Source organism: Mustelus asterias, chromosome 10, assembly GCF_964213995.1.
Source record: "Mustelus asterias chromosome 10, sMusAst1.hap1.1, whole genome shotgun sequence".
Taxonomy (NCBI): Eukaryota; Metazoa; Chordata; class Chondrichthyes; order Carcharhiniformes; family Triakidae; genus Mustelus; species Mustelus asterias.
In genome coordinates this window covers 77,753,969-77,898,147 of record NC_135810.1, presented here as the reverse complement: position 1 = coordinate 77,898,147, position 144,179 = coordinate 77,753,969, and the positions used below count along the sequence as shown (strand labels likewise).

At 43.3% G+C, this 144,179-nt stretch overlaps 2 protein-coding genes across 2 annotated transcripts; one reads left to right on the top strand and one right to left on the bottom strand.

Moving 5' to 3' along the window:
* Positions 1-47,613: 47,613 nt before the first annotated feature.
* On the top strand, positions 47,614-108,287 carry st6gal2a (ST6 beta-galactosamide alpha-2,6-sialyltranferase 2a). Its single transcript, XM_078222813.1, has 5 exons — positions 47,614-48,550; positions 81,455-81,552; positions 89,905-90,006; positions 96,420-96,594; positions 108,037-108,287. The coding sequence occupies exons 1-5, from the start codon at positions 47,614-47,616 to the stop codon at positions 108,285-108,287; spliced, it is 1,563 nt and encodes a 520-aa protein (XP_078078939.1).
* Positions 108,288-112,424: 4,137 nt separating this feature from the next.
* Positions 112,425-141,872, bottom strand: tmtops2b (teleost multiple tissue opsin 2b). Its single transcript, XM_078221444.1, has 4 exons — positions 141,587-141,872; positions 127,932-128,257; positions 118,619-118,852; positions 112,425-112,472 (listed from the first exon to the last, which is right to left on the bottom strand). The coding sequence occupies exons 1-4, from the start codon at positions 141,804-141,806 to the stop codon at positions 112,425-112,427; spliced, it is 828 nt and encodes a 275-aa protein (XP_078077570.1). The 5' UTR covers positions 141,807-141,872.
* Between the last annotated feature and the right edge of the window lie 2,307 nt (positions 141,873-144,179).

The window sequence follows — 144,179 nt, the reverse complement described above, 5'->3', positions numbered from 1 at the left end:
CCTTTCTGGTCGAATTCTTTATTATTGTCTGTCTTCTGTTTTACCTTTGAAGTGGCCTGGTCACATTGAAATCCATGCTCCTTGAACACCTGGAAGTCTTCAAAATCTGAGGAACACTCCATTCTACAGTAGGGATTTCCCTTGGTTGATTTCAGAACCCCCAGGTGTTTGATTGACATGAGCTGTCAGTTTCACGAGGGAGATCCCTTGTTTTCTCTCATAAGCCCCAGCTGCTCTGAATCGCTTTGAAGTGCTTTGTTTGACAGGAACTGTCAGTTTCACTGAGGAGATCCCCGTTCTAGCATAAATGAGCCACAGCTGCTGTCTGACCTCTTTGAACTTTGATTGACAGCTCCAGAGCAGATCAAAGAATTTATTGTTAATACAATCAGTTCACGCTCCATTAAGCTTGAAGGGTTTCCCCTTTTCACCACAGCTGTTCTCTCTCGCTCCTTTATTTAACACTCCGTTTTATTTTGAGTCTCTAACCCTTCCTAGAAAGTTGACCTGCTTTCTGAAACCTTTTTATTTACCATTGGTGTGTGTGGGGGAGGGTCCGGCAAAACTTCTCACTGAACTCATAAGCTTAACATTACCACATTTTCTCTTATTGTATTTTTTTTTCAACCTTCAAGATTGGACAGGCTGGAGTTTTTATCTTTGAGATAGAGGAGGTTAAGGGAAGATTTAATTGAAGTGCATAAAATAATGTTAGGGCCATAATAGAGTGGATATGGAAGGACCTATTTCTGAAAGTAGAGGAGTCACCAGGGGGCATAGATTAAAAGTGATAAACTGACGGATTAAATGGGAGTTAAGGGGGAAATTATTTTAACCAGAGAGTGAGGGGGTGCGTGGGTGGTGTTGGGAGGTAATACAGGCAGACATGGTTATCCATTAGGAGTACCATGATCTATGGGGCTATTGCCAAGAACTGGAAAATGTCTTTCAGTCGGCAGATATCTGATGGGCTGAACGGCTGCATCCTCTGCCATTGTTTACTATAAATCTACAGCCAATCTCCTCACTTCATCCAATGAGACCCTCAGAAGGACCATTCATATCAGCTAAATAAGACATCAAAATAATATACCCCGTTTTAAATGGACATTGCACAGACGATCTAATTCGTTTTGTAATGAACTAACTTTTTAGGGAGCTGTTCAGTTCCAGCTTTCAGTTATTTTTTCTGGGTTCTTGCTGCAGTAGAGACTGTCAGAGGTAAATCCACTGTTATAACTCCAAAAGATTGGTCTCATAAAAGATCGAAGATGAAATGCTTCCTGCATTAATCTGAGACTGGGTTATTCGGCTTTCAGTTATTCTGGAAGAAGGAAAATCAGGAAGTCTTCTTGAGTGTCAGCTGGACAGCTGATCACCGGTTCGGCAAATTTACACGTTTGGTGCGTTAGGCCCGGCGTGATTCACGTGGGGCATTTTTTTTTGAACGTTAAAGTGGTTGAATCCCACCTCAGTAGCACTGCCAGCTCCAGTGGGAAACACACTGATTTTCCTGCTGCCGACAGCACTTGGATTTCAGTTGGGAGAATCACGCCCAATAATTTCTAACATTTTCCCTCGGGTAGATGTTAAGCTAACTGGCTTTTAGTTTCCTGCTTTCTGTCTCCCTTCCTTTATGAATAGGGGAGTCGCCTTCATTATTTTTTCCATCTAATGATGGGGCAATTAACACTGAGGCAAGAAGTCCGAATTGGAGCAGCACCTGGATCTCAGATGGCTGTAGGGTTGATGAAGGTTGCTGAGATAGGGAGGAATGAGAAATTTGAAAATAAGGATGAAAATTTTAAAATGAGGAGTTGAACCAATGTAGGTAATTGAACACAGGGATTTTAAAAATTATTTTATGGGACGTGGGCTTCACTGGCTAGGTCAGCATTTATTTCTCATCCCTAAATGCCTTTTAGAAGGTGGTGGTGAGCTGCCTTCTTGAACTATTGTAATCCCTGTGATTTAGGTGGACCCACAGTGCTATCAGGGAGGAAGTTCCAGGATTTTGATCCAATGACAGCGAAGGAAAGGCAATATATTTCCAAGTCAGGATGGTGAATGGCTTGGAAGGAAACTTCCAGGTGGTGCTGTCCCTATGCGTCTGCTGCCCTTCTCCTTCCAGGTGGTAGGGGTCAAGGGTGCAAATGTGACTTGATGAGTTCTCCATTATTTCTGGTGTGTTTTATTTTAAATCTTCTACTGTGAAGCAGACACATTATTTAACATCTCTGCCATTTCTTTATTCTCCATTGTAATTTCTCCTGTCTCAGCTTTTATGTTATCTTATTAATTGATGTACTATCATTGTTAAGATTTTTGTCACACCCTGTTACATTCTGCTTATCTTTATTCAAATTGCTGCATTGCCCTGTGGTTTTGATCTTTCTGTTCAGATTTATAACTTTCCCTTCACCTGGACCACCAACCAGAAGTTTTTTTTAGTATAAAGTCCTAAAGCTCTAGTCATTTTTTAATACCGTCTTATATGCACAATAAGAAGTCTCACAACACCAGGTTAAAGTCCAACAGGTTTATTTGGTAGCACAAGCCACTAGCTTTCGGAGCGCTGCTGCTTCATCAGGTGAGTGGGAGTTCTGTTCACAAACAGGACATATAAAGACACAAACTCAATTTACAAAATAATGGTTGGAATGCGAGTCTTTACAGGTAATCAAGTCTTAAAGGTACAGACAATGTGAGTGGAGAGAGGGTTAAGCACAGGTTAAAGAGATGTGTATTGTCTCCAGCCAGGACAGTTAGTGAGATTTTGCAAGCCCAGGCAAGTTGTGGGGGTTACAGATAGTGTGACATGCATCCAAGATCCCGGTTGAGGCCGTCCTCGTGTGCGGAACTTGGCTATCAGTCTCTGCTCAGTGACTCTGCATTGTGCGTCGTGAAGGCCCGAAGATCAGAGGCCGAATGCCCATGACCGCTGAAGTGTTCCCCAACAGGAAGAGAACACTATTGCCTGGTGATTGTCGAGCGGTGTTCATTCATCTGTTGTCGTAGCATCTGCATGGTCTCCCCAATGTACCATGCCTCGGGACATTCTTTCCTGCGGCGTATCAGGTAGACAACGTTGGCCGAGTTGCAAGTGTATGTACCGTGGATGGTGGATGGTGTTCTCATGTGTGAGGATGGCGTCCGTGTCAATGATCCGGCATGTCTTGCAGAGGTTGCTGTGGCAGGGTTGTGTGGTGTCATGGTCACTGTTCTCCTGAAGGCTGGGTAGTTTGCTGCGGACAATGGTCTTTTTGAGGTTGTGCGGTTGTTTGAAGGCAAGAAGTGGTGGTGTGGAGATGGCCTTGGCGAGATGTTCATCTTCATCGATGACATGTTGAAGGCTCCGGAGAAGATGCCATAGCTTCTCTGCTCCGGGGAAGTACTGGACGACGAAGGGTACTCTGTCCGCTGTGTCCCGTGTTTGTCTTCTGAGGAGGTCGGTGCGGTTTTTCACTGTGGCGTGTCGGAACTGTCGATAGATGAGTCGAGCGCCATATCCTGTTCTTATGAGGGCATCTCCCACTCACCTGATGAAGGGGCAGCGCTCCGAAAGTTAGTGGCTTGTGCTACCAAATAAACCTGTTGGACTTTAACCTGGTGTTGTGAGACTTCTTACTGTGTTTACCCCAGTCTCCACATTATATGCACAAAACAGATGCTGGAAATCTGACATTATATAGATAAAATGCTAGAAATGTACAGCAGGCCTGGCAGCTTCTGTGAAGTGAGAAACTGCTAAAATCTCATCACCCGCTGAGCATGTACTGTTTTTATTGCTGTATTGTCCACCTGTGATCATGAATCAAAATAAAAGATTGCTAATAAGAGTTAGCAATGACAATTTGACTCCTTAGATTTGGGCTACAGTTCCTAAAACAATGGTGGCGATTTGTGTTAAGGTTCAAACATCTGTAATAATTGAACCAAAAAACCTCTTCTTCCAAACTTTAAAGCAGTCCCAGTGCCTATTTCTTCAATTTGCAATAAATTATAAAAAGCAAAACATGAGGCACAACTTTCCTCCACCAGAATGAAATGTGTATTCATTTTGCCTTGCAGGGCCAACTGAGAACCGTAATTAACCCTGTGTGTACTCATTTAAGTGTGAAGTGATTCACAGGCCCTTCCTTCTCCTCCCCTTTCACTCACAAAAGACTCTCAATTCTCCTCTTGAATAGGGTCGTTTCCCATCAAAAGCATTTCAATCTCTCTTCCACACCACAATAGGATATCTCCCCCCCCGCCCCCCCCTCCCATCTCCTGAACCTTAACTTACTTCTAACGAGGCCTTGAAAAGAGAAGCAAAGGGACAACATCAGCAGAAACAAAGCCGACTTTTACTTTTGTCGTGGCAATTTCTCTCCGATGTTGTGCTCAAAGGAAGGCCTGAATATGTGCAGCATTTTGTGGAATTCGAATTGGCACCTTCTTTAGATTTAATTTATCTTTTCTGTAATGAGGTGATGCTGTCCGAACAACTTGTGTAACACTGCAAAAGACATGTAGCATTTTTAAGAAAAATACACAAAATACAAGCGCAACCTGGTATAAAATCAATGTAACTTTCCCAAAAATATAAAAATGAGGAACATTGAGTATACTTTACAGTGCTCATCGAAGACAATGATGAACAAATAAATGTTTGCATTTCAAGAAGGTCCTTATTACAGGATAATGGACTTCCACCTTTGCACTTGTGTAGCAATAGCGATATAAATGTACAAGGGGCACAAATGAACTTATAAAGGATGAAGTATTTAACAGCAATGTACTTTAACAAATACTTATGGCAATCCCCATTGACCAAGCTAACAGACAAAAGATAAACATGTGAGAGAATGGTCGGAACTTTACACCCTCTCCCACCAACGGGATCTTCAGAACATGCCAAAATCAATGGATTTTTGAACCGCTTGCCAAATTTCCTGGCCCCACCCATGGCAAGGCCGTAAAATTCCACCCAATCTTGTATTCCCTGGAAGAAGAACGGAAATTTTGTCGGTTGCCTGCTGTGTTTACATTCCACCATGTGAAAGTAGAATTATGAATCAAAACTCAGCCTGAAATGATACTGCAACAAAAAGCTTTACAAATCCATTGGAAACCAGTAGTAACCCGATAGTGATTGCTACTTGATGCAGGATTCAGCCCAATCTGTTTTGCTTGACTTCTGTAATTGGATGCTGAACAATTTCAGAGCCATTCCAGTTCAACAAATACTGTTGATTTCACGACAAATATTGTCCAAAAGGCTTTTGCAGGTGGGTTAAGGGTTGCATTCGCTTCTTCGCTTTGTCTGGTGCAATACAGCATTATAAGCACAATTTCGCCACAGCTTGGCATCAAGTGGTTCTGAACACTTGGCAGATGTTTGCAAGAAATATATGAAAATAAGGAAATAAGAGTTAAGACAGAAACTGGGCAGCACAGCGGCACGATGGTTAGCACTGCTACCTCACAGTGCCAGTGACCCTGGTTCAATTCTGACCTTCGCTGACTTTTTAAAAATTCATTCATAGAACATAGAACAGTACAGCACAGTACAGGCCCTTCGACCCTCCATGTTGTGCCGAGCTTTGTCCGAAACCAAGATCAAGCTATCCCACTCCCTATCATTCTGGTGTGCTCTAAGTGCCTATCTAATAACCGCTTGAAAGTTCCTAAAGTGTCCGACTCCACTATCAAAGCAGGCAGTCTATTCCACACCCCAACCACTCTCTGAGTAAAGAACCTTCTTCGGACATCCTTCCTGTATCTCCCACCATGAACCTTATAGTTATGCTTCCTAGTAATAGCTACATCCACCCGAGGAAATAGTCTCTGAACATCCACTCTATCTATCCCCCTCATCATCTTATAAACCTCAATTTAGTCGTCTCTCATCCTCCTCCGCTCTAAGGAGAAAAGCCCTAGCTCCCTCAACCTTTCCTCATAAGACCTACCCTCCAAACCAGGCAGCATCCTGGTAAATCTCCTTTGCACTCTTTCCAATGCTTCCACATCCTTCTTATAGTGAGGTGACCAGAGCTGCACACAGTATTCCAAATGTGGTTTCACCAAGGTCCTGTACAGTTGCAGCACAACCCCACAGCTCTTAAACTCAAACCTCCTGTTAATAAACGCTAACACACTATAGGCCTTCTTCACGGCTCTATCCACTTGAGTGGCAACCTTCAGAGATCTGTGGATATGAATCCCAAGATCTCTCTGTTCCTCCATATTCCTCAGAACCCTACCGTTGACCCTGTAATCCGCATTCAAATTTGTCCTACCAAAATGAATCACCTCGCACTTATCAGGGTTAAACTCCATCTGCCATTTTTCGGCCCAGCTCTGCATCCTATCAATGTCTCTTTGCAGTCTACAACAGCCTCCACTTCATCCACTACTCCACCAATCTTGGTGTCATCAGCAAAATTACTGACCCACCCTTCAGCCCCCTCCTCCAAGTCATTGATAAAAATCACAAATAGCAGAGGACCCAACACTGATCCCTGTGGTAAACCGCTGGTAACTGGTCTCCAGTCTGAAAATTTATCATCCACCACCACCCTCGTGGGACATGGGTGTCGCTGGCTGGCCAGCATTTATTACCCATCCCTAGTTGCCCTTGAGAAGGTGGTGGTGAGCTGCCTTCTTGAATCGTTGCAGTCTATGTTCTGTGGATTGACCCACAATGCCATTAGGGAGGAAATTCCAGGATTTTGACCGAGCGATTGCGAAGGAACGGCGATATATTTCCAAGTCAGGAAGGTGAGTGGCTTGGAGGGGAACTTGGTGGTGTTCCCATGTATCTGCTGCCCTTGACCTTCTAGATGGAAGTGGTCGTGTGTTTGGAATGTGCTGTCTAAGGATCTTTGGTGAATTGCTGCAGTGCTTCTTGTAAATAGTACACACTGCTGCTACTGAGCGTCGGTGGTGGAGGGAATGATTGTTTGAAGATGTGGTGCCAATCAAGCAGGCTGCTTTTTCCAGGATGGTGTCAAGCTTCTTTAGAGTTGTTGGAACTACACCCATCCAGGCAAGTGGGGAGTATTCCACCACACTCCTGACTTCATAGAAATCATAGAAATCATAGAAACCCTACAGTACAGAAAGAGGCCATTCGGCCCATCGAGTCTGCACCGACCACAATCCCACCCAGGCCCTACCCCCATATCCCTACATATTTTATCCACTAATCCCTCTAACCTATACATCTCAGGACACTAAGGGGCAATTTAAGCATGGCCAATCAACCTAACCCGCACATCTTTGGAATGTGGGAGGAAACCGGAGCACCCGGAGGAAACCCACGCAGACACGAGGAGAATGTGCAAACTCCACACAGACAGTGACCTAAGCCGGGAATCGAACCCAGGTCCCTGGAGCTGTGAAGCAGCAGTGCTAACCACTGTGCTACTGTGCTACTTGTGCCTTGTAGATGGTGGATAGGCTCTGGGGGGTCAGGAGGTGAGTTACTCGCCACAGTATTCCTAGCCTCTGACCTGCTCTTGTAACCACTGTTTTATGTGGTGAGTCCAGTTGAGTTTCTGGTCAATGGTAACCCCAAGAATGTTGACAGTGGGGGAATCAGTGATGGTAACACCATTGAAAGTCAAGGGGCGGTGGTTAGAGTGTCTCTTATTGGTGATGGTCATTGCCTGGCATTTATGTGGCGCAAAGGTTACTTGCCACTTGTCAGCCTAAGTCTGAATATTGTCCAGATCTTGTTGCATTTGAACATGGACCGCTTCAGTATTTAAGGAGTTGTGAATGGTGCTGAACATTGTGCAATCATCGGTGAACATCCCCACTTCTGACTTTATGATGGAGGAAAGGTCATTGATGAAGCAGCTGAAGATTGTTGGGCCTAGGACACTACCCTGAGGGACTCCTGCAGAGATGTCCTGGAGCTGAGATGACTGACCCTCCACAACCACAACCATCTTCCTATGTACCAGGTATGACTCTAACCAGCGGAGAGTTTGCCCCCTGATATCCATTGATTCCAGTTTTGCTCGGGCTCCTTGATGCCACACTCAGTCGAATGTGGCCTTGATGTCAAGGGCTGTCACTCTCACCTCACCTCTGGAATTCAGCTCTTTTGTCCATGTTTGAACCAAGGTTGTAATGAGGTCAGGAGCTGAGTGACCCTGGCGAAACCCAAACTGGGCGTCACTGAGCAGGTTATTGCTGAGTAGGTGCTGCTTGATAGCACTGTTGATTACCTCTTCCATCACTTTACTGATCAAGAGTAGACTGAGCAGTAATTGGCTGGGTTGGATTTGTCCTGCGTTTTGTGTACAGGACATACCTGAGCAATTTTCCACATTGTTGGTTAGATGCCAGTGTTGTAACTGTACTGGAAGAGCTTGGCTAGGGAAGCGGCAAGTTCTGGAGCACAAGTCTTCAGTACTACTGCCGGAATGTTATCGGGGCCCATTGCCTCTGCAGTATCCAGTGCCTCCAATCATTTCTTGATATCACAGGGAGTGAATCGAATTGGCTGGAGACTGGCATCTGAGATGCTGGGGACCACTGAGGGAGGCCCTGATGGATCATCCATTCAGCACTTCTGGTTGAAGATTGTTGCGAATGCTTCAGCCTTATCTGTTGCACTGATGTGCTGGGCTCCTCCATCATTGAGGATGGGGATATTTGTGGAGCCTCCTCCTCCAGTGAGTTGTTTAATTGTCCACCACCATTCTTGACTGGTTGTGGAAGGACTGCAGGGCTTAGATCTGATCCGTTGGTTGTGGGATCGCTTAGCTCTGTCTATCACTTGCTGTTTTTGCCAGTGTGGAGTTTGCACGTTCTGCTCCGTGTCTCCGAGTGCTCTGGTTTCCTCCCAGACTCTAAAGATGTGCGGGTTAGGTGGATTGGCCATGCTAAATTGCCCCTTAGTGTCAAGGGGATTAGCAGGGTAAATACGTGGGGTTATGGGGATAGGGCCTGGATGGGATTGTTGTTGGTGTAGGCTCAATGGGCTGAATGGCCTCCGTCTGCACTGTCAGGATTCTATGATTCTAGAAACAGCTCCTGCTTTCGCTCCACAGTAAAAGGTAGAGAGAAGTATTTCAATTGAAAGATTCACTGTAATTATCATGCCTCATTTGTAGTAGTAACTTCCAAAACATGCCCAGTATATTCATTGTAGCTCTCCTGTTGTTAATTGGTGCAAGATGAATTTATGAACAGAAAGTAGAAATTAGTGGAGGAAAAAAAAGTAATTGTGCATTTATATAGTGGTAATGTGAGCTAATCTTGTGCACTGATTCAGTTCTCATTAGCTGCTCGAAATGAGACACTAGATACAAAGAAGTAGTGTTTGCGTCCTTGCAGTTAGGTGCAATTATAATGTAATTTGTTCAGATGCATACAGTGCAAACATTGTCTTCCTCCCCTCTCATGAGTTGCCAATTCACATTGGTAATGTGCGTAAGTCTTGCAATTATAAATCATCCCTCCCCATTATTTACTCACAGGGCGGAATTCTGTTATAGCAGCCAGTGTCTCGATGGTGGGGCAGGAAATGAGCGAGACTTCCGCACTGAGCTGGGATGGCAAACCGTGCAGCAGCAAGCCAATTAGCTCTGCACAGTCGAGGGGCCCAGCTGATTGTGCTGTGAGGGTGGACAGGAAGTTGCCGACCCCACCATGACCTCATGGGGTCGAAAGTCCAACTGCAGTATTTTAAATGGCACCCAGCCAGGCATTCACTCCATGCCCCCATCAGCATTCTGGCTGTCTGATTGGAGAATTTAAACTGGAGTTGTTACCATCCCCTCCCCGACCTGTGGATCTTGATTACCTGTTGTCAGGGTCTGGGTGAATCGCGCAAAGACATCAGCCTTTTTGAACATGGCGTTGTTAAATGCCCTTATGCATCTGTGGGTGGCTGGCTGGGAGGTGCCACACATTTGCCCTGCGGAGCCATGGAACAACCTGGTGGCATAGAAATTCAAGGCTGCGATGACTTTTAGAGCTATTGGCATAGAATTGCGTATTTCCATGGGGCCATAGGTCTTCATCCAGGGTCTCACATAAGTCGATGACTGTCGTTACATTACCTCTCTGACATTTGCAGGTAGTTACTCCGCATGCAGTATGTTTGATTATCTGCCTTTGCCTGGCATTGCACTAGCCCCTGACGTTCTGTCTATCACCCGCGACCCTTCCTCCATCAACCTTGCTCTGCCTTCGGTGACCCTCGAGCCATTTGACAACCCCTTGATGAGCTGCCTCGCAACCTAGAACTGCCCCCTTCACTCTTGAGCAGCCAACCATCATTCTCGACTCTCCCTCTGTCACCATTGACCTGTCCCCAGTCACCCTTCGCCTTTTCTCTATCAGCTTGATCTGTCTTTTGTAGTGAGTGAGCTTCCATGTATCATCCTGCTCCATCTCCCAGTCCCAGCACAAACCCTCTAAGGCCTGCCTTGAGCTGACCTCCCTTCCATGGACAGCCATGCCCCGATCTCCCTAGATAACCACTGTCCCAGCACAGTGCAACAGTTCAGCTTTCTCTCCTCTGGTCCAGGAAAGTCTCTGTACAGGGAAAGTAGCTTGTTCTCACTCGAAATCTACCAAGAAGACTACCCTGCTGGCAGCTCGCCACCTTTAACCAGTGCTGAATATGAAAGCACATGATTCTCATTTGTTGCAACTTAATTGTAAATATTCAACTTAACCTAACAACCCTGTGTTTCAATGAGCATGCATGCCATGCTACTGCATTAAAAATAGATTTCCACTGCTTGCCGTCGGAAACCACAATCCTCCCTTAATCTGCCGCCAACTGAATTCCCAACTTCCATCCCACCATCAGGAAGCTGATCTTTTGCCTCCAGCAAAACCAAGTGCTCCCGCCCAACTCGTTTCCCACTTTCGGGAACTTCATTTAATTCCACAATTTTGTCTGTTGTTAACATGTGAATGCATTCATCATCTTTGGGGATCATAAACAATGCAAATATCTTGCTACAATTTTTATTCAATATCCTTTCCTATGTCATAATGTCAAGAATGTGCAGTTCACTGATGTTGTGAAAGGCTTCCACTTCATTTATTATTTTCCAATAACAAAGCAGCTATTGCTAGTTTATAGAAAGACATGAAACATAAGGAATAGGAGCCAGAGTGGATTTTATTTTATTATATATTATAATATATGGATTATATATTCCTGTCAGAAGCCCACATCCAGCTTTCCCAAACTGGCCAGCTCAGTTGAGGAGGTGGTATATCCTACTTCGATATTTTCATCCGTGGTTTACGGCTCCTTAATGTTCATGAGGGGACCTTTTAAAAAGTAAGTTCAAAAGGTCGCCTCATGACTCCTATGCCAAGCTGTCCCCTCAAGCCCCCATGCAATGCTCTGACACTTCCATTCCCATTGATCCACTGTCCACTTTCTTAAACCAATTAATATCTTGGTGCATAATGGGATATGTAAAACAAAAAGTTTTGAAAAAAATGAAATCCATTAATAAATTTCTCCAATAATACAAAGTCAGGATGGCAAACTAATTAAAAAGATCGTCCAGGCCCTTTAAAGTTTCAAAAACCACAGATCACAACTACTTGAAAGTATTTGACTTACGTCAACAAGCATTGTAAAGTTGACCAGAAAGATCAGAGATTGTAAGCTGTCAATCAAACAATGTTCACACTGGGGAGCAGGTGTTCTCATAATTTAATAGCTGTCTGGACTGTTAGCCAAGCATATGGCTTGAATTAACCATGAGCTACTAACTCATGTAGCAATGTTTTTTGTGACTCTCTTGTTGAATGCCTTTTGAAAATCCAAATACATTACATCTATGCATTTCCCTTTATTTGCCCTGTTTGTTACATCCTCAAAGAACTATAATAAATTTGTCAAACCTGATTTTCTTTTCACAAAACTATGACTCTTATTGTATTATGAATTTTCTAATGTCTTGCTACTACCTCATTAAGAGATTCCAGCATTTTGCCAATGACAGATGTTAGACAAGTCTATAGTTTCTTGATTCTGTCTTCCTTTGAATAGGGACATTACATTTTTGGTTTTCTAATCCGCTGGCATCATTCCAGAATCAGGATTTTTGGAAGATTTTAACCAATATACACCAAGTAAATGCAAAAACTTGGACTTTGTATTCAACTCACATGTCAGGTCAGCTTATACACTGCGATTTATGGTACTTTACTTTAGTGATGGTGATTGCTTTATGTTCCCCCCTCATTTTTGTTCCTTGATTTTCTGCTATTCTTGGGGTGTTTTTAGTTTATTCTATTGTGACAATACTTGTTCTCAACCATTTTTCTTGTTTCCTATTAATTCCCCAGTTTCAGCCTCTAATGGAACAATGTTCACTTTTGCTACTCTCTCTTCCTTCTTAGACACTTGTAGAGAAGCTCTTACTGCCCATTTTTATTTTTCCTGCTTCATTTTTCTTACTTTCATTTCTAATTTTTCCCTCTTTATCCTTTTATTCATCCTTTGCTGGTTTTTAATGTTTTCCCAATCGTCTGGCCTACAATTAGTCTTTGCAGCTTTGTACAACTTTCATTTCAATTCAATTTCATTCTTGATATCCTTAGTTCACCACGGATGATTAATCCTTCTCATGGTTTTTCTTTCTCAAGGGATTCTATTTGAGGATTATTAAATATCTTAATTTCTGTCTCTGCTTATCTATAGTCTCAGACCGGGAAATAGGATAAAAGTTATTTTAGTCAACACATGTTTACTTTCATTTAAGTTTAAGACACTAGTTTCAGACAAAAGTTTCTTATCCTCAAGCTGAATGTGAAATTCTTGCATATTGTGATCACACTTCCCTACATAATGCTTTACTATGTGATAATTTATTTATCCTGTCTCATTGCATATTATGACATTTAAAATAGCCTGTTCCTTGGTTGGTATTAGACTAAGAAATTATCCTGGACACACTTGTCCTCAAGGATACATTTGCCAATTTGAATTGTCCAATATTATAGGAAGATTAAAATCTCCAATTATTATTAGAATCATAGAATCCCTATAGTGCAGAAGGTTGCCATTTCACCCATCGAGTCTGCAGCAACCACAATTCACCAAGGCCCTATCTCCTAACATCCATGTATTTACCCTGCTAGTCCTCCTGACACTATGGACAATTCACCATAGCCAATCAACCTAACCCACAATTCTTTGGACTGTAGGAGGAAACCGGAGCACCTAGAGGAAACCCATGCAGACAAGGGAGAATTTGCAAACTCCACACAGACAGTCAAATGAGGCCAGAATTGAACCCTGATGCTGTGAGGCAGCAGTGCTAACCACTGTGCCATCTTACCTTTTGATAAGCCCCATTATACCTTGATATAAGCTTTCTCCTGCAGTGTAGCGACTATTAGGAGTGAATACAAGTGGCAACTTGCCTTTGCTATTTCTTATATTAATCCAAACTGATTCTATAGCTTAATTTTCTGAGCCAATATCATTTCTTGCTACTTTACTGATCTCATCCTTTAATAACGTAGCTACCCAACTTCCTTTTCCTTTCTTCGTATCCCTCCTAAATGTCAAATGCCCTTGAATATTCAGTTCTCAGACTTGGTCACTTGCAAGCACGTCTCTGTAATCACCATCATATTTTACCCATTTATTTCTATTTGTGCCATCAGTTCATCCATCCTGTTATGAATGCTCCATGCATTCAGACAAAGAGCCATTTTTCTCTACTCTGACCCTATTTGCTGGTGCACTTGTTATGTTTGTAAACTCTGTCCCTCCCCATCACACACCACTAATAAAAAGCCATCTTGCTATCCTGCACTATTGCCTCATTCTTTCTCTTTAACTTTGTGTTGAGCCTCACATGAAAACCCCTTCTCCACACCTCCCTTGACTTTTGGTTAAAGCCCCCTCTACAACTCTAGTCATTCGATTCACCAGGACACTAGTCAGTCCCAGTGTGGATCAATTGAAATTCTTCCCAAAGGAACATACCCTCTTTGACCAGTATGCTGCTAGTGTCCCATGAAAAGAAACTTATTTTGCCCACACCAATCTCTGAGCCACACATTCAACCCTGATCTTACTTACCCTATTGATGCGCTATCAATAAGGCGAAAGACTACCGATATGCCAATATAAGTGTAGGCTTTTATTCACAACAGAATCAGGAGCAGATCCCAACAATTAACCGACCTGGACTGAACAAGGGGGAGGAGACAGCCACCTTTATACTAGGTGCTGAGGGGAGGAACCAAACTGGAAGGGGATGTGTCCAGGTATGACAAACACACACAACGGTGGTCCATATAGGACAAAGGCACAACTGAGGTCCACCACACCTATTCCACTTTCTTGGGATTCTGGTAGTAATTCATAAATTCCATTAATCCTGGCACTGAGCAGGCAACAGAATGTTCGGGACTCACTTTGCATAGAACAGTATCTATCCGCATAACTATACTGTTCCAGCACGGTGACAGAGTGGTTAGTACTGCTGCCTCACAGCATCAGGGACCCGGGTTCAATTCGCGGCTTGGGTCACTGTCTGTGTGGAGTTTGTACGTTTTCCCCGTGTCTGCGTGGGTTTCCTCCAGGTGCTCCGGTTTCCTCCCACAGACCAAAGATGTGGGGGTTAGGTGGATTGGCCATGCTAAATTGCCCCTTAGTGTCAGGGGGATTTAGTGGGTAAAATACAGGTTACGGGGACAGGGCGTGGGTGGGATTGTTGTTGGTGCAGGCTCGATGGGCTGTTGGCCTCCTCCTGCACTGTAGGGATTCTATTCTATGAAGTCCCATACCAATCCTACGTCTCTTTCAATTTGCCCAACTTCAGTGAGCCCCTATGCCACAGTGCACAAGGGCCATTCAAACTGTGGGAAGAGAAAGGTCAGTTTGCTAATCCATCCTGCAGTCTCTGCTCCCCTGCACACAGGTTGCATGAAACTCCTACCTGAATGGGATCCAGGCAGCTGGCCAGTGGAGCATGGGGAAGTCTGCCCCATTTGTCCCATTTGTATTTTGCTGCGCTGACACAGAAACTGCATTTCTGGCCAAGCTGCCACAACGTCCGGTGACCTGGCCAGCCCCTGGCATAGAGGAAGATCAATTCCAGGGGGTTGCCTAATGTCCACCTAGCTCTGTCCAACTTTCAATCGGGAGACCCCAATTGGTATTTTGTCTCAGTCTACCGTCTAATTCAATCACCCAGGCGACCCTACTCATGAAAGAATAAATCAATTCAGATTTGAACTTAATGACCTTCTCAGGCCCCATTCAAGCATTTTGTCAGATGCTGATGGGAAGAAAGGTTCAAATTCTTTATAATCCATTTGCCCACAGAGCCGTTGAGCTATTGCAGATCACAAGGAAATATTTACTTGTTTTAGTGGCCGTGTCTAGTTTTTCCATTTTGTGCTGCTGTGCATAAGCATCAGGTTTAAGCATGTAATCTTCTCCGCTGGTTACTGAAAGCTTCTATAATATTGTAAAAATGAATATCAATGATTCCTTCTCAAAAGGGGTAATGTTGCTCCGAGGTACAGAGAGGAGAGGAAGAGTGGAAGGCTTTAAAGTTCATTTGTTAGATCATTGACAGTGATAGTCATATGAATTGCACTGAATTCGTCTGTAAATATTAACTTTATCAACCATGTCATATCTCAATGCATTCAGTATGATTATTATCAGGATTGGAAGTCTGGCACAGTTAAGCAAATGCTATGAAAATAGAACAAAACTGGGTCACAAGCTGTGAAATGCTGAGATGCTGGTTCTACGAGCCGTTTTATTTTGTTATTCAGAGCTTCAGTCACTTCAGTTTTATGTAATTTCTAATGTTGTGAGTCACAAAATGAAAGCAATTGTTGTGAAGACACAGGGCGGAATTTTGCACTCTGCACAAAGTGCTGACAGAGGCAAGGAGACTGGCGGGTATCTCTCCAGCTGCACAGCTGAGTTTTCTCTCCAGATTCTCTGTACCCTGTGCACAGAAAATCTGGCGGTGTGATTTTTGCTGTCACGCTGGTGGGGTGGGCCTGATAGAGCCTGCAGTTCTGGCTGCACAGCGATCGCGGTGCCATTTTTAAAGGCCTCCTCGATTTATGCTGGAAAGAGTACTACCCTCACAATTCACAGATACAGAGACCCCCCCATCTCCCCTCACAAGCACCATGGGGCTAAACCCCCATGCCCATGGATAAGGGAAATCCCCATGCACCAGGGCAACCCCCGCCCCCGCTACGCATGTACACACACACACACGGGTTGCCTCACAATGGAGATCCTCAAAGGGCAGTGCCAAGGTGCTCGGGAGCATGTCCCTGTGCCCCCCCCCCGCCCCAAAGGTCCATGCGCCCATGGTGGGATCCCCTCGGCTGCATTGCATTTTGTAAAAGCAGTTGTAAACCTTGCCGACGTGTCATGTTCTTTAAGTGGGTGTGGAACATATGGCGGGGAGCCCTTTAGTGTATTTAAATTTATTAAGATGTATTTAAATGTGGTTCCCATTGTTAGATCACAGGCAAGGACAGGGAAAGTCAGAGAACAAGAGTTTGCTGCTGAGATTCTTGTTTCAGCAGTCTCCCGGGATTTTCCATGGGCATTGCCGTTTTTCACCTGCGGCAAATGCCGGCAGAAATTCCCGGCCATAATCTTGGGTCAGTGTCTCCTTCCTCATGGAAAATGTAATTTTTGTATTAGCTAAAAGAAAATTATACATCCTGAGGGGCCTTGAGTAGGTGTGGAAAGGATATTTCCCCTTGTGGGAGAATGTGTGTGGGGGGCAACACGGTGGCACAGTGGTTAGCACTGCTGCCTCACAGCGCCAGGGACCCGGGTTCGATTCCTGGCTTGCGTCATTGTCTGCATGTTCTCCCCGTGTCTGCGTGGGTTTCCTCCGGGTGATCCGGTTTCCTCCCAAATTCTGAAAGACATGCTGGTTAGGTGCATTGACCTGAACAGGCGCCGGACTCTAGTGACGGGGGGGAATTTCACAGTAACTTCATTGCAGTGTTAATGTAAGCCTTACTTGTGACTAATAAATAAACTTTTAACTTTAAAATCTAGAACTCAGGATCGCTACTTCAAAGTAAGGGGTCACCCATTTTGAACAAAGATGAGGAAATTCTTTTTCTCTATGGGTTATGAGACTATGGAATTCCCTTCCTCAAAAGCTGACTGAAACAGAATTCTTGAATTTCTTTAAGGCAGAAATAAACAGATTTTTGATTAAGCAAGGGGGTGAAAGGTTATCAAGGGTCATCAGTAATAGAACAAAGAAAATTACAGTACAGGAACAGGCCTTTTGGCCCTCCAAGCCTGCACCGACCATGCTGCCTGTCTAAACTAAAGCCGCCTTACCTTCCAGGGACCATATCCGTCTTTTCCCATCCTATTCATGTCTTTGTCAAGACAAGCCTTAAAAGTCACTATCGTATCTGCTTCCATGACCTCCCCTGGCAGCAAGTTCCAGGCACCCACCACCCTCTGTGTAAGAAAACTTGCCTCGTACATTTCCTTTAAACCTTGCCCCTCGCACCTCAAACCTATGCCCCCTAGTTATTGATTCTTCCACCCTGGGAAAGAGCTTCTGACTATCCACTCTGTCCATGCCCCTCATAATCTTGTCTATCAGGTCGCCCCTCAACCTCCATCATTCCAGTGAGAACAAACAAAGTTTCTCCAACCTCTCCTCATAACTAATGCCCTCCATACAAGGCAACATCCTGATAAAATGTGAAGTTAAGGCTAAAATCATATCAGCCATGCTATTGTTGGATGGTGGAGCAGGCTTGAAGGGCCTGGTGGCCTATTCCTGATTCTAATGTGTATGTTCATATGGAAATGAAAGAAAGCCCGACTTTTAACTCTGAGCTTGTGTGCAGTGTGCAGTGTGCAGGAGCTGAAGTAGGTAGGAATTATCTATGGTGGTATATAAAGCCCAAGCCCACTGAGAATGATGAAGAGGTCAGTATTTAATGTGGCATGATGTTACCATGGGGGGGGGGTGTCAATGAAAATGATCACCAGTGTGAGTTAAGTGTCATTGGGATAGGAGTGAGACTCTGGAAACAAAAGCCAGGCAGTTTAGGTCCAAGGTTTCATTTTGGGCCTCACAAAGACCTCTTGACCCAGAAAAACATCTTAATAAAATTTAAACTTACCTGGGGCTCTACAAGTGACAATTATGCTCAACACTCAACATCACCATCATGATCCACAGTTAAAACTAGGTTGGATTCCAAATTATGTCATTGGACTTTCACATTCAAAATACCCAAACCAGCCTGTAGCAGGAACCTGAGGCAGACCCATTGGAAACATGCATAAAAGGATACTTGAGAAAGGATATACTGGCACTGGAGGGGGTGCAGAGGAGATTCACTAGGTTGATTCCAGAGTTGAGAGGGTTGGGTTATGAGGAGAGACTGAGTAAACTGGGGCTATACTCATTGGAATTCAGAAGAATGAGGAGAGATCTTATAGAAACATATAAGATTATGAAGGGAATAGATAAGATGGAAGCAGGGAAGTTGTTTCCACTGGCGGGTGGAACTAGAACTAGGGGGCATGGCCTCAAAATAAGGGGAAGCAGATTTAGGACTGAGTTGAGGAGGAACTTCTTCACACAAAGGATTGTGAATCTGTGGAATTCCCTGCCCAGTGAAGCAGTTGAGGCTATCTCATTGAATGTTTTTAAGGCAAGGATACATACATTTTTGAACTGTAAAAGAATTAAGGGTTATGGTGAGCGGGCGGGTAAGTGGAGCCGAGTCCACAAAACGATCAGCCGTGATCTTATTGAATGGCAGAGCAGGCTCGAGGGGCCAGATGGCCTACTCCTGCTCCTAGTTCTTATTGTGAATACATCAGGAAATGCCTATCTGCCATTTTAATGAATTTTCTTTTAAACATGGGCGTTGCTGGCTTGAAACTGAGGGTAGTTGAGAGTCAACCACATTGCTGTGGCTCTGGAGTCACATGTAGTCCAGACCAGATAAAGATGGCAGATTTCCTTCCCTAAAGTACAATAGTAAACCAGATGGGTTTTTCCGACAATCGACAATGGTTTCATGGTCATCAGTAGATTCTTAATTCCAGATACTTTTATTGAACTAAAGTTCCACCACCTGCCGTGGTGGGATTCAAACCCATGTCCCCAGAACATTTGCTGAGTTTCTGGATTAATAGTCTAGTGATATTGACCATTTGCTGCTAGGCGTGGTCAGGTGTCCCTTGAAGATCCATTCTTGGCCTCCTGTGTGACTGTGATAAAGGTAAGCTGTTGCTCCATATCTTTCAGCCTGTCTGCAGCCTTTGACACAGTTAACCACACCATCCTCCTCCAATGCTGTCATCCAGCTGGGACTCCACACACCTTTTACATTCTTATCTATCATAGCCGGAGAATCACCTGCAATGGCTTCTCGTTCCACTCTACGCCATTACGTCTGGTGTCCCTGAAGAATCTGTCCTTGTCCCCTCCTATTTTTGTATTTATACGCTTCTCCTCAGCAACATCAGCTTTCACATGTATACTAATAACAGCAACTTCTCTCAACCTACCAACTGTCTCTAAGTCCAGTACTGACTGAGCAGACATTTCTGCCTATTAAACATTAGGAGACTGAAACCATTTTGTTTTGTCCTTGCCATAAGCTCTGTTTCTTAGCCTTGACTCCATCCTTCTCCCTGACAACTATCTGAGGCTTAACCAGATTGTTCGAAACCTTGGAGTCATATCTGACACCATGAAAATCTTCTGACCAGATATCTGTACCATCACGAAGATTACCTATTTCCACATATTTAACAATGCTTAGATTCAAATCTGCCTCAGCTCATCTATGCCTTTGTTATTTATAGATTTGACCATGGAAATACCCACCTCCATGCTCACTGACTACCATTGACTCCTGGCTAAGGAACACGTCCATTTTAAAATTCTCATTCTTGTTTTCAAATTACTCATGGTTTCATGACACCCTCTGTCTCTATAATTCACTCCAACCCTACCCCTGCCACCCCCACCTCCTGTGCTCCTCCAATTCTATCCACTTGCCCATTTCCATTTGCTCCACCATTGGTGAACAGGCCTTGAGCTGCCAAGACCTATACTCTGGAATTATCCTCCTAAATCTTCTTGCCTCTCTACTTCTCTTTCCTCCTTTACGATGCTCCTTAAAACCTTCCTCTGGCCAAGGTTTTGGTCATCTGCCCAACATCTCCTTATGTAATTTGGTGTCATACTTTGTTTCATGATGCCCCTGTGACATTTTACTGCATGAAAGGCACTATATAAATACAAACTATTGTTGTTATCGTATAGTATTTAGAATTTGAACTATTTTATCGTACAGCATTGGTGATTAGCAGTCCTTGTACTGCATATTTAGCAGATCCAGCTCTTTAGTAGTGCACTAGGAATTAGCAAATGCCCTCCAAGACAGATTTTTATGGAGTAACTGGTATTTTCAAGGATCCTTATTTCCATAGCAACAATGGTTAGAAATGTATTTGTACGTGGGGAAACCAAGCCCTTATTTGTTTTGTAAATTCAGTGACTGGATTTGTCAAAGACAGTTTTGGTTAGAACATATCAACTATGTAATCTTCAAGTCAATTATTGAAGCTTCTGATTAATAGCAGGTCGTTTGATAAATCATCCATAGTTCATTGATTCAAGAAATAAAAATATAGAATAAACCCAGTTGTGTCGTTTGCTTGTAGACATTTTATGAGCACTGCATTGACATAATGTCTGCAGAAAGTTAAATCACTGAATCGGTACTGTTTTCAGCAAATGATCACTTACAGACTGGAGGCTTGAAACTGGTCTGCATGGTATGAACTGGGTGCAGAGGGCAATCTCTGCTCTGGAATGATATAGGCCTGAGGCGCACCCAATATTGAAGCTCAGACCGTATTTCAATGAAGCCAGTCAGCTGCTACCGGACATCCAAGTGTTAAAATCCATCGGATCTCACACTGGAACTCCCAACAGCTTCTCAGCCGCCTTGACCACCTGACTGCACCAATCCGTTCATTCTTCCTATCTTAGTATTTATTTCTTAGTTCATTTAAATCCCTGGGCATTCGACGTGTTGCTGCTGTAATTAAATAAGGGCTGGGAGGATGCATGTCGGTTACAGGGGAATTGGGGAAGCCGGGGCTGGCGATATATCTAACAGCCTGAGATTTTCAAATTCTATTCAGTGGGCAGGAATGCTGGGTGCTGGCCTGTCATATATGGACACACGACACATGGGACACAGGTCCTAGATATACTCATGATGGATTGCCTAGAAACCTGGGTTGTGGTGATTGACAGCACTTGAGAGGAGCTGGCTTATGGGTCATTGGAGTAGATAATAGGAGTTCGTTCTCTTCCAGGAGGAGAAGACTGAGTTTCAAGTTTGAAATTTGGCTTGGTGAGACGGGGACCTGGTATTCCCTGGAAGCACTTTGGGTCTTGGCTTTGAGGGCACTTGAATGGGAGCCTAGAATATGGGAATATTCAGGAAGGATTGTTTCAACATCAAAATTAGAACAACTGGAGTCTGGGAACTTTTTATTCCAGAATACAAAAGGAATTTGTTGGGATTTGAAAGTGTTTGGAGATTAGACTCTGTGAGTTTTGGAGGGAGCACTACCTTTACCCGCCTTTATGTTTATCTATGACCCTGCATTGAGCTAAAGGTGCCTACTTCTGCTGACAAAACACTAACTGATTCCACGCCTAACTCAACCCCACAGCCATTGAACCATTCAGTAATGCTGCTGTCATTTTCAGCCTTGACTTCTCTAATATTCCCTTTACTGGCTTCCATAGCAACACCCCATATAACACTTAACCATCCGCAACTCTTCCTCTCGCATCCTGTTCCAAACAAATGTTCACTCGCCCATCACTCCTGTCCTTGCTAACCTTTACTAGCTTCCTGTTTATGGAGAACTGTCATCCAGAATTTATAGGGACTGTAGCTCCCATTCTTATGGAGTTAATTCTTTGCATGAAGCACTCTAGCCAGGAGAGTTGTCAACATAAGAACATAAAAAATAGAAGCATCAGTCGACCATATGGCCTGTTGAGTCTGCTTCACCAATCAATAAAATCATGGTTAATCTTTGGCCTTAACTACACTTCCCTGCCTGCTCCTCATATTCCTTGTTCCCTTAGAGACAAAAAAACCCTGTTTATCACTGGGGCAGAGAATGCCAAAGATTTAGCCCCTTTGAGGGAAGAACTTTCTCCTCACCTCAGTCCTTATTGATTGCCCTGTCACGCTGAAACTGTGTCCCCTTGTTCTAGATTCCCCAGCCAAGGGAAACAACCTCTCTGTGTCTACCCTGGAATCAAATCAAGCATCTGTGGAATTCGCTACCCCAAAGTGCGATGGATGCTGGGACAGTGAGTAAATTTAAGGAGGAGTTAGATAGATTTCTAATTTTAATGGGTTGAAGGGTTATGGAGAGAAGGCAGGAAAATGGGAATGAGGAGCATATCAGCCACAGTCGAATAGCAGAGCAGACTCGATGGGCTGAATGGCCTAATTCTGCTCCTATATCTTATGAATTTATGAACTTATGAAAGCATTCAGAATCTGATCCGGTGGCCATGGGAAAATAAACCAAATTCAAAACCTATTGCAAATCAAATGACAGTTTTCACACCTTGACACGGGAAAAAGGACAGCTGCTTTTTGAAGACAAGAGTTAGACAGAGAGAGAGAAACAATGCAGTTACTGCTGGGGAGAGCAGGAAAAAGCTGTTTTTGTGTGAGCAACCAAGGAGGATGCTGTGAGAGCTGATTCTCTTCAAAAAAAAGAAGACAGAGTAGACTAGACTTGGATATTTAAGGATCAAAGACGGCTCCTGCTGGTGGAAGTCAGTTCTGGAATATTTAGGCTGATTGGGATGATTTTCAGAGGACGTTAGAAGATTTGGCCTGGCATGGCAGGGAGAAGTGAGTTGACTGGAAAGTTGGGAGTAATTTGGGACTTGTTCATGGAATGATATGTGGCATCAGCAGTATGGTGCCAAGCGAAAAGAGTTGTAAGATTTATCTCGATTGTGTTAATTAGTTAATGTGAAAGTATCTTTTCTTTAGTTCAATATTAAATAATGTTTGATTTATGTTGCATTTAGTTTCTTAGTTACAGTAAAACTTCTATTCTGAAATGTCTTTCAGTTTTTCCATTGGTCGCAGAGAAATTAATCTCCTTTCAAAAGTTATTGGTCTCCAAGGGGATTGCAAAAATAGATAGTAAAGAACTGGGAACCAAGCACTGATCCTTGCACCACTCCATTACTTACAGTCTGCAGGTTGGAACATGCCCTGTTTATCCCCTACTCCTGCTTTGTGTCCATTAACTAACCCTCTATCCATACTAATATATTGCCCCAACTCTGTGAGCCCTCATCTTGTGTATTAAACTTATGTGTAGCACTTTAACAAGCATCTTATCAAATGCCATTTGGAAATCCAAGTGTACCACATCCGCAGGTTCCTTTTTATCCACACTACTAGTTACAAATTGCAAGTACTATCTAGTACTGGCCAGTTAAAGGAGTCTGCGACTAACATCGTTCATCCCAGGACTAAACCACCTGTGACCAGTATAACTTATTTTAATTCATCATTATTTTAATCCTCTTCCACAGAATTATCTTTGTCATATGTCATCTGCACTTTGCACAGTTCACCACATAATGATACTTTGAGTGACGCCTGGAATAACTATTAACTTTTCCTTCTGCATTGCTGGGATTTATTTGTCTTCCGCTGTAACAGCCAGATCTGCTAAAGGTGCTTTCAACCTCATTCTGCCTCTTCATTCCACAATCCTTCCATTGTATTCACACCTGCATGCAGTATCTGGACCATTTCAAAATCTGGCAATCATTGAGTCCTGTATTATTTGTGATGTTATTGAATGTCCCATTTTTTCCATGAAGGCTGAAGGAAATTACTGTTTTTCCAGGACTTTTTTCATGGTAGCAGACATCTGATCAAATAGGGTTTCCCTTTCCAAAAACTAGAAGCGGGAGTCTGTTTGTTTGAGACCCTACCGTAGCACAGTACAGTAATTTAAATACCAGTACTGATTCAGGGACCCCAAATTGAGTTTTGACAATTTTTTATACAATCTATTAAAGTCTATATAATATATTTTTCCATGGAATGACCAGCTGGTTTCTGAAACCTATTAAAGTCTGATCATGTCTCATAGGCATTTAACCAGTCATCTTTCATCCAGGAACTCTGATAGGAGATCCAAACCTCCACCACTTTCCAACTGGTGGACATTCATTATACAAAATACTTCTTCGAGGAAGCAACAAAAAAGTGGCCATGCCTTGTTTCCTTTTTGGTGTCCACAAATCCACTTCCTTCTTCCAGTGGTCATATGGTTCAGAGTTTTACAAGATCAAAACATGGTACCCCCACAATTTACACTCACTTTTGCCATTTTCCACATTGGTCACTCAGATTATGGTGTCCTGTCTGATTTTTGTTTTCATCAGTATCCAACTTTCACCAAAGGTTACTGGATACTGACGAAAAAAATCAAACAGTATCCAACCTTTAACCTGCAGTCACATCATAATCCAGAGAGCTAGTTGGTGAAGGATAGAACTGAAGGTAATTTTTACATGTTTTTTGTTCGCATTTATTTACAGGATTACATATATATAAGCATACACCTCCTAACCTCACAGCCACAGGTTCAGTCTGTGCCTATTTATAGGGACAAAAGTGAATTCTTTGGAGCGGCACGGTGGTACAGTGATTAGCACTGCTGCCTCACAGCACCAGGGACCCGGGTTTGATTCTCGGCTTGGGCCACTGTCTGTGCAGAGTCTGCACGTTTTCCCCGTGTCTGCGTGGGTTTCCTCCAGGAGCTCTGGTTTCCTCCCAAGCCTGAAAGACGTGCTGGTTAGGTGCATTGGCCATGCTAAATTCTCCCTCAGTGTACCCGAACAGGTGCTGGAGTGTGGCGACTAGAGGATTCTCACAGTAACTTCATTGCAGTGTTAATGTAAGCCTACTCGTGACACTAATAAATATACTAAACTAGTTAATACCCACAATATGCATCCAATTAAACACAACTAATATACACTTAGCAAATTGTGGAATTTATAATGCAACTTTATAAAATTTTAATAATTTTTAAAAATCCTTTGAAGTACACCCCATGTTGTAGCAACGGTATAAATGTGAATCTGACCTGACTCCAGACAGCAGCATTGAGCTTGACTATTATTGGCTGATTTGGGTTTGACATTTACACCATTGGACCTTTAGAGATCTTTCGAGATTTAACCAGTTTTTTGTAAATTTTTTGAAAATGCAGAGATTGTAGTTTCTTTCCACCAATTGCAATAGAGTTGCCCCTTGTGGTCCTGTAAAAGAACGAATTGCTATAAACTTATTGCCCATATGAGATCCTTGGGTTCACTGTGTTCCTGGTTCTTGGCAACACCAGTATCTAACATATGGTTTGGGCAATTTTAAAGTGTTTGACAGCTTGAATGTTGGAAGGAATCCAAACTCAATTTGGCATAATGAGCAAGGGTTGCAAATAAAGGATGAACATTGTCAATTAGAATTAGGCTATTTATCTATATATAACATTTTTTGCATTACCTTATAATCTATGTAAGACGGAGTTTTAATAATTTAAGCTGCATTAAGTATTCGAGAAGACTATGAATTTTCACGTTAAATTGATGAAGCTGCCATCCGAAATGGAAAACTAAACAGCCCAAATGCATCATGTAAACCTAAAACCCTGAGTCCCCAAGATACATATCGAGCATTGGTCTTGCTTCCAAAGCCAGTCAGAATTTTGGAGTTCACTGCTTGTCAGACGGACATGTGGGAATTGACTTGGGGACTTTCAGATAAAGCAATGCAACAATATACACGCAAGTACTTTGCAAAGTTCAGCAATGCGGCATTATCTTCAGTTTTCTTTGGCCGGCAACTGCAAGTAAATTTGTACAATTGGTTAGGGAACCGACTTAGAGAATTGCAAGTCAAGACAGGAGGAAGAGAATAGACCATCGAATCAGAATCACAGAATGGTTACAGTGCAGAAGGAGGCCATTCAGCCCATCATGTCTGCACGAGCTTTCCAAGTGAGCATTATGATTTAGTGCCATTCCCCTGCCTTTCCCAACTCCTCATTACAAAAATGTGCCTGGATTATACGCAGGTGCCTTTCAGAACCAATGTATCAGATTCATCAGGCAATCTATGGCCTTTCAATATTAGAAAGAACATTATTAATGACAAATATTATCTTCAAATTTTGTTGCAATGAACATAGAACATAGAACATAGAACAGTACAGCACAGAACAGGCCCTTCGGCCCACGATGTTGTGCCGAGCTTTCTCTGAAACCAAGATCAAGCTATCCCATTCCCTATCATCCTGGTGTGCTCCATGTGCCTATCCAATAACCGCTTAATTGTTCCGAAAGTGTCTGACTCCACTATCACTGCAGGCAGTCCATTCCACACCCCAACCACTCTCTGCGTAAAGAACCTACCTCTGATATCCTTCCTATATCTCCCACCACGAACCCTATAGTTATGCCCCCTTGTAATAGCTCCATCCACCCGAGGAAATAGTCTTTGACTATGAGTGAATTTAATTATAATTTTGAGTTTTCTTATGTTGATAGAAAAATAATTTTTGTATAATATCACTTGTTTTAATGCTGGCATTTTCAACAAAAATCTCAGTCATTAAATTTCTTTAAGGAGTCAAAAGGTGTGTTGTTTCAATGTCAAAAGCAATTCATTTTGATGATTAATTAAGAATTGGAAAATTGTTTTAAGGGGCTTTGTCCATTTGCATAAAATATTATATAAACATTATTGATTGCATTTCTGAAAATAATCTGTCATCCAGTCACCTTGAAACAGATGAATTTTAATAGTAAAAAATTAAACTGGTTGCCAGCTTTTCAATGACAAGACGATTGGGAGAACAGTGTTTTGACTTGGATCTTCATGATTCATATTTTAGGGAATTTAACCTTTTATCCTTTTTTGTTTGAATGTATGAATCGATGTGAAGGGTATTATGTACATTTAGCGATCCTATTTTATATTTGTGCGGCAAATTTACAAAACAATACAGGCAGGCAGACCATCTTCAGGATGATTTTCCAGTTGTGGTGCAGATCGCATTGGGGACGTGCAGGGTCCGAGTCTCAGGTGAAGGGCCTAGCATATTTAGTACTGGTGAAAACCCCCTTGGGATTGGAATTTTCCCAGCCCCCCCCCGTCCCCTTCCCGCAAGGGTGGGAACCAGATTAGTTGATTTTGTGCCGCATTCTCCCTGCTCCTGGGATTATTCGACCCTCAGGTGCAGTAGGAATCCAGCACAAGCCGCTACTGGTCTCCACAAATGGAGACCAGGTGTGATGGCAACACTTGGGGAGAGCTCAGAGGACACTGAAGCCCCCGGGTGCAGGACCAGACGCCAGAGGACAGTGCCAAGGGAGCGGGGCTGAGCGGACTGGGGACTGAGGGGTTGGGCTTGAAGGGGTAGGGCCTGGAGAGGGACATGAAGGCAGGAAGGGGGATCCATTGGGAGGCCCCCAATACCCCGATGCTGGTGATCTATGTTCAGGGTGGTTGGAGGGGGAGTGGGAATGAAATCAGGCCAGCGATCTCAGTTGGGGAAGGGAAGGGGGTGGAAACATGCCTTCAATGAGGGAGGGGGGTCCCGATGTCCATAGTGGATGGGAGTGGGGTCTTCAATTTCACTTTGAGCCCTTTGAAAAACGGTGCCCAATCTCTGTGAAGCCAAGCTTGCGGTGTTTCAGACCCCGTCCCTCTCAGAACCAGAGCAAAACGTGCCCCTTCCCAAAAAATGATCAAGTGTGGAAAGATTCCACCCCTTATCTATAAAGTTAGATACATATCATACCAGCAACGCAAAAGCCTGAGGATAATCTTCAGCTGGAAGGCAAAACATAACGCGGGTGATTCATGGGATTCCCGTGAGTGTTCGTACCCCGCTAACATTTCCCAGCACCGGATTTCTGGTGCAGTCAGCAGGAAAGAGGAGTTAGCGTTTAAATTATATTTTACATATCATTTAAATGCTACTAGCAGGCTCGGGACTGAATTCTCAGGGCCCGCTAGCCTCCCCCATCCTGCCAGAGTGTTTCATTCTAGCGAGGATTACACTAGCTCCCGACTTTTGGGGACCCCGCTGGAGTGAAGGGGGGGGGCAATCGGGGTCCCCAGGGGATTGGGTGGCAGGGGTTGCGTGGCAGGGGTTGCCCCCTAGGCATGGGCACCCTAGCAGTGCCGGTCTGTGTCCCTGGCACTGCCAAAGGGGCAAAGTGCCCATGCCCAGGGGCCCCTTGGCCCTGCCCACCGTGCATGGGGCAGTGCCAAGGGGCAGGGCCTATTGGTGGGCGGGCCTAGAGGGCAATCAGTGGGGGTGGGGGATCCCTCTGCCTAGGGATCTATGGGGGCAGGAGGGAGGCCATTGACCGGTGTGGGCTGGGTAGGGGGGGTGTCTGCCAGGGGGATTGTCTGCCGGGAGATGTCAGCACCATCCTTTCAGATGCCTGGACGGCGGGGGGACTGGTGCTGTGGGGGGTGGGGGGGGAGAGGATAACTGGAGATTGGTAGGCGGGGCTGCAATCAGGCCGTGCGGGGGTTTGGGGGACAGCACTGTGGAGGGTCCCGGGCTGGCCGGCGATTGAGCTGGCCAGCAAACAAGAGGCTGACAGTTTGGGGCCACTGCGCAGAGGCCCGGTGGTTTCAGCCTTCTGGGTAGGAATATGCCCCACCCCCTAAAATTTAATGATATTCTCGCCGGTGGCCTCTACATTGCACAGAGTGTGGGAAATTCTAGTGTGAACTCCCACTGAATAAAACCAGTGTGACTTACTCCAGTCTTCCCGCGAATTCAACACTTAGAATGTTTTTTGGGAAAATGCTGCCCAATGAATTTGTTAGGCAGATCATCGAACACCTCTCAGGGAATCCTCTTTGTAAAACTTAGGAGGTAGGACCTCATTCCAGATAATAAGGTCACCTTGAGTCAAATTGAATACATTTGATTGTTGAAAAGTAGTCAAAGTGCAAACTGCTAAATACATTGGAGCTGGAGATAATGGATTCAGAAAATGATAGGAGATAATCACCTCTCTCTTTTATTAATTCCCTTTTCTTTTTCATCTTCTTCTTCCTGCCCTGAAGGCATTGACTCATATTGAGGTTGCACAGGTGTTTTTGGTCATAGTGTGCACATGTTCGCAAACACTCCTCCAGTGAAGGTCACTACCTACTGATTGGGAATGGGAATTCTATCTGAATGCCCAGTAATTCCTCTGCCCAGGCCAGGTTCGCAGCACAGAACAAGGATAAAACTTGGGGACATTTCTGATCTTTCTGGCTCAGTATTTACACTCCTTAGCTGTCAGCCATCACAGGAACCTTGGGGTTGGCGGCGGCGGGGGGGGGGGGGGGGGGGGGGGGGCGGGGTGGGGGAGGAATGTTATCTGCTGGTGAGCTCACACTCTCCCATCAGCTTTTGTGACTGACATTTGCAACCTCCTGAAAAAAGCCCCCTGCCAGTGGAGAAGGTTGCATGAGTTGTCAGTGACAGGCAAAGTCACCACAGTCCAGAATTTCTTTGCCTCTGTCTTCGTCCAGGGTTCTGCTGGTGATACTTGTAGAACTTCACACAGTCTATTGCACGCAAGTGCACCTCCCAGGCAGCAGATGCCATGTTTGCCACGGCTGACATTTCGGTCCACTCCACTTGATGAGGCTGTTCAAAATGAGGAGGGTACTCGGATTTACTGCTTTGGTTGGACTCCCACAGGTATGTGGAGCCATGTTGCAGATGTGTGACAATCAAGTTGCCCTCAGATCAACCAGCAGCGTTCTTCAACTGAAAGTAATTACACTCTATCAATATACGACCAACAAAAAAATGTCTTGCAGGCCTGTGCAAAGTACCCAGTGAGCTGCCATGATGCCTTCATTCAGTGCTAGTGAAATCTCCCTTTACTGCCGGGATATTTCCTTGAGGACAAAGGCTACTCTCTACAAAGGTGGCTGGTGATAAGTGTAAACATTCCTACCAATGAAGCACAGGCTAGGTACAACTGGAGGAACATGAACATAAGTGTTCACTGAGCAGACCATCCAGTACTTGGAAAGATCTGAGAACATCCTTCAGTATGCATTAGAAAGGGTTTCTAGAATGCTAGTAGTCTGTTTTACCATATAGTGTAGCAGGGAGGACTGGAACTGTAGAAGGAGAATCCTCATGTGGCCAGGGTGCCTGCAACTATTCATCTATCTGCCAGGGATGCACAGTTCACATTGATCCAGGTACTCTTCAGCTTATCTGAGGTAGTGTAACCATCTGACAGACTAATGATGTATCCACTGTGCAGCTTGGACCTAATCCCCAGCAGAAAGCAAGCCGATAATTACAATCCATCCCTCTCACTGACATCCATTGCTCATCTTCTACTCTCCTCTTACTATTTTCTCGAGGCTGAAGACCATTTGGAAGGTGACAAGCAACAATGGGGGATGACTGGACTATGGACCTTTGAAACAAAGTTTATGGTTCATAATCGTTGACAGTAAGACTGACTATTCACCCAACACCCAATTCATTTCCGTTGAAGTCTTTCTCTACCTTCCTCTACTATCCTGATATGGTGCCAGAATGTGGAAACTGTTTGGGTAGAGACGAGAAATGATAAAGGCAAGAAGTCACTTATGGGAGCTATGTACAGGACCCATAACTGTAAACACATGACAGGGTGGAGCATAAAGGAAAAAATAATTGGAGCTTGTCAGAAAGGGACAGTGATAATCATGGGAGATTTTAATTTACATATAGACTAGAAAGGTCAGATGGGCAAAAGTAGCCTCAATGAAGTGTTCCTTCAATGATTTTGGGATAGTTTCTTACAACAGAATGTTTTGGAGCCAACCAGCGAACAACCTATACCAGACCTGGTGTTGTGCAACACAGTGGGAGTAATTAATGATCTCGCAATGCTACCCTTAGGTAGCAATAATTATAATATGATTGAGCTTTAAATTCAATTTGAGGGAGAGAGGAGTGGGTCTGAGACTTTAACCTAAATAAGGGCAATTAAGAGGGCATAAAAGCAGAGCTGGCTGAAGTGAATTGGCAAATTAAGTTAAGGGATAGGTTAGTAGAGATGTAGCAGCAAACATTTAGGGGGGTATTTCAGAATACACAGAGTAGATTCCAATGAGCAAGAAAAAGTCCAAGGGACAAACCCACCTTCCATGGTTAATTAGAACAATTAAAGATAGAATCAAACTTAAAGAAAAATAATACAATTGTGCAAGGACAGGCGGCAGGGCAGAAGATGTTTGAGTTGGCAGTCAATGGTAAAGTTATTGCATTCTGCATTCTTAATATTTTATAATGAAGGCAAAAATTCATCAAAATATAATTATCAAGACAAAATAAAATGATTAATGATTACATTCAGTGGCATAATTGCCAGCATTTTCACTAAAATGTTTTCTATTTTTAGAATTTCCATGACACCAAATTAATGGGTAACCAATCAACACAAGCTGATTGTGTCCTATGCAGTTAATTCTTACGGATCACTCTAAAATCTGTTTGCTTCAATATGATGCTTGGCTTTTCAATAGAAAGTTTTCTTTCCCAATTCGATCTTTTAAAAAATATCTCAATATCATGTTCCCTCTTTTTTTATGCTTATTCTGGGTTACTATTTTCTCATCTATTTTCTTGTCTTCTCTTTTTTTCTTCAATATCAATGATATCTCTGTAATATTCACGTGTGAGCCTTGATGATGGTATTGGTTGGCTACTTGTGACGTGCAGCTAAGCTGAGGCTGATCCTGTCCACGCTTAATATCCACATATTCATTTTCACCTGGGTGACTGGAAGGCCCTGGGAACAGCATTCCTGGTCAATTCAAATTATGTAAATTGGGTGCTGATATTCCACCCGTTCTGACTGACATCAGATCAACTTTGACCAAGACGTTCTGACTTGTGTGCCTTAACTGCTCCATAAGTAAACTCACTGAGCCATCAGGCCCTTCACCATTAATGCACATGTATAGTGTGTACCTTATTATCTGCATGTCCTATTGATCAGATATATATATATGTATTTGTAGTTTATCTGTGTAGCACTGTAATAAACATCTTCCTTAGTATCTATCATTTTATAATAATTTGGAAAACATCATATTTTTCTAAGAAAAAACGTGATTCCATCGAAATTAAATTCAGGTTTTGTGTTTGAAAGAACTGTTGGCAAATTGAAAGTGATGGGAACTGTGATGTCTTGCATCAAAGAGCATTGCAACATGGAAGAAAAATAATTTTATCTGGAAGAAGGTATTTTTAACAAGAGAAAGAAAAATCCAAAAACCAAAATAATCTCTTTCTTTCACTCCTGAGAGGAGATTGGATTTGGCAAGCTACAAATACATCAGTGTCATTTATCTGGGAATCTATCTACAGACATTCAACTTATCTTTGCTGACAATTAGTATTCTTTCTGTACAGACCTATCTTCATCCAGTTGGTGAAATGCTGTTTGCATGTTATGTGTTACGGTTCAGGTCAGAAACTCCAAAGTGTTCTATGGAGACTGCCAGGATCATAAGTTTTGCACCTTGAATTTGGGGAGGATAAGCATGATATGTTTCGCTTCAGATATGATTAAAATGACCCATGAGGGAGCTTTTATCAAACAAAGTTTATTTAAGAGTATAATTAACATGTATGGAAGTAAAATTAGCAATAACTTTTCTCAATTACAAACAAAAACAAAACAACCATAATAATGTATAACTCTCAACAAATATATCTAAAATGTTCCAATTGATGGGCTGAATGGCCTCCATCTGCACTGCAGGGATTCTATGATTCAAACAAAACCCTTGTCATAGACAAAACCCTTTAAACAGGTTCAACACAGCAAAGTCTAATACTCACGTGATACTGGAATTGAGTCCATTGGTTGGAGAATTGAAAACTCTCAGTTTTGTAAATTCTAGTAGTCCTCTTGACACACCCAGAACAGTTTGAAGTCAGAACAGCTTCCCAGAACCCCAGGTAGACTCTGGTCAAGCCACCAACAGCAGATTTTCTACTCCAGGAAGACCTTTCAGCTAATCCGCAGAATTTACAAAACCAGGGAGAGAGAGAGAGACACTTCTTTTCAGCTTGCTGCCCCTTCTAAAACTAATCTGCAGCTTAGAACTGAAAATGAAAGAGCTCCTGATATCTGACCTGCCAACTAGTTTTCCTCCTGTCAATGCAGGGTCATAAAAGTTCCCATAGTAAAAATAAACAAACCCCGGTTTAAGCAGCAATAAAAGGACATGTCCAGACAAGCCAGTGCCATAATGAAAAAAACAAGTGAAGCCAAAAAGACCTGCTTATAACTGGAGAAAACATGATATATCCTTTCTCTGTTTACTTCTCAAGCCTTCAGTCTTTATTGGTTAAGGAGATTTATTGTTGTCTGTCCCGTTTAAAACCTAAACATGTACAAACATGTCTAACAACTGGCTCCAAGCTGCTGTGTTCAACAAATCAAGGCCACATCTTCCCAAACAAATTGTATCTCACTCAGCAAAAAGGTATGGCAGTTATATACAAGACAGTGAACAGGGTCAGTATCAATTGAATGACCTTAGGAAATGTTTATTCAGTGACGGTCTCAAAGGAATTCAGGGCAGATTATCCTTACAGTGTATTTCATTGAACTTGTTTGATATAGGAAAGAATTACATTGGGAAGGAAGAACAAGGAGATTGATATCTTCATAAAAATGAAGCCAAGTTGGCATTTTATATCATTTATGTTCTTCAAAATACTTAATTATATTTGGTGTGCGGCACTTACAAGTTTCAATAGGATAAAGGTTAATGTTGATGTGTATTCTGTTTTCCAGAGAGGGAAGGCAATTAATCCGTGTTATGCTAGGCCCAAAATAAGAGTCTCAATATTGTAACCAACAGAGTGTTTTCATTGCTATCATTATTGTGATATATCAGCTAGAACTGTTGTTTATTAGTAAGTTCATTGCTTTGATTATCTGTTATGTGCTGCACATTTACCAGTAGAGACAACATATTGCCTTCATACACTATGGTTAATTTCTTTGGTATTACGAGTTATGTAGCTGAAGGAATTTTGTGATAACAAATCCCAGTTAAAAGGACTTCCACCAACAATATTACTTCTGAAAATTCACATTGTTAAAAGAATAATGTTTTACTTCAATGTGCTTTATTGGAAAACATTTTTGTTTAAAATTAAAATTGATGGGTCATTATCAGTAAGTTATTCTCTGAGATGAGTTCTCACTCTTCAATCTCTTTTGTAAGATTCTGTCCACGTATCCTCTCCACTGACATGAGTGAGTGATAGAAATGTGTAGAACCAATGGAAATGTGGTCACGTAAGACTCCTCCCTGTGTGTATTAATTATACAGTAAGAGTTTTAACAACACCAGGTTAAAGTCCAACAGGTTTATTTGGTAGCAAATGCCATTAGCTTTCGGAGTGCTGCTCCTTCGTCAGATGGAGTGGAAATCTCCTCTCAAACAGGGCACAGAGATACAAAATCAAGTTACAGAATACTGATTAGAATGCGAATCTCTACAACCAACCAGGTCTTAAAGATACAGACAATGTGAATGGAGGGAGCATTAAGCACAGGTTAAAGAGATGTGTATTGTCTCCAGACAGGACAGCCAGTGAGATTCTGCAAGTCCAGGAGGCAAGCTGTGGGAGTTACTGATAGTGTGACATAAACCCAACATCCCGGTTGAGGCCATCATCATGTGTGCGGAACTTAGCTATCAGTTTCTGCTCAGCGACTCTGCGCTGTCGTGTGTCGTGAAGGCCGCCTTGGAGAACGCTCACCCGAAGATCAGAGGCTGAATGCCCGTGACCGCTGAAGTGCTCCCCCACAGGAAGAGAACAGTCTTGCCTGGTGATTGTCGAGCGGTGTTTATTCATCCGTTGTCATAGCGTCTGCATGGTTTCCCCAATGTTAATTATAACCAGATCATGGCAAAATAAACAGTGGAAGCAGCATACTGTGGATAACTGTAAAGCAAACACACCAGTGGATCAGATCAAAGTTACGCACAAATCCAAGATACAAAATATACAACAGTACCGAGCACAAAAGAAGACATTTGTAGTTGTTGGAGGGCATTTATTTTAGCCTGAGGACATTACCACAGGAGTTCCTCAGGGTAGTGTCCTCAGCCCAGCCATCTTGACCTGAATTAATGTTGTCACCCCTCTCTATCAGTAACCTCCACCAGCCCAACAACCTTCCAAGGACTCTGTCAGCCTTGAATTCCTGCCTCTTGTGCATTTCCAATTTTAATAATTCCAGCACTAGCGGCCCAGTCATCAGCCATCTAGGCTCTGGATTTCCCTCCCTAGACCTCTTAGACCCTCTCTCCTTTAAGATGCTTCTTAAAAGCTAATTTATTTTCTTTATGTGGCTTAGCATCACATTTTGTCTGATAATGTTCCTGTGTTTCTATGTTAAAGATATGATATAAATACAAGTTGTTGTTGTACCTTAACCACAACATCTTGGCAGTCTTGGCCAATCCAACATGAAGTTTTTGGATTAACCAATTAGCTTTTACCAATGGATTTGGGTGTTAAAGTGGGTATGACATTGCTTGCCATATTATACAGGACCTTTCACCGTATTGAAGATATACATGCATATAGTGCTGAGTAAATTCTCAGACTCGGGTTCACAGCAGTTTGAAGGCATTCCCTTTACGTCAGTTAAACAAACAGCATGGGCAGCACGGTGGCACAGTGATTAGCACTGCTGCCTCACAGCACCAGGGACCTGGATTTGATTCCCGGCTTGGGTCATTGTGCAGAGTCTGCACGTTCCCCCTGTGTCTGTGTGGGTTTCCTCCGGGTGCTCCGGTTTCCTCCCACGGTCTGAAAGACGTGCTGGTTAGGTGCATTGACCCGAACAGGCACCGGAATGTGGCAAATAGGGGAATTTCACAGTAACTTCATTGCAGTGTTAATGTAAGCCTTACTTGTGACTAATAAATAAACTTTAAACAAATGCAAACTCATTTACCTTTAGTTGAATGCCACCTGAAATTGATGATGGATATCACCATTTGATGGGATCTTTTGAGTGTCCATGCTGCAGAAAGGACTTTTATTGGTAATGCATTCACGCCTTTTCTGTACTGATTACAATGCTGCTTGATAGGAGTTTGTGATACTAGTTGTCTGCCGAGCTGGAACCAAATTACAGTTCTCATTTCTCTAATAACCAAGTACTCACTATCCTGCTTGCCAAACATTCAGGTGCAGCAGGCATGTGGTGTCTCTTTGGAATTGAATTCACTCCATGGTTTGATGCCTATTGATTCCATGGTACCATGCCTATTGATGAGAAATGAAAATGGAATTAATCCTCTGCAGCAAACTCTGTAATCATTTACCTGAGTTAGGCAAGTTGGAAGTACGATTGGTGATTGCCCTGATAGTCTTGCCCATTGGTGCCTGGATATATGTGTCTGTCAATTTCACTTTAAATAACCCCGCAAAACATTTCTGTAATGTTTGGAGTAGTCTTAGTTGCACACACAACACAATGCTTGCCAGTTCTTTGTGTGAATAGTTTTAGACATCTGAACACTAGGAGTACTCCTGTGGATATTCATTAATCTATAGATCTTGATAACCTATGCCCAAATTCTCTACAGTTTTATAAGTAGGTATTTCTTCTCATGAAAATAGTAATGTATTCCATGTAATGCCAGTGGAAACGACTTTGGACACTGTTGGTTTGGAGACTGTTAAACAAGATGTTGGGTTTCTGAACATGTGAAACACTCAGCTGACCAAACAAAATGAATTGCCATCAAAAGAATAACTTGGCATTGCTGAACCTGATGGTGTTATGGAAACAAATTATAAGAAATGATTATTGAAACATCCTAGTTTATTTTAGCATCCTTCCACAATCCTGCAAATTCAATCCACCTCCTTACTGATGTAGCCAAATCCAAAGAAAGATCCAAAAAGTATTAGGGATACCAATTATCTTCTAGTGATCCTGTGGAGTACAGGAAAGTGATAGAGAATCTGGCGCGATGACAATAATCTCTCCCTCAATATCAACAAAATGAAGGAGATAGTCATCGATTTCAGGAAGCGTAATGGAGAACAATACCCTGTCTACATCAATGGGGATGAAGTAGAAATGGTCGAGAGCTTCAAGTTTTTAGGTGTCCACATCATCAACAACCTGTCCTGGTCTCCGCCACCCCCCCCCCCCCACCCCCCGCCCCCTCCCATGCCAACGCTATAGTTAAGCAAGCCACCCAACACCTCGACTTTCTCAGAAGGCTAAGGAAATTTGGCATGTCCACTACGACTTTCACCATCTTTTACAGATGCAACATAGAAAGCGTTCTTTCTGGTTGTATCACACCTTGGTATGGCTCCTGCTTTGTCCAAGACCGCAAGGAACTACAAAGGGTAATGAACGAAGTCCAATCCATCACTCAAACCAGCCTCCCACCCATTGATACTGTCTATACTTCCTGCTGCCTCGGAAAAGCAGTCAGCATAATTAAGGACCCACGCACCCCAGACATACTCTCTTCCACCTACTTCTGTTGGGAAAAAGATACAGAAGTCTGAGGACAGCTTCTTCCCTGCTACCATCAGACTTTTGAATGGACCTACCTCGCATTAACTTGATCTTTCTCTAGCTATGACTGTAACACTACATTCTGCACTCTCTCCTTTCCTTCTCTATGAACAGTATGCTTTGTCTGTATAGCGCGCAAGAAACAATACTTTTTGCTGTATACTAATACATATGACAATAATAAACCAAATCAAAATACTGTAGCCTGCCAGGCTGAAACTGCTAACTAATATTTTGATTTTGATTGAAACATTTCTAAAGCTTGTACTAACAACATACATGTGGAAGGAAAGTGGTGAGAAAACTAATTAGGATTTTTATTGTAAATGAAAAGGTTATTTGAAATACAGCTTGAGTTCTTTATATCCATAAATATTTACAATCTAGTGTGGTATATAAGCACTGTTGGTAACCCAGTCTGATAATCTCTATAATATGCACATTTTAATAGAATAACATAAATTGACTAAAGTGCTGATTAAGATGATTTTGAGGAAGTGAATATATTAAACATTTTGTTCTGTAAATCAAATTTAAATGGGGATTATATTTAACTGCTACTTGTCTACAGACTTTTTTGAATAATTATGAATTGTCCATTAACCATACCTCATTTCTTTACTATTATTTAAAACGTGATGTATTTTTGAAAAAGGACCACTTTATACACTTGTTTGAAAGGGCATAAATAACTGGACCTTTCCATTGTATGTTTCTTTTTAAAGACATTACGAAAGACATAAGGAAAGGCTGAACTTTTTACATGCATAAATTAAGAAAATCCCAAGGGTAAAAGATCAGTGATCGCTGGGGGACACCAGAACCTGCAAATGCAGGAAACGAGACACATTGACTGGGATTTATGTGGGCAACAAGGATTTTGTCACTTTCCTCCAGAACGCCCACCGCAATTTCATTTCCATCATACATTTTATCTGAGCAATGTCAGACATCCCATCTAATTAATCCCCCAGTAGGGCCAAAGTTCCAGTCCTAAGAGCTGCTGACCAGCCAAAAGCTGTCAGCTCTCCAGTGCCACTGGGAGCGGTGCTTACTGACAGTATTATAGTGGGGATTTCAGAAAGGATTGAGAATGGACCTTTGGAAAAAGGTGAGGTGTGGGTGGGATGGGGGGTGATTGGATGGTCACTGGCAAGGAGGATGAGTGAGATTTGGAAGGAAGGAAAATGGGGTAACTTCCTGTGAGCACCCCCCCGCCTCCCCCCCGCCCCCCCCCGTCCCCCCCCCCCCCCCCGTCCCGATACTGGGCCCCCTCCATTGGAACCCTTCTGGTAGACCATCGGTGGATGGTGAGTCCACTGCCCCCAATGGTTAAATACTTAAGCGCAGGAAAGCCACCCACAAACCTTCCTGCCCCGGACTTGATTGTAGGGATTTGGGAAGGCTGTTGGATCTCTACAAGGTGGAGATGCCGGCGTTGGACTGTGGTGGGCACAGTAAGAAGAGCTTTCAGAGCACTGCTCCTTCATCAGGTGAAGGATGATGAAAGAGCAGCTCTCCGAAAGCTCGTGATTCCAAATAAACTTGCTGGACTTTAACTTGGTGTTGTGAGACTTCTTACTGGACCTCTCCAACGCATCTTCCTGCCTAATTACATGGAATCCCTGCCTCTGAATTGGGTGGGGGCTGGATATTAAATTCCACCCATTACGCATCGACCACTTTACAATAATGAAATACCAGATTATTTCCCTATGTTGAAGACAAAATCAACTGGATACAGAGTGTTGAGAAACAACATTGTGTTTAAAAAGTCTTTAAAAAAGGTAAATGTATAATATAATTTTATATGCTAGAAGTGTTTAAATAATTAGTAAACCTAATGTCATGATATCACAATATCGGAAGTGTCAAAGGAATAATAATTTAAGAGTGAATCTCTTGTAGCAGTCCACGTGGTCAGAAAGAAATGATGCATTGTCTACAGTAACACTCAGGGCTGTCTCTTCAATCCTGCATGATGACTCCAAGTAGTTCTAAACTTAAGGAGATGGTTACTTTTGCAGTAACGTGGTCATGCAGCCAGACTTTGACCAAGCTGGTTTTAAGCAACAATGCAAAAGAGTGATATTATTACACCGCTGGAATAAACTAGGCTACAAAACATTGCATATCTTATTGTACTCTGTGTCCAGCATGCTGACCTCTCAATCTTGAACCAGCCAATTGGACATAGAGGCCCCAAATCAGGACCACCCTAGACTGTTCAGAAATGTCATCTGCCAACCCTACCGATAATAGAATCCTGTGCAAAATCCTATAACAAGTGCCATCAATGTTATTATGCTTTTTTGCTTTATTTACTACTTTTTATTTCAATTTTTTTCCCCTGGTATTTGATTTTCTTTCTGTTTATTGACAAAAGCAACGCAGATACAAAATTAGCTGAGTAATAGGAAACAGCACGTAAAGGGTAATGGATATTTTTCAGGCTAGAGAGAGGTTTATAGAATCTAGATCTTGGTGTGCAGGGGAAAATTTCAAAGTTTGCAGATGACTATTGTAAACTGTGAAGAGGACAATGTAGAACTTCAAAAGGACATAGAAAAATCGGTAGAGTGGGCAGAAAGGTGGCAGATGAAATTCAATGCAGAGAAGTGTGAGTTGCTTCATTTTGACAGGAAGAAAATGGCGAGACAGTATAAAATAAAATGTACAACTCTAAAGGATGCAGGAGCAGATGGACCCAGCTGTTTATGTGCATAAGTCATTGAGGTGGCAGGACAAGTGGAAAGAGCAGTTAATAAAGCTTAAAGTATCCTAGGCTTTGTTAATAGGTGTATAGAGTACAAGACCAAGGAGGTTATGCTGAACTTGTTAGATCTCAGCTGGAATATTATGTACAGTTCTGGGCACCACACTTTAGGAAGGATGTGAAGGTATTGTAGAAAGCGCAGAGGAGGTTTATAAGAATGGTTCCAGATGGAGAAACTTCAGTTATGAAGATAGATTGGAGAGGTTGGGACTGTTCTTCTTGAAGAGGAGTAAGCTAAGAGGAGATTTGATAGAGGTATTCAATATCATGAGGGGGCTAAACAGAGTAGATAGGGAGTGACTGTTCATGCTTGGAAAAGGATAGCGAAGGAGAGGGCACAAATTTAAAGTGATTGCAAAAGAAACAAGTGTGATGTGAGAAAAATCTTTTTCATACAGCGAGTGGTTTGGGTCTAGAACGCACTGCCTGGAAGTGTAGAGGGGGCAGGCTCAATCGAGACATTCAAGAGGGCATTAGGTGATTATTTGAATAGAAACAATGTGCAAGATTATGTGGAAAAGGCAGAGGAATGGCACTAAGTTGTAATGCTCATTTGGAAAGCGAGTGCAGACATGACGGGCCCAATGGCCTCCTTCTGCACTGTAACAATTCTGTGATTTTCTAATCAATTTATTTTCCCAATTTTTCAATGTTTTCTCCTAACTTCTGTCTTTTCTATGTATTTATTTTGGTCGGCATTTGATTCCTTGGGCCTTCGCTCAGATTCCTGCCCTGTGTGGCTGCTTGAATTCACTGTTGTCTTTTTTCTCTTGTTCTTCAGCAAGAGCTTTTAGGGAGCACAGCTAGACTATGCCGCGAATACAAATGCAAAGAATCCACAACAATAAATGGACTATATTTTTAATGAAACCTTTTCTCTATTATAAGGTCAGCATAGTCTGCCTTCAAATAATAGAATTAAGAAGTAGGCAGCAAGTTGAATCCCTCAGAAAATGATGTTGGCGCTGTACTAGAATTATATGATAGTGTCCAGTCAGTGGCAGCTAAGAGATTGAATCCAGTGTGCTACCCTCTAATTTGCATTGCAATTACATGAACATATGTGGGATTTTTACTGTGATATCAGAGATTTGTGATTTCCCTACAATGAACTTGGAACATCCTGCACAATTGGAAACTTTTTAGGAGTTTTCTGAGTGAGCAGTAACTATATTTTCTGAGTATTGCCAAGGGAGGGGAATCAGGACTCTGGATCCTGTTTATTTTGACTGACGTAACTTCCTTTCTTCCAGCTTTCTCTGGCAATGTCTTGCACCTATTTCAAAGGTGGCGCTGCACGGGATGCAGACCAGGGGATGGCTTCCTCCTCTCACTTCTTCTGGACTCTTCATTGTTCCTGAGATGTTGGCACTGATAAACTTCTAGAATTCAGAACCTCCTCTGCTACAGACTGCAGAGACATCTTCCACCTCTGCGGAAACTAGCATGACTTCTTCACCTTAAGAATCATTGGTGGCTTAAAATACAGGTAAATTATTTGTCAAGATATGAATATAAAAGTGATTTTTTTATTAAAAGACATCTTGTATTAGATTGAACCTGAATAAGTTCCAACTGAACTGGAAAGGGACCAGTGGGGCGGCACGGTGGCACAGTGGTTGGCGCTGCTGCCTCAGTGTCAGGGACCCGGGTTCGATTCCTGGCTTGGTTCACTGTCTGGGGACTTTGCATGTTCTCCCTGTGTCTGCCTGGGTTTCCTCCAGGTGCTCCAGTTTCCTCCCACAGTCCAAAAGACGTGCTGCTTAGGTGCATTGGCCATGCTAAATTCTCCCTCAGTTTACCCAAACAGGCGCCGGAGTGTGGCGACTAGGGGATTTTCACAGTAACTTCATTGCAGTATTAATGTAAGCATACTTGTGACTAATAAATAAACTTTACTTTACTTTTTTTTACCTGAGCAAGCAGAAAGGGCAAATAGGGAAACTGGCAAAGGATTTAGGCTAGTAAGTTGTGGAGTGGGGGTGGGGGGGATTTACAAGAAATGAAATAAGCTAAGTATAAATGAAACAGGAAAGGAGCATATAGCACAGGCTAAGGGAGGTCATAAATTATCAGAATAAACAGCATTATACAACAGGAGTATGAAAAGATGACTTCGATAAAGTGAGAGGAACGGTTGCTGTTAATGAGTTAAACTGTACAGCACAATACAGAATTCTATAATAAAGCAGAGGACAAAGATATAATAGGGATCACTGAGACGTGGCCACAGAAAAATGGGGATTGGAAATTTCATATAGCAGGGCATAATATATTTAGAGAAGATAGAGAGCAGAAAACGTGGAAGTGGAGCATCTGTACTTACTGGAGATAATATAATAGAAAAATGCACAACTATCAGTGAGACTGAAGTAGAATTCATATGGCTAGAGATAAAGGATAATAAAAGATCAATTACATTAATAGGGATAGTTTACAGACTACCTAATTGTGGAAGGGAGGCTGAGAAAGAAATATGCACGCAAGAAACAATATTTTTCACTGCACACTAATACATGTGACAATAAATCAAATCAAATCAATCAAATTTGGGAAATGAAAGAAAAAAAGAATAAAAATCAGGGGGATTCTCAACCACATTAAAATTAATTGACCATAAGAGATATATAAAGGAATAAATAACTGGAATTCCTATCTTGTGTACAGAACTTATTCCTAACCTTTTTGTAAGAAACCTAACAATGGAGTATTCACTAACCCAAAAGCAAAATTGTGGTATACATGAGAAACTTTCTTTCTTCTCAGACTTCGATTAAACAGGATACTCACAAAAATACTGCAGATGCAGGAAATCTGAAATAAAAACGCAAAATGCTGGAAATACTCAGCAAGTCTGGAAGCATCTGTGGAGAGAAAGGTCATGATCTTCCATCAAACCTGATTCACTACTGGATTTAGTAAGGGGAAATTAACTAGTGCAGACAAGAGAGGTAAAAGGAAGTGTACATCTAGGCAATAGTGATCATAACATAATCTTTAAGATGATACTTGAACTGGTCATAAACATGACAAAGCAGGCCAGGCAGTATCCGTGGAGAGAGAAATAGAACCTAATGGTCATGATCTAATGACCCTGTTGACCACAGGTGCAAATCCCCATAATGGCTGCTAAATCTCACGAGAGGCCTAAAGCAGGATTTGTGCAGATCTCAGAACAAGATCTTCTCCATCACCCCCCACCCCCCCAAGTGATGTGATCAGGTTCACACCCAGGAAGGGCACGGGTCTGATTTGCATAGATTAGCATACATTGTAATATAATGATAGTGCTTGACATCGCAACATGGCGGTGGTAGCGGGAGATTCAGTGCTGATTGAGGGACCCAACATCAGGAAGGAGACAATTGCTAATTAAAGCCACATCCTGCTCTTGTCTCTGCCCCCCCCCCCCATCCTGCAAACCCCTCCCTGCCACCCCCATCTATACCCAAGTCCTGCAATGATCCTTGGTGAAGTGCCTACTGGCAGCAGCCACCGCTCCCACGTTCAACAGTGTTCTAGGAAAAAGAGATTCCACTAATGAACACGAACAACTAAACACTGTATCATCATGGAAGAATAAAGACCCAAGAGAGTAATTGAGATTTGGAGGTGTTGTGTCGCAGTGAGTAACGTCCCGATTCTGAGCCAGAAACCCTGGTTTTCAATCCCACTCCAGGACTTGATAGCTACAAAAGGTGTGTTCCTAATGCAGCCAAACAAGTTGAGTGTGTCAACATTCAAATCCTTCCAATACTTCAATGGTTTGTGATAAGAATGGGAGAGATTCCCTGGTCAGTCATGCTTGATGTGGAGTGGTGGCGCTATACCTCTGGCTTCAGGCTAGTGATCTGTTCCAGAAAACACAAGCTATGGAAACCAGGCATAAGCAGGTGCTTTGTCTGCCTCGTGTGTCTCTATATCCCGGAGGTGTTCTAAGTCTATGAATAATTGAGAGTAAGGAAAAATGCATTCACTAGCTCCACGGAGAGTAGGAAAGGGCCCAACAGTGGAGAATGCACAAAGATTAACAGAGAAGTCAAGAAAAATGGAAGACAGAGAGGAACATTTAAATTAAATTATCAAGGAACACCAAACAAAATAGAATATTTTACAGACACATAAATAAAGAGAAAGAAGGCAGGATGGGAATAGGATCTAGGGGATGGGTAGGATAAAATCAGAGTCAGAAATAAATAGTTTGCATCAATTTTACCACAGAGAGAAATCTGGTGAATATGATTTCAGACAATGAGATTAGAAATGATGGGTTGGGTTTTGCATTCCCCCAGTGGGTATTTTTTAGTGGGGAAGCAAGCAAAATAGGTTGTGTGACCAGCCCACTACCTTTCCACCCACCCTTGACCTGATCCCCATAATACACTGTGAGGGCAGGCACCAAAATCAGTAGCGTCCCACTATATTTAAATGAATAATTAAAGATCCATTAGGCTTGTTAGCAAATCTGTTGACCTGAATAATACGCTGTCCTTGCCAAAATATGGTTGGTCATGCAGCACGGTCAGTCAAGATAGCCGGAGGCAAACCATTTCTTTAGACTTGCATGAAAAAAGGCAAGAATGCCCTATGCCTGTCAGGGGCACCCCTAAAGATGTCACACCGCCCCCCCCCACCTTCTTTCTACATTATTTACTAAACACGCCATCCTCTCCCTACTCGTGGATCCTTCTCCGCCATAAATCTCTGGGACTTAACTATCCTGGAGGGACTATATACATCCTGCTGTCCTGGCAGCACCCAAAATGAAGCTCTGGTGTTGCCAGGACTGATGGACCTGCCAGTCAGTCAGAATGGCCGGCAGTTCCTGAGGGTAGGGCTTCCTCCCACTGAGGGGCAGAAGTCCCAATGTTAAACAAATTAGCAAGCAGTGGGGAGTACTCACTCCCCACCGCATAAAGCACAGCCTGATAATCCTACCTTCAATTATGTCATCATATTCAAAGAGAATAAATCTTCTGGTCTGGATAGATTACACTTGCGCATTTTAAACAAATCGTGAATAACAATAATGGAAGCTCTATTCCACATATTTAATAATTCATCGGAGAAAGGTCTTGTGTCAGAGGGTTGGTGGTTTCGTTCATCTTCTACACAGCAATAGAACATATCCTTGGAATTCTAGACCGGTCAGCTTAATACTGCTGGTAGAAATAGTAATTGTACCCTTGAGAAATGAGAAAAAATCTAGATTTCCAAAGGGAGTTCAATAAAGTGCCATGTAATAAACTAATGAGTAAGATGAGAGTGTGCAAATCAGTGGACAAGTGGTGAGATGATAGTTAGCTGGCTTCAAATCAGAAAGAAGAGAGCAGTGGGTAAAGGGTAGCTATTTAGTGCTAGGGTCACTGTTGTTCACAATTTATATTAATGATTCGGAATCAGTAAAACAATTCATAAATTTGCGGCTAACACCAAATTGAGAGGGATGGTCCATACTGACGACAGCTGCAACAAATTTCAAGAAGACATTAATGGAGTTGCAAAATTTGCATATAATTGGCAAATTGATTTCAGCACAGATAATCATAAGGTATTACATTTTGATGAGCGAAATAAGAAGGTCATATATTACTTGGAAAATAGAATCGAAATAGGGACAAGGAGCAAAGGAATGCGGGAATGCAAATCCACAGATAACAGAGTAGTGACACAGGTTGGCAAGTTATTAGAAAAAGTCAACCAGAGTTTATTTTTAGATGGATGAAATTGCAGAGTAGAAAATTTTGCCAACCTTGTATGAAACCTTGGAAACACTAAGGCTGAGTGCAGTTCTGATTGCATTATTATTAAAAGGATATCGAAGCATTACGTAGGGTGCAATGATGGATGATATCAGCATTGAGGTTATGTCTTACAGGAAAGAATTAACACACTGGGTCTCTTTTCTCTTGAAAGAGAAGGCTGAGAGGTGCCCTGATAGACATCCTAAAAATTACAAAAAGTTTTGATTACTGCGGGTGCAGAGAAAACATTCGCACAAGCAAAACTAAAGGCCACCAATATCAGATAGACACCAAGGAATTTTTTTTAAAAAGTTCTTCGGCCAGTGAGTGGTCAGAAGGTGGAATTTGCTACCACAGTAAGTTGCTGAAGAGAATAGCATAGTTGCATTTAATGAGGATAGATAAGCATATGAGGGAAAAAGGATGAGTCGGTTATATTGACAGGTGATGAAAGATGGGAGGAGGCTTGAATGGGACATTAATGCAAGTGTGTACTATTGAGGCCAAGTGGCCTGTTTCTGTGCTGAATATGCTATGTCACTTCTGCTTTCTATTAATATTTATGGACCATGATTATATAAAATCATGTTGATTACTATGTAGTGAATGAAACCTTTTGTTTTCAGTGTTCTCTTTGTTGAAGGTCATTATTGAAGGAATATTTCTTTTTATTTCATCGATAGCTGTTGGATAGCTTCAGTCAGCTAATCTTTTAAGGTTATTTAGCGTTAGTTTTGCATTTGTCAGTGGTGTCAGACACGGCTCAGTGGGTAACATTTTTGTCTCTATGTCAGAAGGCTCAAGTCTCAGATTCTAGGTTGACACTTCGGTACTGCATTGTGAAAGTGTCTTTTGAATATCGCACTAAATTACTAAATTCCAAGCAGATGGGTCATTGGTAAATATCCATGCCTGCATAATTACTAACTGCCAAAAGTGCTACACAGGAGGGCATGTTCCCCTATCCCACAAAGAAATTATATATAAAATTGATGAATTATGTTCTTTAAAATGTACCGTCTCTACTGTAAAGTCTTTGGCAAACATTTGAATCATAATGGAATTCATGCCAAATTGTTGCTGTGTTGTACGGACAACATTACATCCCTTTTTTTGTGATATAATCGTGACAACAGTGCTGCTGAGCTGTTTTGGAGCTTTAAGAGGATAACGTTGCCAGCGATTCCTTCATTTAAATAAAGGTAATTTTGACTTGCTAATTTTTTTCCCACTGTGATGTTTCGCTGTTAATCAAATCTATCCTTTATTTTATTGCTTTTTAGCTGGCTCTTTCACACTCCAGCTGTGCTGAATCCAAGAGGAGTTTGGTGCAGTTTGGACAATGAAAGCCAAGACCAAGCAGTGGAAGCAGCTAGTGCTGATTGGGATACTGGCCTGGGCACTCGTCTTCTTGCTGCTGTTTACATATTTCACAGACTTCCAAACAGATGAGCGTCCAGCCAGCTCTTTCACATTCACTGAGACAAGAAGGCTCTTCCCCATGCAGGGTAACCGGAGAGTCTTTATGGGGGCTTTCCCAAATCCAAAGGTCTCAGCAAGTCAAAGAGAAAGTAGCCTTTTCTTTGAGAATGATGAAGATTCTGTGCATTCATTGCATTTAGATTCTTTGGATGACGAAAACCTAAAATGGACCCAAGAAGAAGATGATGATGAACTTCAGGTCAAGATAAGGGTGAAGAAAAGGAGGATTGGTGGCCAGCAGCAACTTCAAAACAAATTGATTGATAAGATAGTTAAAATTATTGCCAAGGATGAGAATAGCAATGAGGAAACAATTATTCAAGATGCTAAGTCCAACCGCCAGAAAAGGACAATGAAAAATATGGAACAACCAAGTTATCCGGTAGATCCGTTACTCGAAAATCTAGACTCCTTGGACCTAGAGGACTTGGAGTTTTCAAAATCCAGTTCCGTGCTTGCCAAACTGTGGAGAGGAAACATTTCATCCGGGATGCTGAATCCTCGCTTGCAGAAAGCTATGAAAGACTATATGAACGAAAACAGACATGGCGTCCAGTTTCGAAGGAAAATGGGGACTGAAAAGATGCTTGGAGAAGAACTTCTCTGTGAGCTGAAAAACAAAGTCAGAGTAAGAACCCTTGATGGGAAGGAGGCTCCATTTTCAACGCCTGGATGGAAAAAACACATTCCCCAAATTCCCCTCAACAGGATCAGGATTAACACACAGTCGTTCAGAAATTGTGCTGTCGTCACATCTGCCGGCTCAATATTGAATTCCTCCCTTGGAGAAGAAATAGGTAGGACCAGAATTTTTGTCATTTAAAGCGCAGTTTATGTTATTGACTGGAATTTTTAGCTTGCAAACAGTATTTTCTGTGTATAATGAGCAAGCTGGTGGCTTGAAAAATCAAAGGTGGTAAAAACAAGAGAATCTTGGGAAGTTTGCTTTAACCCATTGAGAGGATAATTTGAACGATCACATAGTTGCATTTGTGTGTTTCTGGTATAAACAGGTTTTGTCTTTCTCTTTGCTCTCTTTTAATTTCTGTTCTTCTGAATGTAGTGAGTCATGTTAGAGTAGATTCCGTGGGTGGTAATTTTCCATATATCACAAAGCAATCTTTCTGCTTGTTTGAGACTGGTGGTTATTTTTCATTGTGGTCACCATAGTTGATCGAATCCAATCTAGGGGACTTCCAGCTATTTGGAACTGGAATCTGGTCTCATTTCTTCCCTTTCCTTCCCAGGGCAATCTTGAGGATCAGTTGCAGTGTCCCCATTGCTAATCTAGCTAGGAATAACTAAAATAATGCTACAGATCAAACATAGCATGCTCTTGATCTATAAGCCTCAGTGCAACATCATGCGCTGCATTTTCTGATGGAGCCATTTGGGGGAGGGGACCTGTGCTAGGTTTTGTGAGAATGTTCATGTGGACACATTCTCCAACCTCTTCAGACAGCCAGCGGGAATACCAATGTCCCAGTAAATGGGGCGTGGCCATAAATCAGAATTCCCAACAGGCATGAGAGTTATTGGGATTCACCTACCCTGGCCTGTCGGCCCAACAAGCGGGAGCATGGCATGTTGGACCTCGAGGGTCTAGGGGAGCACCGTCAATTCCTTAGGAAAGAGGGGCATCTTCCCCTCACCACCCAAATCACTGCCAACCCCACCACCACCAACCACCCTGCTCCCCCCCCTCTCTCACACATACACACCATGCAGGCATGAAAGTGACCCAACTTGACCCTCCACTCAGCCTCCCTTTAGGCCATGTACCTTGGCGGTGTCAACAGTGTACAGCCCCCTGGCATTGACACCCTGGCCAGGCGCCTTGAGCCCTGAGGGAGGTCAAGGTGGTAGATCCAGTGGCCATTTGCCCCTTTGCTGCTGCCAGGCTGCAGAGGAGGGTCCTTCAAGGGTCCTGGGGATTGGGTGGGCTCGGGTTGGTTACAAGGTGTTGACTTTGCCACTCTTGACCAGGATGGAGTGTCATTGCGGGACATAGGTGAATCCCACCTGACAGATGTTGCCAATGCCAGCAGAAAACACTCCTGTTTTCCCGCCAGCATGGGCACCCTTAGACTCAAAATGGGAGAATCGGGCCCATCGCATGTATTTTTTGTGAGATATTTTACTTTTTCTTATAAGCAGACAACTCACAGCCAGCAACTTATAGGTGGGGCCATGGCACAGAGCAGACTAATTTCCTTTTTAGCCCAGTGAAGATACAATTCAACATAGCAACTGTATATGAAACTAGATTGCACTATTCAAGTATTACCTCCTGCTGAATGACAAGTGACAATTCCAGCGATTATGGAAGTGAATGATAACACTGGAGATAAAAGGGAGGACAAATAAATTAATCAAAATAATCAGAACCAATTGGTTTAATTGCTTGGGCAATATGCTTGATTTTTCAAATTTCTCCATTCATACAGTTATTCAGTTTTAATATAACATTGATATCCCAGCCCATTTCATTTGTTCTGCTTAGCGTTCAAGTTTCCTGTTGATTATTTTCCCCTCATGGGCCAGCTCATACGCCCTCACAACTGTTTCATTCACTTTATTCCATTCATCCTGCTGAAGAACATTGACGTTTTAAAATAATCGCTGCATGTTTGCAAACATTTTACTTGCTGCACTTAGTTCTAATTGCCGTGTGCGGCAGCAAAGGTTAATTAGGGAAATAAATAGAGCGTAAATCAACTGGGAATAGAAAATGGTCAGTGAAGTAATGGATTGCATGATTCAGTGAGTGAAACTGGCTTGCATTTGTCATATGAATTTCACAACTTTAGAACATTCCAGATCACGTAAAAGCATAGTCGCCGTTTCAATATAGGAAATACAATGGCCAACTTGTACACAGCAAGTTCCCACAAACAGCAATGTGATTACAAATCTGGGGTTGTTTTGTGATTTTGTTACAAGATACCGACAAGAACTTTGGAGCATGTTCCTCAGTTCTCAAAGTACATTCTCCACCATTTACTTTTGATTTGATTTCTTACTGTCACATGTATTGGTATACAGTGAAAATTGTTTCTTGCGCACTATACAGACAAAGCATACCGTTCATAGAGAAGGAAAGGAGAGGGTGCAGAATGTAGTGTTACTGTCATAGCTGGGTGTAGAGAAAGATCAACTTAGTGCGAGGTAGGTCCATTCAGAAGTTTGATGGCAGCAGGGAAGAAGCTGCTCTTGAATCGGTTGGTACATGTCCTCAGACCTTTGTGTCTTTTTCCCGACGGAAGAAGGTGGAAGAGAGAATGTCTGGAGTACGTGGGGTCCTTATTTATGCTGGCTGCTTTTCTGAGGCAGCGGGAAGTGTAGACAGTGTCAGTGGGTGGGAGGCTGGTTTGAGTGATGGACTGGGCTCTGTTCATGATCCTTTGTAGTTTCCTTGCGGTCTTGGACAGAGCAGGAGCCAGACCAAGCTGTGATACAACCAGAAAGAGTGCTTTCTATGGTGCATCTGTAAAAGTTGGTGAGAGTTGTAGTGGACATACCAAGTTTCCTTAGTCCTCTGAGAAAGTAGAGGTGTTGGTGGGCTTTCTTTATAACAGGCACTTTAGTATCAATGTGATTTACTCCTTACACGTGGTGGATGCTTTAACCAAGAAAGCCACAGTAGTCACAGAGGTTTCCCCAATTACACGGCCCACATAATTTCACTCGTGTTTTTCTCTGATTTTGCAGCACTTTCCCCCTGTTGATTTGAGGCATCCATTAAGGTTTGACATGTGCATATTGCTTCCTTATTTATTCTAGTTTTAAACTTTTCCAACTGATCCATTTTAAAAATTCCATTATCTCTTGCATTTCATTGCCTTATTGTTTAAAAATCCACATTCACCCTAGATATTGATTAAAAGGCTGATAAGAGTTTGTGTACCCAGTATGGTAAATGGCAACTGAGTGGGCTAAGTTAATACTGTGTGTATAGAAGTCTTGACAAGAGCGAACCATCCTTATTATAGGCTAGTGGGATCTGTGTACCTGGGAAAACTCCAGTTAGAAGTTTAACAACACCAGGCCCCACACCTCAGGAAGGACATACTGGCACTGGAGCGGGTCCAGCGGAGATTCACACGGATGATCCCAGGAATGGTAGGCCTGACATACGATGAACGTCTGAGGATTGTGGGATTATATTCATTGGAGTTTAGGAGGTTGAGGGGAGATCTGATAGAAACTTACAAGATAATGAACGGCTTAGATAGGATGGACGTAGGGAAGTTGTTTCCATTAACAGGGGAGACTAGGACGCGGGGGCACAGCCTTAGAATAAAAGGGAGTCACTTTAGAACAGAGATGAGGAGAAATTTCTTCAGCCAGAGAGTGGTGGGTCTGTGGAATTCATTGCCACAGAGGGCTGTGGAGGCCGAGACGTTGAGCGTCTTCAAGACAGAAATTGATAAATTCTTGATTTCTCGAGGAATTAAGGGCTATGGGGAGAGAGCGGGTAAATGGAGTTGAAATCAACCATGATTGAATGGTGGAGTGGACTCGATGGGCCGAATGGCCTTACTTCCGCTCCTATGTCTTATGGTCTTATGGTCTTAGGTTAAAGTCCAGCAGGTTTATTTGGTAGCAAAAGCTTATTTGGTAGCACAGGCTTTTGCTACCAAATAAACCTGTTGGACTTTAACCTGGTGTTGTTAAACTTCTTACTGTGTTTACCCCAGTCCAACGCCAGCATCTCCACATCAAAACTCCAGTTGACAAGAGTCCAGCAGAATTTCACTGGGGGTGAAATTGATAAAACTTGAATAACGATCCACGTAACACCTTGCAGTTTTCCTGTTAAATCAGATAAATCAGGGAAACTGCGTCAAAAGATTGATTTCACCAGGAACAATATTTCCTTTAAAGTTCAATTCTCAATGACAGGTAATTAAACTGTTACAAATTGTGTAAAGTAGTATATATATTTTATGAGCTTGTGATTCCAAATAAACCTGTTAGACTTTAACCTGTTGAGAGACTTTTTACTCTGCCCACCCCAGTCCAATGCTGGCATTCTCCACATCATTTGTAATTAGTGTCTTTGGTAATGGCAAACGGAACTGTACCGGATAGATAGGTTAAGAAGTCTCACAACACCAGGTTAAAGTCCAACAGGTTTATTTGGTAGCAAAAGCCACTAGCTTTCGGAGCGCTTGCTGCTCCTTCGTCAGGTGAGTGGCAGTTCTGTTCACAAACAGGGCATATAAAGACACAAACTCAATTTAGAACATAGAATCCCTACAGTGCAGAAGGAGGCCATTTGGCCCATCGAGTCTGCACAGACCGCACTCCCACCCAGGCCCTATCCCAATAACCCCAGACATTTACTCTCCTGGTTCCCCTGACACTAAGGGGCAATTTTAGCATGGCCAATCCACCTAACCCGCACATCTTTGGACTGTGGGAGGAAACCGGAGCACCCGGAGGAAACGCACGCAAACACGAGGAGAATGTGCAAACTCCACACAGACAGTGACCCAAGCCGGGAATCGAACACAGATCCCTGGCGCTGTGAGGCAGCAGTGCTAACCACTGTGCTACCATGCCGCCCTGAAGGCTGGGTGTGGGCAGAGTAAAAAGTCTCTCAACAGGTTAAAGTCTAACAGGTTTATTTGGAATCACAAGCTCATAAAATATATATACTACTTCACACAAAATAAATTTACAAAATAATGGTTGGAATGCGAGTCTTTACAGGTAATCAAGTCTCAAAGGTACAGACAATGTGAGTGGAGAGAGCGTAAAGCACAGGTTAAAGAGATGTGTATTGTCTCCAGACAGGACAGTTAGTGAGATTTTGCAAGCCCAGGCAAGTCGCGGGGGTTACAGATAGTTTGACATGAACCCAAGATCCCGGTTGAGGCCGTCCTGATGTGTGCGGAACTTGGCTATCAGTCTCTGCTCAGCAACTCTGCGCTGTTGTGTGTCGTGAAGGTCGCCTTGGAGAACGCTTACCCGAAGATCAAAGGCCGAATGCCCGTGACCGCTGAAGTGTTCCCCAACACTCTTGCCTGGTGATTGTCGAGCGGTGTTCATTCATCCGCTGTCGTAGCATCTACATGGTCTCCCCAATGTACCATGCGTCGGGGCATCCTCTCCTGCAGCGTATCAGGTAGACAACGTTGGCCAAGATGCAAGAGTATGTACCGTGTACCTGGTGGATGGTGTTCTCACGTGAGATGATGGCATCCATGTCGATGATCTGGCACGTCTTGCAGAGGTTGCTGTGGCAGGGTTGTGTGGTGTCGTGGTCACTGTTCTCCTGAAGGCTGGGTAGTTTGCTGCAGACAATGGTCTGTTTGAGGTTGTGCGGTTGGTGCGGTTGTTTGAAGGCAAGAAGTGGGGGTGTGGGGATGGCCTTGGCGAGATGTTCGTCTTCATCAATGACATGACATGTTGGAGGCTCCGGAGAAGATGTCGTAGCTCCTCCGCTCCGGGGAAGTACTGGACGATGAAGGGTACTCTGTCCGCCGTGTCCCGTGTTTGTCTTCTGAGGAGGTCGGTGCGGTTTTTCGCTGTGGTGCGTCGGAACTGTCAATCAATGAGTCTAGCGCCATATCCTGTTCTTATGAGGGCATCTTTCAGCGTCTGGAGGTGTCTGTTGCGATCCTCCTCATCTGAGCAGATCCTGTGTATACGGAGGGCTTGTCCATAGGGGATGGCTTCTTTAACATGTTTAGGGTGGAAGCTGGAGAAGTGGAGCATCATGGGGTTATCCGTGGGCTTGCGGTACAGTGAAGTGCTGAGGTGACCGTCCTTGATGGAGATGGTTGCATTCTTGGACACACGCATCTCCATCAAGGAGGGTCACCTCAGCACTTCACTTTACCGCAAGCCCACGGATAACCTCACAATGCTCCACTTCTCCAGCTTCCACCCTAAACACATTAAAGAAGCCATCCCCTACGGACAAGCCCTCCGTATACACAGGATCTGCTCGGATGAGGAGGATCGAAATAGACACCTCCAGACGCTGAAAGATGGCCTCATAAGAACAGGATATGGCGCTCGACTCATCGATCGACAGTTCTGACGCGCCACAGCGAAAAACCGCACCGGCCTCCTCAGAAGGCAAACACGGGACACGGCGGACAGAGTACCCTTCGCCGTCCAGTACTTCCCCGGAGTGGAGAAGCTACGACATCTTCTCCGGAGCCTCCAACATGTCATTGATGAAGACGAACATCTTGCCAAGGCCATCCCCACACTCCAACTTCTTGCCTTCAAACAACCGCACAACCTCAAACAGACCATTGTCCGCAGCAAACTACCCAGCCTTCAGGAGAACAGACGACACCCCACAACCCTGCCACTGCAACCTCTGCAAGACGTGCCGGATCATCGACACGGATGCCATCATCTCACGTGAGAACACCATCCACCAGGTACACGGTACATACTCTTGCAACTCGGCCAACGTTGTCTACCTGATACGCTGCAGGAAAGGATGTCCCGAGGCATGGTACATTGGGGAGACCATGCAGATGCTACGACAGCAGATGAATGAACACCGCTCAACAATCACCAGGCAATAGTGTTCTCTTCCTGTTGGGAACACTTCAGCAGTCACGGGCATTCATAGCCTCTGATCTTCGGGTAAGCGTTCTCCAAGGCGGCCTTTGCGACACACGACAGCGCAGAGTCGCTGAGCAGAGACTGATAGCCAAGTTCCGCACACATCAGGACGGCCTCAACCGGGATCTTGGGTTCATGTCACACTATCTGTAACCCCCACGACTTGCCTGGGCTTGCAAAATCTCACTAACTGTCCTGTCTGGAGACAATACGCATCTCTTTAACCTGTGCTTAACGCTTTCTCCACTCACATTGTCTGTACCTTTGAGACTTGATTACCTGTAAAGACTCGCATTCCAACCATTATTTTGTAAATTGAGTTTGTGTCTTTATATGCCCTGTTTGTGAACAGAACTGCCACTCACCTGACGAAGGAGCAGCAAGCGCTCCGAAAGCTAGTGGCTTTTGCTACCAAATAAACCTGTTGGACTTTAACCTGGTGTTGTGAGACTTCTTACTGTGTTTACCCCAGTCCAACGCCGGCATCTCCACATCCGGATAGATAGGAACAGTGTAAGCAGTGCAGACAATTCTGCCATGGGATCTATTAGATTTTCCTGTAAGGATTAATCAGGCCTCGGTTTAATTTATCATCTGAAAGAAACACCTTTGTCAATGCAGTATTCCTTTTGTATTGCACAAGAGTATCAGCCATGATTATGTGCACAAGTAATTGAACGGTGAGTTACCTTAGGAGTGAAACAAATAGATTCTTGCCAGTCAAATCAGGAAAATTCAGTTTTTTTCATTTTGTCTATGATCTATGGAGCGTGCCTTTGGTTTCATGGCAGCATTCCTGTCTCTGAATCAAAATGTCTGCGCTTCAAACCCTCTTCCAGAAGCTTTGGAATGTCAAGGAAGTAGAGCCGTGACAACACAAAGTTGAGCCTTTTGTATTTCCCGAAGGAAATTGGAATTGTTCTAAGACTTGAGCAAGCAGTCTGACTAGACCAAAGGGGCCACAGGGGTGAGAGAAATTTTCAAATCTAAAGTTGAGTATCAACAGAATATATAAAGGCCGGAACTTTCTGGCTGTTCGCACCAGCGGAGTCTTCCAGTCCCACTGACGCCATATCCCTGCCCCAGGTTTACGCCATGTGGGGTGGAGTCAGTGGGAAATCCTATTGACAGCGGCGGGACCAGAAGCTTCCATCGCCAGCCAATGGCGGGCTGCCTCCCGCCGTGAGAAACACACCACGGGGAGGCCGGAGAATCCCATCCAACATTTGAAAATTGATCCCATGCTTACGGGAGTTGTCACATAAAAAATGAATTACAGATCCTTGGGGGAAACTATCAATATCCTGGCAGTTAACATTGACCAGAAACTGAACGAGACTAGCCATATAAATACTGTGGCTACACGAACAGGTCAGATGCCTGTGGTGAGTATCTCACCACCTGACTCCCCTGACTACCTAACATCTTCAAGGCACAAGTCAGGAGTGTGATGGAATACTCTCCACTTGCCTGGGTGAGTGCAGCTCCAACAACATCCAAAAGCTTGACATCATCCTGGTCAAAGCAGCCCACCTGTCTGGCATCTCATCCACAAACATTCATTCCCTCCACCAATGCACAATGGCAGAAATGTGTACCATCTACAAGATGCACTGCAGAGTCTCATCAGGGTTTAGATACCCTCCAAATCCATAATTGCTACCATCTAGAAGGACAATAGCAGCAGACACAAGGGAACACCACCACCTGGAAGTTCCCTTCCAAGTCACTCACCATCCTGACTTGGAAATATATTGCCCTTCCTTCACTGTTGTCGGGTCAAAACCTGTAATTCTCTCCCTAACAGCACTGTGGGTGTACCTACACCACATAGACTGGATGGTTCAAGGAGGTAGCTCACCGCCTTTTCAAGGGTAATTAGGGATGGGCTGTCCTAACCACATGCTTTGAAAAAAAAACTTGCAGTGACAACTCAAGCAATGAAAAACATTCTATTACAAAAGTATGTTGGCTGTATTTGGATGCATAGATGTAAAAATGTACAAGGCTATGAAGCTGGAAAGGAAGTGGAGGAGGTGGGGGGAACAAAATGGCCGACGTTGTAAAAAGCTGCAGAAAGAAGAAAGATTATGGGAGATAAAGAGGAGTTTGCTCATCACCAGCAATAGTTTTAGTAGTTTTCATAGTTTCAACCAGGACATTGTTAGAATTATAACATAGGTAGAAGTCAGACTGATGGGATTTAGAGAAACACGCATGAAAATACACAGAAGTTACAATGCACTAAGTGCTCTCTTGCAGGTGAGCAAAGCGTTCGAACCACATTTACCTGCCTACTTCCAAATCCCTTTTCTTCCCTTTTCCTTCATCCACCTCTCCAATCTAATCTTCAGTGTTGACAATCATCAACCCTGGAAATGAATCCGACTTCTCACAGCTCTGTAAAGAAATATCTCGTCCCCTGTCCTCCAACATTTGATCTTAATTGTTTTCGTCTTTAATTTTAATTTAAACACTTCTATATATTTCGCATTGCTCTACCATGAGAGTATTGTTTTTCACATTTTTATTTTTTGTATTTTTCCACACAATTTAGCATCGCAGTCACTCTAAAATCTTTAATTTCTTTCATGAATAGGCTGTTCAAAACTACATGCAGTGCTCCAACTGTGATGTTATTTAACTTTCATATATAGATTTATCACCACTTTTTGTCATGTTTTGCATTAAAACCTAGAAGTCCACTATCTTTTTTTGAACAGACAATCAGCTGGAGGCAATGCTGTGTGAGCTTGTACCTCCAAGTCTTTCTGTTCTTACACAGCACCAAATTTACTTCCCCTCAGAGTAAAACTGCTGTTATATTTTTTGCCAAAATTTATCACCTCACTTATTGACATTGAACTCCATCTGGTGCATTAATAAAGGGTGTGTGTGGGGGGGCGGGGGGAGGGTTTGCAGAGGCTGGACGTGACAACATGTTCAAAACAGATGTTAAACCGAGGTCCTGTCTGTCCTCTCTAGTCGACATAAAAGATCCCAAGATGCTATCGGGAATGGAACTGTAGAATTCCTCCAGTTTTCTGGCCAATATTTGGAAGGGGGTCTGTGTCGTTTTGTCTTGCAGTGGTTCTTGGCGACACTAGAATTACAAGAATCAAAATGCAAAGAGCAAATAGGATCCGGCAGAACTTTAGATTTATTGCTTATTGAACCCATAAAACCACAGTACCTTTTACAATTTGATTGAAACTCATCCGCGTGGCTGGTCGTTACCGGTATTATTGCAGGCCTGGATCTGGAGATGCCCAATCCCCATCCTTTTGTTTAAAGTTTATTTATTAATGTCACAAGTAGGCTTACATTAACACTGCAATGAAGTTACTGTGAAAAGCCCCTAGCCGCTACACTCCTGCGCCTGTTCGGGTACAGTGAGGGAGAATTTAGCATGGCCAATGCACCGAACCAGCACGTCTTTCAGACTGTGGGAGGAAACCAAAGCACCCAGAGGAAACCCACACAGACAGGGGGAGAACATGCAAATTCCACACACACACTGACCCAAGGCTGGAATTGAACCCAGGTTCCTGGTGCTATGAGGCAGCAGTGCTAACCATTGTGTCACCGTCTTCTCCTAACTTCAATATTGTCTCATTTTTATAGTGTTCAGGTCACACTGTTACATACCTGGGCCTCAGGCATAGATTCTGTTAACATTACACTGGATTGTCCAACACTTCGCACCCCTTTACCCTGGTTCTTTTCAGTGTGCTGAGCAATGCAGAACTGCAAGGGCACAGACAGCTCTCATGCTGTTTACACAACAGAAGGTTTTCCTCCCACAGTGAGGGGCACTTAGCTCATAGCTTACCCAGGTGTAAATGTTCCTTCCATTCTAAGCAGGAACTGTTGGCAATTCATAATTGCAATTAACCTGTCATTGTCCTGTTTCTATTCCTCTCCAAATCAATCACGAGTCAGTTAGCTCATTCCCTCTGTGTGACGAGGTTAACCCTTTCAGGTCCTTCATGATTATTTCACATCCCATATGTAAAACAGGAATTAATCATGTATTTCATTGCAGTTTACAGGACACTGCTACATGAAAATTGATTGCTGCATTTACATTAGAGTGATAACAATTCAAAAGTACTTTGTTAACTGAAAATCAATTTGGTACATCCTGAAATCACAAGAAGTACTGTAAAATACAAGTCCTTTATAGATTAGACAATATTTATAAAAGACAAATGGGTCGGGGTGGATTTTTCTGTAAATGCATAATGACTTTGGTTTTGAAAGGTAAAGGGATAAGGTCTCTGGAAAGAGAACTGTTGTACCTGTTAATTCTCAGATACTTTTGACCAGTTTGCAAACTCCAAGGTTTTATCCCAGTGCCCTTATTTGCAAGATGGACAAAGGACAAACACAAGTAAAGGTTCAATAAGTTTATTAATAATACTATTAACTCTTAAATTACCCACATAAAACAAGAGGATATCCCAGATTCAAGTATATTACCCGCAAAGATGGTTTGATTAAACTGCAGGCCCAATTCTCAGAATCCCTCTGGTCTGTCATCACAAAGGTGAATCTCGATGGCAGCTTCTTCCTTCTCTGGTCAGTCTACTGGATGGTCAAGGTCGCCTCCCTCATCGAGCCTTCACTGCTGGTGTGTCTGAGATGTGTACCTTTATCCCCCTACCTGCCTGTCTTTCCAGAAACTTCTCTGGTTTCCGGCCAATGAGGTTCCAGGAGGGGGTTCCAATACCCAGTGTGTTTCTTGATGAGTGCCTGACAGGACACCAGGGCCTACCCCCAGGTGTCCATCTCCATGTTGTTGCTTACATGCAACCTGTTGCCAGATAAGGTAACTGCAGGAACTCTAGGTGACAGAAAGTCTGGCCCGATCTGGGCTTCTAACAATAGGCCGATACATTTCAATGGGGTGCGATGATCTCCTGCTGGGTCTCAGTAGAGTGCAATGATCTTTGATGGGTGATTGATGGGTCAGGCCCAGACATGTTTGTGTATTTGTATAATTGGCCTGCCTGTGGTTTGACAGTGTTTGATTTTATTATGCCCAATTCTTTAATTTAGGATATCCAATTTAATCAGCCTTAAAATAGGCCCTGATTATATTACCACAGAACCATTGTCACCTATGATGGGGGTTTGGCAAGAGTGGTATATAACTGATCACAAGTAGGGTGGGGAGGTGACTGGGGGAGGGGAAGGTGAGTCTCATGGAAGAGTTTGTACAGAACAAGGTGGAAAATAGGGAAGAAATGTGAAAATGCTTCAATTTGGGCCTGGAATTGTTGAGACTTTGTGGGAAGTTGAGGATAAGGGGTGCAAGGAAGAGTTGGAAGTAATAGTCAGTTGCGTGAAATAGGCAATGTATAACACCACCTAATTACAGTTACCCCAAAATAATGAACAGATTCACAGACTTTGATCCTCAATCAAAGCACCAATAGAAGGCGACATAATAAAAATAGACTGCAACAATCATTCATAACACAAGACTAGTGCTAATTTACACTCTACATGGCACAACACCATTTTGTTATAATGCTGCATATTCTGCAACTCTCATTGAACAATACTATAGGATCTTCACACACTATTTTAAAAGTTTTGCATATTATACACATTCATGTAAGTGCAGCATTTATTTCCTGTAACATTTCTCACCATGCATTTTCTATTATACCTTTCCATCATAAGTTGACTTGTTGAGGCCAAATTTTCCTTCAGGAATCTGGCATTGGCTGGGCAGGTGAGGAACTGAAACAGTCAAGCTGGGCTTTCAGAACCTGTGAAAAATAGCGTGAAAGTGAGAGCAGGTGTATTATGATGACATGCAGATGAGAGCAATAAATGGTACTTTATATGTTCCATCCTTTTGCACCCAAGCAGTGCTGGACACAGGAGTCACCTGTGCAAGGGGCACCCAGCATTAACAAAGATTGCAAAAAGGGTGATTTAGTGTTAGAACATAGAACATAGAACAGAACAGCACAGAACAGGCCCTTCGGCCCACGATATTGTGCCGAGCTTTCTCTGAAACCAAGATCAAGCTATCCCACTCCCTATCATCCTGGTGTGCTCCATGTGCCTATCCAATAACCGCTTAAATGTTCCTAAAGTGTCTGACTCCACTATCACTGCAGGCAGTCCATTCCACACCCCAACCACTCTCTGAGTAAAGAACCTACCTCGGACATCCTTCCTATATCTCCCACCATGAACCCTATAGTTATGCCCCTTGTAATAGCTCCATCCACCCAAGGAAATAGTCTTTGAACGTTCACTCTATCTATCCCCTTCATCATTTTATATACCTCTATTAAGTCTCCCCTCAACCTCCTCCGCTCCGGAGAGAACAGCACTAGCTCCCTCAACCTTTCCTCATAAGACCTACCCTCCAAACCAGGCAGCATCCTGGTAAATCTCCTTTGCACTCTTTCCAGCGCTTCCACATCCTTCTTATAGTGAGGTGACCAGAACTGCACACAATATTCCAAATGTGGTCTCACCATTGAACTAGAAGTTTTTCGTTATGCATGCCATTGCAAAGTGATGGATTATGCCTGGATAAATACCATTGCTCAAACCTCCAATATTAAAAATCTGGCAGGAAATACTCCTGCATCTGAGTCAGGCACATCATCCAAACCATAAGTGATGCCAACTTCCATCTATTATATAAATGCTTTATCAAGTCATCAAAATACCCCCAAATGGCTGGGTTATGGACAAAAGACTGCCTGTAATCAGTCTTGTGTGGAAAGGAATATGTTTGTTCTTGTCCTTGGAGTGTGTATTCTAATTAAGCGATTCAGCAGCAAGCTTTCATGAGTTTGAAATAAAGATTATTTATTTTCACACATTGACCCCGAATTAAGGTAATGCTACACACTCAGTCTCATGCACGCACATATAAAGATTGGATACAGGTGTACATTTCTACAAATTAAAGCTAATTCTGTCTATGATTTATGATGTGGAGATGCCGGCGTTGGGGTAAACACAGTAAGAGTTTTAACAACACCAGGTTAAAGTCCAACAGGTTTATTTGGTAGTAAATGCCATTAGCTTTCGGAGCGCTGCTCCTTCGTCAGATGGAGTGGAAATCTGCTCTCAAACAGGGCACAGAGACACAAAATCAAGTTACAGAATACTGATTAGAATGCGAATCTCTACAGCCAACCAGGTCTTAAAGATACAGATAATGTGAGTGGAGGGAGCATTAAGCACAGGTTAAAGAGATGTGTATTGTCTCCAGACAGGACAGCCAGTGAGATTCTGCAAGTCCAGGAGGCAAGCTGTGAGGGTTACTGATAGTGTGACATAAACCCAACATCCCGGTTTAGGCCGTCCTCATGCGTGCGGAACTTGGCTATCAGTTTCTGCTCAGCGACTCTGCGCTGTTGTGTGTCGTGAAGGCCGCCTTGGAGAATGCTTACCCGAAGATCAGAGGCTGAATGCCCGTGACCGTCATGGGCATTCAGCCTCTGATCTTCGGGTAAGCGTTCTCCAAGGCGGCCTTCACAACACACGACAGTGCAGGATCGCTGAGCAGAAACTGATAGCCAAGTTCCACACACATGAGGACGGCCTAAACCGGGATGTTGGGTTTATGTCACACTATCAGTAACCCCCACAGCTTGCCTCCTGGACTTGCAGAATCTCACTGGCTGTCCTGTCTGGAGACAATACACATCTCTTTAACCTGTGCTTAATGCTCCCTCCACTCACATTGTCTGTATCTTTAAGACCTGGTTGGCTGTAGAGATTCGCATTCTAATCAGTATTCTGTAACTTGATTTTGTGTGTCTGTGCCCTGTTTGAGAGCAGATTTCCACTCCATCTGACGAAGGAGCAGCGCTCCGAAAGCTAATGGCATTTGCTACCAAATAAACCTGTTGGACTTTAACCTGGTGCTGTTAAAACTCTTACTATGATTTATGATGTCATAGAATCATAGTATCCCTACAGTACAGCGAGAGGCCATTCAGCCCATCAAGCCTGCACCAACAACAATCCCACCCAGGCCCTATCCCTGTAAACCCATGTATTTACCCTAATAATCCCCCTGACACTAAGAGGCAATTTACCATTGCCAATCCACCCAATCTGCGCATCTTGGACTGTGGGAGGAAACCAGAGAACCCAGAGGAAACCCATGTAAACACAAGGAGAATGTGCAAACTCCACACAGTCACCCAAGGCTGGAATCGAACCTGGGTCGCTGGCGCTGTGAGGCAACAGTGCTAACCACTGTGCCACTGTGCCGGTTTCCAATTTCCTACATAGCAGGCCTATGACTGGGTGTGATCATTTAAAGTTGAAATGTGGATGTTGTAAAGCAATTGTACACCAGTTTGTGAGGTTTCTTGAATCGAATATCTCGGATTTTGGTTCTCAGGTGAACTTTGAAACTGGAACAGCTTAATTATATTGAATGTCTGATGACTTCCAGCTAGTTTCAGAATCTGTGGGTGGGATTCTCCCAAAAAAATTCGAAGTGTAAAAACGGGCGTAAATCCCGCTTTTTGTTTTCAGCATGTGTATCAAAGTGAATCTCCCACAGTCTGTGCACTGCAGAATGCACAAGCATGAATCACGCTAAAAATCTGTGGGCAGGGCCTATTCCCGCTGGAGAGGCCGGCAGCATTCGCACTGACCAGGCCACTGCACAGGTCCCGATCTGTCAGTGCCGACATCGGTGCATGTACAGTTGCCTGCACTGCCGGCCTCCCAATCGCTGGCCAACTCGATTGCTGGCCAGCCCCTCAGCCCTGCAATGCTGCCCCTCTGATCCCCCAGTGGCTCGATCACTGGCCCTGCAAACCGCCTCAACCGCCCCTCCTCCCCCCTGCCCCCAGTCTGCTTCGATCTCCCACCCCCTTCCCCTGCCAGCTGCGATCTCCCGATTTCCACCCCCCCACCAGCAGCGCCGACCCCACCCTGATGCACAGCCCCGATTGCTGGCCTCCCTCCCTCTGCTTGCGATCCCTATGCAGAATGGCAGCGGGACCCCTCACCCACACTTATCTCCCCACCCCCGCCCCCCGAGACCTCGCCCCCTTAGCACTGTGTGATGTCCAGTGGGTAGTGCCAAGATGCCCCCTGGGCATTGGCACTTTGCCCCTTGGGCAGTGCCAGGACCAGGCTGGCACTGCCAAGGTGGCAATGCCCAAGGGACACCCCCTTTACCCCCCAACCTCCTGGCGGGGCATCAATTGCCCCCCCCCCCCTTCACTCCAGCGGGGTCGGGCCGCTAGTTCCTCACAAGTGGGGAGCTATAGTAAACTCGGCTGGAGTGAATCACTCCTGGCACACGGGGGGAGACACTAGTGGGCCCAGAGATTTCAGTCCTAGGCCCGTTAATGGGATTTAAAATATATTCGAATAATCATTACCATAATTTATGTAGCTCTGGACTGATTTGAGGCGCGGAGCTGACTACATTGGAAGTCTGTCTGCTGGACACACGCGGAGGCCTGACGCCCAGCGGGGGGCGGTGGGGGTGGCCCACGAAACGGCCTCCACTCCAGTCTCCCAGCCCACTGCACTATAAAAGCAGCACAGCGGGCTGGTGGAATCGCCCCATGTAGCTCAAACTGGCTGACAATTGATGGTTCTGTTGGATCTGCTGCATCCTTAGGTAATAAAGGTGAGGACCCTGAAACTAGTTTGAAACAAATGACCACTGGATTAGCACATCTGCAGCCCACCCAGTCTAGTTTGGATGGGGAGGCCATCATGACACAATGGGAAGTTGACAATGGCCATTGAGTTTCATTCTTCCCTTTTGTCCAGTATGAAACCTGGAGACAGGCAGTCTGGAAATTCCATGGTCTTTAGGTGTTGGCCCATTCTTAAACAATGAGTGGTGTGAATTCCACAAATGGCTGTGAGGTATTTACCTATGTTCATATTTAATGACATTTTTTTAAAATTCCTTTACGGGATGTGGGCATCACTAGCTAGACCAGCATTTGTTACCCATCCCGAATCAGAAGGTGGTGGTGAGCTGCCTTCTGGAGCCGCTGCAGTCCCCTGAGGTGTAATACTAGGTGTCACCAGGGGTTGTGTGCTGGAAGGGCAGTACTTTCCTCAAAATATTCTTCAGTTTCTTGACTGAGTTCCTCATCCCAAGATGGCCACAAGTCGTCAACCCAGAACTCTCATGTCAAACTGATGGAAAACCCCAATCGGGAACATGTGCAATGAGGATTAGCTCTGTAGTCTTGCTCGACTAAATTAGCAGAGCACTGAGTTCTGCTTGGGCCAGATGCCAACTTGGGTTGTCTTGGAGAGGGAAGGATTTGCTGTGTGCATAACTGTGTTTTATTGCTCATCTTGGACTGTATGAAAACCCTGATTTGGATTGAACTTTGGCCTGTATGAGAACCTGCTCTGGTAATCTGACCTTTTCACTTATATTTCACCTTGCCTCTGCCTTGCCTTACTGTCACTGTTGGATACGGTACGTTGAGCTTTCCCTGGGAAACGGATTAGCCATCCAGGTTTATATTGAGTGTAAAGTTAGGCTCCAAGAAGAGCTAAGTGTTTATTTCCTTTCCTTTTCTGTTCTGCTGAGTATATGAAGGCCTTTAAATAAACACTCAATTTTATTTTGTATTGTCCAACTGTGTGAGTTATTTAACAGAGGGAACGCCACCCTGCCTATCACAATCCCCAGCCCCTCGTGACACCCACAGTGCTGTTAGGGAGGGAATCCCATGATTTTGACACAGTGACAGTGAAGGAACGGTGATATATTTCCAAATCAGGATGGTGAGTGACTTGGAGGGAAACCTCCAGCTGGTGGTGCCCCTCCAGGTGGTGGTGTCCCCAGGTATTTGTGTTCTTGTCCTTCTAGTCGGTAGTGGCTGTGGATTGGAAGGTGCCATCTAAGGAAATTTGATGGGCTCCTGCATTGCATTTTATAAATGGCACACACAGCTGCTACTCTTCGTCTGTGGTGGGGGGGATTGAATTTTTATGGAATGGGTTGCAATCAAGCGAACTGCTTTGTCCTGGATGGTGTCGAGGTTCTTGAGCGTTGTTGAAGATGCGCTGATCCATGCAAGTACACTCCTGACTTGTGCCTTGAAGATGTTGGGCTTTGAGGGGGGGGGTGTCAGGAGGTGAGTTACTAGCCTTTGACCTGCTCTGGTAGCCACAGTATTTATATGCTAGTCCAGTTCAATTTCTGGTCAGTGGTAACCCCCAGGATGTCGTTCACCACAGACTTGATACTGTTTGTATCCAAATGCCAAAAGTCACACAATTTGCAGCAGCCATCTTAGCATGCAAGTCTTAGCAGTTTGTTAGTGTCCAATTTTTAAACTTGTTGACTGTAAGTTCACAATATTGTATACCAGTCCTGGGCAAGACAGTTGATACTGTGAATTTAATTTGGAACATGAACACTGTTGTGATGTAAGTAATCCATCAGGCCTTCCTTACTTAACATCCAAGACTGAGATGGTTGGGAAGAAAACATGCATGCTTATTCCTACCGATGTTACTCCGAAAACAGACAGTGGGCTATGTCCAGGGAGATTTTCCCTAATACTTTCTTCTATTTTTCCATTTTGTAATTGTACACTATAAGCATTAATGGGTACATCCATACTAAAGTCAATAGAAATGTTTCCAATTAGGTTGAGTATTATAACCTGGCTTGGGGTCAGAAACTCACTACAGTGACTGCTCCAACTTCCCCAGCCCCAGTGTGAGCTGATATAAGGTTGGAGGCTAGTACAGCCAGTGAGATGACGTGTGCTGGTCCCCAAAGGTTTCAGGTGAGCATCACTCGGAGAGACAGTCTAGATCTGCAAAAATAAGGTGAGCTTGGAATGCATTTTTGTTATTGGGCTCCTTAGTAATGAGAAGCAGAAATAACTTCTCCAGGTGTAGGCATACCAGGCTATGCCTGGACAGCAGCAAATGGTGAAACTTTGGGTAAGGTAGGACTGGTAGCTGCCGGAAATGCACCCAGTGTGGTACAGGCACCTACCCACCCCAGACAAATGATGTGCACATGCTGACTTTGAGCATGGTGGGTCAGTGCTAAAGTGCAGTACCCGGGTAACTCCCAAGATTCTGACTTGGGCAATTCAATGGCCTTTGAAGATGAACTCCCTTCCCTTATCAAGCCAGAATTGGAAGAGTGCCAGGGACAGGTAAGTGGTGAGTTGTGCATAGCCAGCCCATCAAGGACTTCTTACACCTGTTGCTGGGTACACTTAATAGGATGTGACCGCTTAACTACTGAAATGTAAGTGCCCATTTACATCAGTGAAGATAGCAATGGCTGACAATATTTTTGATCGCTATTTCAGCCTTTGTATAGGCTGTTTGATTCACAAAGCAGCTTTGGAAAATCCAGTTGTTATGGAGACAGGAAACAGAATATAGTCAGGTGTTGGAGCAGTTCAACACACCAAGCCCTGTTTATTTTATTCTTTCGTGGCAAGGCCAATATTTGTTGCCCACTCCAGTTGCCCTTAAACAGAGTGGTTGTCTGGGCCATTACAGCGAATTGTTAAGGGTCAACCATCTTTAAGCTTTAAGTTTATTTATTAGTCACAAGTAGGCTTACATTAACACTGCAATGAAGTTACTGTGAAAATCCCCTAGTCACCACACTCCGGCACCTGTTCGGGTACTCTGAGGGAGATTTAGCATGGCTAATGCACCTAATCAGCACGTCTTTTGGATTGTGGGAGGAAACCGGAGCACCCAGAGGAAACCCATGCAGACATGGGGAGAACGTGCAAACTCTGCACAGACAGTGATCCAATCCGGGAATCGAAGCCAGGTCCCTGGCGCTGTGAGGCAGCAGTGCTGCCCCACTGTGGATGTAAAATCACAGACAAACCAGTCCATAAGGATGGCAGATTTCCTTCCCTAAAGGACATTAGTGAACCAGGTGGGTTTTACAACAATCAATTATAGAGCCTGATTTTACCAAAACTTCGTACCCGTTATTGGGCGCGAAATCGCAGTAAAGTTGGACGTTGGGCCTGTACCACGATCTGCACCCGATTCCGAGCAGATCGCCGCTTTACCGACACCCGATTCGGGCGCGGGTCCGGCGCGCACCCGAATCGGACGGCCTGACGATTTAAATGCATTTGCATGCATTTAAGTCGACTTAATGAACCGCGCGCCCAACTCTACCGCCAAATCCCACTTTACCGTCTTCTGGCCCGATCCGCGTCCGCGCTGTTACCGACCTGCAAAATAAAAGTCTGAAGTCGCCGCTGCAGCCTCCGAAGAGCGGGGTCAGAGACTGCAAAGGCTCCCTGACCCAGGTCATCCTCTGGTCGGGGCGGGAGGGGGGTGGGAGGAGGAGAGGGTGTGTGACGTCTCAGTCCCTGGGACGGGGGGGGTGGGAGGAGAGGGGGTGTGACCGATCATCCCCCGGGGGGGTGGAGAGGGGGGGTGACGTATCATCCCCGGGGGGGGGGGGGGGGGGGGGGGGGAGAGAAGAGGGGGTGTGACAGATCATCCCCTGGGGGGGGGGGAGGAGAGGGGGTGTGATGTCTCATCCTCTGGTCAGGGGGGTTCCGCTGCCTGTCTGCGGCCGATGCCTCCTAGCAACATCACTGGTACACTACCAGCCACAGATTGCTCTTCCCTGCAGGTACGAGAGAGCGGGAGAGATGACTGTAGCTGGTAGTGCACCAGTGATGGTGCCAGGAGGGATCGGCCGCAGACAGGCAGCGGAGCCCCCCCCGACCAAAGGATGATACATCACACCCCCTCAGAAGGACATATTTTACACAGAGGGTGGTGGGGGCCTGGAATGCGCTGCCGGGCAAGGTGGTGGAGGCGGACACACTGGGAACGTTTAAGACTTATCTAGATAGCCATATGAACGGAGTGGGAATGGAGGGATACAAAAGAATGGTCTAGTTTGGACCAGGGAGCGACACGGGCTTGGAGGGCCGAAGGGCCTGTTCCTGTGCTGTATTGTTCTTTGTTCTTTGTTCCTCCCCCCCACCCCCACAGTGGATGATACGTCACACCCCCTCTCCTCCACCCCCCTCCCCCCCTCAAGGGGATGATACGTCACACCCCCTCTCCTCCCCTACCCCCCGCCCCCCCTCCCGACCAGAGGATGACCGTCAGAGAGCCACTCTCTCCGCTTTCTGCTTTTTTTTCGTGCCCGGGTGCACTGTCAGATTTTTTTCGAACTGCACATGCGCAGTTCAGAGCTGCGATCGGTCCGCCAGTTCTAAGCCCCGCCCACAGCGCGGATCGGGCCGGAGCCGGCAAAATGCGTATGGGCGCGCTGGAAAGAGGATTCCAGGTGCGGATCTATTTGACGCCCAGATCCGGCACTTCGACTCAAAATGGTAAAATTCCCCCCATAGTCTTATAGTAACCGTTATTGAGACTCCAGATTTATTAATTGAATTTATGTTCCACCAGCCTGTCGAAGTTTGAACCAATGTCCCCCACAGCATTAGACTGAGCTTCTGGATTACTTGTCCAATGACATTACCACAACACAAACATCTTCCCAGTGACGATTGCTGAAGCAGGTGTAATGCAGATTGAAGTGACAGCGATCTTACCTGCCGCTCCAAGGCAACTCTCCACAGTATGCTATTGCAGCATGCCTGAAAAAGGCAGAATACCAGGACTGTAGAGCAACATACCCTCTCAGCTGAACAGCCGTACAATAACTTGAGAGTTCCTGAGTCAGCGCTGCGTAAGTCGCCCCTTTGAAGTTGCCATGAGTACCTGGCCGCAAAAAAGAATTAAAGGGGCCATGTACAGAACTCTTCCACACGAGCAAATAGAAGAGGAAACATTGCTCGGGGGTGCAGCTAATTATCAGAGATTTTACAGCCTCACTTGAGCGAGACCGGAAATTCCCACTCGAGGTCAATGGAGATTTCTGTTGTCGGACTCTCGCCCGCTCCGATTCTGTGGCGGTCAAGGTGGTAGAGTTCCGGCCATAGTGTCTGTTGCTGCAATAGGTGACACAGACCTACACCTGGCAGTCTGCTGACCTGAATCATGTGTGACCAATTCTGATGTGGAGATGCCGGTGTTGGACTGGGGTAAACACAGTAAGAGTTTTAACAACACCAGGTTAAAGTCCAACAGGTTTATTTGGTAGCAAATCCCATTAGCTTTCGGCTACTAAATAAACCTGTTGGACTTTAACCTGGTGTTGTTAAAACTCTTACTGACCAATTCTGTACAGGGATTACCTGTGAGCTTGGGAGGGGGAAAGATAAGTAGCATGTGGTGGATGCAGTCTGTCTTAGGTGGAGCCTAACTCTCTGGCCATCCCATCATTCCCTCTCTTTTCTTCCAAGACACAAGAAAAATAAACTTTCCATGGAGAAACTCATCGGGGGTTGTAGAATTCAGTTGTTCTGTGTTTGATTATGTGAGCCTGTTTACTGTTGATGCTCACTATGCTTGATTAGGTTGACCTGGGTGTGGGCTCAGAAAGTAAACCAACTGGAAGCACAGATTGGATATTTTAAAGCACTATGAATAAAACCTGTTATACACATAGAAAATAATATCATGGCTGCACAGATTCCAGTATAAAATATACTACAAAGTGGCAACAAGGATGATGGAGAAAAGTTTAAACTTGCCGGCTCCTGCGCCTTGATGTTCTTCAACGGGAGATCCAACCATGTTGTGAGATCAATGGATTTTGAGGTTCAAGACCCTCTTGCTCATTTTGGGATGGATAAGGTGGATAGAGCAGCGATCCACAAGATGATGTTGTCTCAGAGCAGAAGACCTGCAAGTATTCAAGCATTTCCCAGAAGATATGTCTACATTCTCAAGCACTCTCAAAACATACTTTGTTCTGAAGAAAAGTGTGTTGATCAAACAATATACATTCTGCCAGAGATACCAGACAAATGGTGAGCCCTTTAAACAATACACGGCAGCATTGTAACAATTGACTTCTATATGTTAAATTTCCAATCTAACTAATGACCTAATTTGTGACCAATAGATTGAAAAAACCTCAATTCCATGAATTAGGCACTGTCTCCTCAAGGAGGATGATGATTTCACCTGGGGAAAAAAATCATAGCTTCAGCAGTCCACATTGAATCTGCCATATTAAATTCAAAGAGATTTTAGACTCAGGGCTGCAGCCAAATCTTTTCCAAATAGTTCAAATGTAAGGGTTATGGACAAAGAGACCTTAGCAGTCTCACCAACACATGCCCCATCACAGTCGGATACCATCAAAATTGTGCCTAAATTGTGGAGGTTCTCATTAATTCACAGTGATAAACATGGAACCGCTTCTCAAAGATGTGCAAGTCATTAAAGAAGGGGACTTAATCGGTGTGACACATGGAGGAGTCATAGAGTCATAGAGGTTTACAGCATGGAAACAGGCCCTTCGGCCCAACTTGTCCATGCCGCCCTTTTTTTTTAAAACCCCTAAGCTAATCCCAATTGCCCGTATTTGGCCCATATCCCTCTATACCCATCGTACCCATGTAACTATCTAAATGCTTTTTAAAAGATAAAATTGTACCCGCCTCTACTACTACCTCTGGCAACTTGTTCCAGACACTCTCCACCCTCTGTGTGAAAAAATTGCCCCTCTGGACACTTTTGTATCTCTCCCCTCTCACCTTAAACCTATGCCCTCTAGTTTTAGACTCCCCTATCTTTGGGAAAAGTTATTGACTATCTACCTTGTCTATGCCCCTCATTATTTTACAGACCTCTATAAGGTCACCCCTCAGCCTCCTACGCTCCAGAGAAAAAAGTCCCAGTCTATTCAGCTTCTCCTTATAACTCAATCCATCAAGTCCTGGTAGCATCCTAGTAAATCTTTTCTGCACTCTTTCTAGTTTAAGTCTCGCCTTAAAAATCAGTTGTCAATGAAAGTGGCAATACAGGTGGAAAAGGTAGTCAAGGAGGCATACGGCATGCTTGCCTTCATCGGCCAGGGCATTGAATTTAAAAATTGCCAAGTCACGTTGCAGCTTTATAGAACCTTAGTTAGGCTGCACTTGGAATATAGTGTTCAATTCTGGTGGCCACACTACGAGAAGGATGTGGAGGCTTTGGGGAGGATACAGAAAAGATTTACCAAGATGTTGCCTAGCATTAGCTATGAGGAGAGGTTGGAGAAACTTGGTTTGTTCCACTCGAACGACCTGATAGAAGTCTACAAGATTATGAGGGGCATGGACAGAGTAGATAGCCGGAAGCGTTTTCCCAGGGTGGAAGAGTCATTACTCGGGGGCATAGGTTTAAGGTGCGAGGGGCAAGATTTACAGGAGATGTACGAGGCAAGTATTTTACACAGAGGGTGGTGAGTACCTGGAACTTGCTGCTGGGGGTAGGTAGTGGAAGCAGATATGATAGTGGCTTTTAAGGGGTGTGTGGACAAATACATGAATAGGATGGGAATAAAGGGATATGGTCCCTGGAAGAGTAGGGGGTTTTAGTTCAGTCGGGCAGCATGGTCGGTGCAGGCTTGGAGGGCTGAAGGGCCTGTTCCTGTGCTGTTATTTTCTTTTGTTCTTTGAGGTACAGTATATATATTCCATCATGAACAGTAAGGCACCATGTAATATTTGGGATTGCTCAGTCACAGGCATCTGTGTCGCTTCTCATCAATGTTGGTACTGAAGTTTCTATTTTGAGTGATAAACTCCACCATCAGTTTTTTTCACAACTTTCTCTCATGCCTGTGACAGCTTCAAGCTTGTGATAACTTAATTATTCAGGTTCTGGAGACAATCAAAGTTTCAGTATGCTACAAAAATGTCACCCTGGACAGGTTCCTGTTCTGTGTAGCTAAAGACAGAAGCCTCTTGAGGGTAAACCTTTTCAATGGGCTGGGATTGAAATTTGAAGGTCCTACTGGATTAACCTGGTTGATGACACAGACCATATACTCTGGATCCCTAATTTACTGGATTTGGGGAGATTAAGATGTGCTGCCGTGCTCCACAGGTCAACACATCAATCCCAACAGCTTCACAAAATTGGCAAAAGTTGCTGTGTGCAACCATGCTGAAGTGTCACAGGAGCTGGAACAATTAGAAACAGACGGTATCATTGAATAAATCAACTCATCACTGCGGATATCAAGTCTAGTCATTGCACAAGATAAAAATGACGAATTATTCTATACATCATCCTTAAGGTGATCAACAAAGCATTCATTCCAGCCAAATATCCACTTTCCGCAATCCAAATACTATCAGCTTCATTTCACGACTTCACAGTCTTCACAAAGCTCGGTATGCTATGGAGCTAATTTCAGATACCCTTGGCAGAGCAAAGCCGATATCTTACAGTTTTTGTCAGTCATTAAGGTGTATTTCTGTATGGCAGAATGCCCAATGGACCATGTTCAGCATCTAGTGCATTCCAGAAGATCATTTCTTCAGTTTTATCAGAAATTAAAGGGCCACTCCACTTGATGACATTGTCGTCCATGGAAGGAACAGAACAGAGCACAATCTGCAGTTATCAGCGGTGCTCACTTAACTCGTACAATTTGATGCTGTATAATAACACGTATACATTCACAGCAGTCAAAACTGACTTTCTAGAGTATAGCGTGACAGTAGCTGGTGTAAAGCACAACGTCAAAGCCATTCAGTTGGTTTGCACCCTATTTAACATAAACTAGTTGGCATTGTTCTTTGGTACTTGCAATTTATATAACAAATTCATTCCTAACTGCATAGAGATTGCGAAGCTACTGTGCAAAGATGCGCAATCACACAGCATTTTGATTTGATTTATTATTGTCACATGTATTAGCATACAGTGAAAAGTAGTTTCTTGAGCGCTATACAAATAAAGCATACCTTTCATAGAGAAGGAAACGAGAGAGTACAAAATGTAGTGTTACAGTCATAGCTAGGGTGTAGAAAAAGATCAACTTAATGCAAGGTAGGTCCATTGAAAAATCTGATGGTAGCAGGGAAGAAGCTGTTCTTGAGTCGGTTGGTACATGACCTCAGATTTTTGTATCTTTTTCCCCGACGGAAGAAGGTGGAAGAGAGTATGTCCGGGGTGCGTGGCATCCTTAATTATGCTGGCTGCTTTGCCGAGGCAGCGGGAAGTGTAGACGGAGTCAATGGGTGGGAGGCTGGTTTGCACAACAGATTGGGCTACATTCACGACCTGTAGTTTCTTGCGGTCTTGGGCAGAGCAGAAGCCATACCAAGTTGTGATGCAACCAGAAAGAATTCTTTCTACGGTGCATCTGTAAAAGTTGGTGAGAATCATCGCAGTCGTGCCAACTTTCCTTTGTCTTCTGAGAAAGTAGAGGCGTTGGTGGACTTTCTTAACTATAGTGTTGACATGGGGGGACCAGGACAGGTTGTTGGTGATCTGGACACCTAAAAACTTGAAGCTCTCGACCCTTTCTACTTCGTCTCCGTTGATGTAGACAGAGACATGTTCTCCACTATGCTTCCTGAAGTCGATGACAATCTCCTTCGCTTTGTTAACATTGAGGGAGAGACTATTGTTGCCGCACGAGTTCACCAGATTCTCTACCTCATTCCTGTACTCTGTTTCGTCATTGTCTGAGATCCGACCCACTACGGTGGCGTCATCAGCAAACTTGAAAATCGATTTGGAGGGGAATTTGGCCACACAGTCATAGTTATATAGGAATACAATAGAGGACTGAGAACACAGCCTTGTGGGGTACCGGTGTTGAGGATGATCGTGGAGGAGGTGTTGTTGCCTATCCTTACTGATTGCGGTCTGTGAGTTAGGAAGTTCAGGATCCAGTTGCAGAGAGAGGAGCCGAGGCCCAGGTCACGGAGTTTGGAGATGAGTTTCGTAGAAATAATGGTGTTGAAGGCTGAGCTGCCAATAAATAGGAGTCTGACATAGGTGTCTTTGTTATCTCGGTTTTCCAGGGTTGAGTGCAGGGCCAAGGAGATAGATTCTGCTGTGGACCTGTTGCAGTGGTAGGCAAACTATAGTGGATCCAGGCAGTCCAGGAGGCTGGAATTGATTCGTGCCATGACTAGCCTTTCGAAGCACTTCATAATGATGGATGTCAGAGCCACCGGACGATAGTCATTAAGGCACACTGCCTGGCTTTCCTTTGGTACCGGGATGATGGTCGTCGTCTTGAAGCAGACAGGGACCTCAGATTGCTGTAAAGAGAGGTTGAAGGCAAATACCCCCGCCAGCTGATTCACACAGGACCTGAGTGCTTGTCTGGGTACCCCATCCTGACCAGTCGCTTTCTGTGGGTTGACCTTCGAGAAAGCTGCTCTGACACCTGCAATGGTGACCTCAGATACAGGTTCATCCAAGGCCTCCAGGGTGGAGGGCATGCTCTCGCTGACCTCTTGCTCAAAACGAGCATAGAATAATCAGCGTTTGATATGTTAAAAGCAAATATAGCATCTCCACCAGTCCTCATACATTTCCGCATGTGGACTGAAATGCATGTCACAATACATGCATCAGGAAATGTGATTGGTGCTGTACCCTCAGTACATTGAAGGAAGTGAATGATAAATCAATTATGCATCACAATGCTTGGCCATACTACCATCGCAAACAGTGTTAGTGATGTCGAAGCAACTTGTGACGTCAACGACTATGTGGTTATTGTGACTTCACAGCTGACTGTGAATCCTATTATGAGAGGAATTGAAGGTAGAATAGGTGACTGACACTGTATTGCAGAAAGTAAACCAGTACTAAAAACAGAGTGGCCTTGTGTATTACAGGAAGAGTTGGCTCCAGACTACTGAATACACAATGAACCCACATTGTTTGATGACAACTGCATTGCACACAGATCGCGAGCAGTTATCCCGAAAGCAGAACAGCAACGTATATTGCATCTTGCTCATGAAGGACATCCAGGTGTTGTTAAGAAATCCTTTGGAGGAGTCTGGTGGCCAGCAATAGATTTCTACATAGAAAAGATCATTAGAAAGCAGGTAGTTTGTATACTCCATGAAAAGTCAGTTAAACTGTGTCCCAGACCTTTACAACCAACCCCATGGCCAACAAAACCATGGCAAGAATTCCAAATGGACATTTTTGGAGATGTATAAGAAACCTCTGGGAATCAACCTCTTTTTTGCTTGTTGTGTGTAATATACATAGCAAATGGCCAGAAATTATTACAACAAATTCCATAACCGCCACTTTGGTCATTGCCATTCTTATTTACAAAATGTTGTTTGCAAGAGATTATCATGACAGACAATGGGCCTACTTCGCACATATGATCCACTCTACGCTCTCCGACCAGAATTATGTTGGCCAAACCTATGATAGGTCATAACCTTTGCATGTAATTGGCCATTCTTAAGCCATCAACACCATTCGAGAGGAAGTCAGTGCGAAAACAGAAAAAATGGCAAAAGGACAAGGTAAACCAAAAGCAGAATTTGGCAAATGAATAAGCACAAGGGTAGCACGATTTGACATTGGCAATTGGGTTTGCATCAAACCGTCAAATTGTGACCACAAACCTGCATCATCCCTGTCTGGACCAAAGCAGATAAAGCAGTTGCTTGGTACCAACACTTATCTGGATGTCAACACGAAGTGGAACTTGAGATGCTTGATAGCGAGCAGACCAGGATAATTTGGGAATAGTGATTAGGATGCATTTCCTTTTCTTATGAACAATTGTATATTTATCATCTGCCTCACCAAGTTGATGACACAGAAACACAACCTCAAATTCATAGATCTCAACATGGTCTTCAGAGACCTTCATTTCTCAAAAACTACTTTTGCACTCAGAGAAAATGGACAAGCTGATCTCTAAGAAAGGATTTGTTGTTTAAGATAGTTTCATTCAAAATAGTTACCTTTAGTTTTACAAGGGCAAAAAGATGTAATGTTCACTTATTCTGTGCTTGATTATGTGTGTCTATTTACTATTGATGCTCGCTGTGTTTGATTGGATCAGCCTGAGTATGGACTCAATTAACATAACCATACTGCAGAAAGAATTGGAAGCTGGAGCTGTGAGCATGGACTAGACATTTTAAAGCACTATGAATAAAATTTGTTACACAAATAGAAACTAGTGTCACTTCTGTATAGATCATAGAATGATAAATCATAGAATCATAACAGTGCAGAAGGAGGCCATTCGGCTCATCAAGTCTGCACCCACCACAGTCCCACCCAGGCCCTATTCCTATAACCCAGTATTTACCCACACTAGCCCCCCGACACTAAGGGGCAATTTAGCATGGTCAATCCACCCAACATGCACATCTTTGGACTCTGTGCTATAAAATAGACAACTGAAGTAAATTTCTACAACAGGGTAAATCTCTTTCACCAGTGGGAACTAAACTGCTGGCAGTAGATTGGTGGCCATGACTTACAACTCTCAGTTTTCCTTTCTATGGAAGGTTAATTAATATCATTAACTGCAAATGAAAGCACACTTAAGGTCCAACTTGATAATTAAGTGGGATGCCACATGGGCAGAACTCTGGTGCAAGTGGTCTCCACTCAATTCCTGATCAGTCGTGTCAACTTTACACCTGCCAATTTGATGTAAGTTACTGATCACAAGATTTATCTTAAGAAATCTACAGGATGGAATTTGATATCTGGAAATATTGCCGGCTGCTGTATACAAGTTGTTTTAAATGATTAAAGAATCTAGTAATTTACCATTAAACATAAAAACTAGAAGCAGGAATAGCCCATTCGGCCCTTTGAGCTTGCTCCGCCATTCATTTTGATCATGGCTGATTATTGAATTCAATATCCTGATCCCCCCCTCCCTCATATCCCTCGATCCCTTTAACCCAAAGGGCTACATCTAATTTCTTCTTGAAATCAGACAATGTGTTGGACTCAACTACTTTCTATGGTAATGAATTCCACACATTCACCACCCCCGGGTGAAGAAATTTCTCCTCATCTCAGTTCTAAAAGGTTTACCCCTTATCCTCAAACTATGGCCCCTGGTTCAGGACTCGCCCACCATTGGGAACCTTCTTTCTGAATCGACCTTGTCCATTCCTGTTAGAATTTTATAAGTTTCTATGAGATCCCCTCTCACTCTTCTAAACTCCTATCTATAAATATAATCCTAACCCCGCCCCAATGTCAATGATGATTTGTATGGCTCGCCCATCCCACCATCGGCAAATCCACCGTGGGGGGTCGCTTTTGCAGGACCTGAAGATTCCGCCAGTGAGAAGGACCGGAAAATTGCGCCCACTGTTTCTGCACAATTAGGCGCAAATATGTGGACAAGGCAACAACATTGCACACTGGTCATAAACATAAGGGGAAATTTCTCACAGCACCCTTGATGGGCAAGGAGGCCATTCCTTAGTAATAGTTGATGAACTATGCAAACCTCGCCCATTTTAACAGCACAGAGGGGGTGATTATGGCTGGAATCCTCCAGCTGTTCACACCCCGCCGCCACTGCCAGAGAGGATGGAGATTTTGACGCTCAGCCAAATCTCCATTCATTGCAGCGGGACCGGAGAATCCCGCTAGCGTGAATGGCCAAAGAATCCCGCCATATGACTTGTATTTGAAATTGATCATGAGAGGGGCCCTCCGGTGGTGGTGAACTTACAGCAGCAAATTTTTTATAGTCATTCATGGGCATCACTGGCAAGGCGAGCATTTACTGTCCATCCCTAATTGCCCTTGAGAAGGGAGTGCTGGGCTTCCTTGTTGAACCACTGCCATCCATGTGGTGTAGGTACACCCACAGTGCTGTTGGGGAGGGAGTTCCGGGATTGTGACACAATGACAGTGAAGGAATTGACAGGGCTTTCTTACTGGATTTATATATTTGGGAGAACATTTCAGGCAGTCTGAAATAAAAGCATTTATTACGTTCCAATACCAAGCTGAGCATTTACTGGGACATAACAGGGCAGTGAACAAGGCTGGAATGTGAATGGGGTTTGAAAGCAGCTGAGATGACGTTTGAGACAGTTAGTGCATGTCTGATCCAACCCTCAATTGTTGCAAGGCATTTAAGAACTTGCAGTAACAGTTTTGGAAACATGAACGTTCATAAGAATTTTTTATTTTATAGGTGTCACTGTCTTTGTGACATTGCATTTCTTGGGGGAAACATTTATTCCAATTATGTGAAAACCTCATTCAGTGTCACCAGCATCACAAGTACAATTTGAGAAAGCAGCAACATAACCCATAGCTGGATTTCCGTGTGACATGGAAAAGCTCTGCCCACTACTGGAAGTAACAAGTAAAACTTGTCGCACTAACACTGGAAGAACTACTCTGCCATCCTGTGGGCATAAAGGTTTATATATTTGTCACACATTAATTGCTCTTCGTCACACTTAATTTATATATTGTATATTTCAGAGAATGTACGTTTTGAGCTGGGAAAGAGGTTGTACACAGTAATTAATTGACTAGATTTAAATTCTGCTACACTCCATACTGCAATTAGACCAGAGATTTGTCTATTGAATAATACAGGTTCAAATGTCCACTCTGATGTACAATGCACAAACTAAACATGGTTTTCAGTACTAAACAATTTATTAGCTTCCACAAGTTTTAATTTTTATTAATGAGTCTGAACTTCCTCAGAATGGAAATCAAACTGGGATTGTCACTTTGCTCCTCGTTTCTTACCTCAATTTTAAAAATTCTTTCTCCTGATCTTGTGCAGTGCATCCTGCCCCTGAAGCTTAGAATCAAGTGCAGAAGAAGACCACCACTCTCATTAATGGCACTAGCCTTGGGCCTCCGATTAGGCTGGGCAGGTTCAGGCTGAGCCTTTTGCAGGGTTGGAGAACAACACGGGACTCAGAGGCATCAGGCCACGCTTCGGGGAGGAGGAGGGAGGGGAGGCTTGCCTTGGGGAGGGAGGTTTGTGTCAGGTCGGGTTGGGCCTCAGAGGAGTGGGAGATGTCAGGTTAAGTCAGGTCAGGTCTGGGGAGGGTGAGGGTCTAGCCTGGAGAGGTGGGAGTGTGGGGGGAGGGGGGTGGTCGGGGGAAAGGGTCCTCATGGGGATAGGGGGAAATCCCATGGTTGGGAAGATCCCATCAATGGTTGTAGTCCATTGAAAGTGCTGGGAGTTCCTTGGAGGGTGTAGTTGGGGGGCTCTGAGGGATGTAGCTGGGGGATCAAGGGGGTGGGGAAGTCCCGTGGGGATGAGTAGTCAAGGGTGTAGTTGGAGGTGGGGGAGACCCCTGGAAATTCAGAGTGTGGGAGGGGCCCATGGAGGGGTCAGTCTGAGTCTGTGCAGAAGTTAGAAGAGGTTTTAATTCTTCTAACTTTTTCTTGGAAACAATTGATGTAACTCAGCCAGAACTATCCGATTTAAATTGCTTTTTAAATAGTTCCCAGCAGAGAGCAATTTCTCTGGGGAAATTTGCAGTTCTGGGCAATTGCTGTACAAAGCTTACCTGTGAACTTCCAGTGCGAGTGTTGCCCTGTTTCCCTTCGGGGTACAGCCCCTGGAGCTCTGAAGTTACAGCCCAATACCTGCCTTTTTTGTGGTTTTCTAGAAACTGGTGCATAATGTTCCAGTAACAATGCACAAAAGCATTTTGAAAGCAGTTTACAAATGCTCCATTATAGTCTCTGCAATACTGAAAATACTGGCCACAAAGAAAAAAATAACATGTCGACTAGTCATTGGCAAAGATGAAAAAGGGAAATGAATTGGGGCAGAACTCTTGACAATTATCCGGCAGAGCAGCTTCACTACTAAAAGCTCTGTGGCAATGGAAGGTTCTGGAATTCAATTCTTCAAAATAGTCTGTCAAGTGTTTTGTGTATGTGTATGTTTTCTTAAGAAAAAACCTTTTACCAAATATCCACTTCAGAGAATACAGTAAATTGTAGTAATGTTCCTTGTCCCTGGTCAGTGAGCAGTCTAACAAATTGATTCATTTTTGGCCTGGTTATCCCAATTAAATCTGCTATGCCTTTTGCTTTAATCAGTGCCACAAACTCTATATGATGTAAAAATACAAACTCCCCCATTACGATGTCTGGTTGAATTAGACTTTTGTCATTTTCTGAGGTCACAGTTGTGTAAAATAGCATATCTCAATTCCATTCACTTAAATTCCAAAAAAAAATGAAGATTAATTGCTCTTGTTTCTCTTTTGCAGATTCCCATGATGCAGTTCTGAGATTTAATGCTGCCCCTACACAAGGTTACGAGAAGGATGTTGGAAGCAAAACCACAATCCGTGTTATTAATTCACAAGTGAGTTAATGTGTGCCCTGACATTACTCACCTCTCTGCATTTTTGTTTCAGTTCTTTTTCCTTAATATTATAAAGTGTTTCTTCTATGAACGGGGCAGCGACCTTTAGTTAACGGTTCGCTAGCATTCTTTAAGGACACAAATCTGCAATCCTTACCTGGGCTGGCCTATGGGTGACTCCAGAGCCAGAGCAATGTGGTTCATTACTAACTGCTCTCTGAAGTGACCTAGCAAGTCATTAATTTGTATCAAACCATAAGATCAAGTATTAGAGGAAGAAAATTTAATGGACCACCCGGCACCAACTGAATCATTAGATTCAGACTTGATAAAGGCACACTCCCTCAAGTTGAGGATGAAAGGTCCTCCAAACTAACATCTAGGAACATGTAGGCGGCACGGTAGCACAGTGGTTAGCACTGCTGCTTCACAGCTCCAGGGACCTGGGTTCGATTCCCGGCTTGGGTAACTGTCTGTGTGGAGTTTGCACATTCTCCTCGTGTCTGCGTGGGTTTCCTTCGGGTGCTCCGGTTTCCTCCCACAGTCCAAAGATGTGCGGGTTAGGTTGATTGGCCAGGCTATAAATTGCCCCTTAGTGTGCTGGGATGGGATCCTGGGATTAGCAGGTAAAATATGTAGGGATATGGGGGTAGGACCTGGGTGGGATTGTGGTCGGTGCAGACTCGATGGGCCGAATGGCCTCTTTCTGTACTGTAGGGTTTCTATTTCTTCTATTTCTATGTGCCAAAATTGAGAAGCTGTCCCACAGATTAGTCAAGTAACAGCCTGACATATTCATACTCATGGAAATTTGCCTTGTGGCCAAAGTCTCCATCACCATCCCTTGAGTATGTCCTGTCTCAAAAGCAGGACAAACTGATCATAAGTGATGGCACGGTGGTATACCGTCAGGAGCGGGTGAGCCTGTGAGCCCACAACATTGACTTTGGAGACCATAAAATCTCATGGCATCAGGTCAGACACAGGTAAAGATTCTCACATACTGCACTCTCCCGCCTCCCACTACCGCCACCCTCCCCCCCCCCCCTCGTCCCGCCAACCTCTGTTGAAGGATCAGTAGTTCTTCATGAGGGCAACAAGGGCACAAAATATGTGTTGGATAGAGGACTTCATGTTCGTTGGTACCACTACTAACAAAGCTGGATAAGACTTGAAGGGCATAGCTGCCAGACAAACAAAAAACTTATTTGACCTTGTCTTCAAAATCTACCTTTGATTTGATTTATTATTGTCACATATATCGGCATACAGTGAAAAGTATTGTTTCTTGTGCATTATACAGACAAAGCATACCATTTATAGAGAAGGAAACGAGAGAATGCAGGATGTAGTGTTACACTCATAACTAGGGTGTAGAGAAAGATCTGTACCTGTTACATAGGTATCTGTATGTACGTGACCACTGCACAAGTACTTGTGGAGATACAGCCCCTATTTCTCATTTCGAACACGCTCATTGTATAATGTGGCACTGCCACCATGTTAAATAGGACAAGTTGATAACAGATCTAGTGATAATCCAGAAAGCTAATTGGTGAAGGACAGACCTGGAGCCAATCTTTCCACATCTTTATACAGGTTTACTCATAGAGATACACATTACAAGCAGACATCTCCTATCCCAGAAATAACAATTTCTGTCTGTGTCGATTTATATGGGGCAGAAGTGAATCCCAAGTTAATGCCCACCATGTATCCAATTAATCACAATGAATATACAATTAACATCTAGTGACTCAAACTAGGCATCCATAGGGTATTGTGGACCATCAGAAGTAGCAGAGTTGTGTTCCACCACAATCTGTAACTTCATCGTCCAGTATATTCCTCATCCTTCCAATGACATCAAACAGCAGATCAACACTAGTTCAATAAGGAGTGTAGAAGAACATGTCAGAACAGAATGAGGTGCTAACCTGGTGATGCAAAAAAACACAACACGTAAGTGCTAAACAATGGAAGATATAACATATTGACAGAGCTAAGTGATCCCACAACCAATGGATCAGATCACATTTCTACAATCCAGCCACATTCAGTCATGAAAGGTGGTGAAGAAGTAATCACTAATGGGAGGAGGAGGCTTCCTGAGTATCTCATAGAACAGTACAGCACAGAACAGGCCCTTCGGCCCACGATGTTGTGCCGAGCTTTATCTGAAACCAAGATCAAGCTATCCCACTCCCTATCATCCTGGTGCGCTCCATGTGCCTATCCAATAACCGCTTAAATGTTCCTAAAGTGTCTGACTCCACTATCACTGCAGTCAGTCCATTCCACACCCCAACCACTCTCTGCGTAAAGAACCTACCTCTGATATCCTTCCTATATCTCCCACCACGAACCCTATAGTTATGCCCCCTTGTAATAGCTCCATCCACCCGAGGAAATAGTCTTTGAACGTTCACTCTATCTATCCCCTTCATCATTTTATAAACCTCTATTAAGTCTCCCCTCAGCCTCCTCCGCTCCAGAGAGAACAGCCCTAGCTCCCTCAACCTTTCCTCATAAGACCTACCCTCCAAACCAGGCAGCATCCTGGTAAATCTCCTCTGCACTCTTTCCAGCGCTTCCACATCCTTCTTATAGTGAGGTGACCAGAACTGCACACAATATTCCAAATGTGGTCTCACCAAGGTCCTGTACAGTTGCAGCATAACCCCACGGCTCTTAAACTCCAACCCCCTGTTAATAAAAGCTAACACACTATAGGCCTTCTTCACAGCTCTATCCACTTGAGTGGCGACCTTTAGAGATCTGTGGATATGGACCCCAAGATCTCTCTGTTCCTCCACAGTCTTCAGAACCCTACCTTTGACCCTGTAATCCACATTTAAATTAGTCCTACCAAAATGAATCACCTCACATTTATCAGTGTTAAACTCCATTTGCCATTTTTCAGCCCAGCTTTGCATCCTATCTATGTCTCTTTGCAGCCTACAACAGCCCTCCACCTCATCCACTACTCCACCAATCTTGGTGTCATCAGCAAATTTACTGATCCACCCTTCAGCCCCCTCCTCTAAGTCATTAATAAAAATCACAAAGAGCAGAGGACCAAGCACTGATCCCTGCGGCACTCCGCTAGCAAGCTACCTCCAATCCAAAAATTTTCCATCAACCACCACCCTCTGTCTTCGATCAGACAGCCAGTTACCTATCCAATCGACCAACTTTCCCTCTATCCCACACCTCCTCACTTTCATCATAAGCCGACCATGGGGGACCTTATCAAACGCCTTACTAAAATCCATGTATATGACATCAACTGCCCTACCTTCATCAACACACTTAGTTACCTCCTCAAAAAATTCTATCAAATTTGTGAGGCACGACTTGCCCTTCACGAATCCGTACTGACTATCCCGGATTAATCCGCATCTTTCTAAATGGTCGTAAATCCCATCTCTAAGGACCTTTTCCATCAATTTACCAACCACCGAAGTAAGACTAACCGGTCTATAATTACCAGGGTCATTTCTATTCCCTTTCTTAAACAGAGGAACAACATTCGCCATTCTCCAGTCCTCTGGCACCATCCCCGTGGACAGCGAGGACCCAAAGATCAAAGCCAAAGGCTCTGCAATCTCATCCCTTGCCTCCCAAAGAATCCTAGGATACATTTCATCAGGCCCAGGGGACTTATCGACCTTCAGTTTATTCAAAACTGCCAGGACATCCTCCCTCCGAACATCTATTTCCTCCAGCCTATTAGCCTGTAACACCTTCTCTTCCTCAAAAACATGGCCCCTCTCCTTGGTGAACACTGAAGAAAAGTATTCATTCATCACCTCGCCTATCTTTACTGACTCCATATACAAGTTCCCACTACTGTCCTTGACCGGCCCTAACCTCACCCTGGTCATTCTTTTATTCCTCACGTAAGAGTAAAAAGCCTTGGGGTTTTCCTTGATCCGACCCGCCAAGGACTTCTCGTGTCCCCTCCTAGCTCTTCTAAGCCCCTTTTTCAGCTCATTACTTGCTAACTTTGAGGATCTCCATCCTCAATGTAGCAAAACCCAGCATGAGAATACAAAAAACGAGGCTGAAGGGCTTGTAAAGTTCTTGGCCGCGATCTTACCTTCTCGTCCCGCAGGCTGATGGGCAGGGTGAGCCAGTAAGATTGTAAGAAAGCTGAGAAATCAGGTTCATACCCGGTTGGACCCCAGGCCATTGAGGGCCCCTGGAGGTTGGGAGCAGAGGGGGCTGCCCCTTGGGCAGTGCCAGCCTGGAATCCTGGCACTGCTCACCAGGCAACCTGACAGTGCCAACCAGGCACACTGGCAGTGGGGGCTGAGGGGGTGGGGCCAATGGAGGGGGGGGGCAGAGGGAGGCGGGCCAATTTGGGCGGGGGGGGGGACCACTGCTGCTCTGCAACCGGCGATCGGCTGGTCCATGTGCGGGATGTGGGTTTTGGCCTTGGAACCCCATGATAGCGGATGGGGCGATCGACCCATGTGGGGAGGATGGGTATGGGTCCGGGCAGGGTGGGAGGGGAATCGGCAGCGGAGTGGCACAGTATCCGGGGAGTGTGGTTTCAGCCGTGGAGGCCTGCTATGGCTGGGGGAGGCAGCCACTCTCAGATCTGTGTTCACAGAACACAGAGATCTGCACATGCGCAATGCCACCCTCGCTGCTACTTGCCAGCTTTCCGGTGAGCTAGGCCCTTCCCCCTGCTGGTGAGAAAGAAGTTTGGCCTCCTTTTTTTGCCAGAGTCAGGTTTTTATCACACCCAATAAAAAGCGTGCTTCTCTCCTATTTTCATGCTCATTTGGCACTTAGAATTTTTTGGTAAGATCGCCCCCATTGAGTCAGAAGTGCTGTGTGGCTACACTTCAGCCAGTTTGCTTCATTCACATGCTGTAAAGAAATAGCTGAGCGTACTGGATACAGCAGAAGCTATGGTCCCTGACAACATTCAGTAGTACTGAAGATGTGCATTCCAGAACTAGCCTCACCTCTAGCCAAGCTGTTCCAGTAAAGCAACAGCACTGTTATCTAACCAACAAAGTGGAAAATTACTCAGCTATGTCTGAAAATGGGCAAAAGAGCAGAATGCCAGAGGTGAGGTAAAAGTGATTGCCTTGATATCGAGACAGCATTTCACCAAGTGTGGCATCAAGTTCCTCCAGTTAAAATTGAAATCAAAGAGAATGAGGGAAAAACCTCCTTTCTGGTTGAAATCGTATCTGGCAGAAAGGAAGATGATTGTGGTTTGGGAGAGTAAGCAGCTCACCCCAGGATATCACTATAGGAGTCCTTCAAGGTAGTGCCTTCGTCCCTACCATCTTCAGCTGCTTCATTAATGACTTTCCTTCTGTCATAAGGTCAGAAGTGGCAATATTTGCTGATGATCGCACAGTTTTGAGTTCAGTTTGCTGCTCTTCAGGGAATGAAGTAATCCAGGCCTGCATGCTACAAGACCTAAACAACATTCAGGTTTGGGCTGATAAATAAAAAAATATATCCGTGCCACGCAAATGCTGGGTAATGACTCTTTGCAATGAGAGAAACTCTAACCAGCTGCACTTGACATTCAACAGCATTACCATCAACATATTGGGAGTCACCTTTGACTAGTCAGACAAATAATGTGGTTACAAGGGGAGGTTAGATGCTGCATATTCTATGGCAAGTAACTCAGCTCCAGACTCTCCAGATCCTTCCCACCATCTAAAAGGTGCAGTAAGTAATGAAATAATCTCCAGTTGCCTGGATGAACGCAGCTCCCAAGAATGCTCAAGTTTAGTTTGATACCATCGATGACATAGCTACCCACATCCCATTAATAAATGGAAACAAAACTTCCATCGGTCATCTCTGATGGTAAATTTTATGAAAGCTTTATAACTGAAATATTAATGCATTTAGAACATTTTTATTCAGCTGCCTGGATTTTGCAATCAATGGAAAGGGGATGACATCACCGTTCATTACCCTTGCAGCTTCCCACGCACTTTTATTGGACTCTAGTGACACAACACATGATAATTATCAATCCAATTCACTGTGGTGCTCCTGAGGGGAGACCTGGATCCTGTTGAGTAGGGCAAGCAACACAGTGTCTCTTCAACTGATCAGATTGAAGCTTGGTTCAGATGGGAAGTTAAAAATTAAAACTCTGAAACCGGAGCCCCTTAACCTTGCCTCAAACCTGCCCACTTCCAGCTTTACAAGAGACAGAACGAAAGATAAATGACCATACTGCTCTATCATTAAAACCCTTTTAAAGGAACTGTGTGCCTCCATTTTAATAGTGATTCTATTTTAAATAACAGTTTGCCTGTTTCCCCTGACCTGACCTGATGGGTAAAAATAGGTTGGAAGAGCTAAGTCCATTTCTACATTTAACTGTGTGTGTGTGTGTGGACAGTACAAATTACTGTCTTATTTACCCCTAATAATGGTGAGTGCTGTTAGCCTCATTGATACCCTTGATGCAAACCTGGGTATTTATGTTGAAAGTTAATTAATTTAAATGTAATTTCTTTACTCTATTTTTGCAAGAATAATTGCATCTCTCGCGAAGCATTGAAATAGCTTGCAACAAACCTAACTGTTGTTACAGTTTCAGTGAACTATGAGGAAGGGATTCTGAAATGCTACAGTTCTATGCTCAGGCAGGTCAGCAGGTAAAATGAAGGGATGCTCTTTTGTGCAGAGTTTGGTAGCACAGGAGGGCAACGCACATCAGCAGCACTTCCATGCAATCTTATATCCTTGTATGAGTGGTAGGTGCCGCCTTTGAATGACACTAGTCTACAGTGATTGCAGCAAACAATATCTCTGATAATGATACAAGTCTACCAGTTGATTCAATTACAGATCCTAGGATTTCTGTATCCCTCACCACATTAGGGCTGCTCTTTCACCCAGGGGAGCACTTAAAAGTAGCATTATTAAAATAAAGACTGTTGCTAAAATAGGGGACACATTGTCAAAACTTTTCATCTTGAACTCATCAGGACAAATGCAAGAATTCCAAATTTCAACAATCAAAAAAATTTAGACTGCAGGAGAAATTTATGAATTTCAGTGCCATGGATCAGCAGGCCGTATGTCATAGCAATTCAACTCAAACAGTGTGTTCCTTCAGTTGTTGGTAATAGGCAGAATAAAGGCTGTACTCAGCCAGCCTATGCTGACAAAATCCAAAATATAACTTCTACTGTTAGATGTGATTCTGCAATTGGTCAGCACTTGCTGAACAATTCTGAGTTGCTAATAGCTACACTAACAACCAATTTAAGATAATCAGTCAAGCTTATAACGTAGCTCATTTATGCTTTCTTGAAGTGTTGGGGGTGGGGATGGAGCATTCTCGGGAAACAAAAGGAATATGTTCAAGCCTTGCACCTTTTTTAAATTACCCCAGAATTTGGGGAGCCTATAGCTCCCCTTTGCTTTCTCCATAACAATGCCTCAGCCAATTAGAGTTGACTAGCCAACCAATCAGCACCCTTTTCTCTTGCAGTATAAATTGTTCTGACCATCAGAAATTTGGCATTCTTGCATTTGTCCTGAATTGGTGCAAGACTAAAAGCATTGCCAACATGTCTCTCTTTTCAGCAATGTTCAACTGAAGTTTATTTGGCTGACTCATGTATTATAATTGTCCTTTAATCTTTTTTAACTCTGGATTGTGTGGGAAGGTGGAATTGAGGTAAAAGATCAGATATGAATGTACTGAATGACAGAACAGGATCAAAGGGCCTACTGACCTATTCCTGCTCCTATTTATTATGTTTATAAGAATGAACAGAGAACCTTGCTTAAGCTATTTCTGCCTTCGCTTATCATGTTCACAGACGGTGCTCCTTGCATTGAATTGAGCTAATTTTAAGCTATGCGAAAGATAAGTGCAATATTTTATAATCGAAATTCTTTTCTCACTCGATAGCTAGTGCTTAAATTATTCCAATTTTAGATTTGTGGGCATAGTTTGTTTAATTAGAATTATTATTTTACAGCTAGCATAACTATTGAACATCAGTGAAGCTATGTCGCTTAACTGGATGTGAAACCTTTATGAAGTTTTTACTTGCATTAAGAAGGAATAGGAGTGTGTAGTTAGTATATCAACATAATTTATGATTATGAATAAATTGACCACTTATTACTATTCTTCTTAAAATTTAATTTATGCATTATTGCTATTCAAAAACATAATCTTTGGAATTATTAATTCCTTTGTTTAATATCTTTCCATCTCTTAAGGATTTGTGTAGTACCTTTGTGTAATTTATGTTTGCAAATAATCACAATGCTCATATTGAGCCATTCATTTCATTAAAATATTTTTAAAATGTTTGTTTCTATCCTGATTTGCAGATACTTGTTAACCCAGAGCACAAGTTTAATAATAGCACTCTATTCAAGAATGTTGTTTTGGTCGCTTGGGATCCTGCACCTTACTCAGTAAACCTCCTTAAGGTAAAAACAACTGGTGGAAAAGTTTCTGCTGTTGTCGACAGTGCATGCTATTCCAGAAAAGCACAATGTAATAAAAGGGGTTGTCTTTGTGTTGTTAAGAACCTCGCTGATGTTAACTGCAAGGATATCCCAAATCCCAGAAGGGAAACTTGGAACTTTCTGAATCGATTATTTTGTATAAATTGAGGAAAAAGATGAAAACCAGTGAGGAAAGTCTTCTTGTAATCATTCAAATAAAATTGTTTATTGAAGCCTAAAATGCACAACAAGAAAGGCAGCTACACAAAACAAAAATTGCACTTAACTTCAATGATGGTTGTACACACAGTATGATTAAATTAACCACAATCCAAATCTATTTACTTTCCTAAACATCACGATTCTCCCTTCCCCAAACCAACATCCTATAGGTTTAAACATCATGAGCCAAATCTAGCAATAGCTAGCACACACAACCTGTATCTTTTTTGGGGGGGAAATTTTCTTCTGGTTTAGAGTAGTATCTGGGGTTTGAAACAGTAGTCTTCAGGACAAAGGCTTGTTTTTGGAAGACCTCAGTTTCCAGTTCGGTATGGCTGTGATTTTGGTCATCAGTCAGCTGTTCTCCTCTAGCCCTGCCACTGATATACGGTTTATTCCATTTGATCTTGTCTTATCTGAACAACCAGTCTGAGAAGTCCCTCTTTTAGCATGCATGTGCAACAGGCATTCTTATCTACTGAATTGAACTGTGACCCTCTGTATCTTTAACTCGTGAAATTCTATACCCTATTGTTCTCCACTTCACTTGGATAAATATCTGTTCCGCTGTTACTAGGCTAATTTGTATTTTAAAAGCCATCAGTGTAGCTGAATCCTTATCAGTTTCCTTTTATCCAATTCTTTAATCTTTATTTGATCCCAATTTCTTGACAGTTTATCTTGGCTCAATGGTAGCATTTTTATGTTTGTATCAGATAGCTATGGGTTCTAAGCCCAGTCCAGAACTTGAGCTCATAATCTAGACTGATACTTCAGTGCACTACTTGGAAAATGCTGCTTTTCAAATCAAAACAAAAAACTGTGGATGCTGGAGATCAGAAGTAAAAACAGAAAGTGCTGGAAGAGCTCAACACATCTGGCAGCATCTGTGGAAAGAAAAAATCAGAGTTTATATTTTGAGTCCAAAATGACACTTCTACAGAACTCAAGAGAGATAGGAATGAGAAAGATTTTCTACTGTTGTAATGGGGGCGGGACAGGTGGAGCAAAGAGAAGGTCAGGGATAAGGGGAGATTAAATGACAAAGATGTCATGGAACGCAAGGCAAAGTGAATGGTAATGTTAGCATTATAGACACAAAACATTGGTCTAGAGTCAGTGTTAGTAGCCGAATAAAGGTCAAAGCTGATTGAAAACAAAATAGCAAAATGAGTTAATAGCAGAATAAAGGTCAATGCTGTCCAAAAGCAAAATCATGAGAGCAAGATCGAGACTTGGGGGGGGGGGGGGCAAAGTGGAGGACAGAGTTCATTAGCCTGAGCCTCTGCATTACTAGTGATATTACCACTACAACAGCAAAACCCCACCCACAGTCATTCCAATGTAGTAAAATGAAGATTTGAGTGCACATATACACTGATATATTTTAACAAAATATTTCATAAGTAGCTGGAGATGAGTGGTTTCCAACTGAATATTATCATCTACGTTTTTAAGATTGTACATATACTTTGCAACATTGCAATCAAAACCTTGAGCTGGAAAATCTTGCTTGTATGCAAGTCATGGGCAATCTACTAGTTGGTAAAATTCTTCGAAGAGATCTTCCAGATTGCTTCACCCACAATGTATCATACGTCCTGTCTGCGAGTTGACAATGCGGATAGCCATTCCCGCATTATGGGCTGATTGTGCTCAGTGCTTCATTGTGCTGTCATTAGGAATTTGTAAAACTACTAAAATCGTCACATGGAACGTAAGGTTGGCTGACCCATGATCACCTTGTGGAAGATGCATTCACAAGTGACTGTCAAAAGCCATTTTCATTTGCCTGAAGCAGCAAATCCTTCCACTCAGCAAGGGAAGCCAGACATCCAAACTGATATCCCCCTTCCCCATGCAAAGCATCTGCCTGAAGGGTTAAAACTGATAACAGCAATCAGCCACAGGAGTCTTGAACTTTGCTGGCTCGCATTCAGTTCACTCCCAGTGGAGATCTAGCCCCAGCAAAATCCCAGTGGGTTTGGAATGACTGGGGGTGGGGGCGATTGCTATTGCATTGGTAATATCACCAGCAATGCAGAGACTGAGGCAACTGGTGGAATTTAAATTCAATTAATTTTTTTAAAATCTGGAATTGAAAAGCTAGTTTCAGTAATAGTGACCATGGAACTATCACTGATTTTTGTATAAACCCACTAACGCCCTTTAGTGAAGGAAATCTGCCATCCTTACCTGGCCTGGTCCATCAGTGACTCCATACCCACCGCACTGTGGTTAACCGCCCTCTGAAATGGCTTAGCAAGCCGTTCACTTCACAGGTAATTAGGGTGGACAACGAATGTTATCCTTGCCAGCAATGACAGCATCCAATGAAAGAATAAAAAGAAAATTCTACTAGTAGGCATCATACTCCCATTCGACACTTGTAAAGGTGCTGTGTGAGGTCAGGAGGGTCACAAGTGATATATAAACTGGTAAAACTGGAAGATAGTATTGCAAATTATACTGCAACCATTCACAATACTGTTAACAAAAAAAAGCCTCGTCTCAGCTGTGTCATAATCTCTAGTTCCGTGGTTAATATTTTCAACGTGACCTTTAGTTTTAGGAATTAAAGTACTAAACTTATGATGAATGGAAACAGTTGGGTCAGAATTCTCTGATGTCATTCGCCCTGTTCCCACTGCCAAGAACTGAGAATTTGGCACTCAGCCAAAACACCATTCACTGCAGTGGGGACCGGAGAATCCTAGCCACAGACGAGGTGGGAGAATTCTGGCCTTGATTTGGAAACTGATAAACAACCCTAATGTAAAGCAAATCAGCAAGCCTAGATTAATGACAGTAGAGGGATAACCTATGTTTATCTTGCAAGGTCAAAGTTAGTAGTGGGAACACAAAACCACCTCTGGATCTGCAATAGAGCCAGGAGGCTTCCTCTTCTCTCAATAAAATATTTCAATTACTTATATAGTTCCACAATTCAATGCAAACCTTAAATGAGGCTCCAAAAGTACAATTGAGAGACTGATTTAAATTGGCAATGCACCAATTTTCCAGGAATTTTCAGGAAACCCAGCAGGTAAGTGAAAACAGAAGCTGCCAAATCTAATTTTGGCCAGAAAACCTTTAGGATTCCAAAATATTAACCACGGAACTAGAGATTATGACACTGCTGAGATTAGGTTTTTTTTTGTTAACAGTATTGTGAATGGTTGCAGTATAATTTGCAATTCTATTCTCGTACTGCTTGTGGACCAGAAGGAGCAGGAGTGACTGAGTGCATGAAACAATAAAGAAAAAAAATAATTAATTAGTCAAAAATAATCCTTTTGCAATCGCTAGCAATTTTGGCCAGAAAACCTTTAGGATTCCAATTATTTCACTCTGTGGAGAATATTGAGCAATTCTATTAACCAAGACGTTTCTGCCTGTGACAATAGAAAGCATCAACTATGCATCATGAGTATTCATCAGTACCTTATTTGGTAACTTATATCAGGTGCAGTTATTTCAATGTAACATAATAAATCATGCTTACTTTGTAAATATGGGTCATTTAAGAGATGAAATGGTGCACATATTTTTCATGATTACTGTTCTCCACATTTGTAGATGATATTGTTGTGGCAAAAATGCACCGAAATCATTTTTACAATATTACTAGATATAGGCAGTTGACATAATCCCTAATACCATGGAATGCCTTCAGGTTGACTGAAAAATTCCACTCAGCTCTACAATCAGCCTTAATAGGCATTTAACTGGCTCATTGGCAACTTGACACTTGTGGGCAAAAGCTCTCCTGCCCCCAGGGGATTGAGTTGGGACGGAAAGTCAGCAATGCTGTGCACCCATGTACCTCCATGTTGGACCTCACATGGGGCTAAATTTCCTGCCCCAAAGATCTTCGATCTCAACCTTTCATACATTCCATCAAGGAGCACCCACAACTCTCTGGGTAAAGGATTATAAAGATTCACAATCCTAAAAAATGTCTATTCAATGGTGGCACAGTGGTTAGCACTGCTACCTCACAGCGCCAAGGACCCGGGTTCAATTCCAGTCTCGGGCCACTCTTTGTGTGGAGTATATGCTTTCTCCCCGTGTCTGCGTGGGTTTCCTCCGGGTGCTCCGGTTTCCTCCCACAGTCCACAAATGTACAGGTTAGGTTGATTGGCCATGCTAAATTTCCCCTTAGTGTCAGGAGGATTAGCAGGATAAATATGTGGGTTTACGGAGATTGGGCATAGTAGGGATTGTTGTTGATGCAAGCTTGATGGGCCGAATGGCCTCCTTCTGCACTGTAGGGATTCTATGATAAATAATTGACCCCTTATCCTGAGGCTGGGCTTCCTTGCTCTAGATTCTGCAGCCAGAGAAAACAGCCTCTGTGTCTACCCTATTGAAGCCCTTCAGGATCTTGTATGTTTTAAGTAGGTCACTTCTCATGGTTCAAGACCCTCACCAAAACTCCATACAATTGCTGGCGAGACTTTCTCTTTCTGTATTTCAATTCCCATCCAAGAAAGGTCAACATGTCATCTGCCTTCCCAATTGCTATCTGTACCTACATGCTAATGATCTCTGTTTCTTGTATGAGTACACTAAGTCTCTGAATACCGACATTTAAAAGTTTCACATCATTTGAAAAATATTCTTATTGCCAAAGTAAATAACCTCAGTTCACAACTATATTCTTAACCTGTCTATGTATCTTTGAAGCCTCTTTTTCTGTTCCTCACAGCTTTCATTCCCACCCAGCCCTGTATCATCAGCAAACTTAGTTATATTATTCTTGGTCTCTGCGTCTAAGTTCTAAATATAAATTGTCATAGTAGTCACCACCTGCCAACTTGAATATGCCCCAATTATTCCTACTTTTTGCCTTCTGTCCATTAACTGATCCTCTAACGATACTAATGTTATTCCAAACTCCACGGCTATTTATCTTAGGAAATTAACATTTTGTGTGACACCTTTTTGGATGCCTTCTGGAAATCTAAGTATACTACCTCTACTGGTTCCACTTTACCTACTCTACTAGCTACACCCTCAAAAAGCTCGACTCTCTGCACCTCCTGCTCTCCCGTAGTTCCACTCTTGGGTCTGGTTTTATCAGCTGTCGCTCCTCTCACTTTTCCTCCGGTCCTCTCACGAGACAGTTATGAGTGCCTTTCGTCCCTGTCACAGGTCCACTCTCGGGCCTGGTTTCATCCTGGAGCGCTCCTCTCAAACTCTTCTCTTTCTTTCCGTGATGTTAGCATCAATCCAAGCTGGATCAACGGACTGGATGGTAAATGGACTAAAATCTCACCAGGAAGGAAAGAGGGGAGGAGAACAATGAAAGAGAACACTAGAGGGAGGAGATGAATAGAGGGGGCAAGATGAGAGAAGGGGTGGGGAGCAGGGGATGCAGGCAAGGAATTGCAGGGATGGTGTTAAAGTAGTTGCTGTGTTTGGAAAAAGCTGAATGACGGGGCGTCATGTGTAGCTGCACATTTTGTATACTGTCTTTTTCCAAAACTCAGGACCTCACTACACGTAGTACATGACTTTTATACGTGTTACACAAAGGCACTGTGATGCACAGAGCTTTGAAGAATAGTGGCGCACTTCAGCGCGTGCAGCTAGATGGCGCAATTCAGGCAGGTTCAAAAATTCTCCTGCAAACAAGGACTTGGGCTGAAAGGCAAACCTAGCTATGGGGTAAAACTGATAATCAAAAGTGTGTTACGATGATGGAGAAAAATAGTTTAAGGTAAATGGACAAAATAAGGGTCAGGCTTTCTCAACAGAGTGGTAAATTTCATCTCTTCTTGAACATTGCACATCTGTTAATGAAAATCAATCCGTTTCCGATAGTGCTGCCCACTTGAAATCCATCCACTGCAGATATGGTTAGACAAAAAAAAATGTACGGGGCAGGTACAAACATGAATTGGTTTGATCGAGCTAGCTTAAACCTATGTGTTTATTATTTAAGATGATTTACAAATAACAGTAATAATGAGCTGAGATTTAACCATGTCATGAGCATTTGGTCTACAAAAAATTATAGTTTTTTTCTGAATTCTAGCTTTACATAATAAATTGCTTTGTCAGTTTTGTAACTTATAAAAATAAAAAGAAAGAGTCTTGTTTCTTTCTATCATTATGCTGCAGCATTGAAAGTGAGCATTTTGATCCCCTTTTAATGTGCTCCTCAGTGGTACAAGAAACCCGATTACAACCTGTTCATGCCCTATTTGCGATATAGAAGAAAGAATCCTGACCAACCCTTCTACATTCTCCATCCAAAATTTGTCTGGCAGCTTTGGGATATAATCCAGGAAAACACTCAGGAAAAAATACAGCCAAACCCTCCCTCCTCTGGCTTCATCGGTGAGTCTATCTTTCCTCCTTTTCAGTCATTCATGCGGTTTAATTGTATTCTAAACAAAGAATGGAAGCTCTAACTCGATTCTTTGCAAACTGCACATACCTGATATTTTACAAATTATGGCACAAATTCAAATAGTGTTAAATACGGAAAGAAATGAATTTGTTTTGAAAAGTGAGAAGAACTGAAGGTAATTAAATCACCAGACCATGATGGCGAACATCCTACTCCTGCTGAAGGAAATCAGGGAGGTGAGATCAGAAGCTTTAACCACAATTTTTCAATGTTCCCAAAATATACAAATTGTTCTGTGCCAGCCAATGTTGCACCCTTGTTCAGGAAAGAGCAGATTGATAAGACAATTGATTATGGACCGGTTAGTCTAATCTCAATTGTGGGCAAACTTTCAGAATTAATAACACAAGATAACAATTGTAAGAATTTAGAAATGCATAGGGTAATCAGCAGGAATTTGTCAGACAAGGCAGATTCAACAAATCCCATTTTGAGTTTTTTAAAGAAATGTTTGAATGCACAGGTAAAGAAAATGTATGTATTTTTGAAGAATTCAATAGGGTGTCTCATAAGAGGTTTATAGGAACATGCAGCTATATGGTACACTGAAAATGCAGCAACATGAAGAAATTGTTGCGTGAAGAATGACTGCTCGGGTAACCATGAAACCATCATAAGACCATAAGATATAGGAGTAGAATTAGGCCATTTGGCTCATCGAGTCTGCTCCGCCATTCAATCATGGCTGGTATGATTGTCATCCCCATTCTCCTGCCTTCTCCCCGTAACCCTTGATCCCCTTATTGATCAAGATCAGCACCATGTTTTATGCCCCATGTAAGCCTCATAACCCTCTACTTCACTGAACCCTCTCAGCACTTCCTTCTATTTCTTTCTCTCTCATGTGCCTATCTAGCTTCCCTTATACATACACAGGGTGGTCACCTCATTTAGTCAATGTGGTAGCAAGTTCCATGTTCTAACTACTCTGGATCAAGGAGCTTCTCCTGAATTTCCTGTTAGATTGTAAGCAACGATCTTATATATATGATTCCTAACTTTGAACTCCTCCACAAATGAAAACATTTCTATGTCTACCCTGTGGCACCTCTTTAAAACTTCCAAAACCTCTATTAGGTCAAGGCTCAGCTTCCTCTTTTCTGGAGAAAGCAGCCCAACCTGTTCACTCTTTCTGGATAGTTGCAACCTCTCGGTTGTAGTATCCCCTTGTGAATCTTTTTGTTGTTTTTCCAGTGCCTCTATGTCCTTTTTTTCAATGGAACACTGTGCACAGTTCTGGCCAAGTATGGTCTAACTAAGTTCTATATATAGTTAAAATATCTTAATTAATGTCTTCAAGAGAAAAAGGGAAAAAAAGGGCAATAAATAAAAACCCAGTTAATATTGATCTCTAATCCAGCAAATGGTGAAATGTTTGATGCATAGTTAAAGAGAATGCAGTAGATTAAGTGTATATGTATTTTGGAAGGATTCAATAGGGTGTCTTATCAGAAGTGTGATAAAAGATTCAGTCATATGGTGCTCAAGAAATGAAGCAGTATGAATAAAAAGTTGACTGATGGATGGGAGCTGAAGAGCTAAGATAAATGGCTGTTATTCAGACAAGAAAAGAGTTGGAAGTGATGTGCACCAGGGGGCAGCACTAGTTCTTTTTTCTCTGTGCGTGTGTGTATATAAATGATATTGTAATGATGCACATTTACAGACTTCATCAGAAATACAAAAGGTATTTATTAACAAGGAAAACCTGTACAGAAGTTAGCAGCACCATCCCCCCACCACCCCTCTCCCAGCTGCCCTGGAGCAGCCCATCGGCTGCCCCAGTCCCTACGTGTCTTCTACATGCCTTTTAGATACCTGCTGCCTAAGAGAGGACACCACTCTGGGTTGATTACCCACTCTCAATTGTCCCTCAAGCCAGGTGACCCTCTTCTATTGAGTTCCCCTTAAAGGCCCTGGGGTGTTTTTCCCTCTTTGCCGAAAACATTGCTCTCTGTGCTATTTATTTTTCATCAAAAAATTCTACAGCAACTCTCTGGCCAGAATGTTACCATCGTTCACACTGGCAGGATTTTCCTGTTCCCACTGCAGTGAATGAAGATTTGGTTGGGCGCCAAATTCTCCGACCTCACTGCAGTGGGAGCGTGGCATGAATGGCAGGTAAGGTTGCATTCTTTACCTTCTTTAAACTTAAGTTCCCCTTTTCCTTAAACTCAATATCACAGCTCTCGCTTCTGAAGGTTATTTTCTCTTAATTTTTTTCTATATTTTTTAAACGCTTGATTGTGCTGGCCAATCCAGGCTCGTGCTGCATCAGCCCCTCAGGGTCTGGCAATATCTCAACATCTCACGGGGTCTATTCACCAATAGACAGGCATTCAAATCAGCATTTATTTTCTTCAGACTTCGATTAAAACAGTATACTCACACGTACCGGGCCACGTGCAGTGTTCTCATAATATATCCTATCCTCATCGCCAAATATAATGATGCATACTCACAGACTGTTGGAAATGCAAAAGGTATTTATTAACAAGGACAAACTGTACAAAGGCTGGGAGCACCACACTCCCCACCCCTGGCTGCCGTAGAACAGCCCAGCGGCTGCCCCAGTCCCTACATGTCTTCCACATGGCTTCTAGATACTTTCTGCCTATGAAGGGATTCCACCACTTCGGGTGATTATCCACTCTGCGTCGCAATTGGTCCTTCAAGCCAGGAGACCCTATTCTGCTGCATTACCCTTAAAGGAACAGTCACCACAGATATATAAAATAAGACGGGTTTCCAGCCCAACATCTTCCTGCTCACCCACTCCAAAATCAACAGCCCGCCCACCATATGTAAATAAATAATTAATGTTCAATCGAGCTTGTGAACAAGTCAGTTTACTCCGTTAATTCTGTGCCTGCACCATCATATGGTTGGCATGGGCAGTTTTTGTAAAATGTACTTTTAAAGGACAGGAATGAAGATGGAGAGGTGGCTACTATCTTTGAGGAGGGCCCTTTGTGCATCACCGGCAACCTCCTAAGATTGTACCCCCCACCTCCTTTTCTTCCCATTCTCCAAAACCCAGTCCCATGTAAAATCCAGCTGCATTTGGACAACTGGAGTGTTGTTTTCGGAATTTATTATCCTCTGTTATGAAGAAACACATCATACTTAAAAAGTCTTCAAATCAAAATCCATCAATGAATAAAATCAATATATCAGAGAATTTACAGCACTGAAATGATGGTCCGTGCTGGTGTCTTGCTCCAAAATTAAATCATACAAAATAAAACTAATCTTTTCCAACGATACCGATTGCTTGTCATTTATAAATTGGATGCTACACCAGTTTATTATTGCTTTTTTGTACCTTACATGAAAAGATTGCCCAATTCAATTGAGAATAATGGCCTCGGGGTCTCGGCACTCAGGCTACCAAACAGCCGATGCTGCTGTACTTGAACATTGTTGGCTTGGGATGACCCTGTGATTTTCTCCATCTCCAAACCCTAATAGTCACCATAAGCTGCACTCATTGCACCTGTCACCCTCCATCCCCTTCGCTCGGCCCTCTCCCCTTCAACACAAGGTCAAGATCAGTAAGTTTCTGAGGGGAATTGTAGCTACAAACTTGGTAGTGTGGCAGTTGTGGTTAGCAAAGTTCACATACAAGTGAATCACACTGTACTACCTGCTGTGTGTAATTTCTTTATCCTTTCCATGTCTGTGTAAAAACGATGCATGTAGAAATGAATTCCACACATCTGAGGTATTCATATTTGTACTTTGCCAATTAGAATTTCTCACCAGCAGAAGCCCAACAGCAATTTCCTACATGCAGATGGCCCTTCAGCCCATCTTGTCTTTCATCTTTCTGAAATAGTAACTCAAAACGCATTTTTCTGTTAGAATTGCCCATCTTGTTTTATATTTTCAGGATGAGTGTCACTGAAAGGGTGTCATTTAATGTCCATCCCTGATTACCCTAAGAAAGTGGCGGTGAACCTTCTCATTACCTTGATATCCTTTCTAGTGGTTTACTGTAACCAAGTGGCTTGCTAAGCTACTTTTGAAAGCAGTTCAGATCCAACCATGCTAGAGCAGGAGCAGAGTCACCATAGACTAGGCAAGATCAGTTGGCTTTCCTCCCTTCCATGAACGCATTCTACTGCTGGGAAAATCAGAGCTCTATGGTTATTGACTGTATTGAATTATTACTTAAAGGTTAACATTGTTTTTGTATCAATCAATATTTTAATTCAAATTTACCTGTTTTTAATGACTGAATAGATTTCACATTGTGTCAAATATCCCCTTCCGGTTTAGATTTTGTACCAATTCATTGTTATAAAATGAAGTTTGCATGTTACATATGCAAAATCAAGTTTTGGAAATAGCACTTTTATGACATGTAGGTACTAATTTTGATCAGTTTGAAGACAACAAGCTTTTTCAGGAATATTTAACTAGAATGTAAGAAAAGTCATTGTTCATGAATTGTTACCCAAATGTTCCAATGACACGTGAAGCTTTGATCCTGATATACCGTTTGTTTGTTGTTTTAAGTGTTGAATGTCTGATGCACTTTATAGAATTATTATTTTTTTTGGGCCAGTAGTTTGTAAATTTGAGATCCACATCAGAACCAGGACACCCAATCCAGGCAAAGCAACTGCCAAACCGTACAATAACCGTCCGACAAAGGAAAGGTTCAAAGGCATTGAAGAGAGTGCAGAAAAGATTGATGAGAATGACTCCACTGATGAGAAACTTAGATTTTGAGGACAGGTTTGATAGAGGTGCACAAAATCATGAGGGATCTAGGCAGAGTAGATAGGGAGAAATTGTGCCAACTCATGGAAGTTTCAAGAGCGAGAGGGCACAGATTTCAGGTAATTTGCAAAAGAGACAAAAGCAATGAGAAAGAACATTTTCACGCACTGAATGGTTAAGGTCTGAAACTAAATATCTGAGAGTGTGGTGAGGGCAGGTTCAATCGGGACATTGAAAAGAGAACTAGACAGTTATTGATAAGGAACAGTGTGCAGTGTTATGGCGAGAAAATGGCAGAATGGCACAAATTGCTCATCCGGTGAGTAGGAGGACTGAATGACCTTCTGGGAATCGTGGCGGGCGGAACAGAAAATTTAGTGGACCATTTAAAGGTGCACTGACCTTGTGCGGGAATTTCCAGTCTTGGGGCACGCGCGACTGGAAAATCCCACCCTGTGGCACAAATTTAGCAGGAGGAGTATTGAGACTATAAACATACCCCATTATTATGAAGCAAATCAGACAATTTACGGCTTTGGCATTTGTGCAGCTAATGCAGACGAATGTCCAATTTGCCTTGCTCCTCTTACAAGTTTTGCTACACCAGCTAATAGATTCAACTCGTTCTTGAAACACATGGAAGAGCGTTAAGGTTTGCCCATTCAAGTATAAATTAATCTTCAATGGTGTGATAGCACTGAATACCTTCAAACAACCTCCCTAGCACTGATATTTACTTTTACAAATGTGCATTAAGTTTTAATTTTTGTTGGGAGTTATTTTTAATTTTACAGAATAATGTTGTTTCTATTTTTTTTCTGTGTTGCAGAATCCAGGCCATTTCTGTAGAATAAAGATAGACACTATTTATTTGTATATTGGAATTCAGTGAACATACATTCACTATCAGAAAGCTGACAACAGAACGCCATAGACAGAAAAGAGGAGATAATTTTTTACAAAAGAAATTTTTTTTGACATTTTACCAACATCACACGTTGTATTGGATTGCAATATAGTGTCAGGCTTTTAAGTTGAAATATAACAGAATTAACACTTTTAAAGGATTGCTTAATTGGATCAAATTATTTTACAACAATGAACACATTTTGATCAGCAAATACATTTACACTTTGGTTACTCTTGTTGAGATGCATGGACATTAAATCATTTCAGAAACAACACTGCAGCTCTTTATGAAAACAGTACAGAAGATTACAGCAACAATGCTTATTAGAAAGCTTTTCTTATTATACCACAGATTACTAATAACATTACAGAGTGCTTTAGTTCAGTTATCTCACTAAATAATATAGATTAGCAATCACTACAGCTTGACTTGTGAAGTTACAACCAGCCTTTGTGCTTTCTTTCATTGTTTCCGAGATTCAGAGATTTACAATGGTCAAATGTTAAATCATCAAATACTTACCCCATCCACCCATCCCCATCCCCATAATATTTACATAGTCCTGAATATAAATCACTGATTAATGCGAAATAGGTCCTAGAGTAGGATTATTTTTAAAGTTCTCGCTGCCTCTCTCCATGTGGAGTTCTTGGGAGCAATCTTATGAAAAAATTCTAGTCCAGGATAAGAGTGAGAACGGTAGAGTTTCTGATCCATTTTTTGGGTGAGTTTAAATCTGTGATGTTAGCTATTTAAGAGTGAAAAAAACCCAGCCGAAACCGTTTCTCGCCAGTAGGAGGAGGGCGCGGGGTATTTAACAAAAACTGGCATTAGAACTAAGTGTTAGCTTCGCTATTAAGTTTAAAGTTTATTTATTAGTGTCACAAGCAGGCCTACATTAACACTTCAATTAAGTTACTGTGAAAATCCCCTAGTCGCCACACTCCGGCACCTGTTCGGGTTCACTGAAGGAGAATTTAGCATGGCCAATGCACCTAACCAGCACATCTTTCAGACTGTGGGAGGAAACCGGAGCACCCAGACATGGGGAGAATGTGCAGACTCCGCACAGACAGTGACCCAAGCCAGGAATTGAACCTGGGTCCCTGGCACTGTGAGGCAGCAGTTCTAACCACTGTGCCACCGTGCCGCTCCATATTACTAGCCAACCAGGCAATACTGATAATAATGCTTCACTGCTTAAACAGCCAAGTACAGGTTGCTCTTCCAGTAAATCATGAATGCAATATTTCTACTTCAAAACGGTAAGGTGACTTGCAAAACAAGTTAAATTTGCAAGATCATGAATTTTAAGCGACAGATTACAGATATCCTACCCTGCATTAGCAAATGAAAATGATTTTAAGATGCCATACTATAAACACATTTTGGAAGCTACACTGTCAATCCAAATCTCCTCATTTTTATATTTTAACATCACAAATTGTTAGTAATGATTTCCGCACACTATTATTTTCTGCTAAAAATATCAGAACACTACGATTTATTCAGATCTTAGGGCTTTTGTAGGAAGGTTGTGTTATTTGATCTGCGTGGGTTTGTAGAGGCGGATGCTGAAACAGGTTCACAGCAGAGAAGGACGAGAAGGCATCGGTGAAACTAGAGAGGGAGAAGAAATAAATAATACTACAACAATCTGTGAAAAAATGAGTACAAACATTGTAATTATAGTTCAAAAAGACACTTTTGATATATACTTTTCAATGTATCAACAGGGCAAAGAGAACACAAATGATTTTGTACACATTTGGAAAGGTCACAACATGTAATACCTGTCATAAAAGGATATGCTTTTAACGGTTTTGAGGACTACACAACTAGGGAATGTTGTGTTACCTTGTTTTCCTTTCATCTTGCAACTTGCAGGTTTTAAACCCCAAATCTGTTGTTACATAATTTTTTTGATTATTTCTTTTTTTGTTCCCCTTTCTTCTCTGGACTTGCGGATAGCGAAGAGCATTGTCGGGCAATACAGCAGGATATAGATAGGCTGGAAAATTGGGCGGAGAGGTGGCAGATGGAGTTTAATCCGGATAAATGCGAAGTGATGCATTTTGGAAGAAATAATGTAGGGAGGAGTTATACAATAAATGGCAGAGTCATCAGGAGTATAGAAACACAGAGGGACCTAGTATGTGCAAGTCCACAAATCCTTGAAGGTGGCAACACAGATGGAGAAGGTGGTGAAGAAGGCATATGGTATGCTTGCCTTTATAGGACGGGGTATAGAGTATAAAAGCTGGAGTCTGATGATGCAGCTGTATAGAACGCTGGTTAGGCCACATTTGGAGTACTGCATCCAGTTCTGGTCGCCGCACTACCAGAAGGACGTGGAGGCGTTAGAGAGAGTGCAGAGAAGGTTTACCAGGATGTTGCCTGGTATGGAGGGTCTTAGCTATGAGGAGAGATTGGGTAAACTGGGGTTGTTCTCCCTGGAAAGACAGAGAATGAGGGGAGATCTAATAGAGGTGTACAAGATTATGAAGGGGATAGATAGGGTGAACGGTGGGAAGCTTTTTCCCAGATCAGAAGTGACGTTCACGAGGGGTCACGGGCTCAAGGTGAGAGGGGCGAAGTATAACTCAGATATTAGAGGGATGTTTTTTACACAGAGGGTGGTGGGGGCCTGGAATGCGTTGCCAAGTAGGGTGGTGGAGGCAGGCACGCTGACATCGTTTAAGACTTACCTGGATAGTCACATGAGCAGCCTGGGAATGGAGGGATACAAACGATTGGTCTAGTTGGACCAAGGAGCGGCACAGGCTTGGAGGGCCGAAGGGCCTGTTTCCTGTACTGTACTGTTCTTTGTTCTTTGTTCTCAATAATGCTGTCCAGTAGTACTGGCCTTAGCCCTTCACATGAGTTTCAGCTGTATTCTAATGTTCTAATGGATAAAGGGAAGCATTGATGGAATTGTCTGGCCCCACCTGCCACCGGGATTTTCCAGTCCCGTCCAAAGTCAATGGGATTTTGGCTGCTCTGCTACTTCCCCCCCACAACCCACCCAGTAGCCGGTTCCGCCATGGCAGGGCCGGAAAATCCCACCCATTGTAGGAGTGAGGGATGGATTTTTTTAAAGAATATAGGGGACGATTCCCCCAGAGAGAAGGAGGCTTCCCGCTGGGTGCCACAACCTCCGTGAGTCTCCGGGCACCGGATTTCCAGCGCCATCAGCTCCGCACCAGAAATCGGGACAGAGCTGAATAATTTATTAAACTGATCATTTTAATACAATTTAAACATTGTAGTTAATGGGCCCGGGACTGAAGTTTCCGGGTCCACTAAACCCTCCCCCCCTCCCCAGTCAGGAGTGTTTCAGTCCAGCGGGGTTTACAATAGCTCCTCACTTGCGAGGAGCTGGCAGCTCAACCCTGTTGGAGTGAAGAGGGGCCATTGAGGCCCGCCAGAGGGTCAGGGGTAAGGGGGTGCCCCTGGGCATTGCCACCCTTGGTAGTGCCAGCCTGGGCCACCTGGCACTGTCCAAGGGGTAAAATGGCACTGCCCACTGGGCATCGGGCAGTGCCAAAAGGGTTCATTTTGATACTCGCACAGAAGAAACCAACGGGATTTATTCCAGTTTTTAAGCAAATTTGGCACAATGGCACAGTGGTTAGCACTACTGCCTCACAGTGCCAGGGACCCGCGTTCAATTCTGGCCTTGGATGATTGCATAGTTTGCACGCTCTCCCTGAGTCTACATGGGCTTCCTCCAGTTTCCGCCCACAGTTCAAAGATGCACAGGTTAGGTGGATTGGCCATGCTAAATTGTCTCAGTGTCCTAAGAAGTGTAGGTTAGGGGGATAAATGGGATACATACATTGGGTTATGGGGATAGGGCCTGGGTAAGATACTCTGTTGGAGAGTGGTGCAGACTCAATTGGCCGAATGGCCTCCTTCTGCCCTGTAGGGATTCTATGAGGTGGCAGCGGAGATGGTGGATCTATTGGTTATGGTATTCCAAAATTCCCTGGATGCGAATGTGTGCCAAGGCGCGTGGCCTGAAGTGGGGCTGAGTAGGGGACTGAGAGGGAAGGGGCATGAATGGGATGGAGGGGGGGGAACTGAGGGGGAAGTGGGGGGTCTAAGTGGGGAATCTGAGAGGGGATGGCCAGGTCACCCTCATGCCTGCATGGTGTGGGGGTGGGGGTGACCTGTTATTTGTGGGTGAGGTGGCATGGAGAGAGAATGCTCTTCTTTGGTGAGGGATTAGTGGTGCTCCCTTAGTAAGTTGGGGTTGGGGGGTGGGGGGCACTATTTCATTTATTGGTGGGGGGAACCCTGCCTGGGTGGCCCAGTCTTGGAACAGCGGGGTTGGCCATTAGGTTGTTCGAAATAAACCTATTAGCATCTTTCAGTCCGGAGACTTTAGTCACTTAAATTGGCCGGTGTCACATACTTATATCAGCGTGTTTATGGTGTTTGGGGGGGAAAAGGATCACATCAACTTGTTGTGGACAATGAGATGAGCAATAACAGGATGAGATGAGATATTCATTGCCTCCTTATTGTATGGTATAAACTCTTGGATAAGCTGCCCTGTGTGTAAAAGCCTCGTATGCTCAGAGCTGGGACTGAAGACATTCTGAGGTAAAATATCCAGATGAGGCACAATCGGAATTCTAGCTAAAACTTCAATGAAGGTACAAGAGCTCACATGGTACATAAATGAAATGATAGCGCCAAATATTTTTTTTAATCCTTATATTGTAGAGTAGAAACTTTAGTCACAGGAAATTGCAGTGGAAATATTTCAGATAACTGTTAATAAAGGTGCTCTACACTGACAACTGTAGTGAGAGCAAGCAGTTGCAAATCACATTACTCGGGCGATCTGTGAAAAAGTGATGGGGATATTATTGAATGGAGCATTATTAATGAAAAAAGAAGTAGCATTGCTCATTTGAATGGAAATATGGTGGAGCACAGTGGCCGTGATTTTAATGGCTATCTCTGCCCATCGATGGGCGGATTGAGCTGGTGAAATCATGTGAGAGCCAAGAAACCAGGTTCCATCCGATTTCTCTCCTCTCGCGATCTTACTGGCACCAGATAACCAGCGCATTCAGCCTCTCATCCATTTCCAAGAGAGGCCAGAAGGGGCGTGGCCTGAAAGGGCAAGGCCAGGGGCGACCTGATCGGTGAGGGAGGGAGGAGTCCCTGCTTCCACTCTGCAGATGATCAGTGGGGGAGAGGGGGGATGCGATCGGTCTGGATGATGGGGGTTGGGGAGGGAGGGGCGATATTTCCGGGTGATGTGAATATCATGATCGGCCATGGGCCCCCACGATAGCTGGGAGGAGGGGCCAGTGTGGCCATTGTGGCCAGCTGCAGCAGCTGAGGCCTGACAGATGGGTCTCTTGGAGATTAAGCTCAACCCATAGATGTGTGCACATGTGCAATAGCTCCCTCTGCTGCTCGAGCAGGTTGGCTGGCAATTTAATCCCTGCCCACTCCCTCTATTGGCTGGAATCGGTCTAGCCCATTTTTTCATTGTCGGTAAGTACATAAGATTCGGAGTAAAGACTCGCCCAAAAAATGAATCTGAAATTCTCTAGTGTTCACACTAGTTGGACACTTAGAATTTTTCTTGTTAAATCACCCCCAGTGATATTAGTAATATTTAGGCGGATGATCTAATCAAAATGTAATTACTTTGAGGAATTTTTGGTGGACTTGCTGAAGTAATTGTCTGTTTGGAAATATTTTTCAGGAATCCTCATTATGATGTCCTTATGCGATAACGTCAATATCTACGAGTATATCCCTTCCATCAGACAGACTGATCTCTGTCACTACCACGAGCGATACTACGATGCTGCCTGTACCTTGGGTGCCTACCACCCTTTGCTATATGAGAAACTTTTGGTGCAACGCATGAACAAAGGAATGGAAGCGGATTTATACACGAAAGGAAAGGTTATTCTGCCTGGCTTTTGTACTATGAAGTGTTCTGGAGAATAATGAGCTTTGTACTGTTGAATTATTATTGGTAATGGTGTGCAATACAGGGCATGATAGACATGCTGCAACTTTAAAAGAATACTTGAAAAGAATAGCTAGGACTTATTTCAGGGTAATATCAAGTTAATGAGCCATTGAGACTACAAAACAATTCTGCTCCATCCTACTGACACTTTTGTATTTTGTACAAATGTATTGAAACACGCCATGCTTAAAGGTTGCCAGCTTAAGTTATGTCAGATTTCAAATAAAGACCATTAATTTACGAAGAATTCCCTTTTCCTCCCATGCCACTACAAATAAATTGTTAAATAAATAGGGCCTGTACGGTTTTAATGAGTGTTAATTTTATTTTACGTAGGGTTAGACAGTTTAAGAAATTGCTTTTTATATAAGCATTAAAGGTCAGTGGCACCTACCACCAGAGGTTCTGCATTGTGGATTACTTTACAGTAAATTGCAATCCCTTTTTCTCCAATATGTAACTCCTCTAATCCTTTCTAATATGACAGTAAAATGTAATTTTGTAGTAAGATATGCGACTGGGTTGTTAGTGCTTTATTCACATTTCTGCTCAGCTGGTAATAACAGTTTGGGTTTGATATTTTAAATGGAAGCATAGTTAATATAAAAATAAATTCAAATCATGTGCCAGTATAAATGTACAAAATATAATGAATATACACAGGAATATTTAAATAATGCACCAGAAATGTCTGGAACTAATATTCATAAATTCTGAAGGGAGCATAGTTATACTGAAATTTATTGGTCCAGATTAATTCCTCTAGAGTGCCAATGTTTGAAGCAATTTGGTGTGCGTACTTAAATCTCCTCTTCACTCCTGAATGTTAATTTTTATTGTTGCAGCAGTTCAATAAAATTTCCAGCACATCAAGCCAAAGTACCTTGCCAAACACAAGAGTGAATTGGAGTTCTAAATACCTCACCATAATGGGATGTTGCTCACGCCTATAATTCACTACTCAAGTTACCAACCTCAGCTGTATTGCTATGGTGGGTCGGGGTAAGAGAGGATGTCTAGTGGAGGGCAAACACTTCATAATGTGAGCTGGAAAATCAGTGGGACATTAACTCTGGCTTTCTCTCTGGTCCTTATGTTGTTCTAAAGAGTGACACTATAGATGCCTCGACAAACTTGTGGGAAGTTCTGTAGGAAAAATGATATCCTTTGCTAAACAGGGCACTTAGTGCAGCCCATACCTTTGCCATACTGTGTAACTCAACATTATTACAACTACGCAGCTCTTCCTTGAGCTTTTCCCTGTCTGGTTGATGCTCTGTAACTACAAAGCTAAGAAGATAAGTCTTTTTATTCAGAGCTTCCATCTAACTGAGGAAGCTCCAGGCCAACCTGCATACAACAACTTTGAAAACTCTATTCACATTTTGATAGCTGTGATTAAATTCTACCAAGTGACACAATCAACACATTCTAAAACAATCAACAACGTTCTAAATAAAACAATCCACAGTGTTCAAAACAAAAATTATTTCACCTTATCTCCCAATGTTAACAGATTCTTTAAAAAAATTACAGGATCCGAATGCGTACCCACACCTTTGCCAAAAACGATTTCTTGGGTCACATGCTATCTATGTACCAGGTATTGTCGAAATCCACCCACTAATTTTTGAGATTATTGTTTACAGACAAACAAAGGTGAAAGCATTGGTTGATTTCTCCACTCCTATTTTCGGCGGGTGGCTGAGGATTTCCTATTCCCATTGTTCCAATCCTCTGCCAATGACAATGGTGTTCAGTTCATAAGTGGGATAATATTTAATGTCTTGGATGATGTGAAATATGGAATCTGGTTTATCATTTGAAATCTGCTAGAGGATCATACTTCTGATATCCGTTATTAGAAGTAACCAAGGTACTCGTAGCATGAGAAGGTTACAGTTGAGATGGGCAATCGAGGGATACAGCCAGATGGATTCAGCCCACTCCCAGTTTAATCTGCAGTTCAACTGTAAGGACCAAAAATTGTAAGTTTACAATGTAATTTGTGTGGAGCTATGAGTGTTCCTTCAGTCTCCCCAAGAACAAAGGGCCAAATTTTACCAGTCCCCCAGGTGGCAGACTGGGAGACCAGGGGGACCGGTAAAACAGCAGGGAGTCCAGTCGGAATGGCTCACTGATGCTGTCCCGGTGCCAGAGTGTTTTCTCAGTAACGGGGACAGATGCAGAGTGGCTCCAAGGAGGTGGGCAACTAATATGCAGACATAAAGGTCCTATAAAGACCCATTATACAGAGTATTTGCCATTGGTAGTGCCACCCCCACCATCTAGAGCTTAATGGAGCCAACCTCCCTGTGGCAACCATAAGTGTTTGTTTGACAGTCCTCCCATTGAACCTGAACGATGTGGCAGAAACTTGCTGATGGAATTTTTCTTGTGCCCTAACACACAGTCATGTTCTCACTGCAGTACAAGGAATGTGATGACAACAATTACTCGTTTCACAAGGACTGTTTTGTGACAGCATAAGTTATCCCCCAATAAGGGGCAGCCGGTCAGTGAGCAGGTAATTCGTTGGGTGGGTTCTTCAGGCAGGAAGGAAAGTGAACGGAAGTATAGGGGAGGCTTGTCATTCTTGTGGAACCCAGAGCATTGACCTTGGAGGATCCTTTTTTATCTGCAGACCAGCTGCAGTCCTGTTTTCAGCTGCCAGAAAGTGGTTTACCTGCTCAGGCCTCGTTAAAATACAATTAGGATCCCTTTGGATGTGGTGCAGCGTGGATTTACATAAACTAACAGGGATCACATCTGCCTTAGATGAGCATCTCATGTGCTTGTAGAACTCAGCGATGCTGAGAAAGCATCAAATGCTAAATGCACAAGGGACTGCTTCACTTTCAACTGTCCAGCTGCCCATTTTACGCCAGATGGGAAGACTCAATCTTATACTTTCTGAGATGGGGGATGTGGGTATTTGCCATTCTTCTGGTGCTCCTCTTTTTGTTCCAGTTTATATTTTAATTTGAGAAGCCTTGTTATCAAGTTTCAGCATAAACCAGATCAGAACATACAGCATCAGAAATGGAAAGGCGAGGAAGAAGATGGAGAAGTCTTTTAGATTGGCTATTGATAATTTGAGAAATGTCTTACTGGCATAACCACATCTGATGTTCCAGTAAAATAAATAATGTAGTTTTAAAACTACAATGTATTTTCTGGAGAGCTATTTCCTCCATTTTATATCAGATTTCACATTCTGTATGATCTAATTTCAAATGGTAAGGATGACATTTAAAATATACACAGGGCATCTATGACTTTTAAATCAGAAGCTAACATTCCAACGTAAATGTGAAGTACACAAAGTGGCATGAACATTTATAGGCAGCAATTTTGTAAACTGTATCATGTTGATCTGGTTCAGGGATATCATAACGAAACAATGCTGGGCATTCTTCCATCTGTGGGAGATGTCAAGAGTTTGCTGGTGCCAAGAGAGATCATCTTCTTTTGATGGCTGACAAGCCAATTCTAGAAAAGCAAAGCCACACATGAGGTTGTCCCCTTTGGCTGGTGCAAGATGATGTCTGCTGACACCTCACTTGCAGGGCTGGCCTCTGCCTTGGAGCTTCCAAAACCACATGTTGTCATGGTGATGAATTCCTGCCCATAGCTGGTGTTCCCATTTGCATCAATCATCAACTGGAGTTTCCCACTTTCTGTGATTAATGTTGAGAGCTTTCATGCCTCTTTTGACAACGTCTTGGAATCAGAGCTTTGGGTGTCTTGCTAGCCTCTGGGCACAGGCTACATATCAGTTTAGCTTATCCTTGGGAATACAACTATTTTTCATCTTATGAACATTCTCAAGCCTGGAAAGCCTTGATTAGCACTAGCACCCTTGGATTTCTTCATCGGTGACTTTGGTCAGAATTCTTCAATCTCACATGCGGCTGGGATTCTCCAGTCCCGCGTCACTGTGAATGGAGACTCGGCTGAGCGCCAAATTCTCCGATCTTGCTGGCAGTGGTGATCGGGCAAATCACATTGGAGAATTCCAACCTTTGTGTTTCTATGTGATGCCGAGCATGTGTTGTCGACACTGGAGATGCAAGTTATAGAGCTTTTTTCTTTTGGTAGGTGTGATTTGTCTAGGCTTTGCTGACATACAACAATGTCCTGCGAATACAGGCCTTGTAAATAAGGTTAATAAAACAGTGTGATCCATTTTATTGGGAAACCTTGGATAAGGGCCAATACTTAGAGTACACATCATCATCAAAGTTGAAAAGAGTATTACTATGTATCCCTTCGATTGTAGGCCATAGGAGGGAATATGGAGCAAAAAGGAGTTATAATGCTTTGAACCCCTCAAAGAATAATAGGTGATCTGGAGAATCTTGACTTCAGCACATTGAAGTCGGAGGAAAGAACAATATAATGTAATATGCCATATTTGGAGGTTAGGAATAAAAAAAAGAGGAAAGTGTAATGTACAATAAGCCACAATGGTATATAGCCAGAGGAGTATTACTGTAAATTACTTTAGTACGAAAATTCCTCGAAAATACTCCATTGCATCTCTTCTTTATGGTTAGTTCTCAGAAATACATTATCATGGCTGAAGAGTTTCCTGTTAAATTATTAATCATTATTCACTGGACGAAATTTATGTCTACAGTGTGCTTCAGAAATAATACTTTAAAGTCTGCAAAAAATCTTTTTCATTTGATTGTTTAGATTGTGTGTACACGATCGGGCAGCATGGTGGCACAGTGGTTAGCACTGCTGCCTCACAGCGCCAGGGGCCCAGGTTCAATTCCGGCCTCGGGTGTGGAGTTTGCATATTCTCCCCGTGTCTGCGTGGGTTTGCTCCGGTTTCCTCCCACACTCCAAAGGTGTACAGGTTAGGTTGATTGGCTATGCTAAATTGACCCTAGTATCAGGGGGATTAGCAGGGTAAATATGTGGGGTTACGGGAATAGGGCCTGGGTGGGATTGTGGTTGGTGTAGACTCGATAGGCCGAATGGCCTCCTTCTGCACTGTAATGATTTTATGATACTTTATTTAGCATAGTTTCACACCTGCACTGATTTTCCCTCTGGGGAAATAGAGGCAGAAGGATTACTGAACTGATTATCAGCCCGTTGAACTGTATGGTGAACACCCCTTCCGTGGTCAACAGGTCCTGCCGTTAGACTTGAACCCAGAGCTTCTGGTCCAAAGGTAGGGATGCTACCACTGTGCCCGAGACATCTTGTGCGTGCATCAAGTTTATTCAGTACAAATCTGATGTTGGTGAACGAAAACTGATGCTACAGTTATGCATATATTTTACTGTTTGACCGAGAGAATATCTTTATTTTTTCTTACTGGGGTAATATTTCCAAAGAGCCATATTTTCAGATAACTCTTCCTTCATTTCAGTTCTATGTGCTGCAATATATTCAAGTTGATCTTTTCTCTTTTATGATAAGTATAAAAGTGGACACCGGCAATATTAGTGGACATAATCTTATTACCTTCATATGAAATCCTCTGTTGTTGTACTTTGTAATGGGGTAACACTTCCACTAAATTACCTCTACAGGAATGTGCCATGAATTCAATAAACATTTGCTCACTAACAGTGTCAACAGTAATATTCTGGTTGTGCAGTTGTTTTTGATAAACATTAAAGCAACAGCACCACCAGAAGACTGGCTGCACGGTGGTTGGCTCTGCTACCTCATAGCGCAAGGGACCCAGGTTCAATTCAGGCCTTCAGTGACTGTGTGGAGTTTGCACATTCCCCCAGTGTGGGTTTCCACCGGGTGCTCCCATTTTTTTCCCCCACAGTCGAAAGATGTGCAGGTTAGATGGATTGGCCATGCTAAATTGACTCTTAGTGTCCCAAGATGTGTAGGTTGGGGTAAATATGTGGGGTTATGGGGTTAGGGCGCGGGGGGGGGGGGGGGGGGGGGGATGGGCCTGGGTAGGATACTATGTCAGAGAGTTAGTGCAGACTCAATGGGCTGAATGGCCTCCTTCTGCAATGTGGGGCTTCTATGAAAAGTCTCTAGCTTGTAAACCAATAATTTGTTTATGAAGAAAGTAAGTTCAGGAGTAAGAAAACTGATACCATTGATTTTATCATACTGCATTTTAATTATCCTTTCAAAAGCATTACTTTTAAGAGGACTTGGTCACCTCTGTGAAACTCGCTTAATTGCAAAATGAGAGCAGAATTGAATGTCAATCTCTAATTAATATTAGATTTTTAAACTAGTAATTACAGATTTTTTTAAAAATATGAGCACACCTGGAAACCTCACAACATCAATTAAAATATGAAATCTGAGATTCTCCCACTTGATGAACAACGTGTTAATGTTAACAAAATAAGATGAGATTTTTGTTTGCGAATATGTGAATTGTTTAACATGGCCTGGAGCAGCCAGCTGTCTGGAGCTCCCCACTTGAAACACTGGGGAAGCTTCTTCCAAATATGGAGAAAGGGAGGTGGAATGACTGACTATCATTTTCAGCCTCATGAACATGCTGACAGCAAGTCTCCAGCTTTCATGAGCCTTGGGGACAACATGATATCATATTGATGACTATTTTGGCAGAATAACCCATCTGAAGAAAAACCTGTGGGTTAAGGAGTTGACTGATGTAACTCTGCAGCAATACAGGAAGTGTACTCATATAGATACTGGTTTGGAACGGAGAAGGAATATATCTTTGTTCAAGAATGTGCTTTGCTTTAACTTTATTGAAAGTCCATTTTTCCCATGCTCTGCTCAGCATGTAGTAACTTCTGAGGGTTTTTTTTGAATGATCCTCTATTTTGCATTGTAAATATTATAGATTACAGCCTTAACCCCAAACCAGAGATTTCTTTTAAATAATTGATGTGATAATTGTATTTGGTGCTTGAACAGAATAACATTTTAAAACCAATTTGAAATGTTCACAAACTCTTAACTGATTTTTCTATTTGTTTTTCTGACTTATTATAAGCTCGCATTCCATGAAGCTAGCAATCAGCAAACTAGAAACATGCTTATCTGTAAATTTTCATATTTATAGATTTTGGTTTTATATATTTTATATGTATACATACCGAAGACAACTTGTTGTAAATAAACATTTTTAACTTCACCTATCTGCCTGCTGAAAATATTTATTTTAAAAGCTGAAGATTAGTGCAAAAGATGTATCACAACACCAGGTTAAAGTCCAACTGGTTTATTTGTTATCACGAGCTTTTGGAGCCCTGCTCCTTCATCAGGTGAGTGGCCCCCCCCCACTCACCTGATGAAGGAGCAGCGCTCTGAAAGTTTGTGATACCAAATAAACCTGTTGGACTTTAACCTGGTGTTGTGAGACTTCTTACTGTGCTTACCCCAGTCCAATGCCAGCATTGCCGCATCATGCAAAAGATGGGAAATGGCTTGATAGCACAAAGCCTGGGTTTAGTGAGACACTAAAAGTGAAAAAAGTTTCTTGAGCAGATTTACCGTTAGGATTTACTTGAAGTTCAGCATTGGTCTTTATGACCGGTCTTCATAATGACATTTACCCAAGGTTTTTGCAATGGTATGGAGAGTTTTGCCATCATTATTCCACAAAAATTGGTGACAACTTGGATGGGCGGGTTTTACAGCCAGTGGGGGATGGATGAAGGGGAATGGATTGCCTGTTCCCTCGGATCCAAAAGTTGATGGCACCACGGCAACCAGAAATCCAGCTGCTCCGAAACCCCCTTAATTGCAAAATGAGAGCACAATTGATTGTCAATCTCTAATTAATATTTGAAGCTTCAGTATTTTAAACTAGTGATTGCAAATAATCCTTTTGTCTTAACCTGAGCACACCTAGAAACCTTACAACATCAATTAAAATATAAAATCTGAGATTCTTCCACTTGATGAACAACGTGTAAATGTTAACAAAATAAGATGAGATTTTTGTTTGCGAATGTGTGAATTGCTTAACATGGCCTGGAGCAGCCAGCTGTCTGGAGCTCCCCGTTTGAAACACTCAGGGGAGCTTCTTCCAAATATGGAGAAAGGGAGGTGGAATGACTGAATATAATTTTCAGCCTCATGAACTTGCTGACAGCAAGTCTCCAGCTTTCATGAGCCTTGGGGATAGCATGATGCCATACAGTCTTATGGCAGCTATAGTGAGGATGTGGAGATGCCGACATTGGACTGGGGTAAACACAGTAAGAAGTTTAACAACACCAGGTTAAAGGAGCACTTCAGCAGTCACGGGCATTCGGCTCTGATCTTCGCGTAAGCGTTCTCCAAGGTGGCCTTCACGACACACGACAGCGCAGAGTCGCTGAGCAGAAACTGATAGCCAAGTTCCGCACACATGAGGACGGCCTCAACTGGGATCTTGGGTTCATGTCACACTATCTGTAACCCTCACAGCTTGCCTGGACTTGCAGAATCTCACTGGCTGTCCTGTCTGGAGGCAATACACATCTCTTTAACCAGTGCTTAATGCTCTCTCCACTCACATTGTTTGTACCTTTAAGACTTGATTATCTGTAAAGACTTTCTATAGAAATTTCTTTCTATAGACTGCATTCCAATCATTATTCTGTAAATTGAGTTTGTGTCTCTGTATGCCCTGTTTGTGAGCAGATCTCCACTCCACCTGATGAAAGGGCGGTGCTCCGAAAGCTAGTGGCATTTGCTACCAAATAAACCTGTTGGACTTTAACCTGGTGTTGTGAGACTTCTTACTAGCTATAGTAAGGTCAGAGTGGGCTTTCCTGCCCCACCAGGGAGGAGGTCCTGCTCTGACAGGCTGCCAGCCAATCTGATTGGCTGGCAGCTCTAGTCCCAGCACTGCCAGGGTGGCTTTTTTGGGTGGAGGGTGGGAGGGATTGAGTTAGAGAGACTGGTCAGAGAGACAAAGGTGTGCAGTCAGGGAAAAGTGCCAGATTATCCACCATGAGCCCCATCCCCGGCAGACTGCATAAATTGCAGCAGACGCAAAATTAGGTCCTTAAGTGGCAGTTAATTGTCCACATAAAGGCCTGAATAAGACTAAGGCCAGGCAAGCTGTCTGATGGAGAAGGAGATAGATATATTTCTGATTTTTAAAATGGGTTAAAAGGATATGGGGAAAAGGTAGGGAGGTGGATTTGACACCAGTGAAAGATCAGCCATGATCTGATTGAATGGCAGAGCAGGCTTGAAGGGCTGACTTTGCCTACTTATCCTAATTCCTATGTTCCAATGACACCTTATCTGAGTGACCATTAGCCTCAGCTTTTGCTGGGACAGCCTGATTTCTCACTACAGTCCTGATGTCCTGATAGTTTTCTCTCTTGTTCAAATGTTCTGCTTTTCAGCACCCCGGAACTCCGTCTGCCCAATCGCTGATGGTTAAATGACAGCACCAGGACTTTACCACGTGCAGGGATCATTCGGCGATGGTCGTGCCATGAACAAAATCAAATATCTTGATTGACCATTTTATCAGAATGCTCCAATTAGCCAATCAGAGATTCCATGGAGTAGGCCTATGGGAGAGACCACAAGGGAAGAACAAGCTAGACTAGCAGGGAAAAGTGGGCAGGGCAGGGATACTTCAATCAAATCACTTCTCACCCTTCTAAACTCCAGTGGAAACAAGGCCTGCCTTTCCAACTTATCTACATACAATAACACATTCGTTCCAGGTATTTATCTAGTAATCCTCCTCTGAACTGTTTCCGCCGCATTTACATCTTTCCTTAAATAAGGAGACCAAAAGTGCACGCAGTATTCGAGATGCAGTCTCACTGGTGCCCTATATAAATTATGTCATGTAGAGTGAATCGAATTGACTGAAGACTGGTATCAGTGAGGCTGAGGACTTCCAGAGGAGGTTGAGACAGATCTTCAAGTACTCATCAAAGAGTTGTTCTATGGTGATGATGCTGCACTCACATGCACTCACCAAGGAACACCCTGAGGGGCAAATGGACAGACACACCAAGAGTTTAGTTTGACCATCAGTATCAGGAAGAGAAATATCATGGTCCAGGATGTTGCAATACTGTGAGCTATCAGCATTGACAATGTGTGGCGCTGGAGGTTGTTGATAGCTTCACATATCTAGGCTGTACAATCACCAGCAATCTGTCACTTGATGCTGAAATTAACACATGCAAAAGCTGTAGGTGTTATATCTGCTTTTTTCAACTAAAGTTTCTTTTGCAGTTCAACATTTTTGACAGGATCCTTTAAAGCTACGCTGTTGATAAAATTGTGCTAAATTTTATTGTATATTTATTCAAGGATGGCATCATTTAGATAGAACTATAACACTTAACAAATTTTATCCTTGTCCTACCTGCTTATTCATGACGATATAGATAATAGGGTTGTAAACAGTGCTGCATTTTGCTAGGATGGCTGGCAGTATTCTGGCTGCTGGCGTTATCTGGTCTGGTTTACCAAAGGTTGCAATTAGTGCCATAAGTCCATACGGCAGCCAGCAAAGTAAAAAACATACCACTGTGGTAATCACCATGAAAAGAACATGGTATTCTCTTCGACGGGCTGCAGTCCTTTTGATCTTGCCAACCTGTTCAAATAAAAATGTAAAATATATAGACATAATATCCATATGGTCTATCCTCACTGCACAATGCACAGTAATTATAAATAAGACATTTTAATCCATGCATCACTAACTTATTCAAGTGCAACAGAATATTGTTGCAAAGGTTAATGAATCCAGTTTTGCTTCATAGAGATTTCAGGCTACTAGAATACTGCTCGGAGATTTAAAGCTCAGTTTGTAAATATATAGTACAAATACAACCCTTTTTTTGTGTCAGCAAAATATAATTTGTGAAATTTAAATATAGTTGCAAAACACCTGAGTTATATAGGGTATTAACCAAGTTTTCTCCCCCCTGAAAGACTGGCGACAGATACAACAGAAGGATGAAGATACGTAAAAACTGGCTTCAATCAGTGATCTTAAGGCATGATTTCTTACCGTCGAAACCAAGAAATTTGGTAGCATCCATTTTTGGCCACCTTACCTGCAAAGCTCTAACAGCCTACACACATCTGGGCAAGGCTGAGGGGGAGAGGAAAAAGAGATACAGCATTAACTTGTGACTTGGAGTCATGAAGGTGGATATCAGTATAGCAGGAGCAACAGTCATTTTCCGTGTGAGCATCTGGGACATAGGCCGGAATTTTACTGTCCCGGCCGCCACGGGAATTGAAGCGGGCGAGGGGCCAACCATTGAAAAGTCCGTTGACCTCGGGCGGGATTTTATAGTTTTGGGATGATTGAGGCTCTAAAATCCTGCCCATTGTTAATCTTTACATAAGTTGTTCCTTTTGGTTAACCAAGCATTATAAATCATTCAGGGCAATTAGGGATCACTTATTCCCCACCAGTTAGGCTGCCAACTGGCCACCAGCATTTTAAAAATGAATAGAAAATAAAAGCTGTTTTTTTTTCAGAATAAAATGTCTTTTTTCTCTTGCAGGTATGAACGCTTTTCCTTCCCTGCCGAGCCAGATATCTCTGAAACATTCATGGGATGTGGGCATTGCTGGCTGGGCCAGCATTTATTGTCCATCTCTAATTGCCCTTAAAACTGCACGCTATGCCATTTCATTGCTGTGGATCTGGAGTCATACCAGACTAAGGGACATGAGTGAACCAACAAACAACAATAGTTTCATGGTTTTCATTAGAGTTTTAATTCCAAATCATTTTCATTGAATTCAAATTTCATCATCTGCCGTGGTGGGATTTGAACCTAGGCCTTCAGAGCATCACCCTGGGTCTCTGGATTACAAGTCGAGTGACAATACCACCACACCACTGCCTCCTCATAAAACTGAGAGGGCACATGCTCAACCTGCTTCCAGGCTAGCACCAACTCACAGGAACTGTCCAGGCATGATTCATCCCTCCCACTTTTCCTTTGAGGATATGCCACGACCCAGCAGTTCCTTATTCAATACAGCTTAAGTCCAAAAATATGTTTAAGTGGGACTCAATTGTACATTTACAGAACAGATATCAAATCAAAACATCTCAAAATGTGGTGACTATTGTTAAGTTGCTAATTCACAGGTCTCTCACGTATAATAACACGACTGCATCTCACGATGTGATTAGTTATTAGCCTTACAGCATTATGTAAGTTCAGATAATAAAGGATGTTATGGCCCTCTGGCAGTCATTTTCCACCAAGATAATTATATAGCCTTTTTTTCAATTGTCCCTCTTAATCTGTACAAAAATGTGAAGAACCAGTTTAGAAAAAATTTGAAAGACATTTTCCTTCTTGAGTTTTTGTGTTAAGTCTGCCAGATTAATTCCGTGCTGTAATTATGCCATTCTTTAAGACGCCAGGGATCAACAGATAGCTAGCTGTCCAGCGGAGGCACCTGGAGAAGGAAGAGATGCTTTGCAAATCTAAGAAAGAACTGGTGTTGCCAGGCTACAGATTCTTGTTGATTAGCTAACAAACACCTGGCCTGAGGGAAGTATCCTCTGAGCATTTTATTATTTGAAACTCTCAGTGGAGAGAGTGCGTATGTGTGTCTCGGAAGCAGGCTGTATGAAGAAATCTCTCTTTTTCTCTCTTTGTCTCCAACCTTTGTGTTACATGTGGTCCAGAGTGAATTAAACTTTCATCAAAAATATCTCATCAGAATAACTCATCTGTTTTCTTTTAGAAAGTCTGCAAAGTTGTGATAAGTAGGAGCCACCAAGGACAGTTTCACCAAAATCCATCTGAAGAACTTCCAAATCTATTGTGGCCAGAATTCTGTCAGATCAACAGTGTTGAGACCCTTTCGAGTTTAATCTTTTTAAAAGAAACATTCCCATTCTCCGGCCTCTGCAAGGGATTTTGTTTTGTCCTGTTTCATGTTTGTGTGAGTGTGTGTATAGAGGTTTGAATATCTGTTTTTAGAAAAAGGGAAAAATTGTTACACTTCTAAACTACAACTTGTATGTTAGCCAGTTTTATCATTTCTTTTTTAAAAAGAAGTGTGTTTTATAATAAATCGTTTTTTTTGTTTACTGAAAGAAGGTTGGTTAGTGTCTTTTTATGCTGGCAATAACAGTAGCAAAGGTCATCAATTGTTCAGCTTTATGAGTAAGGTAGACATTTAAACTTTAGCTATGACTTGTGAGAAGTGGGGCTAGCATTGACTGCGAACTTTTCCGTCATGACCCAGAGCATAAGGTTGGGGTCACTTCTGGAATTTTAAATGCAGATAACGTATGATTGGGTGCAGATTAATAGTAATTGCTAAAGACCATAAGACCATAAGACACAGGAGCAAAATTAGGCCACTCGGCCCATCGAGTCTGCTCCTCCATTCAATCATGGCTGACATTTTCCTCATCCCCATTCTCCTGCCTTTTCCCCATAACCCCTGATCCCCTTATTAATCAAGAACATATCTATCTCTGTCTTAAAGACACTCAATGACCTGGCCTCCACAGCCTTCTGTGGCAAAGGGTTCCACAGATTCACCACTCTCTGGCTGAAGAAATTCCTCCTCTTCTCTGTTTTAAAGGATCATCCCTTTAGCCTGAGGTTGTGCCCTCTGGTTCTAGTTTTTCCTATTAGTGGAAACATCCTCTCCATGTCCACTCTATCCAGGTCTTGCAATATCCTGTAAGTTTCAAAAGGATCCCCCCTTATCCTTTTAAACTCCAACGAGTACAAACCCAGAGTCCTCAACCGTTCCTCAAACGACAAGCTCTTCATTCCAGGGATTATTCTTGTGAACCTCCTCTGGACTCTTTCCAAGGCCAGCACATCCTTCTTTAGATATAGGACACAAAACTGCTCACAATACTCCAAATGGGGTGTGACCAGAGCTTTATACAGCCTCAGAAGTACATCCCTGCTCTTGTATTCTAGCCCTCTTGACATGAACGCTAACATTGTATTTGCCTTCCTAACTGCCAACTGAACCTGCACTTTAACCTTAAGAGAATCTTGAACAATGACTCCCAAGTCCCTTTGTGTTTCTGATTTCCTAAGCATTTTCCCATTTAGAAAATAGCCTATGCCTCCATTCTTCCTTCCAAAGTGCATAACCTCACACTTTTCCACATTGTATTCCATCTGCTACTTCTTTGCCCACTCTCCTAACCTGTCCAAGTCCTTCTGCAGTTCCCCCTGCTTCCCCAATACTACCTGTCCCTTTATCTTTGTATCATCTGCAAACTTAGCAACAGTGCCTTCAGTTCCTTCTTCCAAATCGTTAATGTATATTGTGAAAAGTTATGGTCCCAGCACTGACCCCTGAGGCACACCACTAGTTACCGTCTGTTATCCTGAAAAAGATCCCTTTATGCCCACTCTCTGCTTTCTGCCAGTCAGCCAATCCTCTATCCATGCCAGGATCTTACCCTTAACACCACGGGCACTTAACTTATTTAACAGTCTCCTATGCGGCACCTTGTGAAAGGCTTTCTGGAAATCTAAATAAATCACGTCCACTGGTTTTCCTTTATCTAACTTCCTTGGTACCTCCTCAAAAAACTCTAACAGATTTGTCAGACATGATGCCTTCCCTTGACAAAGCCGTGCTGACTCAGTCCTACTTTATCATGCATTTCCAAGTACTCTGCGATCTCATCTTTAATAATGGACTCTAAAGGATAACAAGACAGGTATTATTGTTCTAATTCATTGGTAACCAACATGGCTATTAGAAAAAGAAACACAATTATTAACACAATGATTGAAGACAACGGAAATCCAGTCATATCTCCAGGAAGGCTCAAACTACAAGTCAAGGGGATGTAGCAGGCAGCGCTCGACTACAAGAGAAAACAAATACCAGGAACATAAATGTTCCTCATATTCAGGAAATGTCTCTTCTAAGCCAAAATGCCCATGTAGACCTCAACCTCATTAAGACAGGGGAGGATGTCAATTAGCAGATATTCAAAGATGACATCATGGTGGGAGATATAGGAAGGATGTCCGAGGTAGGTTTTTTACTCAGAGAGTGGTTGGGGTGTGGAATGGACTGCCTGCAGGGATAGTGGAGTCAGAAACTTTAGGAACATTTAAGAAGCTATTGGATAGGCACATGGAGTACTTCGGGATGATAGGGAGGAAATAGCTTGATCTGGGTTTCAGACAAAGCTCGGCACAACATCGTGGGCCGAGGGCCTGTTCTGTGCTGTACTGTTCTATGTTCTATGTTCTAAAACTCAGCTCCTCAAACCATCCAACTGCACTGAAGATCCGGATTGGGACTTCCGTCCAGATTTTTTGAAATCTTCACAGAAAATCTAGCCCTTTTCCAGGAAGATATCCAGAAGGCAGACTGTAAACCTGTTCTTACCAAAAATGCAGTTAACCAATTAGACCAACACTAACTTGAGTATGTCCATGATCCTTCATCACTTTGTGGTTCTGCTGAGAAGTGAACAATGAAGTTGAAGCAATAGAATACACTGTTACTATACCACATTCATCCAACAGTGCTGACCCTTTGTAAGTGCATCTGCACCTACCCGTCCACCAAAGGTGGGAATCAAAGATGTTAGAAGTAACAGCTGTAACCTACCCTTCTACCAGCACAGATATTCGCACCTTGGTAGGAATATGAGTCGGCAGGCTTCTGGGTCACTCACTGGTGAGCACCTCAACACTGGTGATCTCCATCAGGTGGAGGTAGGGTGACCCACGGATCCAGCACCCAGAGGATGCTGGAGCCCAGGACTCTGTTGAACTCTGGGCAGAGGACATGTTCCTGGGGTTGGATATCCGATAACTGCTGGAGCTGCAAAGCCTGAGGCATAAATACCAGAAAGGGATGTTAGCATCGCTCTTCAGACTGCAAAACCAACTGGAGGAGTCCCATTGCATTCTGTTCAAGAAGATGGTGCCATCACTGTGAGGCAACCAGGCCAACTCTGCAAGGGTGGCATCTGAGGTGGAGATCTTGGTGCAGGACATGCAGTCCATGGCAGGAGATGTCCACTCCATAGTTCAGGTCATACACTCCACGGCTGAGGGCATGAGCTGCATGGTGCAGGGCATCAACTGCATCGTGCAAGCACTTGTGGGCATCCACGAGTGCCAGCTCCAAAGGATGGCAGGACTTTTGGATCTCACTGCAGCTGCTCCTCCATCCCATGGAGGAGCCTAGGGCCCCCGGGCACCCACAGGGAAGATGATCGTCTGGTGCACAGCCCGGGGCCTTCCACCCAGGAGACCCTGTGGGTGCCCAGCCCATCTGACTCCCCATTTCCTGTGATTGATACACCTCCAGCCCCAAACTATGAGTAGGATAGCATTACGACACCTGTGCTGCCCAAAAGCAGGCCCTGGCCCTCATTTTAGGCAACAGGGCATGGCCACTGTAGTGCCAGCTGTGGATCCTGGGGAAACCCTGAGACATACCGGTATGGTTAGGAAGGGAAAGAAATTGTAGTCACAGCCTGGGCATGGGGGAGGTTAGGCACAATTAGATATTGACCACTGATGTTAGCACCATTTTGTGTATTAAAAGTCAACATTATGCACCCTTAATATGCCTCCCGCTCTAACTTCAATGCGGCATGCACAGCCAAGCCCCTGGAAGGCTGGAAGCACAATGCCGGTACATCAGCAATCTCCTCTTGGAGAGGATGGCAGCTCAATAGTTGCTCCCTCCAACTGTAACGATGCAGTGATGCTGGTGTAATCCTCGTCATGTGCAGCTATATGTTGACATCATCTCTCCTGGTCCACGGCAATTAGAAATAAAGCCAACTCCACTTGCTCCATGATCGTCACGCTCCAAGAACTGAAAAAGAGGAAACAGATTTGTGAGCAATGAGGAGTCCTGTCAATGTCCTGACCCATCGCCCTAGCAACTCATGGGGCATCCACCCATGCACATTCTGCTATGTGAGTACCTTTCCAATGAGCTTCACTCACTTACACTCTGACACAATGGCCATATCCCCACAGGAGCCTCTCCCAACTCCGCAAGACAGATGGGTATCTACCTTGGATAGTCTTAGTGGCCCACAGAGCCTCCTCAAGGGTGAGGACTGAGGGCACAAATGTCCATTGATTTGCCTTCTTTGCTGACATCCCAAGGGGGCTGAAACGCTGCCACAGCACCTCTTGTTTCAGACAGAGCCCAGCACAGAACAACCCCCACACCCATGATGCCTCCAAGGGACTCCTCCACATACCCTGCCCAAATAAGCACCCCACCCACATGAGATTTTCACCCCCCCACCCCCAACCTGACCCCTCAAATCAACCGGACCAAACAACCATCCCCCGACTCAACCCAACCTCCATCTCAATGACATGACCCTCCTGACCCAATCTGACCCCCACTCCCTCAATACGACCCACCCCCTCCCTTCCCCCCCAATGTCTGACCCCTTAATGTCCAACTCCCCCACCCACCCCAATTGACTGACTCCCCACTGATGTCTAAACCCCCACCCCACACATCTCATTCACTCACCTGAAACATTTACCTTCACCCTGAGCTGTTATTTTCAATAGGACATTTAAACTCAACTGTTTTACGGCAGCTAGTGCTGTAAAAAAGGTGTGTCCTCTTTCGATTTGCTTTTTCTGCACTTTGACGCTGGAGCCAGGAATGTGCTGTGCTACTTGAATCTCATCCGGCCTGAGTCAGGGAGATCGAGTGAGACAGGTGCTTAAGAATTTCAGAGTCAAATGCCTTGACTGTCCATTGTCTCACTAACAGAAATTCAAACTGAATTATTTACTTTAAAATGTGGTTAAAGAATAAAGTCCTTAGGCCAATACGAAACCCTACAAATTAGTAGAATTATCAAAATCCTACAGTTAGGGGCTCATTCTTCTGTGCATCTTCCACTCAAGGCACAGTGGTGATTATCTGAAGGGTTGGCTGGTCTGATCAAAGAGGAGCTTCTGCCGCTTGCAAAGAAATTGGACAAACCAACTCTGTGAAGAGTGAAGACAATTCAGAGCTGAAGTCCCAGTTGAGAATCTAACTTTATTGGTGGGCCTTGCAGGAACTTGTAATTCTGTATAGCTGACAACAGAGGCTGGCCAGAATTCTCCCAAAAAAAACTAAATGCTGAACACAGCGAAAAAATGGGAGATTTTCCTGCCCGTGTTTTGGGCATACTTAGTTTAATGAATCTCCGGCTCTCTGTGCTTCAGAGAGATTCATGTCGGAAGGTGGTTGTGCAGGGGTGGGGGGGATGCTCACTGCCCCTCCCCCATCACCGGCTTCCTGATCACTGGCTTCCCCATTGTTATCCCTTATCCTCCCGCCCCAATGGCCGGCCTCCCTGACACCCTCCCACGCCCCCAGCCGATCACTGGCCTGCCCAATACCCCCCCGAGCCAGCCTCAACCGCCAGCCCCCCCATAGCCAGCCCCGATCTCCCCCCATCCCACCATGGCCAGCCCCAACCCCCATGTGCAGCCCTGACCCCGCCGCCATGGCCAGCCCTGATCGCCTCCACCCTCCCTCTCCCACCGATCCCATTGCAGAGTGCACAGCTGGCCATCGCTCACCACCACCAATCGGTCCCCCAATAAGCCCCACTTGAGCAGCGCAGCGGGCTGGGAGAATCTCCGCCATTGTCTTGACGTCTTCTGTGTTTTAAGAAGGTTAAGAGCAACAAAAGCAGCTCTGCTCAAGAGAGGAAATGACTTTGAATAAGGACTTCATGGTTTCAGTTAGTATGATTACGTGATATTCCTTCTGTTTTTCAGTGGCCTTGTACAAATTGATCGACAGCCTGTCTCTATGCTCCATATATTTGCTTTCTTTTTATGTTTAAGTGTAGGAAAGTAGAATGTTTTCAACATAAAATACCGTTCTCCTCTATCTTAAATGCAAAAATAATCACTTTAAAAACACCTACCTTGCAGATGTTTCAATCTTTGCTCCTGGAGAGATTCCCTGGCTCTTTCTTTCTTACATCTGTTGCTTGCTTGTGGGCAAGTGATGGGGCAGTAAAAGGACTTCCGATTGCAAGATCAACCCAAAATGTTGCACCAAATGTAACCTTCTTAAAACAGTGCCACTCATTCTGGTATCTGCCCAACATATAAATAGAGAAGGTCTTGCCCAAACACAACTTTTAAGAATCCTGCCACTATAAAAGTGTTAACGTGATCATCAGGTTGGAGGTGAAAACTGTGTACAGTATTGCAAGTGTAATATAACGAGGATTCAATGTACATTTAACAATGCTTCCCTGCTTTGTATTGTATTCTTCTAGAAAAGTACACTTTGAGGCTTTATCAACTTTTCTTGGTATTTTAAATAAGTTATGCTCCCTATGATCCTTCAGCCCGGTCAGTTTCTTACTTTCCAAGGAGTAAATGGCCTCCTTATTGATAGCAAAACGAACCATTTCTCGGTCTCTGGAAGGAGTTATTTTAGCTGCTGCAAGACCTGAAGACCAGTTCCAACAAAATTAGATCCTTGCAAGACGTCTTAGACAATCTAGACAAATCACACATTAGCAAATAATTGCTGTCGACAGCTCACAAGTCCAGAATTTAACTCCATTTATTTTATGCTGGAGACTTTTTTGTTCTTTTCTTTTTCCCTAACAGGTTAGACCGGAAATCTGATTGCACAGACAAGTGGATTAGTTATTTTATCCTGCATATCAACAGTTTACTCACCTGCCTTATTTCATAAAGGATCCGTCCATAGCAGTAGATCATAATCAGGATGGGTAGAATCAGGCAGAAGACGAAGAGGCAGATGACATAAGACATCCCATTCCTGGTTTGGGCTTTCCAGTGAACTGAGCAAGTGATTCCTGTCCCCTCAGGGCCATATGTACTCCAGCCAAAGAGAGGGGGCACAGTCCAAAGAAATGCGTACAACCAGGTGAAGCCAACTGCCAACCATGCCCTCCGATAATTGGAGTAACGCTGGAAACACTTTGTCACTGAACAGCTCCGGTCATAGGAAAGGAAGCACAGTGACATGATGGAGACTATGCCTGGAAAAAGAAAATCCATTGTCACAAGAGTATAAATAGCAGTAGCATTGTCCATAATGAATCAGAAGGCACATTGTTTCGTAACAGCAAGGTTCTATCGACAGTCTGAAAGATAAAGTAAGATTCCAAAGTTACTGCAGGAGGAAAAATTAACACTTGCAGGAAATTATACACAAGCTTTTTAATGTGTTAAAGATATGAAGCGCAGAGTTCTTTAAAATCACAAATTGGATGAAAATAATCAATAAATGCATATGAGAGAAAAACGTATTCTTGGTCAAAGAGGGCACAGGAGAAGGCCATTTGGCCCATTGAGTCTAGTCTTGTTCACTGTACAGCAATCCAGGCAGCCTATTCCTCTAATCTGCCTTGTAACCCTATTGTTTAATTCCCTCAATTGCCTGTTCAATTTCCACTTGAAATTATAATACTCTCCACTTCTATCACCTTGTCAAGGTAATTGCTAGTCACTGCATAACGATATTTTTCCTCACACCTCTTGCCAAAAACTTTGGGCAGGGTCATTCCAGCCCCTCCATCATCAGGATTGGAAGTTTCCACCTAAAGTCAACAGACATTTGATTACTGTTTTAAAGATATTATTTCATATTTTATTCAACTTTAAGAGTTCTCCAGAACTCCTGAAAGTGTAGTTCAATGGAATACATATATATTTTCTAGTGAAAGGAAAGTATAGATGGAATGAATGAGGTGACAGCTTCCTCTTGGAGATGTTTGTGTCTTTGCCGATAAGCCTTTTTAAGAGGGCTGAATTCGATAATCTGGCCACCACCTGAGATATTGGAACTGTACAGGCGGAAATAAGCAAAGATCTTGAGATAGAGATCCACCTTAACTTTTGACAATCAATAGGGAGATATATGAAGATAGCCTACGAATGTGAGGCTCCAACAGAGGATTAAAGAAGAAACTGGAACATTAACGCGAGAGTGAAGAAGTGGTTTGTAACTTGTGGATGAATTAACATACAGGAGGAGTACACAGTGAAGATGCACTGAAGAACAGAACTTTTTATTAGAGGTTTACAGCATGGAAACAGACCCTTTAGCCCAACTTGTCCCTGCCACCCAGTTTTCACGACTAAACTAGTCCCAATTGCCTGCATTTGGCCCATATCCCTCTATACCAATCTTCTCCATGTAACTGTCAAAATGCTTTTTAAAAGACAAAATTGTATTGGCCTCGTTTAAGACTTACCTGGATAGTCACATGAGCAGTCTGGGAATGGAGGGATACAAACGAATGGTCTAGTTGGACCAAGGAGCGGCACAGGCTTGGAGGGCCGAAGGGCCTGTTTCCTGTGCTGTACTGTTCTTTGTTCTTTGTTCTCTACTACTACCTCTGGCTGCTCGTTCCAGACACTCACCACCCTCTGAGTGAAAGATTCGCCCCTCTGGACCCTTTTGTATCTCTTCCCCTCTCACCTTAAACCTATGCCATCTAGTTTTAGATTCCCCTACCTTTGGGAAAAGATGTTGACTATTCAGCTAATCTATGCCACTCATTATTTTATAGACCTCTATAAAATCACCTCTAAGCTTCCTACGCTCCAGGGAAAAAAATCCCTGTCTATCCAGCCTCTCCTTATAACTCAAACCATCAAGTCCCGGTAGCATCCTAGTAAATCTTTTCTGCACTCTTTCTAATTTCATAATATCCTTTCTATAATAAGGTGACCAGAACTGTGCACAGTATTCCAAGTGTGGCCTTACTAATGTCTTGTACAACTTCAACAAGACGCCCCAACTCCTCTATTCGATGTTCTGACCAATGAAACCAAGCATGCCGAATGCCTTTTTCACTACCCTGTCCACCTGTGACTCCACTTTCAAGAAGCTATGAACCTGTACTCCTAGATCTCTTTGTTCCAGAACTCTCCCCAATTCCCCACCATTAACTGAGTAGGACCTGCCCCGATTCGATCGACCAAAATGCATCATCTCACATTTATCTAAATTCAACTCCATCTGCCATTCATCGGCCCACTGTCCCAATTGATCAGGATCCCATTGCAATCCTAGATAACCTTCTTCACTGTCCACTATGCCACCAATCTTAGTGTCATCTGAAAACTTACTAACCATGCTTCCTGAATTCTTATCCAAATCATTAATATAAATAACAAATAACAGTGAACCCAGCACCGATTCCTGAGGCACTCCACTGGTCACAGGCCTCCAGTTTGAAAAACAACCCTCTACAACCCTCCAACTTCCGTCGTCAAGCCAATTTTGTATCCAATTGGCTACTTCACCCTGGATCCCGTGAGATATAACCTTATGCAACAACCGGACATACTCTCTTCCACCTTTTTCCATTGGGAAAAAGATGCAAAAGTCTAAGGTCATGTACCAACCAACTCAAGAACAGCTTCTTCCCTGCTGCCATCAGACTTTTGAATGGTCCTACCTCGCATTAAGTTGATCTTTCTCTACACCCTAGCTATGACTGTAACACTACATTCTGCACTCTCTCATTACCTTCTCTATGAACGGTATGCTTTGTCTGTGTAGTGCGCAAGAAGCAATACTTTTCATTGTATACTAATAAATGTGATAATAAATCAAAAATCAAAAAAATCAAAATCAAACCTACCATGCGGTAATCCATGTAGACAAGGTCTACTGCACTGCCTTCATCTACCTTCTTGGTTGCCACTTCAAAATACTCAAATCAAATTTGTGAGACATGACTTTCCACTCTTAAAACCATGCTGACTGTTCCTAATCAGTCCTTGCCTCTCTAAATGCCTGTAGATCCTGTCTCTCAGAATACCTTCTAACAACTTACCCACTATAGACATTAGGCACTCCGGTCTGTAGTTCTCAGACTTTTCCCTGCAACCCTTCTTAAACAAAGGCACAGCATTTGCCACCCTCCAATCTTCAGGCACCTCCCCTGTAGCCTCACCTCTTGCTGAGCTACTTGACAAAAAGCGTGACATGAAATGGTTAATATGGCCCGAAGAGTAAGAAAGTATTTTTAAAATAATCGGACACTGACACATACTCAATAGAGAAACTGAGTTTAAGACCAAATTAAAGTAAAAGTAATAGACATTGAGAAAAATAAAGGTTTGGGAGAAATAAAAATTAACTATAAGATGGATACAGGTGAAGAGAGAGCTTGAGAATCTTTTAAGTCTATGTAATCAGACTGCAATTATATGTTATCGCTGCTTTTATTTGCAATTATACTGCTTCAATCATATCTAAAAATTAGTTGTGAGGGATTTATAGGGAATGGAAGTTGGCTATCTTGGGCTAGGCCAAGGCCAAAAGGGGCGAACACAAGAGCAAATGAATAGGTTTAGTAAAAAGGGAAATAGATCCAACAGCCCTGCATTAGAGTAAAAACACATGCTAGTCAAATGCTCAAGGACTTGAGATGAGCAGATCTCAGCAGCAAGGTAGTTTACTTTTTTGGAACAGTTTTCTAGCTAGAAGAATACAAAATGCTTTTGGGTGAAGGTATAATAATAAACCTACTTAGGCAAGACCAGAATTTTAAAACAATGTTCTGTGTACTGACTAACGGATTAAGCTGTATCTGTGAATTGGGAGTGAGAGTGGTAGTAGAATGCTCTCCATGTTACAACTGTATTATTGCCTGTATTATTGCCTGTATTAGAGTAAGATGCTTCTCCAAACGTTTTCCTGGGGTAGTTCCCTCCATGTTTGCATCATGAATAAACTACTGTAACCTGTACCTGGGTCTCGTAAGCATTCCTTTATCACACTGGAGAGGCGGAGGAAAGGGAGGAGTGCTTTCAACTTTATCAACTATTCTGGTTTTGGAGAAAACAACAACTGCTCATTGATGGCTGATTTGTGTCTCAGGTTGTTTGATTCCAGTTAAACCCAAGGAGTGATATGCTTCAGGGAAGGCGACCACTTTGTGGCTGAAGTAACTTCCTCAAAGTCCTGCCGCAAGTTTTAACTCCTCACTTAGTCTTGTACTTACTAACTGTAAATCAGTATCTTGTCCCAATCTTTGTTGTAACAGCAGTCTATTTTTCTTAGCACCACGCAGCCTATCATGTGCCTACTGTTGCCAACATAATTGATTGTTCAGGACAGATGTGTTCTCCCCTCAGCAATCAGTTCCATTCTGCAGTTTACCCACCAGTTCCCTCAAGTCTTTGCATTTTTTACTCAGTTGTAAGGTCCTTTCTGAGTCTGTTTAAAAAAGGATACACTCGTAATCTCTGTCACATTCTGCTACAGCTCCCAGGGCATCGTTTGCTCTTGTCTCCATTGTCAAACTGTCTATCAGTCACATTCTAGCATATGCCAAAGCCAATGCTATCTTTGTTTTTACTACTCTACAATCTGAGTGTTGTTCTGCTATAAACCTTGTGATGGAGCCCTCAGCTCCCCAATGGTACTATCTTCCTCTTTTCCTGATGACATTCTATCATTGTTTGTCTCTGCGCAGTTTGTTTTCGAACCTGCATAATTCTTATCAACTGGTTTACATGCAGTATCTTTTTAGGGGTGTGGCCTCCCAGCGCAGCTTCGATTACTGTCTTTCCCAACTGTAACCCACCAGCATGGCTCTGCCTCCTCAACTTCACACGGAAGGGGTCGGGCTTACCTACATGGCTTCGGCACCGCTAGCCCATCAGCACAGCTCTGCCTCCTACCCTTGCACCTCCTGTCCTGAGTTCTCCTTTCATATTATTTTGTTACTTGGCCAGAACACCCTCAAGCAGGTTTGCTACATTAACAGGGTGGTAAATAAAATATACTCACCTTGTTTGCAGAGCCATTCCGATGGCCCGATATGAGTATCCTGCAGACTATGCCAACTTGTTGTGGTGGACTTCTTCCCACTAACCACAGGAGTCCCAGGGACAGGTTACAATAGTTTATTCATGATTCAAGCATGGCGGGAACTACCCCAGAGAAACCTCTGGTGAAGCACCTTCCTCTAATACAGGTCTTACAGCTGTAACACAGCTGTAAAAGGGAAAGCATTCTAATATCATTCTCCCTCCCAAGTCATAGATACAGACTGCTTATTCAGTTAGTCAGCACACAGAACATTGTTTTAAAATTCTTCTCTTGTTTAAATAGGTTTATTATTAAACCCTCACCCAAAAATGTTTTGTATTCTTCTAGCTAGAAAGCTGTCTGTTCTTCTAAAAAGTAAACAACCTTGCTCTCAAGTTCAGCTGATCTGAAGTCCTTGAGGTATAGCATTTGACTAACATGTGCTTTTACTCTATTGGAGGGGTGTTAGATTTATTCCTCTTTTCATGCACTAGGACACCCAGATGCCTCGAGAGCTCTCCAGCGTCTCAACATTTTATTAATATGGATCTTTACTTGCCCCAGCATTTTGACCCAGCAACAGAGAAGGAATAGTGATATAATTCCAAGTCAGAATGGTGTGTAGCTTGGGGGAACTTGCAGGTGATGGTGTTCACATGCATCTGCTGTCCTTGTCCTCCTGCATGGTAGAGGTGCTGAAATTAGAAGGTGTTGTCAAAGTAGCCTTGTGAGTTGCTGCAGTGCATCTTGTAGATGGTACATCCTGCTGGCACTGTACATCAGTGTTGGTGAAAGTGAATGCTTAAGGTGGTAGATGTGGTGCTACTCAAATGGGGTGTTTTGTCTTGGATGGTGTTGAGCTTCTTGAATGTTGTTGAACTTGCACTCATCCGGGCAATGAAGAGTATTCCATCACACCCCTGACTTGTGCCTTGCAGATAGTGGACACACATTGGAGAGTCTGGAGGTGAGTTACTTGCTGCAGTATTTCCAGCCTCTGACCTGGTATTGTAGCTACAGTATTCATTGTATTTATATGTCTGCTCCAGTTAAGTGTCTGGTCAAAGGAGGAGACAAACTAAACATTTCTGAGGCTCAATGAATGAATAAAGACATAAGCAAATAATTCAGGAGCTCGGAAAGAGGATTATATGAAGTACATTGTATGAAGGCAAAAAGGAACAATGAAATTAAATTATCAAGAAATGCATGATAAAATATTTTGCAGGCACAGCAATAAAAATGAATGCAATGATGTGACTAGAAGCATTAAGGGATATTCAGGGTAATACCACAAGTAACAATTGAGAGTTGGCAGAAATGTTGAATAATTAATTTCCTTTGATATTTGCCAGAGAGATAGAACAATTAGGCATGATATTGAAATGTGAGATGAGCAATCAGCATTAAAATGATCGAAATATTGAACAACGTAAACAAACTCAAAGAGGATATAGGTCGTGTCCACATTTTTATTGGAACCTAGGAAAGAGACAGTAGAGATATATATCTAAGAATTTGTTAGAGAAAGGCGTAGTGCCAGATGCCAGATAAATTACTAATGTAATTTTTCTCTTTAAGAACTGGGGCAAAAATGCTTAGGTAATTCTAGTTCAGTAGGCTTAATATCAATAGGAGGAAAAGTAATGAAATCCCTACTAAAGGAGAAAATAGAAGCATATCTAGAAATCAGGAACAAATCAGCATGGATTTTAAATGGGAAAATCTTGCCTGACTATGAACTTGGTGACATTTTTGAGAAGGTGACAGAAAAAATAGACAATGGTGATGCAGTCAATATAATTCATCTGGACTTTCCAAAGGCTTTTGATAAAGTGCCCTAGAATAGAATAATGAATAAAGTCAGAGAATGTGGAGTCGGGGACAAGTGGCAGAATGGATTGCTAGCTGCGTTCAAGACTGAAAGCAGAAAGTGAGAGCTATAGATGCTTATTCACAATGGCTGAAAGTGGGAAGGTAGTGTTCCACAAGGATCAATGCAGAGACCATCATTGTCCGCAATTTACATTAACAATTTGAATCATAAACACAATTTCTAAATTTGTGGACGCCATTAAATTGGGGCAGATAGTCAATACTGAAGAGAATTGCAACAAACTACAGGAGAACATTAATTAACTTGCAGAATGGGCAAAAGCTTGACAAATTAAGTTCAACACAAATAAATGTAAGGCAGCACATTTTGTTAGGAAGAATATGGAGGTCACTTATTTCTTGGACGGTGTAAGTCTAAGTGGGCCACAGGAACGAAGGAATCTCAGACTACAAATACAACAATCACTTAAAGTTGTACCACAAGGCTATATTTAAAAAATCTAACCAAGCTCCAGGCACTGTTTCTCGAGGGTTGGAAAGTAGAGAAGTTATGTTAAATAGGGAAGGACAAAGTAGCGGAGATGTTGGCAGCCTTAAAAGTGGATAAATCTCCAGGTCCAGATAAATTGTGCCCGAGGCTGCTGTGGGAGGCAAGGGAGGAGATTGCAGAGGCTCTGACCCAAATTTTCAATTCCTCTCTGGCCACGGGGCAGATGCGAGATGACTGGAGAACAGCTACTGTGGTTCTGCTGTTTAAGGGCTGTAGAGATAAACCAGGGAACTATAGACCAGTGAGTCTCAGTGGTAGGGAAACTATTAGAGAAACTTCTGAAGGAGGACATCTATGTCCACTTGGAGAGGCAAAGCTTGATCAGGGATAGTCAGCATGGCTTTGACAGAGAGAGGCCAAGCTTAACAAATTTGATTGAATTTTTTGAGGAGGTGACCAGGTGTGTAGGCAAGGGTAGTGCAGTCAGTGCAGTTTATATGGATTATAGCAAAGCCTTTGACAAGGTCTCACATGGGAGATTTGTAAAGAAGGTAAATTAACATGGGATACAGGGTAACTTGATAAAGGGGATTTAAAATTGGCTCAGTTGTAGGAGGCATAGGGTGATGACAGAAAGCTGCTTTAGTGACTGGAAGCCAGCGTCCAGTGGCACACCACTAGGATTTGTGTTGGGCCCCCTATTATTCAAAATTTATATAAATGACATTGATGAATATGTGGGGGGTAGGATTAGTAAGTTTGAGAATGACACAAAGATTGGATGGGTGGTTAACAGTCAGGCGAGTGTCTTAGGCTACAAGAAGATATAGACGGAATGGTCAAATGGGCAGATAAGTGGCAGATGGAATTTAACCGTGAAAAGTGTGAAGTGATACTCTTTGGAAGGATAAATTTGACAAGAAAGTATTCAATGAATGGTAGAACACTAGGAAGTTCTGTGGAACAAAGGGACTTTAGCGTGTTTATCCACAGATCTCTGAGAGCGGAAGGGCATGTTATAGGGTGCTTAAAAAGGCATATTGGACACTTGCCTTTATCAATCGAGGCATAGATTACAAAAGCAGGGAAGTCATGTTGGAGTTGTATAAAACTTTGGTGAGGCCATAGCTGGAGTTCTGTGTGCAGTTCTGGTCGCCACATTCTCGGAAGGATGTGATGGCACTGGAGGGGGTGCAAAGGAGATTTCCCAGGATGCTGCCTGGGATGGAACATTTAAGCTGGGAAGGGAGGTTGGATAGGCTTGAGTTGTTTTCATTGGAGCAGAGAAGACTGAGGGGTGACCTGGTCGAGATGTACAAGATTATGAAAGACATGGAGAGAGCGGATAAGGAGTAGTTATTTCCCCTTAGTTGAAGCGTCAGTCACAAGGGGACATAGGTTCAAGATGAGGGGCAGGACATTTAGGGGGAAGGTGAGAAAAAACTTTTTTACCCAGAGGGTAGAATGTGCTGCCTGGGAGGGTGGTGGAGGCGGGTTGCCTCGCGTCCTTTAAAAAGTATCTGGATGAGCACTTGGCACGTCATAACATTCAGATGGGATTAGGTGGGAGTTCAAGTGTTTCTAATGTATTGGGGCGGACTCGATGGGCCAAAAGGCCTCTTCTGTGCTGTATGATTCTATGATTCTAAATCTGTATCAAACTTGGTTAGAGTACCGCATGCAGTTCAGGTGGCCATATTACACTGGAGAGGGTTTGCAAGATTGATTTAATAAATGTGTGGGTGCGCATTTAAGGAAATGATTGAAGGGGCGAATCACTTTTCTCTTGGAAAAAGAAGGCTGAAGGGTGACATAATACAGATCTTTAAAATTATGAAAGGTTTTGATTGGGTGTATATTGAGAGAATGTTTCTTGTTGTGGGGATAGGAATAACTAGAGGTCATCAATATAAGATAGTCACCAAGAAATCCAATAGGGAATTCAGAAGAATCTTCCTTACCCAAAAGGTGGTGAGAATGTGGAACTTGCTACACAGCGAGTGATTCAAGTAAATATTATAGATACAGTCAAGAGAAAGCAAGACAAGTATATGAGGGAGAAAGGAATATAGGGTTACAATGATAGAGTTGGAAGAGGAAAAATGGGAGGAGGCTCAATGCTATCCTACTTGATGGCAACAGTCTGAAATTAAACCAGGCTGTTGGCGACCTTGTTGCAATATTTGATTCTGTGATGGATTTCTAACTCGTATTTGTGCCATCAATAAGATCACTGATTACACATCCATAACTTTGGCCAACTTCAATAAGTCTCAGCTCATAAGTTGCTGAAATGCTTATCCATGCCTTTGTTACCTCAGCCTTGACTAACCCAACACACTTCTGTCAACTCCTACATTGTATCCTCCGTATACTTGAAGTCATCCAAAATCCTGCTGTCCATGTCTTAACTAGCACCAACTCATGTTCCCCTATGACCCTGTACTTCCTCACCTACATTGACTTACCTAAGAGCATAGGAACATAAGAAATAGGAGCAGGAGTAGGCCATCTAGCCCCTCGGGCCTGCCCCGCCATTCTGATAGTGGTTTAGTTCCACTTACCCGCCAGGTCCCCATAACCCTTAATTCCCTTATTGATCAGAAATCTATCTACCTGTGACTTAAACATATTTAACGAGGTAGCCTCCACTGATTCAATGGGCAGAGAATTCCAGAGATTCACTACCCTTTGAGAGAAGAAGTTCCTCCTCAACTCTGTCCTAAACTGACTCCCCCTTATTTTGAGGCTGTGTCCTCTAGTTCTTGTTTCCTTTCTAAGTGGAAAGAATCTCTCTGCCTCTACCCTGTCTAGCCCCTTCATTATCTTATATGTCTCTATAAGATCTCCCCTCAGCCTTCTAAACTCCAACGAGTACAGGCCCAATCTACTCAATCTCTCCTCATAATCTAACCCCCTCATCTCCGGTATCAACCTGGTGAACCTTCCCTGTACTCCCTCCAAGGCCAATATATCCTTTCGCAAATAAGGGGACCAAAATTGCACACAGTACTCTAGTTGCGGCCTCACCAGTACCTTGTACAATTGCTTGACTTCTTGTCAAGAAACATCTTGATTTCAAATTTCCATCTTTATTTTCAAATCCTTCCATGACCTGGGTCTTCCTTATCTCTGTAATCTCCTCCAGCCCCGCAATCCTCCAATCTGTGCTGTTCTAATTCTGGCCCCTTGTGCATGCCCAATTTTAATTCTTGCACCATTGGTGGATTCCCCTTCAATTACTTAGGCCACAAACTCTGGAATACACTCCCAATATATGTCTGCCTCTTACCTCATGTTCCTCCTTAACTGGTTTCTCAAAATGATCTCTCCGACCAGGCCACCACAAAACATTTTGGTCATCTGACACAATGTATCCTTATGTGGTTCAGTGTTATTCTTTGTTTGATAATGCTCCCATGAATGACCTTGGGACATGTAGTTATGTTAAAGGTGCTATATAAATATAAGTTGTCACTTGTATAAGCTTATGAGCTGAGGATGCAGGAATGCTTCAGCGTGATTTGGACAAGCGGTGTGTGTGGGCATATGCATGGCAGATGCAGTATAATGTGAATAAATGTGAGGTTATCCACTTCTTTGGCAATAATAGAAAAACAGATTATTACTTGAATGGGTATAAGTTGAGAGACCTTGGGAGTCCTCATGCATCAGTCACTGAAAGTAAGCTCGCAGGTACAGCAGGCAGTAGAGAAGGCAAATGTTATGTTGGCCTTCATAGCGAGAGGATTTGAGTTTGGGCATAGGGATGTTTTGCTGCAATTTTATAGGGCGTTGGTGAGATCACACCTGGAATATTGTGTGCAGTTTTGGTGTCCTTATCTGAGGAAGGATGTCCCTGCTATAAAGAGAGTGCAGCAAAGGTTTACCAGGCTGATTCCTGGGATGGCAGGACTGTCATATGAGGAGAGACTAAGTCGGTTCGGATTATATTCACTGGAGTTTAGAAGAGTGAGAGGGGACCTCATAGAAACTTACAAAATTCCAACAGGGTTAAACTGGGTAGATTCAGAAAGAATGTTCCCAATGGTGGCGGAGTCCAGAACTAGGGGTCATAGTTTGAGAATAAGGGGTAAACCTTTTAGAAGTGAGGTGACGAGAAATTTCTTCACCCACAAGGTGGTGAAAGTTTGGAATTCACTACCACATCTGATTTCAAGAAGAAATTAGATATAGCTCTTGGGGCTAAAGGGATCAAGAGATATGGGGGAAAGGGGGATCAGGATATTGAATTTGATGATCAGCTTGTGTGTGTCTTTGTCACACCGCTCAAAGGGCTGAATGGCCTACTCCTGCTTCTAGTTTCTATGTATACTCTATGTAATCCTATGCAACCATCAACAGGTTTTGTTGTTACTAGGATTAGAAGGCAGGAAAGCAATGGACATAGAATCATAGAATCATAGAATCCCTACAGTGCAGAAGGAGGTCATTTGGCCCATTGAGTCTTCACTAACTACAATCCCACCCAGGCCCTATTCCCGTAACCCCACATATTTACCCTGCTAATCCCTAACACTAGGATCAATTTAGCATGGCCAATCCACCTAACCCACACACTTTTGGACTATGGGAGAAAACCCAAGGGGAGAATGTGCAAACTCCACACACACAGTGAACCAAGCCAGGAATCATGAATAAGTAATAAAAGAGTAGTTACTGCAGGAAATTGCTGCTGTCTTGTCCTTATGAAGCTTGTACAAAAAACTTTCGTAATTCTTTTAACAACATCTAATGGCTCCCGGGAGTGTTATCTGTTACAATTGAGCCACCAGCTATTTAACTTCCACTGGTAAAATGTGACCTAGGCATTGCAGTTGACCGTGCTAAATTTCCCCTTAGTGTCAGGGGATTAGCAGGGTAAAGACATGGGGTTACTGGGATAGGGCCTGGGTGGGATTGTGGTCAGTGCAGACTCGATGGGCCGAATGGCCTCCTTCTGCACTGTAAGATTAAGCAAGGTGGATATATATTTTCTTTTACTTTTAGTATTAATGTAAGCATCATTGCAGGGAGCCATTCAATCCAATGAGCCGATGCCAGCTCCTTGAATTAGTTATCCCATTCATTCCAATGTCCCACTCTGTGCAATGAATGTTTTTACAGGCAAATATATTTTCAATTTCCTTTTGAAAGCTAATATCAAATCTGTAACACAATCAAGAGCACAATTCTTCAGATCCAAGAATCTGATATTCCTGTATATAAAAGTCACAAACCACAGAGAGTAATATCTACTGTGGGTTATTATTCGTAACACCAGATAAACGAGTATCAATTTACCCCTCAGATACAGATGAACCAAGTTGAGAATCATAGAATCTTACAGTGCAGAAGGAGGCCATTCGGCCCATCGAATCTGCACTGACCACAATTCCACCCAGGCCCTATCCCAGTAACCCCATGTCTTTACCCTGCTAATCCCCTGACACTAAGGGGCAATTTAGCATGGTCAATCCACCTAACTCACACATCTTTGGACTGTGGGAGGAAATCGGAGCACCCGGAGAAAACCCACGCAGACACGGGGACAACATGCAGACTCCACACAGACACCAACCCGAGGCCGAACTTGAACCCGGGTCCCTGGCGCTATGAGGCAGTAGTGCTAACCACTGTGCCACCATGCCATCCAATATGAGAACATTCTCATATCTTATTATTCAGTTTTAATATGTGGTCTTGTATTATAATTTTATCTTACAAAATCACCACTAAATACTGTGTGTCCACAGTGACATACACATCTAAAAAATGGTGGGGAAAAATAAATTTAGCTGTATGGAGTGGAATAGAGTTAGCAATCAGTAATCCAGTAATCTCATTAAAACAATTTCTGAATGTGAGAACGCTACATGAGTCAGTAACCGCCTCAGTTTTCCAACAGCAAATATTGTTGTCAACATTTGAGGAATTCCAAAATTAATTAGTCAATAAAAGGTTTATAAACCAATTTTTTTTTAAATCCAAGCAACAGATGTTAAAATTTATTTAGGATTAAAATTAATTGGAGAATGGTTTGCAGTAAAAACTGATCATTAGTTCCTGAGCAAATTAATTGTATTTTACTGGTTAAAACCTAGCTTGATAATAATGCAACTAAGTAATAGGATTGATTGGTAGCCAAATCGCTGAGGAAAGCGAAACGGGTCGATTGATTTGCTTTTTAACATCTCCAGGACTTACCAAACAGAGAGTTTGCGAATCCATACCATTTACAAGCTTGCTCTCCTGCGAGCCAGCGACCCTGCAAACTGGCAGCAAAACTGAGCGGCGTGCCAAAGACACACACCAGCATGTCGCTCACACTGATGTTCATCAGCAACATGTTGATCGGGCTCCTCAGCACCTTGAACTTGCAGAACATCACCAGCACCAACAGGTTGTTGAGAAATCCCAAGACCATGATGCAGCCGAGACAAACGGCCACCACCGTGAGCACAGGTCGGGACAGCCCAGCTGACAGCGCCTGGGACAAGGCAGGACCAAGAGTGGACTCAGAGCTCCAGTTTACACTCATCGCCGCCTCTTCAACTTGCTGCGAGTCAGCAGCCAACTTCCAGAGAGTCCGACTGATCCTCTGCTGAGTTGGGATCGCTGAGGAGCCCAGAAGATTTCAGTGAAGGTTTTGTTTGGTGCTGATGTTGCTGTCACTGAGATATATACAAGATAACTGGCCAACCGCTGCAGTCCAATGCGGCAATCACCTGTTACTATGGAGATTAAAAGCCCTGGCAGACCTCCAATTCACAGCAAGACAAAATAAAAGTTTCAAACTGCAGGTGTCACCAGCATCCAGTATTTTCTGCAAAATCACTGTAAGGTGAACAGTTTAAGGGGAGACAAGTAGAAGAACACAAATGGAAGCAACTATTTTCATGCATGATTTTTTTTTTCTGGTGGCTGCATATCGAATGAACATTGGAAATTATTTTAAATGTATATTGGGTCCAGCTTTATGTAGAAAGTCCAGGAGTGCAGCTAGTGACTCCTGGTTCTTGGAAGGCCAGTGCCAATCTCCTGGATACCATGTGCTCAGCTATCCCTGCACCTTACTGTCGGTATAGCTGTGGTGAACCATCGTTGGTTATTCCAATGTTACTGTTGGGTTAGGGTGTTGCCACTGTGGGGGTTGTTATAATGTTCATAGAAATCATAGAAACCCTACAGCACAGAAAGAGGCCATTCGGCCCATCGAGTCTGCACCGACCACAATCCCACCCAGGCCCTACTCTCATACCCCTACATATTTTACCCACTAATCCCTCTAACCTATGCATCTCAGGACACTAAGGGCAATTTTAGCATGGCCAATCAACCTAACCCGCACATCTTTGTTGTTGTTGGGTTAGGGTGTTTACACTGTGGGATTAATATACCTGTGGTGGATGCTGTTATGGCACATCCCGGTCGGGCCCCGCCTCCTGGGGAGAGGTATAAGACCCTCTGCTCAGGCGGGACCCCTCCAGTCTGGATTGGTGTACTCGTGTTAGATAGTTCCATTGTTTGTCAATAAAAGCCTTCAATCGCTGAAGCCTTGTACCTAGTGCTTGATTGTTGCGCATCAATTTTATTGACAAACATAAAACTCTCGACAGTAAAGAGAGTATGGAGCAAATGCTGAAACCAGAGCGTCTGACGCTGGACCCACGTGCGGTCGGTGCCTCTAACACCTTCGACCACTGGCTGAAGTGTTTCGAGGACTACCTGGCGGCCTCTGCAGCAGTTACTACGGACGACGACAGACTCCAGGTCCTCCACGCGAGGGTAAGCGACACGGTCTACCTCGTGATTCGTGCGGCCACCACTTACCCGAGGGCCATCGAGCTCTTAAAAAAACGATACACGAGACCACCCAATGAGATTCACGCTCGTTACCTCCTCGCTACACGACGTCGGCAGTCGGGCGAAACCATGGAGGACTACGCCAATGAGCTCTTGCAGCTTGCCAGGGGCTGTGACTGCAAAGCTGTGTCGGCTGAGCAGTACATGTACGACCTCGCCCGAGATGCGTTTGTAGCAGGGGTAGGGTCCTCGTACATCCGGCTTAAGCTATTGGAGAAAGGGAACCTCAACTTGACCCAAGCGATGGAGATGGCTGAGATGCTGGAGGCAGCGTCGAAAAGCTTGGCGCTGTACCCCGAAGACCACGTGGAGACAACGTGGCAGGAGCAAGCACAAATCCCTCCTCGCCCCACGGGCTCGCGCTCCCATATCGACCCGACGACGGCAGCAGCTCCAGGCGGCCAGCGGTGCTATTTTTGCGGAGGAGCCAAGCATTCACGGCAACAGTGTCCAGCTAAAACGGTGATCTGCAGTCAGTGTGGTAAAAAGGGGCACTACGCTAAAGTCTGCAGATCAAAGCCCAAGAACGGCAGTGCAGCCTGTGACCCTCCAGAGCGGAGACAATCTCCTTCGGCGTCGCAGTACCCGCGAGGCCCGACCACGTGCGAATCCAGGACGGCGCCATCGTGGCTGACGGAGGAGGAGGATGACCACCAGGAGTCGCTACGCTTGGCGCCCTCACCCACGTGCGATTCATGGGGGCGGCCATCGTGGTCGACGACGACCAGGAGCGACCAGCAGGGGTCCTCAGTATCAACCTCGGCTGCATGCAGTGACGCCCAAGGGCCAACGGTGGCGTCGATCTCTCTGGACCAGACAAAGCATCACAGGCTTGACTGTTCGATGATGAACATCAAGGTAAATGGTCGTACTGTGTATTGTCTGTTTGACAGTGGGAGCACCGAGAGTTTTATTCACCCTGACACTGCAAAAA

Excerpts from the sequence above, each read along its gene's own strand:
- st6gal2a (XM_078222813.1), top strand. The coding sequence starts at position 47,614 with ATGAAAGCCAAGACCAAGCAGTGGAAGCAGCTAGTGCTGATTGGGATA. Across the intron at positions 81,553-89,904 it reads TCCGTGTTATTAATTCACAA|ATACTTGTTAACCCAGAGCA; the intron begins GTGAGTTAATGT and ends CCTGATTTGCAG. Across the intron at positions 96,595-108,036 it reads TCCCTCCTCTGGCTTCATCG|GAATCCTCATTATGATGTCC; the intron begins GTGAGTCTATCT and ends AATATTTTTCAG.
- tmtops2b (XM_078221444.1), bottom strand. The coding sequence starts at position 141,806 with ATGGTCTTGGGATTTCTCAACAACCTGTTGGTGCTGGTGATGTTCTGC. Across the intron at positions 128,258-141,586 it reads ATTCGCAAACTCTCTGTTTG|GCATAGTCTCCATCATGTCA; the intron begins GTAAGTCCTGGA and ends TTCTTTTTCCAG. Across the intron at positions 112,473-118,618 it reads ATATCGTCATGAATAAGCAG|TACAAGGCCTGTATTCGCAG; the intron begins GTAGGACAAGGA and ends ATTAACCTTATT.